The sequence below is a fragment of the Pelecanus crispus genome, chromosome 3 (assembly GCF_030463565.1).
Source record: "Pelecanus crispus isolate bPelCri1 chromosome 3, bPelCri1.pri, whole genome shotgun sequence".
Classification (NCBI taxonomy): Eukaryota; Metazoa; Chordata; class Aves; order Pelecaniformes; family Pelecanidae; genus Pelecanus; species Pelecanus crispus.
Genome location: NC_134645.1, coordinates 109,591,259 through 109,735,437, shown reverse-complemented (window position 1 = coordinate 109,735,437; position 144,179 = coordinate 109,591,259). Strand labels below are relative to the sequence as shown.

The following is a 144,179-nucleotide window of genomic DNA, read 5'->3' as shown; positions in this document are numbered from 1 at the left end:
GCAGAAAAGCCACTCATCAGCACTGCTGACATAAGCCTTTACTTCTCAGGTCACATCCCAACGCAGCTTAATGGGTCAAGGCAAGCCTCTTCTTTTGAATTAGCTGATGAGTGCTGTAGCTGGACATACTGATCCCAAACATTCCCAGCAGCAACGCCGCCCGTTGCAGCAGTGTGTCTGATGAGTTGATAACGATTTTTCCTGCAGCTTGAGTCTATGGGAGAAACAGGGCAAGTTACACGCTGATTCAGCTGAGTGCAACACAAAAGCGGGTCTTTGGAACCTACAAAGCACTTTTTTTTCTCCATGTCATTTAATATAGTATGACTCTGCTTTCTGCTGAACAGTATTCGGCAGAAACGATTGCAGATTTTGGAAGGCCCCCCTTTTTATCACTTTGTAAAAGAAAAGACACGATACGATTTTTCTTTCACTTGTAACTCATTGATTTCAGTGACTTTAATGGGGTTCCCTCTGGTTGCTTGGCTGAGGGGAAGAGCTGAATCAAGCGTGGAGGCTTAGGCATAAAGCAGAAGGGACTTTCTTGTTCTGTGAACTACAAAGATCTCTTCCTTCCCACAGATGAGCTACTAACACAGTGAAGCTCCCTTGAATGTTAGTTATTAATTCAGGAAAGCGAGTCTAGAAGGGATCAGTAACATCTTTTATTAGCTCCACAGGTAGGAATAGACCAAGCAGACAAGTTTTAACACAGTCTCTTTGTCAAGTCCAACAAAGAAGTGGGAAATGCCAATCAAAGTAAAGACAAAAAAAAATATATTTACTGATTATCTGAATAACAATCAGAAAAAAAAATTAAGTTACTGTTGCTTGCCTAGTACGTATGATACACTGACCAAGAAGCAGAAACACAGTTGCATGGACTCCCTAGAGAGCAAAGCACAAATTCCTATGCATATTGACGCCGTGAGTTAAAACATATCACGCGTCCTTCTAGTTGCAGCATCTCTTATACAAAATGATGACTACGCCTCAAATAATGTTTTTTTTTTAATTGGAAAAAGCCAGATGGAAAGCATGGCACCACTGACAGGAGTGAGAGATTCCAAGGAGCCTGATTCTCACTTCCAGATTCTAGTTTTTAAATGTAAGCTTAAATAATCAGAACTGAGTGCTCTGACCTTGATAAATGTGGCTGACAGTGTGGCTACTTCAGCAGCAGAACAAATAGAGACAAAAGAAATTCCAGATAAAATTATTATGTAAGGTGATATCAAAAGATATGCAGGGAGGCGTGAAAGAAATTCACTGCTAGGACTGAAACGCAGTATCCTTAGCTCAGCCTCTCAACTACTCAACTATCACCTCTCAGCTACTACAGCCTATATGATTTTGGATTCGGATCACATTGCTAAGAGCTGTGAGATTTTCCAACAAAAGGACATATACTCTGTAAATATCAAAATATGGAGTACAATAAGGATGACGCTCTAGTTTAGTATATATATTTTTGGGCTGTTTTATTCTCAACTATTTAGCTGACTTAAAATATTTTCTATGCAAGCTTTTATTTTTTTTCTTCATATAATGATTGATACTCTGGTCCCCCACTGTTCCAGATGGAACAGTGGCATCCAGATACTGATGATACAGATACAGATGGCATCCAGATACTGATGGAGTTTTCTTTATCATAACCATAGAAGCCGGTTGAAGTGTTTCACTGACAGCTCATTTGAGTTGCTTTGGAACACAGCATCCTTCTTTCCATTAACGTTTTCCTACTGCCCCAAACACACAGCCATTGCAAGAGAAAATGACGGAGAAGTAGTTTCTGTTTAAGCACTACAGAAACATAAACTCCTTCCAAGTATTCTGCATTCAGTATTCCAGCATGATACCAATTATCAGGAATTATCATAATTCATTTACTTTTCAGCAGAGGCTTAATTAAGACTTCTTTGAGTTGTTATGCAAGTTAACCCACCAGAAGCCAGTGTTCCCTTGGGTTGGTCATGCAATAATTTGAAATAAAATCAGTGTGAGCAAGAGAAATACTGGTATTTCAAAGATCTAATTAAAAGCAGAAAAAAGGGAAAGATTTTTCATACCTGCAACAACCTTATATACCCAGGTGTCATTCTCCGGAGAGGAATAACCATGATTTCTGAGTCTTCATAGAATTTCAGCCCCTACAATTTTAGAACACAAAACATTACTAAATCCCAGGGATTTTTTACGAGTTGACCCCCTAATGAAACAGAAGATTTATTCTAATATGGCTTGCTACAATGCCAAAAGCACTCCAAGAAGCATGGTATGCAAACATTTTTTTCCTCACCTGATGCTCTTTTCCCTCGAGCCCTTTACATGCTTAAGGTCCTAGGGGTATATAAAGCCCAGCTCAGTTGCATAACCTGTCACATGGGATCTGTCTGCACCGCTTAGACTTTGGCAGAGCCGTAACTGTCCCGCCTGGGGCCAGGTATGTCTTGCAATATTGGAAAACTCTCTGGGAATGCCTGAAGCTCATTAAGGGAGCAACGCGAGACCTGACCTCCTTAAGAACAAAAGGGCCTAAGCCTGCTTTATAGATAGCACTGGACATAAAAAAAGGAGGTCATTATACCATTTTCTATCGTAGAGTGACAATGCAAATAGGATTGGATGGCTTTTATGTAACTTAGAGCATGTACTTATACCCATAGGATGACCTGACTGGGTAGGAAGCTTAATGCAGCCATGACCCGAGTTGAAAGGATGTGCTAATATAATAGGGTTATTTGGAGGCACACTTAAAAAGAAATTCTTTCTTTTCTGATAGTGTTCTCTTCTACTCAGCATTATGCATGTTCTTGCCCCTTTTTCTACTGCTAAAGCTTTACCACTAAAAAAGTACTTAATCTAATACTTATTATTACAATTATTACTATTTTCTGTTAACAGTGATTTCTTTTCACTGTAGCAAGCTTGGATTCAGTTCCAATCCTGGGGTCATACAGTTCACAATGTGAGAAATGGTGGTAAAATCTAATCTACAAAATGAATTTCTCTTTCTTTTAGGAGTGTCCATGGATAGACTGTGCTGAGAAAGCTCCTTTTTCCCATTATCAATACATGCAACCTTGAATAAGGATAGCAAGGCAGAATTTGGCTGCAGTTGCAGTCATACTTCTGAACATGCAGGGTAGAAATCTTCAGGTGGTGTAAGTCAGTACAGCACCAGTGTGCACAGTGAGCCCACATCAGTTTTCATCACAAGTGCTCCATAGAATAGCGCTGATTTACACCCCTTTAGTCTCTGCTATGGCAGCCTAAAGCTCTCTGAGAAATATTTCTGCCGTAAAAGAGCAGAAACATGAAATGTTTCTACTTGGAGAAATACTCTACATTAGGTATTCCACAACGATACCACTTATCAAGAACTCTCATAACTCATTTACTATTCAGCAGATGCTTAATTAATGTTATATAAAGGAATGATGCTGTTTTCCTCTGAGGCTCTTCGTATGTAGCATGCAGCGGGCAGATCTCATTTTCCTCTCACCGCACCACGTTTATACCACGTGAGCCCCATCAGCACCAGTGGAGCTTTGTTTCATTCACAACAAAGGTAACTCGAGTTAGCTAGTCCTGTAGCGTCAATCTAAATACTAAAAGCAAGAGACTGTGAACCTGTCAATCTGTTGTTGTTTTGGTTTAAATATGCAACTTGCACAATGACCCCACGCTAAACCTTAAGCGCTGTGTACCTTAGCTATAGGAAATATTGTATTAACAGGAAACAATCAACATAAAATTGGGAGCTGACTGAAGTTAATGGAAAGCGTATCAGTAAACACAAGTCACCGTACCTGCCCAAATGCATTTGGGATGAAAATCTGTACTATAAAAAGGCAAAGGCTTTTTTCTCATTCTTGTTTCTCACCATATGCCCAATGCTGACTTTCCTGCACAAACAGGAGAGCTCCTGGGCTTGCTGCCCAGAGCAGGAGAAGGCTAATGCTGCAGAGTCTGTGTTCTTCTGGAAATACACAGAACACTGAGTTTTTCCTTCAAGTTCCAGCCTTGCTGCATTCAAAGAAAAACCTACTTACTGCAGTATCAGAGTTTCAGGAGCTGCAAAAAAATGCATTACTAACAATTTCTGTCATTTTGTTCAGAGAATGGCAGTGAGATTCCTGTAGCACGGTATTCAGAAAGGGAGAGCTTTCCAACCAAGTTTCTTTGTGCAGAAAATAAAAGGGAAGGAAAAGAGTATGCCTTGAATGCCACAGCTGTCTTTAAAAATGATTTCTTGGCCATGCTCAACACAGCTGAATTGTAGAACATTTTCTGTAATTGCAGGTGTTACCAAAACCTGTATTACTTTCCCAAGGACTCTGAAAGAATAACCCTCCCAGGCTGTTTCAGGAGAACTTTGAACAAACAAGGGGCTGCCTCCGTTCCTTTTGAAGTTCAAGCCTCTGAGAATTGAGTCCCGACTGCCACAACACAGAGATGAACGTGCCCCTCCTGGGCAGGGGACCGGCTAACGGAGCAGGAAAAGCAGAAGCAGCAAAGGGCTCTCTTGGCAAATACACAGGGATCCCAGACTACTCGCCTCATTCATCTGCTGACGCCTTCACTGCTTGATGGAGACACTGCTTTCTAATAGGCGTCAAGCAGATAAGAATGCAAATGATATGCTGACATCCTCCCCATCCCAAAATTAAAGCCGAGGGATACATTGAACCCAGCTGTCAACATTCACCACCTTGTGCTCTATTTCCATTAAGAGGAGAAATTAATAATGAAATTAGATGTTTCTTCGCTGTTATCCTGTGCCTTTGGGACCAGCAAGGGCTGTTTCCCCAAATGCAGCAAGAATCAACCAACAGGAACATCTTCTTTTCACAGCATTAGAAGACCCTTCTTGACTGGCACTCCCCAGAGAGCAATTTGTGCTGCCTGTGCTGCCCGCAAGTGCATCCCTGCCTCTCCAGAGCACGGTGCAGGGACACTCATGTTAGCATTGTCCACCACAGCTCGGTGGCAAGCAGCAGGGCAAGCATGGCAGCATGGGGCTCAGGTCCCTGCTCTTTCAGTAGGTTTGGTGGCCCACATCAAGCTGATACAGTTGACCACTCCAATATAGATGCCTCAAATATTTAGACAGAAACTACACTGTAATCATAGATTCATAGAATCATTTAGGTTGGAAATGACCTTTAAGATCATCAAGTCCAACTCTTAATGTAGCACTGCCAAGTCCATCCCTAAACCATGTCCCTAAGCACCACATCTACACATCTTATAAATGCTTCCAGGGATGGTGACTCCACCACCTCTCTGGGCAGTCTGTTCTGATGCTTGACCATTCTTTCAGTAGAGAAATTTTTCATAATATCCAATCTAAACCTCCCCTGGCGCAGCTTCAGCCCATTTCCTCTCGTCCTATCGCTAACTACTTGGGAGAAGAGACCAGCACCCACCTCACTACAACCTCCTTTCAGGCAGTTGTAGAGAGCCATAAGGTCTCCCCTCAGCCTCCTCTTCTCCAGGCTAAACAATCCCAGTTCCCTCAGCCGCTCCTCATAAGGCCTGCGCTCCAGACCCTTCACCAGCCTTGTTGCCCTTCTCTGGACACGCTCCAGCACCTCAATGTCTTTCTTGTATTGAGGGGCCCAAAACTGGACACAGTATTCCAGGTGCGGCCTCACCAGCGCCGAGTACAGGGGGACAATCACCTCCCTGCTCCTGCTGGCCACACTATTACTGATACAAGCCAGGATGCTGTTGGCCTTCTTGGCCACCTGGGCACACTGCTGGCTCATGTTCGGCCGGCTGTCAACCAGCACCCCCAGGTCTTTTTCAGCCAGGCAGCTTTCCAGCCACTCTTCCCCAAGCCTGTAGCGTTGCATGGGGTTGTTGTGCCCGAAGTGCAGGACTCGGCACTTGGCCTTGTTGGACCTCATACAGTTGGCCTCAGCCCATCGATCCAGCCTGTCCAGATCCTTCAGCTTTAGCATCAGAAATGACTCTTCAGAAAAGGGACCCACGCTGCTCTCTTCTGCCAGTCAGTTCTTGCCATTGCAGACCCTTGCAGCTGCCAGAACAGTGATGGTCTGTGGCACTTGAGACACTCTGGATGCTAGCTGGCCATGACTCTCACTCATACGGCAGTCCATTGCATACATTTAGGCATCCTATTTTCCCTCTGCTTTCTTATTTCTCAAACAACCCTATTTCTAAAAATTTTTGTAGCCATCCTGAAGCAGAGGGAGGGAGGAGTGAGGTGAGCTGGTAGGGTGTATAAGTTAAACCACGGGCAATAGCACGTGGGGAGAGCAGTTTCTCTTACACCTGCATGGAAGCCCAGACTAGGGAGCTTCAGCCAACACGTGGCTGTTACGCAAGGGATGTGTGTCCAGACAGGTTCACACGCACAAGGATCTGTCAGCGGGGTCTGCAGCTGATGGCATGCATGGGGTGTAACAGGGAGAGTTGCTTTTGGTGAAAAATGGACACCAAAGAGGAAGGGGGAGCAGAGGAGAGGGAGGGGAGAGAGAAAAATAGGAAAGGGGAAAAGGGAAAACTCCTCAGTGGCCAGTGGGAAAAGAAGTGACGTGGGTCCCCAGGTGAGCAGCCTCCCCAAGGCTCCCCTCCAGTGCAGCACAGTCACCCCAGAAAGTGCCTTGCAGAAAGCACACAAGACTCATTGGGACCTGCTCCAACTGCCGTCGGTGGTTCCTGCTCGCGATGCGGTTATCGCTGACTGGTGCGTGCTGGCCGGGGCTGGTGTGTGCTGACTGACTGCTACACTCCGTGCATGTGAGACCATGAGGGGACATGAGACCAAGGAGGGGAAAATCCTGCCCCATGGGCAGCTGGGGTGACGGGCCCCCTGCACTGCCAGGGGAAGGCAAGCTGCACGCTGCAGACAGGAGGCTCTCGACAGCACGAAGACTAAGGCAACGTGGTGGCAAGTGTGCATGCTTACGGGCATCAGTCACTTGTGGCCCGCTATATGCTCACATGGTTGGAGCTGATGTCTCCCAGCAGCTGTTGCTTCTACCTGATGGATAAAGACTGCAGGTAGAATGCTGCAGGGCATTGCCTATGTGCGGTCACATTTCTGAACAATAAAGTGGTTTAAAGCAAGACTCTCCGCTGGCTTTGAGGGTCATTAAGCTTGATTTACTCTAGGCCTTCCATACTGATACAGGGGCAGCATTTTAAAACAGGATTTCCTGTAAAGCATGCAAAATTTTCATTCTATACCTGGACAACAATAGCAAAATGTATTATTTTGAACTCATAATTTTAAAAAGAATTCAGATATTTAACTAAGAAGTACTTTCCAAAATTCATCATTAACAAGGCCAGGGTGGAGGAATATGGGCAGGATTCTGAACCTACCCATGGCTTCCACTGTGGCTCTCTGTGCGGGATAGGAGTAAACACAAAGTGCTGTCACTGTAGGCAAAATGAAGAAAACAAACCACATAAAGAAAACAAACCAGCAAATCTTCCTCTACACACAACCATATGACTAATCCTGGGCTTTTTCACTTCAGCAGTTATTAGATCTGAGAGTATGTCCTCACAAATCATCCTCTGCATTACTTAAAAATTAAAGCTAATCTAAAAGGAATTTTGCCTACACCAATGGTAACTAAAACACCAGCTCTGTAGGGGTAACAGGATTGGGCACTGTCAGCTCCTAGAAGAAAGAGATGGTCCTGCCCCAAAGAGCCTACAGTCCGTGGGGAGGCAGATGGATGCCAACAGATGGAGGAGCACAGGGAAACGAGAAAATATCGCTTGGCATGCGAGGCAATGTTCTCAGCTCACCACAGTCAGATTGTTTCCAAATTTTTGTAGGCGTTGCAGCAAAGCACAGTGTTAAGGAGGGATGTGAAGGTGGTTAATGAATTTTAAGATGATAAGGCAAGCAAGGAACAGGAACAATGTTAGTCATATTGTTGCATTACACAGTAATATCTTTGCAGAGCACAAAATTAGGGAGATGTATTGGAATACATTGATGACAGAAGTAGGAAATACTGTCAATAAAAGAAGACTGGAATACTGTGTAGATGAGCTGAGACACAGACAGTTGCAAATAGTTCAGTCTTCAAAGTCATCTAAGGTTATGGATAGAGAGCAGCAAGAGATTGTGTTGCTGAGGCTTATGGAGTTACCACTGAAGTAGCTTAAACTACTCATTTATTTCCCACTGAGAATTGACTCGTTCACTTCCCACAGCTCCACTGCCAGGTGGTTACTCCTGTATTTGCAGCCTGCCTACCCATAGTGCTTTGATGCCATTGAGGGGCAAAATAATAACGGACAAAAATTTAACAGCAAAAGACTTAATAGCAGAAAATCAAGTTAATGTCTGCTACAGAGAAAGGAGAACTTCTGCCATGGAAGAAAATTTCATGTTCGAAATTGCTGCAGTTTGTATCTGTTAGAAACTACAGGGGAAAAAATAATCCTGCAGTGCTTTTTTGGAGTCTTCCCAAAGCAAAGGCAGGTAAGCGCTACTGTCACTGGCAGCAGCAGCACAGGCGTAGCGCAAAGGCACGAGCACAGCTCATCTGGAACCCACTTCTGGTCAAGCAGGGCTGGATCCCTCTCTCCTAACTCCAGACACGGCTAGCACAGATGCCTGCCTTGGAACTAGTTGCTCTAAACTCTCATTGTAATGTACTTGTTTCAGATGTTTATGTTAAGATCAGGGAAAGAAATGGTGCTTGATAGTACAGTGAGTTAATACAGCTAGCACAGACACAGACATCAATAGTGTAAATACAGCCAGTCACGTGAACTGCACCCCACTGATTAGAGCAGGAGAATTCAAAGTGAAGCTGGTATGAAGAACGGCTACTAAGATGACCAAAGCAAATGAAAAGTATGTATGACAAGAAGCAGCTATAAAAAAAAATGTTTAACCTCACAAAAGGAGGATCGTTAAACCCTTCCTCTCCTCTTAGATACTGATGAGCAGTGGTGATGTCCTTGAACACTGATTTTTGCCTCATTCCCCAACTACTGGATGTGGTCAATAGCCTAGCTCCATCTCCCCTCCCCCAGGGGAGGTCTTCATAGAGGGAAAGTAACACCAGTAAAATTGAGTGGCCCACTACACATGGAAAAGCCAACACATGAGAAGGACTGCATATAAGGCTCTGCATAAACAGGTACTCTCTGACCTGATGTGCAAGTAGAGCATCTTTGGGAGGACCATCTCCAGTGTCCCAGTAGACAGTCATTGTCCTACAGAACGTTGCAAGTCCTGGCTGCTACTGATCCATGAGTGATCAGCTGGGTGAATAAACTCACTGTCAGTTTTTCTGTAGCTAAGGTGTGTACAGATGTGTTTATTAATTTTACAACTGAAAACTAAAAAGACCCCACCAAAGTGAAAAAAGAAAAACCAACCCCAAACCAAGAATATAAACAATAGGCATTAATACAGATACTTGGGCTCAGGTCTTAAGACCTTAATGGAAGCTAGCACCTTTCAAAAAGGTGCTGCTACACTCACACCAACCACTGACAACTCCGATGTTTGGGTCCACCTTAATGATTTGTACAACTTTGCAGAATCTGTAGGTTGGACTGCAACAGAAAACTGGTCTAGCAGATATGGGCAGGGAGAAGCTTGTCCGCCTCTGCCGTGCAAGTGACGTTGCATCACAAGCACTTCCCTGCTGTGTCTTTTGTTAATACCCACTCCTGGGATGTGGGTTGTTTAAAATGCATAGCAGAACAATGGCTGCCTTTTCTGAGAAGCAGCTTTATGCCTTGCTACTTCTGAGGGAGTTTCAGAAATCAACCAGCACAACACAGCACCAGAGAAGCTGCAACGCTATGGGCCATCCTCGTTGGCCTGAGAATTACCTGGGTGCACACTGGTGGAAAGTTTTATCTATAGCCATTGTTCTGGGAAGGGTCACATCTGGCAGGCAAGGGACAGACTTCCAGTAGAGGTCCAGAATCCCAGTTAACCCTGGAAACAACTGGTAACAGAGCGCCCTTTTTCTCACAAGTGTAATGCACTGTCTTGCAAGGATCCCAGTATTCAGAGCATGTACCAACCACTTCAGCAAGGCAGTGCACTGGAAGGACACGCAACGCAATCCCGACAGTTTGTGGAGAAGGATCACTTAACATAATGTCATTTTTCAGCTACCAAGGCACTGCCGATCTGACTAGGGAAGCCTATGGCACACCTATGGATATATCTGGATACATAAGACTCGCAAGACACATCATTACTCAAGAGCACATCCACTCCTACAGTTGTGTGTGCCAATTAGCTGCTATTAATCCAAGACAGTATATTATTTGTTGCTCTAAAGGAGTGACACACAATGGCTGCTATTTTGCTAAGAAACGAGGCATTAGGCTCTTTTCTGTGAACAGCCTGCAATTTCCCTTCCATTTGAAGAGATGGAGCAAAGAGGGGTGTCTTGGTTTTGGCTGGGAGAGAGTTAATTTTCTTCCTAGTAGCTGGTATAGCACCATGGTTTGGATTTAGTATGAGAATAATGTCAATAACACACTGACGTTTTAGTTGTTGCTAAGTAATGCTTACACTAGTCAAGGACTTTTCAGCTTCCCATGCTCTGCCAGGTGCACAAGAAGCTGGGAGAGGGCACAGCCAGGACAGCTGACCCAAACTGCCCAAAGGGCTATTCCATACCATATGACGTCATGCTCAGTATATAAACTGGGGGGAGTTGGCTGGGGGGCAGCGATCGCTGCTCAGGGACTGGCTGGGCATTGGTCAGCAGGTGGTGAGCAATTGCATTGTGCATCACTTGTATTGTATATTCTATCATTATCATTACTGTTTTTTCTTCCTCTGCTGTCCTATTAAACTGCCTTTATTTCAACCCGTGGGTTTTACTTTTTTTTTCTGATTCTCTTCCCCATCCCTCTGGGTGCAGGGAGGGTGAGCGAGCGGCTGTGTGGTGCTTAGTTGCCGACAGGGGTTAAACCATGACAAGGGGTAAGTTTGTTAAGGAGCAAGGCATGTCCTCTCACTCTGCTCTCCTCCCCAAAGTCCACTAAAATGCGTATCTACATCAAGACACCCACCAGATATTGGCTCCTGTGCCAGGCTGAACATGTGTTCCTGGCCAGCCAGTCCTCAGTGGGTGTTTTTCACTGTGAGAGTGGATATGAGAAATTATATTACAATCTGTGATGAGAACTCTTCCAGTCGTGTCCTTTGGTGCTTCTGTGCCTGACGAGACAAAAAGCTGGACTGTCAGACTCCATGTCCTCATGGGCATCCCTCACTCCATCTGCAGCGGGTTCCAGATCATGAGAGGCTCCATTGCAGCATCCTAGGTATCTTCTGCAGCATGATACGCAGCGTATTGCTATACTGACCTGCGTAGGGTTGTAACCTGCCCAATGCACGTACACACACAGCCCAGAGCCTTTTGAGTTTGAACCACTTGTAAAAAGCTGGGCAGCTCATTCCCAGCAGTTCTGTATTGCTGCTGGGAAATCTTCTCATCACTAAAACTGTGCACGTGAGCAGGTGTATATGCAACGAGCTATTGAGCAGGGTTCTTTCTCCTCCTCTACGTCCCACATTGCAGCCCTGTTACACACATGCCAAATCTTCACCGTCAATCACACAAATGAGAGAGCTTAAGAAGCAGCCTTCTGACATGTAATTGCAGAAGTGCAGGTAGTTGGGTATGGCAGCTGAGGACAGAAGGCCACGAGATCTCCTGCAATGCCTGCGAATGACTGGGAGGCTTGCAAAGACCTGCCATATTTTACGTATGAGAAAGACACTAACATACAGTATCCTGTGCTCTTCTGCAGCTGGGGACATTTTTAATTTGTTTGAGACCACAGCCACAACGGGAAAAAAATAGCTGTAGTAGGGATGTCTAGGGTACTGGGACTCTGGAATAGAAAACGATTCATTCTGAGAAGATAATATAGGTACATTCAAAGCATGACCACAATTCTAATTCTAAAGCACTGATTTACAACAGAAGTACACAACTTCAGTCAATCATTTCACTGACACCTCTCTGTTCTTTTCAAACAAAATTTTCAGATAGTCAAAATGTGTGGGTTACTATATTCCATATGGCTTTATAAACTGTGAGTCATGAATCCTAAAAAGACAGTTTGTGGGTTTTTTTTCCCTTTTTTAAAACCCAGACTTTAAGGTCTATACTTCAAAGCACCTGATCCACCTTCTAAACCTGTAGAATCTTCTTTTTGGAAGGGCTTCAACTTGTTCTACATGCAATCACAGTTAAAATGAATCTGGAGCTATTATCAAAATGTAGAATTTTATTGACATTTACCATTTTTGCATAAGCAAACATATCTGAACATTAAGATGCTCTGAAGTCTTTCTTCGTGGTCTGCTAGGAAAGTTACTTGTATTTAGCGGTAATGGATATCTAGATCTGTAACATCCAAAAATGGTTTCTAATTTAGAAACTGTAAATGCTTTGATCCATCCTTGCAGATACAAAGGCCTGAATACATATTGCTGTACGCTGTGTGTTTCCAGTGCAACAGGCTAATGAATTAGTCCACCCAAAACATAAAAGGTCTGTAAATTCTCTTGTAAGACTTTAAACTGCAGTATAAAAAGGTATAAATTACTGGAGCCTTCCAAGTATGATAGCAAGTGCTTCAAAGCTTTAAACTAAATTACATAGCTTTAGTGGGAACCTTGCTAGTTGAATTTCTGCTCTTGCACACTTTCCCTTGTTTTGTTTCCTTGTAATTGCCTTCACATTGCCAATTACATATGTTTCCCATCCCTTACTAACCATAGTCCTCTTTTAATATTCTAATCCCTTAAAGAGACATCTATTATTTCTGGCATGGCATTGTGCCAGCACATTTGTGGCTATTTAACACGATTGGTAATCTATCTTTAGGTCTAATCCTGCATAAAGGTACTTGCCTTATGTTGTGAACTCTCTAGCTGAACACTGGAAGATTCTCTCATCAGCTTAAGAAGAGGGCAAAACAATCTATGCAGGAAACAAAGCATGAAAAATGCATTAATCAAAAGAGTAGTGTTTCCATAATGTTTATTTTTTCATTAGGTAGTCTTTATTCTGATTAAGTGTTGTGGCTGTCTGTGAGGCCAAGCAGAAACGATTGAAACAGAATTCAAATTACCTGGGAGTGGAAAACAAAACAAGAGGGGAACAGTAGTGAACATTTGCACTTAAGCACGATGCACTGGACTTAGCAGGGAGTTCTCTCTTCAGAGATTGTATTTCCCATGGCACAACCCTAATGGCTCACCAGGACCAGATGGTATTCACCCAAGGGCTCTAAACCAACTGATGGATGAAATAACACAACTGCGAGCCGTGGTGTGCAACCTCTCACTGGGAATTGTGTCAGTGTCAGGGGACGGGAAGGTGGTGAAATGGCTCATTTTTACAAAGGATTCCAGGGGTGATCTGAGGAAATACAGACCAGCGATCCTGATGTCCTCGTTCAGGAAATCAGTAGGAACCATTGCAAGGAACAGAATGAGCAGACACATGACAAAATATATTGGGAAGCACTCCATTAAGCTTCTGTAAAGGGAAGACATACTTCACAAGCCTATTGGCATTTTTTTTGAGGAATCGACAAATAAGCAGACAAGGTGTACTAAAGTGCATTTTTAAAATTCATTGGGGAAAAAAAGCTCTTAAAAAGGAAGTCTCATGGGCTAAGAAGATCCTCATTTGAATGAATAAACCATTAAAATATGCAAAAGAAAAAGCAGGAATGCAGAGTTTTCCCACTGAAAGGAAATCACCAATGTAATCCTATGGGACTTTGTGCCAGGATCTGTGCTGCTCAGCAAAGTCCTAAATGACCTGGAAAAGGTGATGAATAATGGGGGAACAGTGACTGCTGATTCCACTACAGTTATCACAGGGACTAAAATTGAATGCTGACTGTGCAGAGCTGCAGAAGAGCACTACGATCATGAACAACTTGTGATAAAATGGCAGATGAAATTCTGTGTAGGGTATTGCAAAGTGGTGCACATAATTACTTAAACTGGTAAGGACCGTTCAGGAATGAAATAACAGTTCTATGAAGATGTCTGCTCAGTACCCAGTAAGGGGTCAAAAAAGCAACCGAATTATTTGGAAAGGACTAGAGAACAAATCAAAGCACACTTCAAAAAATGCATGGTGAACCTGCATTTTTAGTAACATGGGCAGTTTTGGCCCTCCCATCTCTGAAAGGATGAAGCAGACTCAGAAAAGATACAGGAAAGGGCAAAAAGTGTATGAAGAAAAATAGGAAAAGTTTCTTTATGCAGAATGAGCAAACGGGGCTCTTCAAGTTGGATGTGTCCTTTTACTCTTCTTCCCTGCTTCCTTACCTCTTCTACTGTGTTCTTACCATCACCTCCATAGTCTTCCCAGGCCTGCAGACAAATGGAGGGTTTGAAATACAAGCTGTTGGGATTTTCTTTCCTCACTCAGAGGGAGGGCTTCCTCTGATCTTCCCATACTCTTTCTCCAAGGCAGGAAATGCATAAGGATTCACTGCCCCCCTGCCCCAATATAAAAAGGAAAAATACCCCTCCTTTGAGTTTTTTACCTCCTTCTTGCATCATAGCCTTGTCAACAAGATTTTTACTGATTATCAGACATTGACTTCTTCAGTTTGGAGGCAGAGAGACTGCTTTCAGTGCATGGCCTCTCTGTGAATTAGGAACTGCTGTGACAGACTGTCCCACCTTGAAGTTGCTTTCAGAACTGATTGTAAACTCCTCCCATTTCACAGCTTATAGAAATCTCAGCCAACTGCTTTTCCCTGATGGTGAGGTGGTACTACTAGTTAAGCATGGTTCAGTCTTACCTCTCACTTACGGGAAGTTTGTGTCAACTTTATTTGGAAACTGGTGCACAGGTACTACAATAGTCAGTGGGTGCAAATGCCCTGCTTTTGCTGCTTCATCTTAAAATTTAGCTCTGACCAGCTTCTGACTGATGGAAAACTCATTCCAACTTGAGAGACATATTCACGGCTTCCCACTCCTTTGAGCCAAAGACAGATACTCAGTTACTGAGAAACACCCTGCTTCAATCCTTGGCTCATACCACTTCAAAGACTGGTGCACGGTTCAGTTCAGGAGGAACAGGACTGATGGGCTGCGGGCTGGAAGCTGCCCTTTGTATAGGCTCTACAAAGACCTTCCATGAGGTGCATATCAATTCATTCCTATGAACTTCTACACAAAAGCCTTTGCCTGCCAGAGACAATTCAGTTTTCACACTGGTCTATAGGAAGTGTCCAATTATCCAGATTATGCAGAATCCTCCTTTGCTTGGTTCCCTACAGTCTGAAGCACTCATCTACTTTAGCTTAGTGTCACGTATTTTTGTGAGCATTACAAACACTGTGGAAGGCTGAGTGTAGTGTTGTGGAAAAAAGATTGCCAGTCACTATAAAAATGCAAAGCACAACCAAGGGAGGGTGCTTTAATTTCAGACAGACAGCTGTAAAATTGCTTAGCAAAGATAGTTGGAAATTTGTTTGTATTTCTTCCCAGTTGCAATGCAGAGGTGAATGGCTGTGTACTGATAAAGCCATCTGTCTTGTGGGTGCCTGGAGAAAGCCTCTGCACCAAAGCAATATTGCCAATTTTACAGTTAATATCCTGGCGCACAATACTCTTGAGCTGAGAGCTGGACTGCAGTCATTTCCGTTGCCTTAGGGCATACCACAGAACAGCATGCTCAGTCGTAATGACTCTTGCTCACAAGCACAGGCTGCCAGTCTGGGAAAGGGGATGAATATCCGTGCAGGCCATAATGGCAATGTGAGCACACCATTCCGTGCACTGAGATAATAGTCAGGGCCATGGACTCAGATTTGAACCCAGAGAAGAGAAGGAACAGCAACTGTGGGTAGAACACTTTTATTGGGCAGGTTTTTCAGATGATGTATCCTGGATATTCACAAAGAACAACCACCACAATTTGGGTGGGGCTCAGGAAAAAAAAAAGGTGGTGAAGACTGGCCTAGTTTGGATTTCTAACAGATAGTTTTATGGTTTTTGTAGTATTATAGGGTTCTTTTCAGACTTCTTTGGTTGGCTTCAAACAAAATACCATGCAAGAGGCTGCTGTACAAAGCATCTATGATTTCTAGATACCAGTAACTCCTACAATTTGGATCAGCCTTGGACAACTGGAGCTGCTGCATCAACGTTGATAGAGAGGATCCTTAGTTATTATTCAAAAGGCTAATTATCCTCTTAGAGATACTTGCTCAGTGCCATCTCATCTTTGTGACTTTTACCTTCCAAGTTTCCAACCACACTCATTTGAAAGTGGAAGTCTCAGGTTATCCATGAGAATGTTGTTGAGCACAGAGCAGAGCGAGTCTGCGAATCACCATCACAACCTACAAGGGAAAAGCTACACTCATGTAGCCCCATCTCTCCTTCCCTCCTGTTCACATCACCTCAGTAAGTCACTGTTGCCAGTTGCTTCCCAGGATCTGCCCATGTTCAGATTCTCATCCTATGTACCTGCAAGGTAGTCTGAGACTGCTTTTCGCTCTGTGAAACGGGGCAAGGCCTTGCAAATTGTGGAGAAAGTGGATGGGCATGGGACTTCTAGAAACACAACAGTCAGCTAAGTCTTTGTGTCTCAGGTACTCTGATAGGGACACCTGAAATGTTTTTGGCTTGATATTCAACTTTGATGTTTTTTGCTTATGCATAAGGGAATCAGACTGAAAGAAAGGATGCTGCCAGGGAATTTTGACCGAAACGCTGCTTTTTTCCCTAAGGCTTCCAGTGTAGGGGAGAGTTAAGGAACCTTCTGGAATCCTGCAAGGCATACTCTGTGTTAGCACAGAGCCAGAACCTGGGAGTTGGAGGCTCTATGCTGTTTATATGTGAGGGGCTTATACAGCCACAGGTCAGATTCTGGCTAGGGCAATTAGACTTTCCTCAAATAAAGCAGCAGAACTGCATTCGCCAGCTTTATTCACATTGAGAAAACATATCAATGTATCGCTCTGAATCTCTCTTCTCTTTGTCTCTTTTTCTTCTGCAATTTCCGGTACACTTCAGTTTTATCCTCTGCCTTTGAACTGTGGGCTCCTGCAGCTGGTGCAGGAGTGGTACTTCCAGTTGCAAGTTGTTTTAAAATCCTTTTTCTTTCATGTTTAGCTCCTGTACTAACTGGCCCTACTGTCACTTTGCTGGTTACTGCACTGCTACGCTGTTATTACTCCTTTGTTTTTCCATTGTGTAGCTTTGGGGCCAGCCTGTGACACAGCCTTGACTAAAGGGAACCATGAGAGTCATGAAACGCTGCAATGAAGTGGAAATCCCACTGGCAATTCTGTCTCATACAAGGATCCTCCTGAGAATCTGCTTCTGCTTCTCTCTGGACTTTGACAGCTCTGGGCAGAGAGTAACTAAGACTTCTCTCTGCCATTTCTAGCTCCAACAGAAAATGTTAACACTGCCTGCATTTTGATTCATGATACCAACTGCAACTTGGCACTCCATGAGCTGCAGAAGTTGGGAGACTAAGCTGAAGTTCGATTAATCTCTCTGATGAATCCTTATACTGGTCTCCAACCAGATAGTTAGTGCTGATACTGACAGTTAACACGACTGTGCTGTAGCCTGGAAATCTGCTCAGAGAACTGCTTCTGTAAAAAATTGAAAATTTGCATATCCCACTATAAAACTGTGAGTGCAACTTCCTAAGCAAACTTCTAAGTCTCAAACCTGGTTTCTTCATCAACAGTTAATGAACTCATTGCAAGGATCTTTCTTCAATTACCAGCTGGAAGAAATGCAACACAACAGATAATGCACAAACTAGACACCTTCATAACTAAAGTTATGGATCACATCTTTCAGGAAAAGAAAGATATATGAATTTTCCTTTGATGTTTAAAAATAAGGAATCTTCCATAATAATCATTCTTAGCTAATGCAAACCATTCCCCACAGAGCAACAAATTGAAAACAAGACAAATATGAGAGGCTATTTACTTTGAATACTTCTCATTTATTCTGTTTCCCCTTAAACACACTCTAAAACACAATTCTGTAGTTTTTTCTACAGTGTCTTTAGTTTGGACTCTTATCCTTACCTAAAAAAAAATTAAAGCTTATTCTTGTAGAAAACTGAAGCAAAACTTGTTGACAGCAGCAGACAACCATTACACCTTGTGCTATTTAGACTCCTGTGAAGTTACCTAGCGCCGCATGACTTTCTGATCAAAACAAAAAAAGCATACAAGACAATAAAATACACGTTAAATACATTAGGAATCTGCTAGATGATATCAGTTTTCTGTTTTCAAAAAGAAGATATAAATAGGAAATCGTGGCTGAATAATGTTACTTCTCTTTGGATCCCATAAAGATTAGTACTAGTACTCAACACTGTTCAGCGTTTTTATTAATGATCTGTAAATGAACATAGAATCATTGTTGGTAAAATTGGCAGATGACACCGAGATTAGCAGATAGTCGATACTAATGAAAGCAGTACAGGCACACAAAACAATCCATCATTTACTAATCTAGACATAGCCAAAGAAAATCAACGTTAACATGGCCAAACAGAAAGTCAGACATTTAAGAACAAGAAGTATGGAACCAAGGACTAAATCCTGGAAAGCAATAAATTTCAAGAGTACTTGTCTACTGTGACAAATAATTCAACATGGACTCCCTATACAATCCTATGGCAAAAAGTGGACCCACAAACAATGGAGCAGTGAGTACAAAAATTGGCACTGCTAAGATTTTAAATGAAGTTCTATGTGCAGTTCCAGCACACTTGTTCTCTAAATGGCAGGAAAAAAATGGAAAAAATGTACAAGAGAGCCACAAAAAACAATTTGAAGGCTATAGAAAATGCCTTAAATAAGTAATTTAAAGAGATAACGTTTAGGGTAGCAAAAAGGAGGTTGCATTGTAGCTTGATTACAGTGTTCAAAAACTTTCACAGACAGAAAATAGTGGCTAGTGAGGGGCTACTTAATCTAGTGAAGAAAAGCATACCAAGAACTAATGGCTGAAAGTTAAATCTAGACAAATTCAAAGTTAAAATAAAGCACATCTTTCTAACCGTGAGAGTAATTGAGTACTGGAATAAATGGCTGGAGAAGGGGCTAAGTCTTGGTTTCTTGATGTCTTTAAATCAAGCTTGCCTGTCTCTGCAGAAGACTTGCTTTAGCAAAAACCACAAATTGTGCTTTTGTCAGACTCAAGTTACTGGTCTTCACTCTGAAGTAAAAGGAAAATATATGACTAGGGATCTAGATGGGGTCAGAGAAAATAATCTCATATCCTTTTTAGTCTTACCTTCCATGAATCTATCAATTTACTGAGTAAGAAAAAACACAGAGAAAAAACTTTGAGTGACTTTTGCCATCTGGATAACAATGTGATCTGTAGCAGACTGTAAATCATCCAGTAATAAATATATGTCAGAAACTATCAAGATGAATATATTCTTGCAACGCCTTCTAATTTAGAAATTTAGAGTTATTTAATATTTTACACATTAATTTTATACTGGGTAATTGAATTAATGTGAAAGGGTTAAGCAGACAGGCTAATGAAACACTGTGCCACGTACTTAGCTTAATGTGGTTGGAAAAATCAATGCACTTTGGTCTGTCAGTTAGCAATCACAGATTTAATTGAATAACATGTCAAGTATTTTAAACTGTTTACCAATGTAAATAGAATCCAGCATTATAGTAATGGTAATAAGCTAAGATGCTTTCCCTGAATTCCAATCAGATTTGAACATGACCTTCATTTTAAGCTCCAACATGCCAGACAGAGATCAAACAGCTATCATTATGTCTACAGACTTCAGCAATTACTCCTGTGATTCTGAAAAAAATATACTCACTATTGATCCACTCTCTAGAACACAGGTAATAGGTAATCTGTTTGATATCCCTAGCAATAGCTACTCCTTCTCTGTGCATTTATATTCACTTCCATTTTATTATTGGAATAAACCACACAGCAATCTCTTACCGAGCCCATCTGAGAAGTGGTGGAGGCCACTTTGTGCATGATTGCATGAAGGGAATGAAGAAGAGCAGAAGAAGCACCTCTTCAGCTTGTATTGGGTGAGTTCCAAGCACAGCTGTACAACAGCTCCTTACTCTTCTCCTTCGCCCTTTTACCACTCCCAGGCAATGGCTTCCCAACAGAAGATACGAAAGCAGCAAGGAGTGGGGGGTGACAGCCCTGTCCAAGTTGAAGGAGCTTGCCACTGCCAGAGCAGCACCAGGAGCAGGTGATGTTTTAGTCATGCAACATGTACATTCCTGTCCCTTTCTCAGATGCAGTAAATGAATTTTTTTGGACAAGATCCAGATGCCTGCAATGCAGATGTTTCCATCTGACCTACCTGTTTACGCTCCTGTAACAGTCAACGTAAAGACATAAGTTCTCCTATTTGTACCACTGTTCTTATCCTAACATAGATGTCTAGAAGCAAACAGGTATATTGGGCTGTACAAGTATCTATTTCATCCCAGTGATTATAAAGTTCTTAGGACAGGCAGCTCAGATGGAAACATCTACAATGTACCTCCAATTCTCCTTAGCAAGCTGCAGATGAACACTGCCTCCAAAGTATCTACTAGGGACAACCAGGTCCCTGTTGTACTAGACTGATCATGTGTGCAACGTAAAATTATTATGCCATTTTTAACTACCAGCAGCCTTGCTTACATATTCTAGCATATTCTTGATTTTAAATGTCACATTCCCCTAGCACATTGGCACCTCAGATGTAATAGAAATTCACTGTTCTGGGTGCTGTGCAGCAGGCCAAACCCTGCATCAAATTGCTACTAGTTTAAGAAAGGAGAAAACAGATGAGAAAATAGGCAGATTGATGTGGGAGTACACAGATACAGTAAAGCAACATTAGTCAGCACAGCAGGCAGCTGTCTTATCACACTACTGACCTAGCTGCTGCCAAGCTTTTGGGTAGCATCATGGCAAAGGACAGTTTTAAAGAAGGAAAGGAAGATGACAGAAAGACTGCTCTGTAGAGACCTGCAGAAGACATTGTGGGAAAAAGCACAAATGTGTTAATCTGACAATGTAGCAAATGGGTGATGGAAGCTCGTACCAGAGGCTGAGAGGATGGAGGAATCATCTGTGCACTGACTAAGGGACTGAGAAGACTAGCAAAGATCTTGAAAGTGAAGAAAAGCAGCCTCTAGTTGATGCAACCTTTAGTAGCCTACAGTTGATGCAAAAGAAAATAAGGCATTGAACCCCAGATTCATTCCTTCTCTATTTTTGTGTAGTCCTCTTCAATCTTAGATAACACTTTTTTTTTTTTTTGCATTATGTATCCTAAAACAGGATGTAGCATTGCAGTAATAATGTAGAAGAGAACTACAGCTTGCTTATGCATTTTACAAATGTATACAGTTCATTAAAATGACTACAGACTATTAATTCTACAAAGTTAAGCACTAAACTTGGATAATGTCCTTATTAAAGCTATGTATTTGACCTTGAGTGACTGTGGTGCATATACACTGTTTTAAAATAATCAAATACTACATATTTTTTTCCTAGATCTTTAGATGTAGGAAACATACAGCATTTGTAACTTCCTGCTTTTTCTTTATACTCAGGCAGTGCTCTTCCCCCATGGCTTAGTTCAGCATATATCTAGCAGTTTAAAAATACATTTTTTTCATTTAAGAAACACATATATTAAAAATTGTGAAATACTTAGACATTATAATTATCCCATTCAACAAAAAAATTACTTAGATGCAATGCAGAGGATAAAGTAGTTAACAGTGAAGCTAAATTAGCTGCATAAACATATGCAGTGCAGCCCTCCTTAGGTGCAATCTAGGGCTGAAGCAATTAATCACAAAATCTACATAGCTATAACCTGAGGTTGGCCTAAATATTAAATACAATGCATTTTTCTACTCTTACAGTTTGCTTTTTTTTTTCACTACTGCTCTTTGTTATGATACTTAATGTGTAGCATACTGTACAAGCAAAACACACATCACTTTCCACTCTACTTCTGTAGACTGGTTTTATTATATACCAGATATTAATGGGTAAACTACGTTTTCTGTGGTCAAAGACAGCTTAAAAATTTTCTGCCTTCGTGCTGCCACTCACTACTTTTTTCCTTCCTTGTCTTTATTTTTAAGTCTTTTTTTTCCCAGATGTCATTTCAGAGATTCAGCCTACTGAGTAGTACCCTCCTGCACTGGTGCAGGGGAGAAAAGCCAGCTGTCATAGAAAACACATTAAAGAATTTATAACTCTACATGATTGTAAAGTACTATATAACACATTGCACCACTTATGAAGCAGTAAAAATCTGTAACATTAGAGAATGATTCCCACATCACATATCCACGAAAGAGAAGAATTAAGGTCTTGCACGCAATTTTGAGAATAAAACATGTACCTTTATAGAGAGATAATGGCCTTGAACTCATACCATTGCATACAAGCATAGTGACTAGCTATTTACTACTACAGATGCCCAAAACTACTTCAGCCTCTGTGGTCTTCCTTGTACACAGAGCCGAGGGAAGGGACCACCACCTACCCAGGGCCCAATTTTTCTCCCACTGTGCTGCTGTTCCTTCCTTACTGCGTGTCCTGGTTTTGGCTGGGATAGAGTTAGTTTTCTTCCTAGTAGCAGGTATAGTGCTGTGCTTTGGATTTAGGATGAGAACAATGCTGATAACACACTGATGTTTTAGTTGTTGCTAAGCAGTGTTCACACTAGGTCAAGGACTTTTCAGCTTCCCATGCTCTGCCAGGTGCACAAGAAACTGGGAGGTGGCACAGCCAGGACAGCTGACCCAAACTGACCAAAGGGCTATTCCATACCATATGACGTCATGCTCAGTATAGAAACTGGGGGGGGTTTGGCCAGGGGCAGCAATCGCTGCTCAGGGACTGGCTGGGCATTGGTCAGCAGGTGGTGAGCAATTGCATTGTGCATCACTTGCTTTGTATATTATTATTATTATATTGTTATTATTATCATTACTATTTTACTTTATTTCAATTATTAAACTGTTCTTATCTCAACCCAGGAGTGTTTCTCACTCTTACTCCTCCGATTCTCTCCCCCATTCCACCGGGGCAGGGGGAGTGAGTGAGCGGCTGCGTGGTGCTTAGTTGCTGGCTGGGGCTAAACCACAACACTGTGTAATTATGCAAACTAGAAAATTAACTCTTGAAGCCACATGCAGGCTACTTTCTAGTTGATCCCTGAATTCTTCTTACTGTTGGGAGTCCATGTAGGTTTTAAAAAAAATTTTAAAGTTCTATTTTCCCAGAAATTTGAGATATGCTGATAATAGTGTGCGTACAGTTCAGTCTGAAGTTCTCTGATGCAAAGTCCACTAAAAAAAACTCTTCCATGCCTCAGAAATTCCGCAATACTGCATATTCATTAGACTGAATGGTGCAGAAGAAGCAAAAATTCAAGGCCACCTCCTTTGCCATTTATGACTTTAGCATGAAAATCCAAAGCGATCAATGTTTCATTGCTATAATGAAGGAGCCACGTATAGTGAGATGTAAACCACACTGTGTTCACTGATGGGTATTAATTTAAATTTTTCAGTTTTCATATCCCAGCTGTGTTGGTTACACCGCTGCTCAAATAAACCATAAAAAGCGTAGGGAGATTCAGCACCATTTCTTTTAGAGAAGAAGCACAGAAAGTGACCAGGTATTAAAATTCTGATGTGCAAAACCTTTCTGACTGCAGATAGGATGTTAAATATGGAACCAAACAATCCTTCTCCCCTGCCATTTTTAGAACATTGCCTAATTGATACTATTATAGTATGAGTAATGTCCATTTCTTTTGCTTTTAAACTCAATCCTTCTTCTGTGTTCTTTCGTGTGTTGCTCTGAAAGTGTCCTTACACATGTTGCAGTTCAGCACACCGTTGTTTGGCACATTTGTTTCAGAAAGAAATACACGCTTACGTGATTGCATTTATCTACAGTGACAATCTACAATTTATCTGCTTGAATTTCATCCAATTTTCTAAACTCTCCAACATCTCAGATTTTACTTTATCCTCTACTCTCTATAATCCCTGTTAGTGTAATAGTGGCAGGTTTGATAAGTGTTAAGATTCAGCTCCTATCGCAGGTCATTTACAAAGACATCAGATATCACTGACTCTAACTAGCTACATTCTGAAACTGTTCGCAGGCTTGCTTTGTTAGAACCAGATTACTTCTGCACAGAATATAAGGCTCTTACAATGGTTAAAGTGAAAGGAAAAAGAAAGGCTGAAAGAAATCTTTTCACCATTATTACCCGATTCAAGCAAAGTACATTTTTGACCTGAGAAATTTTACTCGCATTCTGGGATTAGACTACTGATAGTACAAAATATTTCTGTTTGGCAAAGATACCCAAATCTGCTCCTCTGTACGCAGCTATTTAAAATTCAGCATAATTTTAAAAATCACTTTAATATTATGACAAGTGGCCAAGCACTGAAACAGAAATAATAAAGAAGAGAAATTAAAGCAATAAACAAAGCTGTGAGACCAGTGCGTGAGTGCTTGTGAGATGAGTGTGTGAACGTGTGGTAGCGTGGGTCAGGCTGGACTAGCTGGTGAGCAGGAGACCCACAGAGCAGGTAAGAGGGCCCAGGATTCAGGCAGGGATATGAGAGAGGCTGGGGGCCTGTGCTGGTATTCGAGGGATCTGGGAATGGGGATATGCTTGTGAATCTAGGAAGTGAAGGGATGTGTGTTTTCACTCGTGAATTTCAATTTCAATCAGTCAGAGAAGATGACTGTACTTGTGTTTTATGCGAGTCCCGGCAGGGTTACTCACGGGTGTTGTTAAAGGCAGTGCCCTGTCTGTGGCAGCCTGTGTAGTCAGCCATGCAAGTGTTGTGTGTGTCTGTCTGTCTGTCTGTGTCTGTCCATCTGTCCCTCAGATACCTGCTAAGCCTCGCTACCGGCTGAGCCTGGGAACATGAAAGCTGCAGTTGCCTCCATCGGCATGGGACAGAGAGACATCCAGGTCTCCAGGTGCACCAGCCTGGGATCCAGAGGACGAGGAGGAGGAACCCCCAGGTCCTGGGGTCCCTGCAAGGCAGTAGCCTTATAACATCCCTCAGCACAGTCACTCATGTATCAGGAAATGCAGGCACTACAGTTGTTTGTACGGTCCTAATTTAACCTGGTTTGTACTTGTGTTTCAAAATACTGTCCTTAATGGCATGATCTCGTTTATTTTTTCTTATTCTGTGTACAGGACAGATGATGCCTACCTAATGAGTTGCTGCATATCCTTTTTGTGTGGTTCCTAGGCCTCATTTACTGCACGATATTCAAACCTTAATCTCAGGATGAAGTGATTAATTTCCTGTGGGGTCTGCCAATAGAGTATCTAGGTGCTTCACATTCAAGTGATATTTTCTTCATTCTCCAGATGTGGGACTGCGACACACAGCATCTCAGTGAGAAGTCACAGCTACAGTTCAGTGCCTACGTGTTAGCAAATCAGGAGCTTTAAAACAGGGAACATGCTATTAGTTTCCCCTCTGCAAAGTCTGGTTTAAATATATTTCCTAGGAGATACAGACCTAACTCAAGTTCTCCAGAGCTGCACACAGCTGCCTTAACCATAAGACCATTTTCCCTGCACCTGCAATCCTTTGGCATGATACGGAACCCCTTTTAACTTCTTCAATTAACAAGAAAGAGATGTGATTGTATTTTTATTACACATTTTTGAGCATCACTAAAAACAATGCCTTGCAATAGGATGTATCAGGCAATATAATAAAAAAAAAAAAGCAAAAAACCCATGCAATGTTGACATAGGCTCATCAGTAATGTATCTCCAGGCACATGTTGGAGGAGATAAATATGTTGCCCCTATCCTACTGATGAGGAAGCTAAGATATGAGAAATGGTTTGCTCTGTATCACCTATCAGGTGAATGACTCAGCTGACAAAAGAGCCTCTCACTTATGAAGCATTTTTTTCTTCAGGATTCCAAAACTTTTTACAACCATAGATATTATTTACTGTATCATCTACACATGGATAAATTCAGTTGCAGAAAGACTACACAGTAATCAGTGAGAGAGCCCAGTGCCATAATTCTGCAGTCAGTGAAGCCCATTGGATTGTAACAGGCTGGGCTGTGGAATAGTTCTGAAAATGCCATTCAAGTTTCTGCATAACTTCAAACAGTTCCTACATGACCCACATGTAGAAATTTATCTATTTCCACAGTTTAGCAGTTTATTCAGTAAAAATACATTCCTCAGATGTATTGTTGCTTAGATTTAAATATAAAAATATATTTCTGTTTTTCAGGTAAACAGATATATCAGATAAATAAGAAAAGTCAAGAAATAAAGCTTCCAGAAAGGAACAATCAATTTAAAACAACAACAAAAAAATACTATACTTCTTAAACAAAATACTTGATACAGACTTTATCATTCCAGGTAAGTCCCTTATCCTAAAGTGAAAGGCACATACTAATCCAGCTGAAAGACTCAGGCCACACAGCATATTCTTGACCACCCAAACACAAAAATCACATGTAGTTATACCGTTTATTGTCTTCTAGAGTTTGTAACACAGAAAAATAATTCATTTACCTGAAGGTGTAGAATGTGTATTGACACTGCTCTTCCTGAACAATTGCTACTTGGTTAAGAGTTTGTAATTAAATTTTAACCCTGCGCATATGGACACAGGCAAGGCTTTATTTCCTGTTCTTCACAGGAAGGATATCTGTAATCCAGTAGTGAAACAGAGACGTGACTATCTTGGTATGATCTGAAACAAAGAAAACACATTCCTCCTGAAATAACTCTATGACATTTCTGAACATTAAAAAAAACTTGTGTGAACATCTGTTTCCATTCAATATTAGCATTTCAGTAAAACCAATGCAGATATTGGAGCTCGAAGACTACTACATAATAATTTCTAGAGAAACAGGTGCATTTTCTTTCAGGAGGTCATTTATTTGTATGAGAAACAATTTTGGTTCTATGTTTTGGAATATCCTATTTGTTACGACTCAGTAATTCAGAAAAAAAGATCGAAAGGACATGATCATATGGGTAAGGCTCAGAGTGCAATCTTCTCCATTTCTTTCTGTCTGGAGAGCAGTTTCATACATTATTCTTTAACTTACAGTAGCACCTACAAGCCCCAGTTGAGAATGAGTCGTAAAGACAGCTGCACTAAAGCCTCAAAACACCATGGCTTCTGTCTTAATTCAGAGATTATCTATGTGACTTTATTTATCTTAACGACAGGACTTTCTACAGTACTTATCAAATAATATCACGTTTAAGATGATTCTATAATATTATGCTAATATAGCTTTCACATTTCATTTCCTTTTCTTTGACCATTCATTCATTCAAAAAAAAAAGGTTAAATTTAATCATTTTAGGGCCTCTGTGTATCCAGCCTGTGCATTGCTGGCACACAGTAACTGTATGACTTCTGGTCTGCAAAATGTACCTCCCCACCCCCCCCAGCAATGGAGACATATATAAAGAACAACTCTCCAAAAAAAGGCAGTTAAAAGAAGCTTCTAGCTCTTCTGTGAGTGATAATTTCCTAGGCAACAAGGGAAGAGGATATTTGAGACCTGCTACTAACCAACAAAGGGAAAATGTTAATAGATACTGGAATGAAGTTGGAGTAGAAGCTGAATGAGTTCATAAATTAGGAGATAATGACTTTTTTTTTTTAATTAGGTGATCACCTATGCTTTAATAATTGATGTGAAATGAGAATTAAGTAGCCCTCATTTCAAAAGCTACAGTTTCCAACCAGCAAATGAAGCATTACTTCCAGTCGCAGCTCTTCTTTGCCCATGGCACTGTGCAGGATCATGAAGGTATCTGGCTTCCTTTTGCAAATGGCCACTGACTTTCTGACAGAGATCAGCCAAGCCCCATCATGACAAATGCGTGTCTATTTGACTTCTAAACATTCTCTTCCCTGCATTTCTAGAAGACTTTAGGTAGAGGTAAGTACTTTTTGTTAAAGACTACCAAAGAAATGGAAATAGTAATAGGAGATGTTGTTCTTTTCATGGAATCATAGAATTGTTTAGGTTGGAAAAGACCTTTAAGATCATCCAGTCCAAACATTAACCTAACATTACCAAGTCCACCACTAAACCGATTAAGGGTAGAGTAGCAATCCCATGCCTCCTGGCTTGGTGGCTGGATCATTTATAATGAAAGTAAAAACTAGGAATCATTAAGATTGGAAAGTACCTCTAAGATCATCATTCCAATCATCAACCCAAACCCCCCATGCCCAGTAAACCATGTCCCAGAGTGCCACATCTACCCGTTTTTTTAACTCTTCCAGGGATGGTGACTCCACCACCTCTCTGGGCAGCCTCTTCCAATGCTTGACCACCCTTTCTGTGAAGAAATTTTTCCTAATATCCAATCTAAACCTCCCCTGGCGCAGCTTCAGCCCATTTCCTCTCGTCCTATCACTAACTACATGGGAGAAGATACCAACACCCACCTCACTACTACCTCCTTTCAGGTAGTTGTAGAGAGCCAGAAGGTCTCCCCTCAGCCTCCTCTTCTCCAGGCTAAACAATCCCAGTTCCCTCAGCCGCTCCTCATAAGGCCTGTGCTCCAGACCCTTCACCAGCCTTGTTGCCCTTCTCTGGACATGCTCCAGCACCTCCATGTCTTTCTTGTATTGAGGGGCCCAAAACTGGACACACTATTCCAGGTGCGGCCTCACCAGTGCCGAGTACAGGGGGACAATCACTTCCCTGCTCCTGCTGGCCACGCTATTCCTGATACAAGCCAGGATGCTGTTGGCCTTCTTGGCCACTTGAGCACACTGCTGGCTCAAGTACAGTCTGAGAACAATGACACTTTAAATAGCCATGTTCAAGTAAAAACTCTTGACCAACCTCAACTTCATATAATTGCTGAAGTACAAGGTCAAAGGTAACTTGATGGAGTAACTTGAAGCACAAAGTACAAGGTAAGTTGATGGAGAATGATGACTAGACAGAACAATGAATATCTCTTAACCATAGAGATTTTCTTGTTCAAGTATGTTTTCTCATTTAAATGAAGGGTTAAAGATAATAACTTAATGTTGATAATTTTTCTGTTTCAATCTCCTTAGCAATTTCCTCTTCCTGCAAAATTTTTCAGACCCTATGACCAACCTTGTTAGACCTTTCTTTGATATGACTGCAAATATTGGCATCTAAGAGCTTAAGATAAAACAGAAACTTTTTTCTTCACTGTTTCTTTTTTCTTTTGGTTGAACCATGATTCCCAATCTGAATAACATGCTGATAGGTGTGAAGGATATACCAAAACATGGTCTTGAAACAGTGTTTTTCAATTTGTGGTCTGCAGTCCTCGGGCAGTCCAGAGCTTTACTCTAAAGGGTCTGTAAAAAGTTACTAAGAAAAGCAAATTTATCATCAGTAGGCAAAAACTTGCCAAGTGGGACTTGGTAGCCCCAGTGGAAAATGAGATTAAACCATAGCATATATATGAGGAAATAGAAGATATATAATGGTATGTTTACTTTGTAAAGTTTCCTAACGGTGAACATGCACTTATATGAAAAAGATGGATCACTTCTCATTTATTCCTTCCTTGAATTAAAGAAAAAACTGAACAAAACATAGCACCCATTATTATTCCTTTGATGTTGGCATCTTAAGTAGAATCATAACGACAGGGAAAAGGGTTAACATTGCTTCTTGAGCTAAAAATAGGTTTATTTTGTAAAAATAATACACCTTGCCAAAATTAAGAATTGTTTTCTTTTCATCATGTTAATAAGGAATGACCTTTTCTTCTGGTACATCATGCCCTCATAAAAATAAACAAAACAGAAAAAAGGCAAGATAATCAGACAATCTGGTAAAAAAAATTGAGATTACTATGATGTACTGTACATTTTTATCTTCATAAACAGCCCTAACCTGTATTTCTATAGGAAGAACTTTAATTTGCTGAGACAACAAGTTTTTGTAATAACTCTTAACTTTCATCACCTGTTCATTGGGAACGAAATCTAAAATTTAACAAAACTGGGCAAGATGACCTATTTTTGAGCCAAAGGTAGGAAAAAAGTATAATTAAAAAACCTAATTCAAGGTAAAATTTCAGAGCACTATATCCTCATTCACTGAAATTCCTGAATTACAAATAGAATGTATTGTTAAACTCTGCTGAGGCAAATTAATATCTAGCAGGTGTTTAATTATCCTTTAATAATTTATAACAATGTATTTTCCTCCTTCTTATGTTGTTGTACCTCATGAATATCAAATCAACTACTACGGTTACACCACTGTGAACTTGGAATGAGATTAGAATTGCATCCGGAGTGACAACTGTTGCTAGGAAAAAAAAAAAATCAACTGGAAGAGTAAATAATTTCAGGCTGCATCAGCAGAAACATAAATGAATTTTAAAAATCACTCAGAAAATTGTTTTCTTCTTTTTCAAGTGACAAATACACACATAAGGAAATTAGCATAGCTGCATGGACTTGTTTCTAATTTGCTTCTGTTTTCTCTTCTCTCTTCAGTTTGACATTTCTGCTATATAAAAGTAAACAGAGCAGCTTGCCTCAAGACTGCAAAACCAAACACAATTAGTACCGTATTGAGTAGATTTTGGATAAGGCATGTAAGGAATATCCTGAAAGTGGTCAGTTCAACAGTTCCATTTTGATTTAATCAACAGAAGCTGAATTAGGTCATTTAATAAAGGGCCAATACCATTACCACTATTGCTGCAGAGTCCTACTTAGTTTGCAAATATGTATTGCATCTAATGAGACTACCTGATTATAATTAAGATCATAGAATCTAGGCTTGAAATTAATTATTGAATGCACAGAAAGATTTTGTTCCATGTATGTGTGGATAGTTCAGATCTATCAGAACCTTAAATGCTGACATACTCTACATGTCCACTTTAAAGAATACCTATGTAAGAGTGTCCTTTTCAAAATGTATCAGCTATGAACTCTACAGCCAGGAGTTCTCTCTTTTCTGTGTTTTTACAATGCACAGCAGACAGTAGGCTCCAGTCTTGACTAGGATCTTTAGCCACTATCATGCTCTAAATTATTTAATGATGTTACAAGCAGTAGTCTCTTCTTTGAATGTTATTGCTAAGCCTCTCATGGCCATGATCTTATTTACTCTGTTACCACTGTACTGCCAGCTCAGTCGTTACTCTTCAAAAGACTCAGAGCACTACCTAAAATGGCTGAGATTCTCTCATGCCGCAGCAAGTGCTCTCTGATTAAACTCTTTGTGAGGCAAGAAAATTCAGCACATCTTGTAGATTTGGCTGATGCTACAAACAAATGTACTAATGACAAGTAACAATGACTATTTAAATGAAGACTACTTGGAAAAAATATAGCTTCTACGGACTACATGCTGATCCCACATTCACTTGAGGAACTATTAACTATGTCCGAGAAGAATTTCTACTAAAATTATAGGGGTTGTAATAGAGAACAAAAGGACCATGAATGAAATCAGACTTGTGCCTCAGGGATAAAAAGATTCAGTAACAGAGTAATTTTTCTTTTTATGAATGACTTTATAATATCATTTATTTTGAAGAGTGACTTTACATTTTTACATAATCAACAGTTATTTTTTAGAAACTTAAACCAGACATTTATATTTAAACAAAACCAAAGTAAATCAAACTTTGGCATGCAAAATCTACGTGTTAAAGAAGCCACATAGGTGACCAAGACCAAATGAAATAATGGGCTTTAGTGATTCTCATGCATGTAAAATTAATCCTTAACGGGATGAGTGAAATCTCCAAGATAAACAAGTTAATTTAAAAAGTCTACAAAGAGGATGTATTAAAAATATGCTTTAAACATGATTAAATCTTAAATCAGTTAAGATTTAAAAAATACTGTTTTCAGAACCTGCATCATCTTGTACTCTATAGTTGCTCCAAAGTATGAAAAGGTTCTGTATTGATCGTAACCAAACAAAAACCAGGGAAAATCACTGTATTTTTGGTGGGAATTATGCTTTCAAATCTTGTATAAGCATATCTTTACCACTATATAATTATTTTCAGCTTCCTAATAAAAATACCTGTGACAAATCTGAATTTTAATCCACACAAAAAAAGAACATCAGTGAATGAACATGAGTGAATGGTGCCTACCAGGAGGCATCATGGATTGTTCTTGGAAATGGTTCAAAGCATCTTTCAATCTCTCAATATCCTGTAGCAATACAAGGGATTTCAGCTGATGCAGAAGAGTCACATCTGAGGAAGAGATGGTGCGAGATTCAAGATATTGTAAAAGCTCTTGGGCAGTTGCTGAATTTACAGCAGAATCTGTGCCTTCTGATTTATCTGGAAAAACAATTGGAAAACCACATTAAAAATACTCAGTGAGCACAGAGAATTTTCCTAATTATACTTTATTTTCAAAGACAGCATCTTCTTTTTTAGTACAACTTACAACCAAATGGTACTAAAGAGCAGCTTGCTCCTCCCATTTTTTGTTAAATTTTAAAACAATGGTAAGAGAGAAAAGTAGCAAATTCAAAAAGTAAAAAGGACAATAGGATTCATAGTGACAGCAATGCAAGAGGAATCTAAATTTTCAAGATTAGCATAGGAAGAAGGTGTGATGAAGAAACTGTACTTTGGCCAAAACACTGTAGTTTTGCTTCCTACACACTATTTATTATTAAAATGCACACACATGTGGAGACAGGGAACAACTCTGTGGAACTACCGCAAAGCAATTCTGGAGGCATCCAATTATCTTGTTATCGTACTTTTACATTTTTATTTAAAAAGCACATATTACAGCATGGAAGACAGCAGAGAAGGACATACACTGTTTCTACAGTACTAAAGCATAAATTCATTCTTCCATTCCACTAACAATGTATAGTCTGTCCCTTCAACCAGACTCCCTTTAATTGTTCTGTTATTACCAGCAGGCCAACTGAGAAGAACAGATTTTTCCTGATTCAGCTTTCTGACCTAAGTACAAGAAGTATAATCCAATGTGACCAGTTGAAAATTCTGCTAAAAGCAATGGCTTCCAATTTCATCTAAAAAATGGGGAGTGTTAAAGTCACTGAACTATAAAAGGCAAACAGCATAATGTCAGATCTATATATAAACTGAGATTTGCCTAACAAGAAAGTTAGTCACACTCTGATTTATGGATGTGACATCTTATCTGCAGATGAACTTTCTTTTACCTGAGAATTTCTCTCTGTGGATTCCAAGGTCCTCACTAGCTCAACGCTCCGATCTGCAGGTTTGAGAGCAGGGCCAGTCAGTCTGTCAACTGCTGCTAAAACCTGAACTTGACTTCCAGGAAAGCTGGAAGCACACCACTTTTTCTTAAAATTCAGCATTTCACACAGCTGTGGATAATTGACCAGGTTTCTGTTCTGGGTCATGTACTAACAGCAGAACTGTTAACATTGAGTTTACAATCTTACTGGAGTTACACTACAGAAGTACACGTAGTTTAGCTTACTTATCCATACACTGAAGTAGTAAAATTCTTATTTTTGGTGATGGAAATCTATTAGCCAGAAAGTAGGATGGATTTTGAATACTAGGGTTAGTATGAAGACCTGACACTGCAGAAATCTTTTAAAAATAAGCAAAGAAAATTCTATGTATAAATCTTGAGAAAAAAAGTAACATGAAATCCCTGATGTCTTCTTAACAGGGTTTTTAAAGTAATTCAGTAGCCAAAGATTAATTTTATGGGACTAGAAGCTGACAGCTCTGACTTAAGATGGACTCATACAGGTAGTTAAACTGTTTAATATACTTAATTCAGCTCCACAGTCAAGGCCATGCTCTTTGAAAAAATTTTCGCTGCTTCTTTCCAGTTTTACAAGACAGTTATCATATTAAAGCTATGCTCTGAGCTGAGCAACTGAAGAACACACCAGCTTGCCCTTAAGAAAACATATTTAATTCTAAATGATATCAATATAATCTGGTGTATGTACGCATAATTACTACACTCACCATTAAAACTTCATTATGTCTGAAAGGCATTTATGACATAAGCACCATACAAACAGCTGTTCAGGAAAGCAAGGAAGAAACATACAGTAGGAGTTTCTCTGACTTTAGGGGCCAGATGAACACTCAATAGGCCATTAGGGATAACATCCATGCAATCCTTTTTAAAGTGCTATGGAATGTGCATTGAGCATCAGTTCACATTCATCTTGTTCACAAGCGCTTTATACCAATACACTTTCCCAATGCTAACAGTATCTTCCCCTTTCCTCTTGGATACTGTCTGTCTAGATTTCCTTATATACTACAAATAAATCTTCTCCTAGGAAGGAGAACTTTCTGAAAAATAGGTTTGTTCAGAGATAGTAAGCATGAAAGTAGTTCAGGATAGCAATTATTGCCCTCATTTGAAGCCCTTTGAAAGCAAGTAATCCTTCTGGACATTTGCTTGCCTAAGAAAGAAGAATTTGGTCCTTTTTAACCACTATGTTTACCCCAAGTGCACTGGAATGTTTTAAAAAAGAGCAAGAAATATCATGCATATTTTCAAAGACAGAGAAACAAAGAGATTAGGACTGCTGTTTTTTACATTGATGTGGATTCTTACATATTCACGTACACACCAGAAAATGGGACAAATACTAAGTACTCACATGTCTTACTGAGTTCAAAAGAGAATAGATTTGGCCCATTCTACAGCAATAAGAAGTGCACATCTATTTTCCCCTACGTGCTAATACTCATGAAAAGAAAGGAGAAAGAGTGGTACATACTGTCAGCAAAATAAATTTGTTGTGTTGCCTGCAGGAAGTCCAGAATGCTATCTGCCTTTTCATCTATGTCTTTTAAGCCTGCTGCTTCTTCTCTGTTGTTTTTGTCAGGCTGATATGTAAAATCCACACCGGTAGTTTTTGTTACCAAGCCAGCTGCTCTCATTTTTTCTTTCTGTCGCTTCTTTTTCATTTTCCTCTTTTTGTTTTTGCTTATTTTGGGACTGTCTATCTGCTGCAGCTGTAAATTATCTTGAACAAGAGTCTCTTGCATTCCAGATTCTGTTTGTTCTCCATGTAAATTATTAGAGTTTTGCAAACTGTTCTTTTGTTTCTTCCTTCGAATGCGCTTTCTCTTGGTTTGTCCTTGATATTCCTCCTCTGCAGATTCAAAAGAGACATTATAGTTGCAAATAAGAAGATCTGTAATAAGCATTTTGGAACTGCATACAATGAAATATTACTCCCTTCAAATTCTGGGATGTTTGAGTGGCTCTAACCTTACTTTTATGCTTAGAATGCCTTTCAGTACTGCAATGTCAAAGCCAACTTTTCTGAATGCACTGAGTAAGAAGACAAGTTCTTTTCCCTTCTGCTTTCAATAAAGACTGCACTCTCCTTCATGCTACATACTTTACATCACATTTACTTTCTTAAGGCAGACGATATGGTTCTATACAGAGAGTGAAGTCAAAAGAATCGCCAGGGCAAAAAACAGTATGGATAGGCTGGGGGACATGGGATGAGAGAGCTCCCCCAAGAGCCCCACACCACCAGTTGGTAGATTTGACCAAGAATGCCAGAAGAATGCATGCAATTCACAATAAAAGACAATAGTGCTTATATCAATGATATCCCTCCACGATAGTGCTGTGCCTTAAAACCACCAGGCATCTGTTTCTGATTCTTCTACTTTCTCCTCCTTAAACATCCTCCTCCTTTGGGATATCTTACTGCTAGCTCAGCTCCGGACATCAACTTTATACGGAAAGCATGCAAGGCATCAGTGACCTTGGCAAGTAATCTCTGATCTCTTTAACAGCCTGTCTTGGTTCTGTCGTTCCCTTGCTACACTATAATTTCCTTACTAGCTGATTCTTCAAAAGGCTCAAATGTCAAGGGAAAGATGTCCCTCTTGCTCTCCAAGACAGCTTTCGTGCTTCTTTACTCACATCTTATCCCTGTACACAAAGCTGGAGTTCTAAAGACATCTCTGACCCTGAACTGACTGCCTCTCCCACACGCTCACTCCTGAGTGTAAGCCCTCCTTGGCACTAGCAAGGGAAGACTGCCAGAATCCATCTTCCCTTTGAGAGCTCTGCTGCTGAAGTCCATATTCATGCCTATGATGAGTCCTGTCTAATTAACTGAAATTCCCTCTTTCATGATCTAACAAAATCCTCACGTTTAAACATCATGGAGCACAGAACGCCAGTGTTCTTCTAATGTCTTGCTCTAGAAAGTTAAGCCATTTATCCTTCCCTCAACCTCTACCTGCATGTTTCTAAATTTGTCACAGTGCACTGAGCCCAGTACTCTTATTTATCTGGTTTTACGCCATTCCCTTATTTACCTGGTTTTACACCATTCCCTTAGGGTCAAAGAATCTTTGCTTGGCTAACGCCGGTGTAATGCAAGAGAGACACCTGAAGCCCAACGCTTGTTTCCAAATGATCTGCATGGTCTCCTGAACTGCCTCTGACATTCTCAGCTTGTTTGGCTTTCTCATCACTCCTCCCCCTACCAGTCTTTCCCTCTATCTTCTCCATGGTTGGAGGCCCTCTCTTTCATTTCTGTTTCTTTTTCTGTCTTGAACTCTGTCAGCTCTGAGCCACTTTCTCTCTTTAAATATCACTACAAGACTTTTAGTTCTTTAGCTGACAGATGACTCACTGCAAAGCAATTTCCCATACTTTCTATGAAGAAGGCTGCATAAAAATAAATTTGCTGTATTGTAATTGAACACCACAGCATGTTAAAGACACACCAAACGTCACCTCGTACCCACAGTGTGGAATGTTTCGCACGCATGGTATTTGAGCTAAATATCTTTATACATGACTTGGACATATGGGATGTGGGAAAAATAACGTCTGTGTCATCCTGTAGGAATAAAATATCAGAAGGCAGATATGAATGGTGAAAGATGCTATAAACAAAACATCAATGTTTCATCTTAAGATCTAATTTGGATTTTCACGGGAGTATTTGTGTTACAGTAGGTGAATTTCACTGTAAACATAGATACATTGTTCCATAAAATTTCTCAACCCTCTGTTAACATGAACCACACTGTTTGCTAATAACGCTACTCTAATCTGTGCTCTCAGCAAAGTGGCCCAACATGCTCTTTAAGCATCCCAGAATCACTAAATCTCAGCAAAACTACAGCACGTTGTGCAGCCAAGGACCCTTAACTAGTTTGAAGCCACTTGAAAAAAACAGTGCAGAAGGCAGAACATGGCTTAAGAAAATGGATGTTTTGAGTCAAATCCAAAAGTTTGCTTATTCTTGGTAGCTCAGGACAGCAGAAGGTCTGAAGAGACCAGGGTCAAAAGGCAGAATGAATGTAGTCTTCCGATGTATACGTTATTAAGATAAATACCCGACTGAAAGGAAATCAGAACTGTGCTGAGTTTCCTCCAACACAGAAAATAAATCAAACACAAGACTTTACCTAGTTCTCTTGAGGAGTTAAACTGGCAGTCCTCTAGCAGTTTTTGTCACTCATTGCCCCATATTTTAATATCTCTTTCGTATCTGCTGCTCCATGTGTGGGAGCTCCTAGTGATTCAACATCAGGAACAGATGAAATTAGATGTTGACAAATACAAACCAATGCACACAAAAGGGATTAATTTGAACAGCTCACTGCTAGGGTTAGAGTGAACTGTTATCAGCTCAGGAAAAACAAAACAAAAGCCAGACCTGTGCATCAATATGGAAAGCTCAATGAAAACATTTGCTCAGTGGGTATCAGCAATCAAAACAGCAAATACCTTGTTTGCATACATAAGAAAGAGGATGGAAAATAACAGGAAAAATATTCCAAACCTCTTATACAAATCTGTTGCAGTCTTCAAGCTTGTAATGCTATGTTTCTTAGCATAATCCCAGCACAGTAAGACTTTGGCAGACAAGAGAACTCTCACAGAAGTTACCAGAGAAAGAAACTCCAAAAAAGATTTGTATGATTTGACTTGAAAGAAAGAGTAATAAAATGTTTCTGCCTCCTCATGCAAGAACAAGGTGATACCTAATTAATCTGAGCAGTTTCACAAACCAATAGAAGAAAGTAAATACTTGTTTTACAAGCGGTATAGTTAGCTTATTGAATTCACATGTGTGTGGTATGCACAGGAGCCAAGAGCTTAATGGGATTCAAGAATTGGTTGTTTATATAGCCAGCAAGGCTACCTGATTATAACAGCTATGCTAAAACATAAATAAGAGTTGTACAAGAAATATAAACCATAATGTTTAGGTCACAGCCCACACAATGATCTTAACAAATGAAATGTTCCGTGGGATTCACCTCCCACAACTTTAGCTGCCTGAAAAGAAAATGCTTAGTGCATACTTAGACTTACACTCCCTCTGATAAACCAAGAGACACTAGCATCTTCAGAAAGCAATCTACCTCACCCTAAACCAGCGGGGATGGAAATGCACCCTAAAGATCTTAATCTCTCTCTCCCCCTCCCCTTAACTACAAAGGAAATGTAGACAATGAATTTGGACCAGATGCTTGCAACAACTGAGAATTAGTCTCTTTTACAAAAGTGAAAAGTATGGAGGAAGGTGCTTCTTAACATGAGTCTGCTCACCAGACTGCTTTTTTTCTAATCAACAAAATCTAGTTTTATGAAAAAACTCCCGAACTTTTGACTGATTCTCTACATTTCAAACCAGTAGGGAGGCCTGATAAAATATCATCAGATATCAATTTGGTTGCAATAACTTTTCCCACTGACTGATGAGGTTTGTTATGTTAAAGCAGCATAATTATAACAAATGAAGGGAATATATACTACACAAGCAATCTTAGTAAGGTGTTGAATACATACTTAAGCAACGTCGATAGGAATATCAGCTTTTGGACCGCACTAACTATAGCCACAACTGCAGCTACAGCTTGTCCTAATTCCACAAGATGATGATTCTCCTTCTGTTCCATAACGGCCCGCCACCCCTCTGCCTCCTCAGACCCATCTCTGCTCCACAAGTGGCCGAACTTATCCCATAATCCAATTATCCAGAAGCAAGTGTCTTTAACCTGTTCAGTCCAGACTTGGTGCCCTCTCAGACTGTGCAAAGCGGCTTCCAGCCAGAATGCCCACATACATTTTCCAGCCACGGTCATAATTTCATAAGCATTTCTTTCAGCCTTAACAAGAACACACTCCTTAGGAACTGTTCAGAGTTAAAAATAACTGTTTTCTTTGTTTTGTTGGGGGTTTTTTTTGTTTGTTTTTTTTTTTTTTTCCTGGATTATTTTTAGTCTAGATTACTTTCCTGATGCCATTTACCATGCAGCTGAACAGTCACACTAGCCTGACTGACAGAATGATATGGAAGTGGGAATGAGTAGCCTGAAAAGGAAAGTCAGCACCAAAAGTCACCTTCTAACAGCCTATCTCGTCTGGTCTGAAACACTAAAAAGTTTTCTCCATGCAAACTCCATGTCTCCTTAACAGAACAGACACAGAAATATGTCAAAAAAGAGACTTAAAATGAAATAAAGGACTCAGTTTATAGCTACTACTTATTAAATTTTGATAATGGAAAGTCAGCACATCCAGTTTATATCTTCAAGGAAAAAAAGAAAATAATAAAAATAATGATTTACATCAAGACTCTGAATAAGCTGACTTTTATTTATTAACTTCTGTTATATCAGCAAGTTATTTTGTATTCATCATCAGGGCAGCTAGAGACATAAAGAGATTAAATACAAAGTTTAACATAGGCTAACAGCAATATCTGACTGTTCCTCCCATCCAGACTAACCATCAGCATGAAGACATTGCTGGCAACTCTGCAATTGAAAAGGTGAGCTTCCTCAAGTTTATCTGTGTTATTTCAGTTCCTTCAGACAATGGCAGATGGAAACATTCAGGGAAAGCATCACATAAGACAACGAAAAATGGAAGGCTATGTACGTAGGTGTCTGCAAGTCTAAGGTATACAAAGTTCCACAGCATGCCAAATGGAAGTCCGTCTTTGAGTATCTGAGAATAAGCTGATGATACTAGTGATTTTTAAAAATTAGGTCCCTAAATATTATTAGAACAAACCTTTAGAACAGCGCATTAAAAAAAAAACCCCAGAGATAAAGCAAACTGAGGGGCAGATAGACTAAGAAAATCCCCTGAGCTTTAGAAATCTCTAAAACGTGCTCATCATGACTCAAGTATCGCAGCTGGCTCTCCTGCTCAAGGACCAAGTCCACAGTAGGCTTTCTGGATGTTGTTCATGGTAATTTTGTTCTTTTGCTCAGATGAAACAGGACATGTGCCTCTCCTGATTTTCCATTCAGTTTAAACTCTCTTCTTCTCCCTGATATACTGGATGGATTTTCCATGGTGTACCAAGCAGTCAATGCAGAGGAATTCAATTCTGGTTTAGGATCTTGCAAGGGAAAAAAATAATGTTATTTTTAATGCCAGTTAAGATAGCAGCAGCTACAATTTGGCCAAGAGTGAAAAGCTGCAGCTAACGAGTGCAATAAAATGTAGTTCATTAGAATAAAGGCAATACTGAAAAGATTTCAGGAGCACAAGACAACATTAATATTTTTACACTCTTTTTTTGGAACTTGTTTCAAATCATCATCTGAAATCAGAAAAGAAAAACACTTCAAAGGTTTTAGTAATGTACAACACTTTTGATGTTGGAGAAAATTGCAAAAGACTGGAAGCTGTTTAGGGTAGGGACCATCTTTTGTTTGTTCATTCATACTATGTTTGTATGCCCACAAATGAAGAATTCATATAAAACTGGCAAATGTTGCATATACACTGCCTATCACAACAGAGTACTACCTCTTGGATTTAAAGCAAATCCAATTAACAGTAATGACAATAATAAGTAAAGGCAGATATCATGGTCTGCAAGAGTCTTCAATGCTAAATGTTTATCTGACTGTATATACAGGTGAATTTCTCTTACTCATAAGCTATAGCAAACTCCTGTCATAAGAGGAACCATATTTGGCCACAAGAAACATCTACCTAGTACTATAACCTGTACAAAACAGTAGCCATACACCGCATTTAAGATAGGGTGAATTTTGGATTTATACAGTGGTATAATGACGTTCCTTCTTTTGTACTTTTTATGCTAATAATTGCCATCATTTTATTTGCTTTTTGACTGCTGCTGAGTGCTGAAATGTTGTTTTCACAGTTATTTATCATACTGTAAAAATCTTACTCCTGCTTGGTAACAACCAGCTCTGAGCCCACCATTTTGCAGGTGAATTTTGACTGATTATTTTTTCTTAAATGACAACTATCTAAAATGTCTTTCACCTGCCATTTTTGACAAATCACTCAATCTGAGATTACGTTCCACCCAGCTCTTGCCTTTAGTGTCAATATCTGCATAGCCATCAGGAAACCTTCTGACTTCACTGTTTGCTCTTTTTACTTGACCATCTATTGAACACGAGCCTCCAGTTGTGACCTCCCTGCTTTGAGAACTGCTGCATTCTCTTCATCGACTTCCCTATTCTGGGACCTCCCCTTTCATGCTATGTCTATGTGCCCCTTTGGTGAGGGGCTTTATCAAAAACTTTGTGGAAATTCAAGGAAACCACATCAGCTGTAGCACCCTTACGCACATATTTCCTGGCTCTTCAAAGAATTCCAAGTTACATGTAGATATCCTCTTTGCAAAGCTCATATTGACCTTTCCCATGTAGATCACAGGTTTTGAGGCATCCACAAATGTTATTTTGCATTATAACTTGTGCTGAACTGCCTAAGGCAAACACCAGGATTACAGGCTTGCAGTTCTCTGGATGATTTAAGAACTGTTTTAAAAAACTGTCATCACACTATCCAGCCTCAAAGTCTCTGATAACAAGGCAATTTGAAAAGCAAGTGATTATGCGGCACTGTCAGTAATGTAGATAATTTTTTTCCTTGAATTCTTTCAGAGATTTTAGGTGAACAAGATCTGGTACTGGTGATTTTATCATTTATTTTGTTGCATGACCATTAAATCACTTCAATTTCACATATCCTTTGAGAAAGCCCAAGAAGGAGTGTTCCAGCATCGGATTCTCCATAGTTTTTTCCACAAATAACATCAATGCAAGGAATTTATTTAACTTCTCTGAAATAGGCCTCTCAAGTATTCCTTCTACACCATGACCACTGGCTCAAAAGACTGGCAGGTGCATTGGTCCTGATGTGTCAGAAGTAAGACTATTACCAGTTCTAATTCTTTGTACTATTTGCTCAAATATTCCTTAGCCTGTCTTACCATATTTTTACATTTAAGTCTGTTTAAAACATCATTTGGGTGTGAATGCAGCTTTTTAAAGGACACCTACTTCTTTCTAACAACTTCCTTTACTCTGTGTCTTGCTCTGCCATCTTCCCTTCGCTTTTTCCCAAGCCTTTCATGACAGGTGGTGGGTGCTAGCCTTGAACATCACATACAGTGTCCTTAAGTAGCTTCCACACCACCTGGTACAACTTCCTTCTCTTAGCTGACCTTTTTTACGTTTTTAGTAAGTATTTTTATTTTTGTGTAGTGTCTCTTCTTGAAGTGGATCACAACTGTTGTGGATTTTTTTTTGTGTGTGTGTTTTTTGTTGTTGTTGTTTCAGTAGGATGTTGAACCTAACGGTTGGTGTTGCAATGTGCCCCTTGCGAACCAAACTCTACCCAGGACAAAGCCAAGAGTCACACTTCCTCTCACAGCCCCACCAACCAATGGCTTGGTTACTGACTGTGTCTAAAACCCAAGACTTTCCACAACATCCTGATGCGACAGTCACGTCATCTGAACAGGGAGAAACTGAAGATCCCACTCCTACTCTCTGCTGCTTCTGTGATCTTTCAGCATACAGCTGTGAGTATTCATGATCCCAGCTGGATGCATGATGAAACAGACTCTACGCTTGCTTTGCTCTTTGATATGTACACTCAGTCCACACACACACACTGATCTAAGGCATCCAGGAGATACCTGAAACTATTCCAATGAATAAATTAATTTTGACAATAATGTTTTGGGCGTCCTGTCACTTTATGCAAAGCTATGCTTGATGAAGCCCCCAAGTTTTCTTACATAACTTTTCTGATACAAATTCTGTACCATGCAGTGAATTAATTTTTAATGAAAGTAAATATTTTGACCTTTTATTGATCTTCCTCACTATTATTTTTGAAATTTCAAGCTCACTATTCTTCATTCATTTTGTCTTTTTTGGGGTGATGTGCAAAAAATCTGAGTCAGTCACCACTGTATAGAGGCATCACGCAATACTTCCTAAATGGGCTCAGTGGTGCTTCGCAAAACCAGTGAGGATTATTATGTTGACTCAGTGAAGAAAATAAAATAAAATCATGGAGCTGAGCATATTCACAGACATGAAAGAAAAACAGAGAGTCAATGACAATCAGTAACCCTTTTGAAGGCTACTAAATCAGAAATGCTCAAGGACCTAAAGCTGCCTATGAAGTTTCTATAGTTCAGCAGCCGCAAAGACTAATTGTTACTAAATACAGAAATCATCTTAGTCTTTGGCTAATAAGATTACGTCTTTGTATTTGAACAGAAAGCATCACCATGAATTGGAGGGAGAGATTTAACATTTATATTAAAAAAATAGAAACATTTTAAACATTTCATTTCACATTTACACTTAAAAATTTGTTCTTTCTTTTAACTTTGCGGGACACAAATACACATTCAGAGTTTTCTTTAAAGTCTTCCCCCCCATCCCCCCCGCTGTTTTTCAGCCAATGCTTAAAGAATCCCAAGCTCTCCCTTTGCTCAGGATAACAACAGAAATGGTAAGAAAAGCTCCAATCTTAAAATCCTGTTCAGCATTTAAAGTGTTCTTTCCAAATATACCAGCTAAAACAGTGTAAAGTGTAAGAAGTTATTTAGACTACAGGACCACAGACTATTAAATGATAAGCAACCTAATGGAGAACTGATATCTAGTTTTCCCCTATGACAAAACAGTATCAAAGAGCAGATCTAAACTAAAAGTACAATCTTTTGTACAAAAGAGCTATCTAAAAGTACACAGACACTGACATAGCAAAATGAAGATACTCAGCACCAAAAACCAGCCCAAATTTATCAATTTCATTTATCAAATATTTAAATATGATACCTCAATTCAATTTTTGCAATATTTCACAGCATTTCTTAATTTTTTACACAGCATCCAAGAACCAATCACATTTAACCCCACATATGAAAGAGCTGCCACACTACCATTTATTACATAGTTCTTTCAGTGAATCCTATTTCAAAACAGTTTGGAAAAGGAAAGTCTGAAAGAATGCAAACCTTCCAAGTGTCTTATTTTAAACTGTTTCCTTTTCCCATTTATATTTGGAGCTTACCTCTGATTTGAATTAGATTTAATTACATAGCTTCTAAGCAGCTTTGTAAAAACAGGGATGTTTTAGGGTCTGGGTTCAGCTTATTTTTATTAATCACATTCTAAATTAATTACTTTTTAAAGAATGGTTGAAAACATTAATGTAAGTCATTTCTTAATGACCAAGTGCTCTATGTTAAGCTAGTCAGACGTCACACATATAAATACGCAGAGAGATATGCTGTAAAGATGAGGAACACCATAGGGTAGATCCTGAACAGTTGTGCAAGCTGGTAATCTGCCAATTTGTAATAGATGGGAATCTGGGGCCACAGTCTTCCCAGTGATGTAGTTTTGTTCTTGACTGCATGCTGTGCTGCAATGGGGCTCTGCCCTGGCCAGAGCTGTGAGGTCAGACTGCTCAAACCTTTTTCCCCCCCCACCGTGAACAGTCAAAAATGGCTTTTAAATAGGAAAGCTAGGGTATATTAGAACAGGTGATTTTCTTTGGGAGAAAACTCGAAATGAGAAAAATCAAAACAAAACAATACATAACTATCTCCACCTTGCCTATTGCATGCTGGTAAATCAATCTTCTTTGCTTAGGCTTGCTCTCAGTCAAGCACATCAGTGACTTCCAGAGTTCCAGAAAAGTCTGCACAGTCCCCTTTGGGTCTCTAGGGGAAGTCCCTCTGAAGCCTGGGTTCCCACTGTTCTCAGCAGACATCTGGTCTCTGCTATACATAGGACTTATTCCTTGGCCACCGTCATTCCTCTGCAACCTCTTTGTCCTTTACATTCTAGAAAGTTATTCTCTCAGCAAATGTCTCCTCATCTCCCAAGGGCTCCACCCTGGTTTCTCTACTGGGCAGCTACAGTTTTTCAAAGAATGAAACATGTTATATGACATAAACATGATTATTCATAATAAATTGGAGAAAAAACCCCAACTGATACCATCTGCTACACAAATAAATGTTTGGGCAGTGACCGAAATAGTTTTGTCACATGTTCTCAACAAGAGATCATGTACTATGCTTACCCTATTTTCCTAGGGATTGATCCCACTGTACATCATCTGCTTTATACTGTTAGATCACCTAGTTCTAGGCACAGCAAAATGTTACTGGGATAACATGGATCACTTGGTTATTATTTCCAGGACTTCTTGTGCTGCTTCCCAAAAGCAAAGCACTTAAAATGGCAATGCAAGCACAATGTCTTGTCTGTTCAGCTTAGCAAAGCGTCAAGTTCTTTTTCGTTCCCATTTAATTTGTTGAAAAATAGGAGTTGCTCTGCATCTCACTGAAGCATAGCATCTTTGCTTGAAAATAAGAGAGACTTTCTTACTGTTCTTCAGTTATATTACATGATCTGTGAAATAACCCTGCTATAATAAAGGGAAATGTGTTCATCTGTCTACAGTTGACATTGTATTTCATACAAATTTTAATATCTGTCATGTGCTTGCAGAACACAGGTTTTTTCCATCACACACTGCACCCCCAATCCAGATTAGTGGTGATGCTATTGCTTTTTTCTTTACTTGGTGCACTGCCTGACACCTCTACAAACTGAAAGTTTAATTTTTCTTTTCCACTTCATAGAACTTTAGATATCAATAGCTATAAGTCACAGACTACACAGAATATGCTAGGAATATGCATAATTTTTCTTTCCCTTCTTTGATCGATCTGTACATGTACTTAGTTGTTCATTACTAACTGAATCTCTCACATGCTTTCATAAACTGGCTGATGTATACTACTATTAATCCCATTGAGAGGAAGGTAAATTCCCCCTCTGGCATAAAATGCCATTGCTTCAGGGAAGGAATAAAAGTGTTCTCCCAAAGAGATCTTACACTGGCACAAGCATCTAACTTTAACCTATATGCTGACTTTTAGGCAGGATGTTATCTCTAAATGAAATACCCAGCAGCAGGTAAGAAATCTGTGAGAGGAGAGAAGGAATAAATCCAGGTCTAGTAAGTCCTTCTCTAGGGCTTAATGATATTTCCTTTGTACATCTTCCACAATCTAGACAACAGATTTGGGCAAAGAAATTGTGACACAAGTCATTTGGTAGCTCTGACATAAGAGGCTATTGTACTACTGTGTCACTAAATATAGTTTGGGGACAGACTATGATTTGTTGTAAGCAACTTAAGCTGTACTGGATACTGTCATTACACATGCCATTGACTAAGCAGTTAGTTTTGAAGACTTCTTGGACTTCATGAGGACAAAGCTTCAAAGAAAAACACCTTTCCTCTGCCTTAATTTTAAACTGACCACTTCCAATCTGAAAAAAGGAAACAGATATGTAACTGAATGATGGTTTAACCCCAATGGAGCTGGACAGCACAGTGTATTTCACCTTTCCTTCAAACCTTTCAGACTTTGCTTTGCTCTTCCTGACCTTTTAGTAGTAACTAACAACACATACCACAAAAGCTTACATGATTGGGACGAGGGAAAAAAAAAAAAAAAGAAAAAAGAAAAAAAGAGCAGAACTGTTCTGGTCATCTTCGTATCCTCCTGCCATCACAGTTCTGAGGGTGCCTTCTCAGCTAGTCATTAAAAGTTCCTTTTGTTATGCTGCTAGTATTTATGCAATGCCTCTAACATTGCTGCAGTCCATCACTAAAATCTACTTGATAAATTTTTGCTGAGGAGATGCAATTACATTATCAGACTATAGATCAGAAACTTAAACTTTAACAAGTGCACACAAACAAAAACCCCCTCAGAACTCCCCCTTCTATCCTCCTAGGTGGAACCAGACTAGAAGTAATTCAACATGGGGTGCAAAATTGTTGCTTCCCTTTATGTTTGCAATCTGATGTTATTGTTTCCAGTTTAGAGTGAAAAACACACTGCCTCCTGTTTCTGGATTTGAAGTATCTCCACATCATTCCAATAGCAAGATACTCAGAACCAGGGGATGTGGGGATATAGGAGATGAAAATTGCTTTCTTGGAAAGCAAGGTTTTATTTTTTTGTATAAAGACTCCTGGATGGCTGTTTACTTTATGAAAACGTGCTTTTAAAAAAAGCAAACCAAAACAAAAAAAACCCCAAAGCCAATGTACTATGTTTTATACAGGTCCTAAAGACACATTGTTTTATGCACAGCTCAGCTCTGTTTTGATTCTTCCCAAAGGACAACTAAAAGAGATGCAGAATGAACCATGAGGAAGAGGGTAATTTCCTTATACACTGATGAACAGCAAAAGAGAAATCAGGACAGAAACTCAACAAAATTAACTTATTTAAACAAAAAATAAAGTCCAAGAAATCTGTAGTAAGGTTACAAGCTACCTGCACATCTCATTAGCAAAACCAAGTTTCTTAAAGTTTCACTGGAATGCTGAGTTTGACACCACAAGCGATGGTTGCTAGCTCCCCCTCCCGCCTCCTTCATAAAAGCTATCTTTAGTCAAGCTAAGGACAAGAGGCCACACAGTACAGGTTTCTGCCTTCTCAAAGAATTGGCAGTTTGATTTTGGGAGTCAGTTCCTGTGTTCACAGGACTTTTTTCATTCTGGAATACTAAAGAGTTCAAAAAAAATCTTACAGCAAGTGACATGACCAACAAACTGCAGCAATGGCTTTAGGTTCTCTGGAAATAAGGGCTGGAGCGCTGACCTCCGTGAAAGCAGGACTGGGAACGGCAGCCATCTGGATGGAGACAGCAGGTGCCTGGCTCTCTGGTGTTGGCTACTTCTCTGGCTGAACAGCATCAAGGGAGACTGCAGCCTGAACTTTACTGCTCACTCATCCTCTGAAGGACAGACACGCTAACCAGGACTTCACACAATATTCGCTTTACCTTATACTGTAGCAGGTAGAGAGAACTTCCACTGTACTAACAAGTACGTTGACACAAACAGCTAGCAGAAGTTCACCAGAAAATAGACTGCAAACAGCTCAATTCAGGGCTTTCCATTTACTTGGCCTTTAAAATAAGCTTTTCACTGCAAGCAAGTTTAAGCGCATGGAATTACTGCCATTAAAAGAGAAGGTATAAAAAAGGGAAGTATAAAAAGCTTGTAAATACATTTGAACTAACGGACATATAATAGACAATGAAAGTTTATACAGCTTGTAATATAACTGCTAGAGGCATTTCACTTTAATACACATATTTAGCCAAGAATGTATTTAATAAAACAAAAATGCCAGAGTTAGAGTGAAAAGGAAAAGCACTGTAGATGATCACTACAGAACACATTCAAGTAATTTAACCATTGCATTTTTACTTAGTTTTCTGCATATGTGCAAAAGTTACTACACCATCTATAAAGCTTTTGCTGAAGTTCTCATGCATATATGTTGTTTTGCACTAAACAAAGTGTGATGTTTATTTTCAAATGCAAACATTTCTATTAGTGGATCCTGTATACCATTACAATTTCTAAATATATGCCGAAGAAAATACTGTAACAGAAGTTTTTCTTGGGAAAGGTGTATTTCTGAGATGACTTAAACACACACCTAAATTCCATGCAATCACTAAAATATCTTACAATCAGCTTGAAGTTAGAAACACAGATACATACATGTGTATAGCACATATGAAGTAAGGAAACACTGCATATTGTATTTGATAATCTTTCATTCTTCCTTGATATATTCTTCTTCCCTTTCAGAGGTAAAAAAAAACCAACCTCCATCCAAAGCTATGTAATACTTAGCATTAAACAATCTACCCCTTGATAGTATATTCAAGATTATGGTACCAAAGTTCAGCTGAGCAGCATTTCAGAACTGAGTACGAGTACTTACTTCTCCAGGCACCTATATGCCTTAAAAACAATCATAGGCAAAGGTAATTAAAAAAAGTGCACAAAAACCAACAGGGGCATTAGAAAACGTGTGTGTGTAAGCCCAAAATAAACACAAAGAACCCAAGAAACAGTGAGTTAGTAATGGAGGTAAATGTAAGATTTCCATTGGCAAGTGCTACAAAGGAGATACCAAGAAAATCTGGCATTTTTTGCAGGAGGAGAAAAGCTGGCAAAAAAGGACAAGATTAAACCTGGATCCTGAGATGAAAGTGGAAGAGCTGTATCGCTGTTTTATTACTTCAAGTCTTCCTGTTTATTCTAAGGCTATGTATTTCCATTTCTTAAGGAGCTGTAACAAGCACAAATTAACATTTCTCTCCTCTACAGTGTCCACCTATATACCAAATAAAGAAGTACTGGACAAAGAATCAATCAATTCTTTTCTCTGGCAGAAGAACAGGAAGGATGGACACTATGTTCTTTTCAGTAAAAACGCTACAGTTCAGCTAAGGTGTTTAACTGAGAGCTACGATAATATTCACTCCCCTTTCTGTGGTCACATAAAGAGACAGGCTCCTCCAAATGGTAAGTCTGATGCTAGCTAGACTTTATTATCATTACTTGTTATAATATCACTAGATGCCTCATTCTTCTAATTATATGAGCAGTTCAGTAGAGTGTTCTTATATGCTTCAGTGAAGAGGTGGAATAAAATCAGGTCCTTGCACAAATCTGTTCTACTGCAGCAGTTCAGGGTATGAAGTGCTATAGACCTCCAGGCCAGCCCTGAAGCCTGCAGCAGTTGCTGCCTCTCTGTGCTGACCTATCAACACGGTGTCAATTTCAACCACATTGCTATATGCATATTTTTGCTCATGTCTTTATATATTTGGGCTTCTACAGCAGAACCTTTATTATTTTACATAGCTTGTGATATGAAAAGTGCATTGATCTGAGCACTCAGTAAAGTCAAGTCCTCTGGTGAATGACTCTTAATAAAGGTACATACTTAATTCAGCTATCCTGTCTTTAAACCCAGCACCATTGTTTATTAAAACAGCACCCACAGATGTTTGAGCTTACTGTGTCAGCATCAGTATAGACGCTGGACAGAGATATAAAGACGCAAGGAAGTAGCTAAGATTGAAAACAGACAAATAACAGACTTAGAAGTTAATGGAAAACTAACCTAGATTTGTTTTGTCAGGTATAAAAGAACTAAGGCTTTTTAGTATATTGAATGAAGGCTGGAAAAGAATAGGTGCTATACTTGAGCACCAAGAACTACTTGAGACGTTCTCACTTCTTCCTCTAGAATGGTAGCTGAGTAACTACAGATACAGAATCATCAAATGCTTTGGGTTGGGAGGGACCTTTAGAGCTCATCTAGCCCAACCCCCCTGCAGTGAGCAGGGACAGCTTCAACTAGATCAGGTTGCTCAGAGCCCCGTCCAACTTGACCTTGAATGTTTCCAAGGATGGGGCATCTACCACCTCTCTGGGCAACCTGTGCCAGTGCTTCACCACCCTTGCTGTAAAAAATTTCTTCCTTGTATCCAGTCTAAATGTACCCTCTTTTAGTTTAAAACCACTACCCCTTGTCCTATCACTACAGGCCCTGCTAAAAAGTTTGTCCCCATCTTTCTTATAAGCCCCCTTTAAGTACTGAAAGGCCACCATAAGGTCTCCCTGGAGCCTTCTCTTCTCCAGGCTGGAGAACCCCAACTCTCTCAGCCTGTCCTTGTAGGAGAGGTGTTCCAGCCCTCTGATCATTTTTAATACAATTTGTATATTTAATGATAGTAACTTTTCATAAAGTTTCACAGCAAATCATTCTTCTATCAACTAAAACAGCTGCATGCCTTTGTCATTTTTGGAAATCATATTTCATTTTATAATCAGGATAACAAAGCATTCTATAAAAAAAAAAACATATAATAAAGAGTATTGGCTTCTAACTCCTCATCTTTAGAGAGACAATGACAAAAAAAAAAATTAGATAGAACTATTTATTTGTCCAGACTGAGAAAAAGATGTTTCCATTTGTAAATACTCAAGAAATACCAATATACTAATGGACTTGAGTACATACTAAAAATGTAAACAGAATGGCATGGTCTGTGAACACACTGCAAGCCTAAGCCATACAGATGAGAAAGTACCCAAGTTGGATTTAAGACAGAAGCATGAGAGGAATTAAGCTCATCATGCATTAAGGATGCATCTTTTATATTAAATGTTTGTTAGGTTCTCTTTAAGGTGTCGCAACCATTACAGTTCCATTATACATAATATTTTTGCATCTAGTTAGTCTATTATTCAAGCTACCAAAAGAAAGTTTTTATCTGATATTGTATCTGGCACAGTGACAGTGCAATTTCTATTCGCCAGTGAAAAGCAAAGCAACAAAATAAATTTATTTTTGTTTGCACATCCTAGTTGTGCAAAGATGCTGATATCCCATTCAGTGTTACACTCACACCTTGGTCCTGGTAGTGGTGGGATTTTTGGAACATCACCCACTGAGGCTAATGTACTAAACAAATATGAATTGGCAGAATCTGTTTCTAGCAGTCAGGAGTTTAGGTCACATAGGATTTTTCATCTTATTCTACATACCTTAGTTGGACTTATCAGTGAATTAGGCTTATATTGCATTCTCTCAATGTGCCTAACATTTATGAATTCAGCCTTTTAATAATCCACTGCAAAAAAGCAACTTAAGAAACCTTTCATTCATGCTTATGAAATTAGATTGGTGAAAAATGGGTATCATCAGCCTAACAAAGTAAAAGTAGTTCTGTAAAACTGGTTCTGAGTTCTCTCCTACTCCCTCAGCAGCAAGTTGCAGAGAGAGAGATTGTAGGGTAAAATATATGGAAGTCCTTGACAAATATCATCAACCCACCCAGAAATAAATAGCTCTGAGACAGTAAGGCAACTCAATTCTTATGGAAAAGTACAGAAGCAGGTAGAACAGGTATGAATTCACAGAAAAATTCCTGTCACTACACCAGCTAGGCAAAGACTGGAGGCTCAAGACTATTGTTTAAAATATCTGCATCAAGAAAAGGAGGAAAGCATCAGATGTTGGCAGTGGCCCACAAGGTCCGTGAAGGTCATGTTCCCCACTACAACCATACAGAGCTAGGTGCTCAGCTACTGTAAACTAGCAGGTTCATTCACATCAGTACAGCTGTGCTGGTTATACCAGCTGACAGTCTGAGAACACTCAGATGTCATGCAGAGGAGTTTGTGAGGTGGAGCATCATCAGCTGGGTACAAATCATCTAGTACTGTGAACCAGAGATGCAGCTGTTGAAGTGATTTGCTCTTTATTGGGAGAGACTGCATATTTGCCCTAATGCCTACTCGTGCAGTTGCATACTGCCAAAGCAGCTGGGAAATCAAACTAATGGCACATAGACGCAGCAAAGGAATACACAACTTTGGTAGCAGTATGAAAAACTGCAGTAGCTTTGGTCAGCCAGAACATGCTGTTCAACGCAACTGGGGATCCTTGGAACACACTTCGATTGCTTGTAGTGCATTTTGGCTAGATTACAGCAATAAATTTGAGTGCACTGGTATTGCTGTCTTTTGCTACATCAACATAACTTCCATTTTTTTCAGCCCCCCACAGATTTCTGAGAAGAGAGAGGGTGAGTGAAGCTGATGCGTGGCATGTGCAATGCAAATCCTGTAAAACTGAGCAATCATGATTCTACAGTGAAGTAAGGGACTTCCTTTCTCTCCATCAGTCTATACTACACAGAAGGCTCTGACAGAGTTCAAATTACTAACAGGGCATACTCCAATTGCAAACCAATTTCCACTTGTGGGGATAAAATGGAAGGAAGGTAGCATAAAACTAGCAAACAAAATTATTTAAGAAAAGTATTGGGAAAGGGAGATGGACGGAGGACAATTTTCAAAGCTTCCTTGGCACAGGTTAGAGCTGTACAGAGGGTTGTTCAGTACTTTAAAAGACTGCTACCTGTAAATTTTGCAGAGAGCAGTAACCAAAGACAAAGGATATGAGGATCAAGAAATTTCTCAAGTGGAGACTGAATGGAGACAGTCTACTGGAAGCTGTATCAATGTGTGGCTGTAAGCCTACACACTGACATAAATTAAAACAGCTGCTATAACAGAATAACAATAAAATGAAATAATTTTCTGACTCCCAACATGAGACAGCAGCATTTTCTGTATGTTATACAAATCAATTACATAAAACTCTTTAAGAAAGAAAAGACATGGTTACTACCACTTACACATTCTTTTTCCTGCTGTCTTCATTCTCCTTGTCCGCTTGGCCATACTGATTGTAAGCCCCTTCATGTTAGAAATGAGCTTTCTACACTGTTTTTACAGTATCCAGAGTTTTTAAACAGCAGGATAATATATAACAATAGAAATCCTGCATTCAAACAGCTTTCCTCTTCCCCTGCTCCCTATTTTTTTTTGAATGTGAGAAGGGAAAATACTGCATTGAAACAAGTGTCATTAGAAAGAGCCCTAACAGCAAGAGGATGAGCCAGGGTGACATTCTCATGCTTAGTATTCACAAGTGTGCTGTCTCTCGGTGGATATTTGGGTCTTGGCATGTAGGACAACAACATGTTGCTTTGGTTCAATACTAACAGATTCATAGGCAATAGCAGAGCAGTGGAGGTTATAATTTTACATACAAGCAACTATACAACCGGTTGCCAAAATTAAAATATCATTTATATTAACAGTGATCAGAAACCTCTCAAAGATCTACAAAACAATTGAATCTCCTGCTTTTACAGGTGATGAACTGAGGTACAGAATGATGAAGCACTTGAGCAGCCAGAGACCAAGCTGTAAGTTTACCAACATGCCTTTCCACTTAATCCAGCACCCTTTACGCTCCTGCTCCATGACAATTTTAAATACAAAAGCTTAGGTCTTGATTATGTTTTTGTTATGAAATAAGGAGGTGAAAGTAGTCAAGCAGTGTCAGATTTCCAAAGTATTGGGTGTCTGCTCCATTGAGGCAGTAACTATAACAGCACTGTTTTTTTGCAGGGATCTAAGCTGGCTGTTGGTGCTGTTCTCTATTTCTTTTCCTTTCCAATCAGTTCCTTACTGTCACTATGACGACGGGAAGCCTGCAACACAGCTGCAAGAAGGGAGAAAGGGGGAGCATGCTCCAGCTGAGAGGGGAAAAGTGACTCAGCAGGTGGGGGGCAAGAATAGGAAAATTATATGGGAAGCTAAAGGGATGCAGTCAGGAAAGTGAAAATAGAAGGCCACAGTACCTCTTCATTCTGAGGCTCATCTATTAGAGGAGGGGATGCTCAACCAAAATATTTGCCATCACTGTAATTTAAAATAAAACAAAAAGCAAGGAAAAAAAAAGCCACAGAGATAAACGCCCTAATTCCCTCTCCTCCTGCTTCACATATTGCCACCTGACTAGCAGAACCTACTTTAATCAAATTACTTTCAGACATATAAACAAGGGGAGATTCAGTTTGAGACACTGAATGTATCATGGAGGAATAAGAAGCAAAGAAAAGATGAAGGACAAGAACCACCACAGCAAGGGAAGGTAAAAGCCACAGTAAATATGTCTCGTTAAAAATGCACTTGTTGAGTTCTTACTCTGCTTAAGCACATATTTGCCCTCTGGGTTCCAACAGAACTTTCTCTTTACTTTGTTAAATGTAAAGGCATAAACCAAGATTAGGGGGTATGTTGTTTTCTGCACTACAGAAACACATCGGAATGAGACCTCATTTCAAAGATATGGTTTTGTTATTCAAGTATTCAAGGCTTTCTCAAAAGCATGCAGAAAGTTAACTAATACTTATAGCATTTATAAGTGTACTTATTTACAGTTATAGAAATACAAATCAAAGATCTTTAATAAACCATTAACATGCAGCCATGGCTAAAGTAAAGCATTACCAATCTATCATCACATTACCATAAACTTTATTTTTTCCTTAATACATTTTCAGCACTTACAGTCTTTCCTAACACCACACACAAATTTGGACTAAAAATCTGGGGCAGAATTCTTTCCTATTCCACTTCCAAAGACATTTTGCAGAGTTTTGTTTGTTTGTTTGTTTTTAAACAGGGTGTCTACCAATGTCTTAAAGTTAGAAACTATCACATGAGAACTACTGAAGACTTCAGTGACATTAAACAACTCCTAATCTGTACCATGATGCATCAGTTCTGTAATATTCCCATATGCTTGTGGATATATTGACATTTAGAAGATGTAAATAGTTACAGACAGTGGTAGTTAGAAATGACTGGTTTCTACATTGTATATAAACCTAAACTAGTGATTCATACTTACAGTTTAAACTGACAGCCCAATCCTGTGTTTAGAAACCCTCAGTGGGCAGCAGTGAATTTCTTGGTGAATTTCACACGCACCTTCAGGAGGTTCAGACTTGTTTGTTGTGAAATCAAGAGAGGTGATTACTCGATTCTAGCTGGCTGCTTGACAGATCACTGAAATTGCTTATAATACTGCTACAGGATACTGGTGGTCTGGAGACATTTTCTATAAGTGACTGCCCAAGCTACAACTACCTCAAATGTTTATAATCTGTACCACATGAAGGACACTAAAGAAAGATTTCCAAAAAGAAGTGATCACACTAGTCAGCTAGCTTTTGCAGCATGGTACACCAGCAAGCATCTCCTTTTAAGCACACATTTAATTCCCTGGAAGTCAGTATGATAAAAGTTAAACACATGACTAGAATTCTGGAAGACTCTTAAATCAGGTGTCACTTTAAGAAGGAAACCTTCTCCTGTTCAGATAGAACAGAATTTAAAAATTTTCCAAAGCAGTATTAAATTAGAGAAGTTGATTTAGGTCTTTCTTAACCTTGCAGTTTCATTCCAGTGATGTAAGTCAACTGATAACATTGTCAGTGTAAATATGAGCACTACTGGATCTAGATTTTTTTTTTTAAATTAAGCCTGAGATAACAAATGATTAAATACTTTATCTGAACTCTGAAAATAAAAATGTTTATTTAATCTTATTCAATTTCAGAAAGAAACCTGTGGTGATTTTATCTATTAGGAGTATCATTGCATCTATCAACAAATACAAGGTCTGCAGAAAGGATATTCAAGGAGAAAACATTTGAAGTACAGAATTCTTCAGCTATAGCTGCCCAACATCTCTACTTGTTTGTGGCATCTTCTGCTGTAACTGATTCCAAAACGTCAAGTACACTTAAGCTGAAGATGAAACTGGCTGTAGAGGAGAAAGTTGCTTAACCTCACAGACATCTCCCCTTCCAAGTTATTGATTAATCTATAAACACCAGCCACATTATGGAAAAGCTTATATTAACAGCCTTAACAAGGTGTCATTGTTGCTACAGCTTGCTTTCTGTGGATGACATACACATGAAAATGCCTGAAGCTGTTGGGAGCTCAGGAAAAAAATCTGCTGTTCACAAACTGGAAGTCATACATTAATTTCTGCAAGGACAGAGCTAAATTACAGAACTCTATGACCTATAATTTTATCATGCACAAAAATATTGTTTTAATAAGAAACAGTGACATCCAAACTGGCAGAGAATTAAAACCAGAACATCCAAAATTAACTAGGAGGGATTCATTAATAGAAATTAAAAAAGACTTAAGCTGACCATTAGAAGTACAAAAGAGCCAGAACCACCACATAATCACTGCTTCTTCCTTGCTGAATTATTGAAACCCACTTTTTAAAAGCAATAACTCTTTTACAAATAAGTTTTCAACCTACGAGTCCATACTATCCTTTCTAGAAAAGGAAAAACCCATGTTAAGTCTGAGGAAAGGAGGAGAGAGAAACAAACCTTACAGCAATAGTTTTAGAAGTAGCCGAATGCAGGACAGGAAATCTCTCTGGGTTTTTTTTCAGCAAGTTGTAAAAAGATCTAGACACCTGCATACCAATCATACTCACTTATTAATGGATTCATTTGAAATATGATTTGCTGCATCTGTGTTGCAAAACACTGACTATAATACTAAGTTAAGAGCTGTACTTTAGCATCTCATTATTTGGAGATGAATACTTCTCATCTTTCATTATTCGTGCATCCTTAATGAAGTCCTAAATTAGATTTTTTTTTTTTAATCTGTAAGCATCCTTTAATAGGTTTGTTGTTCCAATACCTTTTTTAATAGAATAAAACTGGATGGAAGGAATTTTATAGCTTTTTGTTTGCAAATGCAGACTCCTCACCCCCAAATTGCCACAGTTCCCTCAATTTGTCTTGTTAAAAGCTTTAAATATTTAGAACGCAAGAAATTGCCACAAGACTCAGGACAGTCAATCTAGGAGCAGCTGACAGAACGTACTACAAGACAACCTGATTCACAGGGCTGTTTTTTTTTTTTTTTTTAATAGCTCTTTCACTCAGATACTGGATTCAGAAAAGCAATTATACATGTGCTCTATTAATACATAGGGAAACTAAAAATACTTACAGCTTTGGATACACTTTTCATGCAACACATGCAGCCTATGAACTCATAGCACTGAGTTTTTGAGATATGGTTTGAGGCGACTTAAAAACACAACCGCCAATTTAAAAAAGCCCAGTTGTGCAGCAACTGGCAGGAAGCTTGCTGCTACTTGGCCTTCTTATCAGTGATTTACATTAAAGTTACTGTTGACATTAAAAAAAAAAAGCAATCAGAACAGAGAAGTTATACATAAGCACGACTTGGTAACCTAGTTCTAAAGAGAAAAAAAAAAAAAAAAAACTACACCACCAAAAAAACCCCAACCAAAAAAAACCCCAAACAAACCCCATCAAACCAAATGAACAGCACCACCAAAAAAATCCCACCCCCAAAACCAACCAATACCAAGCAAACAAAAAACCCAGACCCTAACACACACAAATGTTAAACATAGTCAAATGCAGTTGTTTATCATAAAACATTTTCCAAGAGACTAACTTTTGGCAATGGCCAAGGTATCAATGTATCAAATAACAGTAGTTATTGGTGCAATGCTGTGGCAAAAAAAGGTTGATGCAATTTTTTGACATACAAAAAACCCACTCCAAACTAGAGGAGTGGGTAGAAATACAAGACTATTTTACTTCCACACATAGCCGTGTTGAAACCACAAATACTACGTGCAGTACTGGAGTTTATATTCTTAAAAGGTTGCTGTGAAAAGGGAGATATGTACGACAGCTACAAAAGTGACTTGAGGACTGAAGTAAATACCTTAGAGCAATACACAAGTGAATCTGTTTATCTAATCAAAGATGATTGATGGTGACTTCATTACTGTGCTTTGTGGAAGGAAATACTGCTTAACAAAGGCTCTTACTCAACTGTAGGAGGGCAGAAAGAAACAATTTTCAAATTGTCTTTTTTTTTTTAAATAAATAGAGTGAGGCCAATTAACTATTAGAACAAATTAACAGAAAGTAGTGGAGCCTCTGTGACATCTTTGAAATGTGCTTTTTTTTTTTCAAACACAAACTGCTGACCTCAATATGGGGTAAGACCTCTCTAACAGGTACAGAAGATTAAATTACACAGTCTAATGATCCCTCTGGTTAGAAGGCTACAAAAAGATTCATAATGCTCGAGTTTCACAACTGGTGCTACCTACCAGTGAATAAGGTTTGCTGCTGGCCTCAGCTGCTTGAAACATATTGTTCCCTTGGTGTGCTGAGTGTATCAGTTCTGTAATGTATCACATTCCCAACCACCTGCCAAGAACGTAAGTAGTCAACACTTGATTCATACCAGCATCTCCTTAACAACAAACACAGGCTTAAGCATTATTAAGTCTTCCTAAAATGGCTGCCCTAAACCTTAAATGAATCAACACACTACAGACAGATAAAAGACTACCTGATTATGCCTTTACCAAATTTATCTTTTTCCGATCACTAAGTCCAAACATTTTTGCCAGCAGAACCAAACTCAAGAAATGCAGTAGTTTTTAGGAGGTCTGCTAAGGACCCCTCCCCAATATCACTATATTTCACTGACATAGCTAATAATTTCCTGGGATGCATCTCATTTGAATAACTTGATTTACTTGTATGTAAATTCCCTCAGCTTGAACCTCTTGCTGCAGCAGTAGCCATTCTTCTCAGTATTGCCCTTTCTGACAGAAACAAATAAAAACAGCAGAAGTCTAAAGGCCAGCTACATTAACAACTAACTTGTATACATCTATCATGTACAATTGCACTGCCTCAGGCCAACAAGCAAATTTAACTCGTTGAGGAAGTGTCCCACAGATGTACCACCTTCCACATTATTTCAGACTTACCAGCTGCCAAAAGGTAGAAAAAAATGCATTGCTTGCTTCTATTTGCCTAAACTGACTTCTCAGTGTGGGAATGGAGAATCCAGACTGGACTCTTCCTCCTAGCAAAAACTGTCTCGTAACATACCCATTAGGAGGTAGGATAAAGCACAGTTAGGTCTTGTTCCCTTCGTCTATATAAAGGGTTTCATCAAAACTGGGTAGGTTATCATCAAGATAGTAACAACAGGTTTTATCAGATGAATACTGCACTGCAGTTCAAAAATACGAAGGAAAAATGAGCGAGACTTGACAAGAACAAAAAGAATGGGTTATGAAATAAAAAAACCCAAATCCTTAAGAACACTTTTCTTTGAATTCTCTTTCTCTTCTTCCAGGTGGCCTTAACTACTGCATATTCCTGAACTACATGCACAGCCTTTTTATTTTCCACAGTCTCTGGGTCAGGAATGCTCTACCTTAAGTCTAAGAAACACCAAATACAACTTTGGGACTCTACGTAAAAGTATGGATTTAATATTAAAGGGCTTTGGAGAGAAATTATAATCCACCACACTGTTTTGTGCACAAATAAAATAATTTAATATGTTACATTCTATTATCATAGCTTAAATTACAGTAACCAAGAAGAAACATTGCTGGAGAAATAAAATCAGTTTATCTTTTAGAAGGAATAAGGTTGCGTTTTTAGCATTCGTATTTTAATGCAAGACACAGTATTTCCTATTATTTCACCTGTCTGAAAATAAGAAGCAAGAACTCCACAATTTAAGTTCATCTCATGGAACTAAAACCCCAAACAAATAAAAACTAAGCTACCACTTCCTATTAAGTTATGGAACACATAATTAAAGTTTCCTGGATTCTCCTTTCATAAAGGACACCTTTTTAAACATGATGGTGTATCTCTCAAGTGACAACTACTGAAGAAATATTTATCATTAAATAGATAATGAAAATAAATTAGTTTTGATCTCTGATTTAAGAGCTTTAAGCTATGAGGATATTGAGTTTATGACCAGAATTTGACGGATGATAACTTATCTGTAGCTTGAACATTACACATTTTTAATGCCCTTGTCAAAAGTATGAAGTCTATTGCTAAAAGAAAGTTAGCAATGCATTAATATGTACCAAAGTCAACATGAAAATAATTTGAAAACCAATGTAAATTCTCTGCAATATTTCCTCCCTTGACTGTCTAATTCCTGTTACTCAGTTCAGTCAACAGAAGGCTGACATGATCACACCATCATAGTGACTCAATTCCTCCAGAACAGTCAAGGGAGTTTTTAAAAATTAGACACCTAAGTCCAATTTATTATTTTAAGAATGTTGGATAATTTTTTCATTATTTTCCTGAAACACAAGGCAGTCTTGGATTTTCTTCTCATTGTTACAGGTTGATCAATCACCTGCTTACATGAAGAAAACAAACTTGAAAGAGCAGCTTTATTTCCCACACCTCTGGGAAACGCAGAACAGAATTACATGTGGAAGCCAAGATGCTTCACAAAATTTTAAATCCCAATACCATTAGTCATCTATGCATGCATCACAAGGTGACTGCATAATGTTACGTGCATAACTGGTCACAATTTATTTGACACAGAGGAAAAAGTATTTGAAAGGTTATTTGAAGTGCTAAAAACAACATGCAGCAATAGATGAAGAAAGACATACTGAAATATTCACACAGACCTGCATTGCTTCCCATATCCCCTCCCTCCCCCCTGCCCACCGTTGTTCAGAAACTAGTCTGGACAAGATTCATTTCATTCTGACAGAATCAACCATAATGTAACTACTAGTTTAAAAAATAATAATAATGGACAAACCCAAACATTTTAGAGCTGACAAGAAATTATTTTAGTTTATAGTTGTAAGTAACTTCAACTTTTAAATAACTTCTCAAAAACAGCTGATATCTAAATTCGTATTCTAGTGACTGAATATTTCATTCTTCCACAGATGAATTTAATGCAATGAAATATCAGCCATGGCATATATATTCCTCTTGATAATCTTGTTATATTAATTCAGATAGACATGGATTTGGTTTTCTTAATTTACTGAAAAGGCACAGTTATATATCAGTGTGATTTGCTAAGTTACAACTGAAAAATTTTAATCCCAAAATACAGTCAGATGATTTTCACGAGACAGGTTTGATAACCAACGAAATTGTCTGAGTCAGGTTTCTATTTGTTTGCATTTCCACAGAATTTATTCCCCTTACTTCTAGGTCCAAAGGCTAGAAAAGGCTAAAATGGCAGCCTTTTGTTACCCAGCATATTTACAACATGCTCCATTTTTTTGGAAGCACAGCAGAACATAGCCTGTTGCCCTTCAAAATATATTATATAGATAGTATTAGGAGTAAAACAATGCAACCACTAGATCTGCATTCTGCCTTACGGAGCTGGTTCTCTGGGATTACCTGAGGCACTTCTAAACAAAACAGATTTATTTTATACATATAGAATGTTCATACATACAGACATGCATGCTCACTCTTTTTCTCTTCAGTATCAAAGGCTCTCATTGGCGCTTTCCTTTATCCTTTCAAAAAGATCTAAATAAGGGATATACAGTCAAATCTAGGTGAGCAAACTAAGTAATCCATGGTGTGATTGTCTAAACTGTTTCTTTTGTATTTCATGAGCACTGCCTGAAATAACAGCCTTCGTCCCGCAACAGATTTTATATATGTGCTTAAATTAAATACTACAGAAGACATACACATGAGTAAAGTTAACCATGTCCCTCAGCCATGCAGGATTAGCACAGATCTCTAATTCTGCAATCCATATTTAGACAGAACAAATAATAAGGGCCTTAAACTGAAGCAAGAAAGGTCTAGCATTAAAGTGTAGTGCAACACTAGAGCAAATGGAAAAGGGCATGTAAGAAAAATCTCCCTATGGGGAGGTTTTTAAGAACAAATCAGGCAAATACCTGGCAAGAATGACATTTATAGTCAAATCTACCTTGCAAAGAGAATATAGATTAAAAACCTCCAAAGATCACTTCAAACTTAATTTTTCTTGATTCCGTGGTAAACTGTAAAGTCAAGTAACAAACCAATCCAAAAATAAGTCTCCCAAAACTCCAGATGCATTTGTTAATTGTTAAAAAAAGTGGCTGAAGTCCAAAACCTACTCATCCTGAACACTGAGATTGGGATCAGCTAAAAGACATCACCATCCAAACAGTCAATACTGTCACTAAGCAACACCGGAACACTACTTATTGCTATCATGGTTGAGGTGTGTTTGTTTTGAAATACTAGAGGAAAAGATTAAATCTAAAAAATGAGCAAGTAAGGACACTGTTCAATAATCTATGCATTGTAAAACCAGACAAATATTTATATGACCCTAAAAAGGGACAATATAATGCAATCCTAAATTCTATTCTACTTTACTGCTATGCAATATATCAACATCTAACACACACCACATACTGATTTTAAACAGAAGCTGAGTAAATTTGCCACAAAAGTTCTGGGCCGATACCTTAATAAGGATATATCTCAGTTGCAGTAGTGTTCAGAGGCCTGCATTCTAACATTTTATTTAGAAGTCACTTAAGTCCCTACATAAAAGTGAATGTTATAAGTCTATTTACCTACAAAGTATTATGAGAGTTCACTTAGTCTTATTAGCAAAATACAGAAGAACGGGAGCGTCCTTCTAATATCTGAAAGGAGATCACACCAAAGAATAAACAGAGATTATATGGCATGGACGGAGAGAAAGGGTACTTCAATATCAAAATAAGCACCTTGAATCTGACATGCTGGGAAACAGAAACCAAATGAACTGTCCAAAGAGAACAGTGTAACTAAACAAATTTAAGAACAGTCTAGAAACAGACTCCGGATTCCGAACATGAATCCTATCTAACAAACAGAAAAGCACAACCTGGAAGCTGTGCATTAGAATACCTTCCTATCCATAATCCCAACAGTATCAAGATCTACTGTTACATTACTCTGATAAAGTTACTTCTTCCCCAATCCAAAAAATGTCTTTAAACCATTTCACAGCAAGAAAGAACATTCTTGATGTGCCACCAGTCCTGCTGTGCTTTGCTTCAGTCTCTTCGGCTACTTTGATAGTTCTACTTGTATTCTGATTCTGAATGGAGATCAGAATAGAGTGCAGACCCAATTTCCAAGCCGAAAATTCACCCCTGTGGGTACTGTTTTCAAAGGCAAGAAGCATTTGCCTTTCTGTATCTGCAGGTCATATCTTAGGTTTTCCTTACATTTAGGCAGTCTCCAGGCCAAAATAGATATAGTAGTTTAATAAACACTGCTTATCAAATGTTTTACTTCAGCAGGCTCACCTGGATATTTTCTTTGCTGTAGACTGCCCCTAGCAGCAAGTGACAGTGATACACAATTTTGGACAAACATCCATACATCAACATCAACAGGAACACAGCAATTAAAAAAACCTAAATGAGTTTGTCTTATCTAAGCTTAGGATTTCTTTCTAAGACAGAAAGAATCAATTTAATTCTGGCAACACCATTCAGAAAACCACATTTTTAACTGAGGTCAACTTAGAGCCCACTTCTTTACAGATCCTGTGTTGCTTCTCTTGTACCCTTTGACAACACTAAATATTGGTTCTGAATTTACCTGGGTCACAGTTTCTCATTAGAAAGTGTCTCAGCACTAAAGGATTGGTATCTCCCCCCAACAACTCCGATCAGGTGAATGTCTGTTCTAACTGGGAAGGGTAAATTTGAAAGGTCATTAAATCTTTGCTGAATTCCTCAGAACATCAGGAGTAAGACTTATTAAAAACAGATTTATCTAACATTTATTCTTAATAATAATATGACTGTAAGCAGGCATAATATGAATATACATGTGGGACTTGAGCCAGGGGGGAGCTGAAGACTTTATCTGCAGTTACACTTTATGTAACTTCAGTAATATCAGTGGAACTGTATGGCTGTAACCAAATGTTGAATCTGGTCTTCAGACTCTAGCAACGGAAATGAACCCATAGGGATGTACATCCTCATTTTGCTTATGTTGCAAAACAGTGACACCCACTGGCAGCATCTGTTTAAATAATTGTTGCAATTTGGATCTACTCGATAAGATTTGCTAAGAAGCTTCTCTTGAGAAAAATTCATCAAAGCAACAACCATAGAGACTTACCTGTTGAGTCAGCACTACTGTCTGAGTTTTCAGAAACTGAAATACTAACAGCATCTGGAGTAACTGCAACGTAACCCTCCGGAGGAAGATTCACTGTGTACACTCTCCTTGGAGACAGAACTGTATTGTCACTACCTACAAAACAGAAAAAACAAAGTGTCTGGCTATTGATCTTATTATGGATTTTCTCAAACGTTTCCCAGCTACAGCAATGACAATAAGTGGTCTTGAAAATCCTTGTAAAGGAAAAGGAAGTGAGAGAAAGTCAGGTGTAGAACACTGAAATTATCCTATGACCAAGAAAATTGCACTGAATTCCATAGCAGCTACAAATAAACAAACACTCCACAGCTTAGTTGCTTCCACCAGAAACACTTTTTTTTCCCCCTTGCATCAGACAACTCTTCTGCCCTACCTTCAGAAGACGCTTCCTCTTACAGTGATTTTTAAGAGACACTCTATGCATTTTTCCTCATTCAGCATGAGCAGACACTATTTCTTTAAGAACTGTTTCATAAAAGATCAATGGATGGAGAGATACAAGCTGATTACAAAGTAAGAGAAGCAATGGAAAAAGAATCACAGAACTGTGGTTTGTCCATTTGCAGACCTTTTAGACATAGCCTACGCTGTTCTGAAGGGTGCAAAGATAACGGAAGTTTGAAAGCCACACTTGACTAAGTCTCAGCAGTGCCTGCCCAAGAGGACTCATCTCCTCATCCTTTCTCTGCTTCTTTCTCGGGGGGGAGAGAGTGCCAAGGGCCAGCTTTGCAACTATTTCATTGTACAAGAGACTATTTGTGATGATGGCAATAGACTGTTTTTGTAGGATTTCTCTCCCCTTTAAAAGGTATTTAAAAATACATGCAAGAGTAGCAGCATAAACTTTTCATTTCTTCACCAGACAAGAACTCTGTAGGAATGACAGAGACGCATCTCTGTTCCAGTTACATGAAACCAGTCCAAATAGCAGACTGTATTTTTTTGCTCAGTAGTGACAACAGTAGAGATCAACCACAGGGAGACAAAAGCTGGAGAGGTGGGCCTCTGTGAACCTCATGAGGTTCAACAAGGCCAAGTGCAAGGTCCTGCACCTGGGATGGGGCAACCCCCGATATCAATACAAGCTGGGGGATGAAGGGATTGAGAGCAGCCCTGTGGAGAAGGACTTGGGGGTACTGGTGGATGAAAAGCTGGACATGAGCCGGCAATGTGCACTTGCAACCCAGAAGGTCAACCAAATCCTGGGCTGCATCAAAAGAAGCATGGCCAGCAGGTCGAGGGAGGTGATTCTGCCCCTCTACTCTGCTCTGGTGAGACCTCACCTGGAGTACTGTGTCCAGCTCTGGGGCCCTCAGCATAAGAAGGACATGGACCTGTTGGAGCAGGTCCAGAAGAGGGCCACAAAAATGATCCAAGGGCTGGAGCACCTCTCCTATGAGGCTAGGCTGAGAGAGTTGGGGTTGTTCAGCCTGGAGAAGAGAAGGCTGCAGGGAGACCTTATTGCAGCCTTTCAGTACTTAAAGGGGGCCTACAGGAAGGATGGGGAGAATCTTTTTAGCAAGGCCTGTTGTGACAGAACAAGGAATAACAGATTTAAACTAAAGAAGAATAGATTTAGACTAGACATTAGAAAGAAATTTTTTACAATGAGGGTGGTCAAGCACCGGAACAGGTTTCCCAGAGAGGTGGTAGAGGCCCCATCCCTGGCAACATTCAAGGTCAGGTTGGCTGGGGCTCTGAGCAACCTGATCTGGTTAAAGCTGTCCCTGCTCACTGCAGGGGTTTGGGCTAGATGGCCTCTAAAGGTCCCTTCCAACCCAAAGCATTCTGATTGCATGAAAAGCCTTTCCATAAGGCCAGGATGCTCAGGGTGTCTCCAGATGCTGCAACATAATTTTAGATGGTTCAGCGTGTTCTTTTTGCACTCAGCCAGCTCCATAAGCCAGCACAGACACAGCACTAGCCTTCCCTTCTTGGGGGCAATTTATCCCTTTAAAACATACAGACGGAAGTGTTAAAATAATAGATATTAAAAACATCTTTGACAGGTGGACACAATTAACCTCCTTACACCACAAATTTGCTAGAAGATCCCAGATCATCCAAGTCTATTACCAAGCTGCAGCTATGCTTGGACTAACACCTAAACATTTAAAATGCAGCTGTGTCTGATGGAAATAATTCTTGTTAGGGATCTATGTTTCTAATATGTAATTTAACTATACACACTGTATGCAAATATGTAATTTAACTACACACTGACATTTCTCAGGTCTTCAAAGAGTTCAGCATGACTGATATCTTAGACATCTCTGATAAAGTACATTTCAGAACATTCAAGGCACTTTTCAAAAGCTACATCACCCTTGTTTTCATCAGGACATAGTAATTTTGTTTTGAGAATGCATTAGGAAGTTATTGGGTTTTTATTGAAAAAGCCAGAAAATTTCAGACTGGTATTGATGATGCTTACTTTAAAGAGTAATAAAGGAAAAGAAATAAATAATACAAGATGATGAAGAGCAATTATGTGATTTGGAAAAAGATCCACTAGAAGTTAATTTGGAATAATTCTTCAACAGATCCTTTCTACTAAGACAATGCCAAATCACTGAACTGGCAGTACTTGCATTGCTTTCCCCGCCCCCCCCCCCCCCCCAGGTTGATTAATGATGAAGCACTAATTGGTGATAGTTTTAAATGTATAAATGTTTCTTGAGTTACTACTCCATTCTGAACAATTTCCAGTTTCCCCTTTTTTCCCCTTTATATTTAGATTTTGTAGAACAAAGATGACCATGAAAACATTAAACTCAATTTCCAGCAGTCCTGACTAACTCAAACCCTTTAATCATAAAAGGAATAGATACATTGGGATATTAACTTCCCAGTACAAAAGAGTTGCACATGACAGAATTTGGGGGACTATCTGTAACACCTATCTTACAAAGAACAGTAACAACTTCTACTATGTAAATGAGTGATGATTCAAGCCATTTTTTTTTAAGTCAACCTGTTTAAATGGGAGTCCCCCAAATTACTTATTTATTCACCCCATATGCATCTTCAAGTAGTTTACAAACCATAAATCAAGCATTAGTCATTGCTAACCCTGTGCAAGTATGTCAAACTGAACTGTTAACATATCATTAAAAAAAAAGTATACATACAACTGTATAACTTCAGTGTATCAACAAATCTCCCAGTCTCAAGCCATTAAGTCTGGATTTTTCCAGCCTGGGGCCATACTCTCCTTGAGCTAAGAGGAGATGGGTTGGTTATAAAATTGTAACCATTGCTGCAAAGCAAATGGCTAAGCTTACAAAAGTGTGACATAAAAAGGGTTTTTTGACTAACAAAAGAAATCAGATACTGGAGATATTAAAGAACGCTCTTCTTTCTCTTAGTTAAAAGTTATGAATCCCATTTCTGAAATTCTGTTTTATGGAAAAAAAAATAAAAGGCATCTAAAGGACGTTTACAAAACCAAAAAAAGAACAAGCATTACTCTTAAAGGCAAACCAAGAATACGGAATAAATATTTTGAATCGAGTTGTCTCCTAGTCATGTTGTTCTCCACAACATTCCCCACACGAAGAGCTCCTTTGCATGTAAATCAACCCTGTGCACAGAGTAGGGAAGTGCATCTAAACTACGCCGTTACCAAGGTTACATCTGCAAGTATGTCAGTAGCTTGGCTAGCTATGTTCTCTCTTGCTATCCTACTACAAACAAGCATCAGGCCTTTTAAGAAGGAGCTGATGGTGAAGCTGCCATCTCGCCTTAGCCATGTAAAATTGCCAACCGCCTAGTCTGTCATCATCTCAGGTAGACACAGTATATTTTGTTTTAAGACTATTTTTCAGTATCCTTAAACTCTCCCCTACCCGCAGCTCAGAATGGTGGTACATAACACTAGCATGGATTCCAGTTGCCTGAACACAAAGCATCCTTGAGCACACCTTGAATACAGACATGGCCAGAACACATGTTCATATAATCTTGGTCCTTTGCTTGCTGGTAAGAGTGATTAAACCCTGGGCAGAGACCAAATAATTTCTAGTTTCTGTGGTGGGCTGGCCCTGGCTAGCAGCCAAACTGCCCCCCCATATGCTCGTTCTCTCCCCCCTGAGCAGGACGATGGTGGGGTGGGGAAAAAATGGGAAGAACAGGGATTCATGGGTCAGAGACAGGGAGATCACTTTCCAACTACTGCTGTGGGCAAAACGGACTCAGCTTGGGAAAATTAACTTATTTACTGCCAATTACTTGAAATATTTGTTTACTGACTCAGGTATTGGGAAACAGAAGCAAAATAGAAAGAAGCAAACATTAAAATACTAGGGGGAAAAAAAAAAACCTTTCCTCCCCTGGCTCATATTCACTCCAAACTTCTCCCCGCTAACTATGGCTGCAGGTTACACCAGTCCCTTCAGCGAGGCAGCGAGCAGTGGTGGGTGTTTACAGTCAGCATGCAATGGTTTCTCTCTGCTGCTCCTTCCTTCTCACTCTCCCCCTACGCCAGTGAGGTTCTCCGTGGGCTGCAATCCTTCAGGAACATTTGCTCCACCACAGAGCACCTCCTCCTCCCCTGACCCTGGTGTTCCCACTGTTGTCGCTCCTTTTAGTTCCCTCCTCTCCCGGCAGTGTTCTCTCCTTTCCTAAATACTCTTTCCCTGAGGCGCCACCGCGGTGGCTGCGGGCTCAGCCGTGCCCTGCGCTGGGTCGGTTGGAGCCGGCTGGAGCCGGCTGGAACCGGCTGTGTCCGGCACGGGGCAGCCCCGGCCTCCCCTCACAGCGGCCGCCCCACAGCCCCTCACTAACAAAACCGGGGCACCTGCAGCCCGTAGAGTTTCACAACCTTACGCAGAAATTTTGCCTTTCCCAATTTTGCTGTGCTCCCGTAGGGCAGGACTCGGAGCAAATAGAGGACCCAAGTCCAGAGGTCAGCTAGAACATCTTGCAGCCTCCTCCAAAAAAACGTCAAGTTAGCCCAATCTGACCAAGACCGTGATCTTTTCCACAAAATTATCCCTTGGAAACACCCAGCTATCACTTCTCCAAATGGAAGAAAAAGTTCATCCCCCAAAAGAGGTCTTTACAGAAAAGCACAGGAAGAGAGGGACTGATGCTGGATCAAATCCAAGCTCTGATTAGTTCAGTGTCATACCTTCTACAAAGGTCATTATTCTTAGTAAGCACTTACTGCGTGGTGTTACAATAGATACGACCTGGACAAAAATAAGGCTTGAAGAAGGTCTGTTACCTCCTTTTAAAAGTTTGTAGTAAAATACATTTTTACTTATTACGTAAGCTAGAATATGACCATGTTCTAGCTACTCCTCATTTTTTATTTCAAAGTGAGATTGAGACTACAACCTGAACGTTATGACAATCCCCAATGCACATATACAATTCTTTACACAATATAGATCCCTATCACTTTTCCCTTCATTGACTAGCAAGACAAGCATCTTTTAAGACTGTGCACATGCAAATCCTAAGCAAGAGAGTTTTGTCTCACCCAAAAAACCTTCATAAACTGAAGTGGAGCAAAACTTGTATCAGTGACTAACTATAGAACATACACACTTTGAGGGTCCTCCTGAACTGTGGTACTGAAAAATAGGTACTTCTCCAGTTGATCAATGTTAAGACATCAAACTGTCCTTCCTCAGCATTTATAAACAACATTATAAAACAAATCTGGCAATCCTAAATACCCCCCCGTCCCCTAACATAGACACATGTTTGTTCAGATGATACCCAAGCTCCTGAACATCAAGCTATAGTCTGTAACGGTAAGGTATGTATGTGAGAGTAACTTCTGGGACATGAGGTGTTATATTGTGTACAGTATCCTCTGCTCACAGGTTGACTTTCACAGGATTGTTTTCCAGTCTCAAGTCAACACATACGCTAGAGTGCTTTCCACAAAAGCAGAATCTTTTAGCTCAAGTAGTCTTCTGTGCAATCGGGAAGTACAAACCTTTTCCTTGGAGTGCTGCATAATTCCTGCTGCTTGACCTCAGTCTTCAGCAGGATTCTCTCCCTCAATACTAGATAAATCACACTGGATAGAGAGAAAAAAATGATTATGATACTAAGCAACCTAGCAAAGAACAGACAGTCACTTACTGCTGGTCATTTGTTTTACTCAAATGATAACCATCACACAATAATGGAAATGTTGCACTACTTTGCTGGGTGACTGGAGTAGTTGATGAATTATTTCTGTACAAATTCACTGCTGCAGGTAGGATATATCTGTCCCATTTTCACAGTACAATGCCATTGTAAAATAGCATGTTTTCACTGCATTCCCAGATTTTTTTTTTTTTTTTTTGTAGAAGCCTAGCTATATTACAGAAGACTGCTCCCAGTTCTTAGGGTGTATACCATTCGTGTCTAGTAGCACACTGTCACTCAAATCAGTTCATTCCAACCTCCCTCCTGACACTTCACATCACCAGGAAGTGCTTCACTTCATTAAGAAGAGAAAGTCTACATTACAGACATTGCTCCTTCTTCTCAAAGAATGGAACTGACCATAAAGTAAACAAAGTCAGTAGTTATGGGAGTCTTCCCTAAGCATTCCTTTTTATGACTTGGTGACTCAATACACTTGCTTAGATAAATAAAACTAGGTTCAAGATTTATTTTTGAATGAAAATGCCTTTTTCTACCCATAGCCCATGGCTCCTTGGCCTGTAATGAGTTGTGCCAGTTATCACACTGATGGTAAGCCAACAAGTGCACAAGTAGTTTCTCTTTCATCCCACCTTTTCCACACGTGAGGAAATAAGACTAGTGTATGACAACCTCTGCCTCATCCTCATGACCACCAGGCTTCTTAGGAGCTCAGATGAGTACCAGGTTTCACTAGGCAGATCCCTAGGGAGCTAACGCTTGCCTAAGGCTTAGCACAGATAAAGGGTCTGAAACCAGCTCTGACAGCAGCTTCCCTCCGGGCTCTCTCCCCTGTGGAGAGCATGCAAACTGAAGAGAATGGAAAAGGGAGAGGGTAGCTGATGGCCAGACTTAGTTTGTCCTTTCCAATGTACTAAGATAATAACTGGATTTTCAGTGAAGCCAGATTCAGTGGTACCCATGAGTTTGGTGGGATTGATTCCCAACCCTTTTCAGCTAAGTACATTGTAGTATTTTCTGAAAGAAGGTTATATATATATATATATATTTGACAAGCTATATTTCAGCCTTCCTGTTCAAGCATAAGTATGATTAGAAGGGAGGGAGAATGGAAAGAGGAATAGTGACAGCATCCAAATGAATGATGATCCATGCACTCATCTTGTATTAAGTATCTCAAACACTTCTGCAAATATTACCAACTTAGTTACCTTTTGTTAGGCCCTCTGCATGCTGGAAAAGCCATCTACTTTGGATTTTATTTGTTCTCTTTTTAAATTGTTTTGTGTTTTAAATTAACTTTCAGTTTTACTCAAATCTACTGTACTAAGGTTCAAACACCTGTTACAGGTTATCTTAACATTTCCTTATTCACATTCATCATCCAGCTGAGAAACATGTAACTATAGTGCTGTCATCCAGCAGTGCCGAGATCTTCAACTCCTAAAACTGCTGTTAGGGTTTATTCGCAATAAAGGGCAATCAAAGCCCCCTTCTTGAGGGCTTTAGAATAGGATGGGGCTTTTTTGTGGCAATTATTTGCCCAGAATTATTTCTCAAAGCTGTCTCATTATCTACTCTGCAGGCTTAGTGTAGTCTTTCCAATACAATAGCATTTTGCCACACTGTCTTATGATTTCTCTCATTATAAGGGCTAGCAGTTTATTTCCACAAACACATTTGCACTTACACTTTTTATGGCTATGTATTTATTTCCATCTAGATTATAGCTTCTTCAGTATAAAATTAACATTCATTTCCACTGAATACTATGCCTTATCATATTCTCATTTGTATTAACAGCAGGAATCCAATTTCTTTCTTAAGAGCTGAAACAAGTGTAAGATGACCTAAAAAACAAAGTTTTTTTTTTTCCTATTTTAACTATGCCATAGGTCATTATATATCTATATAAAGGAAAACAAAACAAAACCCCCAGGCACTGTTTTCTCTTGCTTTTCATTCCTTACAAGCTTTCTTTTGTGGCTAGTAAAAGTGACATCACCATCTAAGTTTGGTTTAAAACACGTTTTTAAACCATTCTGTTTTCTGTTAGTATTTCCAGTAGAATAAATGCAAAAGTTATCTACAAAAGTGGCATAGTCAAACTCGGAATTTACAGACCTTGTTACATCAGTAAAGCTTTGAGGGAAGAGAGGAGGTTTGATGCTCAGAGGACTAGAGCATTAAAAGAAGAAAAACAGCTTGAGAAAATCCTCAGAAGTACTTCCTCATTATTGTCTTTTCCTTCAGCTTGATGGAAACCAAAAACTTCAGAAGGAAATTGAGGTCAATAAAGATATACCCATTTTACAAGGCCCAAAGTTGGGATGGGAAATTAATAAAAAACAAGGAACAAGAAAGCTCAAATTTATTTCCCTCATCACCTCCCACACATAGGTTTTTTTTTTTTTTTTTTAGACACCTAGAAAGGCTGCGTTATAGCGCATTTTACTGGAGACAGGACTTACCATTCTAACTCAGCCTGAGTTCCATTACATTAGAAGTGGCAGACATTCTTTGTCAAACAGAAAAAACACATTAAAAAAGTAGAAATCCTTCTTCCTCTTGTTCTCACTCATTGTCTGAGGAGGAATTTTTACCTATGAACAATTAAAACATCTACATTCCCCTATTACTATGTATTAAATATTTATTATTATCAGTTATTTATTTAACTTAAAAGCTTCAGTGTCTCCTGTGTCCTGGTATATGATGATTATAGGCAGTATTTTATTTAGATGTCTAAGAATTCTAGCTGTATAAACAGGAGAATAAAGTTATCTTAAAAATCTTAAGTTAGTACTCAGCTCAATTATTTCTCCTAGTGCTGCAGATCTTATTTGTTCAACACACTTTTCAAAAGCCAAATACATCCCTGTCAATCAACATTTTTTTTTTTTAAATAAATGCAACAACACTAAATCTAAAAGGCCAAGTCTAAGTTGCAATTAGTTAATTACCATCACTGATTAAGTGATTATGTCATTACTGGGACTTACCTGAAACTAGACCAGGAAATAAACAGATATGCTCATCAGAATAAAAGTAAACAAATTTTAAGTTCTAAACTTTTTTCCCCCAACACACACATTTTTATTCCATAATTGGAATTCATCAGCAGGAATCCATTCCTCTTTGTGTATAAATAATGCAAACTACAGAAGCACAAAATATTATGGAAAATCATTTGCCCTGAACTTAGTTCAGTACCAAGTTCACATTATAAGTATTTCCTCTTTTCAAATAATGGTTAAAGGGTACAGTTGAAATGAAATTTGGTTCTGAATAACTGTGATTTTGACAATGGCATCTTAAAGCAATAAACTCCCCAGTGCAAACAGGGCCAGGGGAGGCATCTCACACAACCTGTTTTGTAATCAATACATTAAAAAGGATTTCAAACAAGGAGACAAGGTGGACAGTGAGAACACTAACACGCACAATTACTATGCTAGATTCACCTTAGGACTGTATCAGCCCTTCTCTAGCTGAAACAAGTCCATTTTATGAAGTTCTTACACAAGCCATTTTTCTGTTTCCTTTCACAAGATAATTAGTTTTCCTACAGCTGGGTTTAGAACTTGTTTACACTTACAGCTAAAGCTGGCATTTTCTGCTCCAATTAGGCAACCGCTATATACTATTAGATGAGCTACTTGTTAAATTGCTTTCAGCTGTCACAGAGGCCAGCAGATTTCTCTATGACAGCTAAGCTGTTTGAAATTAAAAAATGTAGAAGAGAAGAGAAGAATGAGTTAATGTATATACAGAAAAGCATTGGAAAAGGAAGGAATCTGCCAACCAGCAAGGGACAGGGGGGGAAGCATGGATGGGGGAAACTGGAGACCAAACTATAAGGCTGTTTCTGTCACAACAGAAGTTAGATATTATACATGCAGCCCACTCAGTCTGAACAGAGACAGGTTTTTTTTGTTTGTTTGTGTTTTGTTTTTTTGTTGGGTTTTCTTTTCTCTCTCCTCCCCCAAACCCCAGATCTCTGCATTCCCCCCAGGCATATAGCTACCAGCTTGGGCACCATTTCTACCGTAGCCACCAGCGGTTGGTGTCTGCAGTCAAATACTCTCGCTCACTTCTGGATATATCTGCCCCATTTTCACAGTACAATGCCACTGTAATATAGCATGTAATGAGAGAATTTTTAAACCCTTGAGAGAAGAACATAAGAGTGTGAGACAACACTTTGTTGTATAATAATTATAATCTCTGTTGCTCTTTAGCTTATTCATAATAGACAGCTTTTCAGTGCAATTAACTAAAACGAAGCTGAACTGTTTAACAAGTCTCTAAAGCTGTTTACTGCACTGGGTACTGCTAGGGTTTAATTTCTTAAGTATATACACTTCATCAATTTGATCAACTAAAAGCCAGGGCTGTCCATGCATATTTTTTAGAGAAGTTTTGTCTTCTAGGCACTTCTGTCACAAACTTATGTTTTCTATAATAGAACGGCTGCAGGAAGACAGGATTAGGGTGAGTAAGGACACAGTCCAGGTGTCCCAGTGATGATTTCTTAAATGCAGCATACTGACAGCATTAATAACTTAAATGGAAAAAGTAAGAAGGAGGACACACACACACACACAAAATTACACAGCTGTACTAAATTTTGCCAGGAATTCCTTATAAAGGATAACAATGCTGGGATATTTCACAGTTGATAGACATTCATGTTCAATGAACATAGAGTAAATTGCATTTTCTCCATTTATATAGCATCATATGGATTCCCATTTTTTAAAAAACCCTAAAACTTAGGAGTAATAATAGCTTAGTATTTTTCTTCATTACCTCTTAAATGAATGAAGGAGACAAAAAAGATCAAACAGGTTATCTCCATAAGATCTGAGACTCTGTCTAGGCTCTCTGCATTTCAATTTCCTCTTTCAGAATTAGGGAAAATACAAAACCCAAAAGTAGAACAGCATGCTTTATACAGAAAAATTGAATACTATACATTTAATTTGTATAAAATTATCCTTCTTCAACAACTCTTAAATTTTAATTTTTGTAAGGAAGATGCTAAACAGCAAATCCCAAGTCCTTTAAAAAGTGGTGATAATTCTGACCCAGAAAAAGGCCTGAGACTAAGGAGGCCATTAAAAAAGCCAGTTCTACAACTAGCAAGTCTCTAGTCAGAAGCATGCACGTCTACTTTGAATACATACTCTAAAGGTATTAAAAATAATTAGTGAGGTTTTAAAGTATCAACAAAAGTACAGAAATAACAACTGCAGAGCTCAAGAGAAACATTCTCCATGAAATCAGTGCTTGTTGCAAGTAGATCCTCCTCTAACAAGGGTCAGAAACAAACAAAATCAATCCTCAGAACAAAATCTGGTCAAAGTAGTCAAAGGTCATATCCAAGTAATTCATACTTAGAAACATCTTCTCAGTCTTTGCCAGACTTACTTTTTTTTTTTGCAGTACAAGTTTTTAAGTGTTTATAATACTGCACTTGGAAGAATAGTCGCAAGCTTAGTGAAACAAAGAAATTGGGTCCTCTTATTTGTAGGAGCCTTCAGTTTTCTATTTGCTCTCTTTAATACTTTGCCTGCTAAGGCAGCTCAGGTTTATTACATGTATGTGTAACTTTTAAATGGTTTAAGGTAATAAAGCTGGTTATCTAGACCCTTTTTAATTTTATGTTGAAGCAAGAAAAAACTCTTTTCTTACATCTTCTGAAATTAAGAACTATAGCTCTTGCAATGGAAGAATCAGGTTCCTCAAAGGGAGAAGTGTTTAGCAAGTCTTATCTAATTGTCCTGGGGAGGGGGGAACCCCTATTTTGGTTACATTCATTTTCCCCACTAAGTATTTTGGTAGAATAGGGGAAAAAAATCTGGTTTAGGACAACTAGAATCCAAAGGGAAACTACATCTTAGTATGTCCTTGAACAGAAATTTTGGCCACAGGCAGGTGGTTGGGTTTGTTGGTTTTTTTAAAGTCACTTAAAAAAAAAAAAAAAAAAAATCCTCTTTTTGAGAGATAATACATAAGCAACTATCCTCCTCCTTTGGGGTTCAGAAGCATGGCACCTCCACATGTTTTCTTCATCCCTAACAGAACTACTGCCTTCCTAAAGAAAATGCAAATATTATTCAGGAGATCACTCTGTAGTCACAAAGGACAGCATCCCTCAAAATTTTCCTTCAATCTCCAGTTATTCTGGGTCTTATTGTAAGCTTTAGTACCAGAACTATGTGGGGAGCTTTATGGGACAACACTTTCTGATACTAAATTATTAATCTTCCAAAATTAAATGAGAACCAGTTGTTAACATGGGTCCTGATCTTCTATATACTTAAGCATCTCAACTTCAACTTGATCTCAGAAGAGGCATATAAATGCAAGTATTTTCAGGATATAAAAGTATGATCTTTAAATTTTATGGGCATAAGTCCCTATTATGTTTCAAGATGCAGACATTTAAGGCAATGCTGCAAACTGTATTCCAATAAGTTTAAGAATCTAGGGAGGGGTTAGTTTGTGCATATCAGTAATGGTATTGTCACAATTTGAAAATAACTGTTAAAGGTGAGTAGAACATTGTGATGAGTTTTATAGTAAAAGCTGTTATTTAATGCTAGAAAATACGTAGACTTTAAGTCAGCTTCTTTTAAAATAAATCCTCAATTTCTTATTGACACTAAATTAAATTTTTCAGTAGATTTTGTAGGACTAATAATCACTTTCAAACTAGGAAGGAGTTCATATCTACACAAAAAAAAATAATCCCTCTCATTTTCCATTGTCCATCTTAGACTACTGCTACTTAAATGATCAGCTGTTTCGTAGTTATGCCCCATAACCATCGGTCTACAAGACAGAAGTTACTTAAAATAGTATATGATCCAAACCCCTCTGCCCCCCCCGCAAAATGCCTTTATGTTTTCCCTTTTCCAAGGCCATGCAGTTTATAGCTCCAAATCTTACAGCCTATCACTAAACATGTACTTTCAGTGTCCAATGCCATAAAATCACAACATGGAAATGACTATTCATGCAAGAGCTCCTTAAATTTAAATGAGATCATAACCAGAGAAGAATGGTTAAGTTATCTGTTGGTTTCACAGATAGGTAACTGATTACTCTTCTTCTTCTGAGTTTATCACTGCAACAGCCTTCAAGGCTTTTTTTTTTTTTTAAAAAAAAAATTTACACATTTTTAGCACATCAATCAAGGCAGAACCCTTTTTGTACTACCATAGCATTTGCTTGCCTCCAACAGAAAACAATCTCAGTTAGTTTGCTGTTAATTTCAAGAACAGCCTTGTTGCTTTGCTGTGAAAATCCTAAATACGGAACTGTTCTTTTTGCTGCATGTTCCCTTTCCCATGAGCTATATTTTACCTGTATTAGGATTCTGGATGAAAAGTTTTTGTTTCATTAACTTGAAGAACATATTAGGAACCAGGTATAAATGATCAGAGCAGTTACACATCACAAGGTCAACTAAATTCTCCCCCTCACCTCCCACTTCAGTGGGAGTTTTGGCAGGCCCTACTTTATGAGGAATGGTATAGATTCACTACAAATTAAGGTGGTTTTAGCTTAAGAAATTACTCCATAGTCATGCTTATTTAGCACTTCATCACAGGCCAATAAACAGCCTGTTACCTATTTCAAAAGGACAATTAGTTCCCAATGCTATCAAATATCATTTTATAGAAAAATCTTAATGCTTTATCAGCCTTTTGAAAATGTGCCTCTCATTACTCACTACACAAAGGAAGTGCTAGAAGTACTGATCTGAAAAAGAAAATGGGTATCAAACAAATGGAACTACAAGTTGAGATTTCCAGGCAATCTTCTGTCACAGTAATGCAATACAGTACAACTGCCACACAATCCTTTAAAAGCAAATTCTTCCACAGACATATGTAAGAAAGCCCTGTAGCCAACCTTGTTACAGATTGGGTGGGGGGCTTTTTTTGTTTTTTAATTAAAAAACAAAACCCCCCAGTAACACAGATTTCTAGAGTAATGTGTGTTGGAAAGGGCTTTTGGAGGTCACTAGCCCAAACCACATTAAAATTTGACCCAATTAGATCAAGTTTTCTACTACACTGTTCAGTTTTCAGCTCCTCCAAGGATGGAGCTACCCACACTTTCTCTGGGCAGTCCATTCCCAATGTTTGATCATCCCCAAGATGGAATTCGCTCCCCTATCTAGTTAAAATTACTCTTGCCACAACTTGTTTGTTGCCCCTTCACCTGTTGCTGAGCACCTCCAAGAATTGCATGGTTCAGTCTTCTCTATAGTCCTCCTTCCCATTTGGTAGTTGAAGTAATGGGATTGCCTCTTGACCTTCTTTTCTTATGACTCAACAAACTCAATTCTCTCAGTCTCTCCTCATACATAACATCACCTGGCTCTCTGGCCATTATGGTGCCCTCCATTGGACTCACTCTACTTTGTCACTACCTTCCTTTTACTAAAGAGCCCAGTGGTCACAGTACTTCCAGTATGGACTCACAAATGCTGCTCCAGCGTGGTCTCACAAAAGGAACGATGGCTTCCTTCAAACTGCTGGCTACATTGCTAGTACAGCACAGTATGTCATCAGCTGCCTTTGTGGCAAGGATGCAATGCTGACTCATGTTCAACTGGGCATCCACCAGAACCCCTAGGGTCCTTTTCTGTGGAGCTGCCTCCAGCCATGTTACCCCAGCCTGTATTGTTGGCTATTCCATGTCAGACACAGGACTCTGCACTCCAGTATTAATCCCCATGGTACACCACTGGCACATGGCCATCTATCACACTTTTTACTGCTGATAATCATCCTTTGACCCTGGCAGTCTATCTGACCATTCATTTACCCAGTTGATATCTCACCTTCTTGGCTATAAGAATACTACTGGAGACTATGTTGAAGGCCCTGCTAAAAACGTTAAAGAACATGCACTGTGCCCTCCCAATCTACAAGCCAGTCATGTCATTACAGAAGGCAACTGGGTTGCACAACCTGCCTTTGGTAAATCAAGACTTACTGTTCCCAATTCCCTTTTTTGCCCTTCACATGCTTGGAAAGAGCTTCCAGAAGGATTTACTCTGCAACATGCTCACAGTTTTCCAGGCCCTCCTTTTTGCCCTTCTTGAAAATGGGTATGACGTTTGCCTTTTCCAGTCACTGAGGAACCTCCCAATTGTGATGACTGCTCAAAGAGGATAGAAGCCAGCCTCACAATGAGGTCAGCCAGCATCCCTGGATGCACACCATCTTGTCCCACTGACATGCAATTGCACAACTGGCTTAACTACTCCCCGGCTATCATCTACTGTGGGTAATGCTTCACTCCCCATAGACTTTATCATTAGGCTCAGAGGCCTGGGAGGCCTGAGGACAAATCTTACCAGTAGAAACAGGCAAAAAAGGCACTAAGTACCTCAGCCTTTTCCTTGTCTTCTATCGCTAGTCCCTTGCCCATTGAGCAGTGGGCCCACATTTTCTTTAGCTTCTAGTTGTTGCCCCCATCCTTGTTTCTTCCCACATCCCTCATGAGTTTCAACTCCAGCTGAGCTTTGGCCATCCTAACTCCATCCCAGCATGCTCAGGCAACACCTCTATAGTGCTCTTGGGTAGCTAATACCTGCTTTCACCTCCTCTGTATTTCCTTTCTGTGTCATAAGGGCCCAGAGCTCCCTCTTAGGAGCTTAGCTGCTTGCACTTACAGGCAGCTCTCTGATATCACACAGCTGTTGATCCAGATTCTTGTGAAGAAAGAGCTGCTTATAAAAGACCTGCAAGAAGCCACCTCAGCAGGGGTACCCCTCACATCACTCAGGAGCTGCTTTTAAGCTGAAGCTTTTAAGCAGCTCCCAGCCTGAGCTAGGCTACAACCATACCTGTCCCTGGGCACATACCCCAGCTGATGCACACCCTGACTCATAGACTTTACGTACTGGCTTGGCATTTGACATCAGACCTGCCTTGTCACTATTGACTTGCCTGGTGTTACCAGGCTGTTGGCTGAACCCGGTTACTGTTACCAGACATGCTCTGCTCTCCTTTTTCAGGTACTGTGGGACTGCTTCCACAGTGATGACAGCTCCTGTGCCTGCCTTGTCCCAGCTAGCCTTCCCTCACCTTCCCCTTGTTGCTCCCTGACACACCTGAGCTCAGTCAGGCATCCTGCCACACTTGCTTAGTTTTCTGCATGTCAAAATGAGCTATTCTTGTGCTTTGAGAAGGATATTCTTAAAGATCAACCAGCTCTCCAGAGCTCCTTTGCAATTCAGACCAGTCTTCCATTCAATCCTACCAAGCAGATCCCTGACGACAACAAACATCTGTTCTTCTGTAGTACAGGGTTCTAATCCTACTACTCATTTTGCTCACTTCTTTCAAGACTTTAGTCTCCTGCCCCGGACTACATCCACAATCAGTTCTTCCTTGTTTGTGACTAACAGGTCTAGCTGAGCACCTCCCCTAGAGAAAGCTTTTTGTACTCTTGGGAAACATGCCTTTTTATTTCAAGTCAGTTTAACAACCTCTTTCAGTTATGGCAAAGTTTGGTTTTAGATGAGCTACAACACAAAGCAATTCACACTTCTATGCTTATGCACAGAGCCTTTCACCCACAAGTAATACCATAGCTACCTCATTTTGCAACTCCATCTTTTCACATAGCATCCACATTCTACAACCCATTTGAAAAAGGTCTTTTAAATTACCTGTCAAAATATTCACATGCCACTTTCATTGCATAAACACACACAAAATAATGCTCTTTAGCAGGGTACTAACATAGTGCCTGAATTAATATTTGCCTTCTGTTGCGTTTATGTTCCCCAAGAGGCTTTTGTTGCAACATGAGGGCAGGAGGAAGTGCTGGATCATGTATTCCCACCAATCTTTGGGTGCATCTCTAATAGCTGAGCCGAGTGGTACCAGTGTAAGCTGTTTTCTCACTGTTCAACAGACATTACACCAAAGACAGTTACAGCTTACACTGAAGTTTCATATTAGCTACTGTTAAACACTGTGTTCACGCATATACACAAAGACTATTTCTTGGCTTTCACAGGACTTATGCACTAACCTCAAGTGTTCTAGGTATTAAATACCACTAGCGCTTGTATTCAAATTTGTCTGTTGGTATCGACAAATGAAAAAAGTAATTACTATACTGTTCTCAAGTAAAGTAACTATATTTAAAAGCATATTAACAGAAGAAGGACTATGCAGTCTCACCTTGAAATGATCCGCAGGGTGTATCTGTTGATGTGCTAGCATCTGCTGATGAAGTCTGAACATTATCCAAATTCTTTTCTTTGGATTTTGAGCCCAGATTTCCAAGAACCACCTCCTCTTCTCCACTTGAAGTATGCGCAAGAGAAGACGACGAAGTTTCAGCATAGAGTCGTTTCAGTACTTTCCCTATGAACACTGTGGGGTAAGAAAACTTTTTTAAACTGAAAGCAATGCAGTGTTTTAAAGGTATTTTAAGACTTAAAAACCCAACAACTAATTGATACAAGATAGTTTCCCTCACAGTCCATGCAAGTCTGTCTTCAGTAGTCCCTATCTCTCACAGATAAAGCTGAAAATAATATATTGAAGTCCTAAACTTGAGTCAGAAAAGCAGCTTTAAAACCCCAGCACTCAGTAGCAAGGTTACACTTAAGGTCTTCTATTTGACTACATTTTGGCAATAGATTAATACAGTACTTTACAGACCAAGCACACTTTTTTTTTTTTAAATTCCTTTTAAAACAAGTATCTTCCTACACAAGTGTTATAAGGCTGTTCAAAATGTAGGTCTCTTCCGGCACAGAGGTATTGCAATTGAATCACTCATTAAAATCAGTAAGCTACAACTATTTAATTACATAGGAAAACTAGAAGTAGACAGCAGCAGAAACACATGGTAACCCAACTAGTTCTACAGAATTAGCGGTATTCTTATACGCCTCTTCCTCTTATGGGCCCCCTTTCTGACGACACTGGCAATCTGCTACTAGTTACTCAAACGCAAGCATCATTTGATGCATTTGAAAAGAAATATATGCAAATAATCTCCTCATTAACAAAACTATCATCTTTATATGGATGCATGCATATTTCAATCACTTGACATTACATATTTTATAAAAATATAAAGTAATACTTGGAACTTTTTTATCTATTGCCAAACAACATCCCCAGTTTCATGAATTCTACACAGTCAAGCAGGTATTGCGGAATGGGGGAGGAAGGAAACGAGAGATTTGCAGAAAAAAAATATTGGTATCCAAACTCTAATTTTAAATTTAATATACAGTGTATGGACACTATACAAGCAACCTGGTGCAGATTCCTAACAAAATATTTCTGCCAAGAGAAAAGGACTTACGTTGTTATAAGAAGAATGGCTCTTACCACAGCTTAGCACTAGAACATACTATCATCACAGAACTCTCTTCAATAAATTACTTTCCTTCACAACTGAAAAAAAAATCACCTTCATTGAGCTGGGAAATCCTCAAACCGCCAGTCCTTGATAGACAAACTTTATCTCCATATGTATCTTGGTGATATGCCTCATTTGTCATGTAAATTACTAACTGTGGGGCAGAATGTCTTGTTAGACTTTTTTGAGCTCTTACTAGTTTATACATGATCACTTACTCTTTGCTTGTACCTAATCTCTTGAATCATTGGTGACCTTATGAAAGGCCTATGACAAGATGTAAGCCTGAGGAGGTACTTGTGCAGAAAGCTTTGCTTATGAAGCCCAAATTTTAGGTTTTTTGTGCTTATCCATCAATCAGTGACATGAAATGACCTGTGACAAGCTACCAGGGATGTCCCAATCAAGTAGGCACAATCCATTTTGCAAGTTATGGGTTAAAGACTACCATTCCCAGAAAAACAGACATCAACAAGTGACCGTATTTTCTTTTCGTAAGATTCCCTTGCCAGGATATTCTACAGCTAGAAAGACAAAATCCACAATTACTCTCCTCAGAGGACAACTAGAGAAAGTAGACACAAATAAGCAGTGTAATAAGACAAAGTTAGCTGCCCTTTGCAGATCTCTGACTCTAAAGCAAGTTAGCCAAGAGGTTTATCCTGGATCCTTTCCCTGAGTATTGCTACTAACACTGCAGCATTTTAATGAACTCCAGTAGAGCCGCTACTAAATGTCATGGTTTAACCCCGGTAGGCAGCTAAGCCTCACACAGAAAGATGGGGGAGAGAATCGGAAGGGTAAAAGTGAGAAAACTCATGGGTTGAGATAAAGACAGTTTAATAGGTAGAGCAAAAGCTGCGCACATAAGCAAAGCAAAATAAGGAATTCATTCACTACTTCCCATCGGCAGGCAGGTGTTCAGCCATCTCCAGGAAAGCAGGGCTCCATCATGTGCGACAGTAATTTGGGAAGACAAACGCCATCACTACAAACATGCCCCCTTCCTCCTCCTTCCCCCAGCTTTATATGCTGAGTATGACATCATATGGTATGGGATATCCCTTTGGTCAGTTGGGGTCAGCTGCCCCTGCTGTGTCCCGTCCCAACTTCTTGTGCACCCCCAGCCTACTCACTGGTGTGGTGGTGTGAGAAGCAGAAAAGGCCTTGACTCTGTGTAAGCACTGCTCAGCAGCAACTAAAATATCCCTGTATTATCAACACTGTTTTCACCATAAATCCAAAAAATCATAGCACCACAGGAGCTGTCATGAAGAAAATTAACTCTATCCCAGCCAAAACCAGTACACAAAACTAACATTCAAGCACTTGTATTGAGGAAGCTATTCTTCCAAAGCAAATGATTATTGGGACACTGATGAATCTATATATGGAAATACTTTTTCTCCAAATCTGCTGAGGAGAGCTGACCTCCTCATAGCTACAGTGGATTTTATGCTCCCCATCTTGGAGTCCAATTTCTCTAGTTATCTGTTCAGTTACCCCCACAAAAAAAGTGACCTCACTTCCTTCCTCTTTAAAAATATAGGGACTATACTCATATGCACATTAGCATTGCTTCAGAAAGAAATATGAGACCAGTTTTGATACATTCATTCTTTCTCATTCACATGGAGCTCTCCCCATCTCCAATACTTATGCTTGAGAATGCCAGCTGAAACAATGACTGCCTTGGGAGGGTGCAAATACTGAAGAAAGTATTCTTTCACAAAAATCTCTCTTGCTTAGAAAGAGGTATCTAGATCAGTAGCAGCAGTAGATTTACTTCAGCAAAGATGTGGTATAGCTGCCAACACCAAAGCAACATCCAATCTTACCAGCTGGAGTTTTCAGCAGACACAAGAAGAAGCAGCTGGGTGCAGGGTGGGGAGTTCTTTATTGCCTGCAAAGCTTTCACACCTGTGTCAAGTGCATCTCAGCACTGCAGAGTCATCTCTTAGGAAGACTAGTAATTCCCAATAACCACAACAGAATGGAAATGAGCAGTGGTGACACCTAGGCACGACTAGGTCTCTGTTTGGAACCTGATGTATTTCAAGCCTTCTGAAGACAGCAGGAAGTAACGTATCCCGGCAGTACACCCTCCTTGGGAGAATGAAGAAGGTGGTATCACTAGAGAGCAGCTGAAAAAACTGACTGATTTAGCCTGAACTATTTGGAATCCCAAGTATATTCTAGCCAGAAAAAAAAAAGTTGCCTGTGGCCCAAAACTTTTTGAATCAGTTTGTCCTGCTTATCAATGAACCAGGAAATTAGGCTCTGAGGAATATCTATCTTGTGATACTCAGCAGCTTTAGGTGCTCCAAAGAAGCACTCTGCTTTGCAGTTAAGAGTCTCAAAGCTGAGCTACCAAAACATTTTTCAGATGACAGAGAATGCTCTTTTCTCGGGGTTTTATTGCTGCAATTACTTAAAAAAAAGGATATGCTGTGATATCCATGAGCATTGGTTTAACCACAGGAGGCTGGTCTTGCCTGATGCTACAGAACAGCTTTTCTCGCCTATTCAAAACTCTCCTTAACCTGGTATCTTTGGCATTATGCAGCACCAGAGACCAGTCCATCCGGTAAGAACTGCTTAAACCCTTAAAAATAACTGCCTCTTAACAGGACATTAGCAATAAAGAAAATGCAAGGAAAAATATCTACTACCAGACATATCTAACCTATCAGAGTTCCAAAATGGAGTAAGATTTGCTCTCACCATACCCATAGCATCACCAAGTACATATGGTTACTTATTGCTGTCGCTTTCCAGTCAACATAACAGATGGAGGATCTGTACAGATTCATGTGGTTTTTCAATAGCCAAATCCAGGAACACTTTTCCACTTTTTGTATCAGACTGAGATCTCTAAACAAGCATATACAATTTTGAGATGTGTTTTTAAGAAGACCTCAAGAAAAGACAAGGGAGATCACAGAAAGATGAGGGATCACTATTTGGAGTAAGAACCAAAGAAAATTGCCACATTTACATACAGCGTTAATGCACAAGGTACAAATGAGTGAATTTAATATATTCTACTGGGTATGTTTTTGAGGACATTCTTGAAAATTGTATTCACATATTATACAACCTGATGTTCCAGTCTGGAAGAGAAAGAACAGTTTGAGGGGAATTATCTCTGGAACTGAGCCTGTAATCGAACAGGAAAGAAATGTGAACAGCAATAAGAAGCCAATTACAAGGAAAAAAAGGGAAGCCTTGTTGCACAGACTACTGCAAATATCTCTCTCCTTTTAGAGCAAAGCAGTCTCCAGAACTAACAGATGAGAAACTGGAAGTGAGAGAGGAAAGCAGATAAGCAAAGAGGTTTAGGGGCCAGGAATGGCAGTGATGTAGATGCAGCTGAAAGCAACACAGAATGTTTGTTAGCATTAGTTCTGCATTGCTAACTGTCCTTACTTCCCTACAAAGTCTGGGACAGTAAATAGCAATCCAAGAATTTTTATAAGGCATAGACCAGGCAAGAATTAACAAAAGGAAGATTTCAGTTCACTCAATCCAGAGTGTCTTTAAAAACGACAGTAGCTTATCATGGCTCTATTTCTCTGAGGTATAATTGATAGCTCATTACTCCCAACCTTCTGATGACTAAAGAAGTTTTCTCAGTTCTACAGGGAATGTATTCTGCAATGTGAAGAAAAATTTCCCTATAGCTATACATTACTGAATGAAGACATGGCTCTGAACACCTGGTCACACAGTGACAACTGGAGGAAGCTTTAAGCCTCTAGGTTAGATGAGCATGGCCCAGGGACCACCATATTTTGGAGTTCTGTGTTATCATAGCAGACTTAGTTGTCATTTTAGTTTAAGATTTTTCCATCACTGATGTCTCCAGAGTCCAAACAGAAGCACAAACAGAACTGTGAAGAAGTGCTTGCCACATTTTGTGTGCTCTTTCACCTCCAGGAATCTGACAGGACTTTAATACTACAATGGATAGACTCCTTATACTGTGAGATGTATAGTGTTGAAAACAAGACGCTGAAGGTGAGTGAAGGTGAGAGAAGCATTAGACTTTTTATAATCATCCACTAAAGATTACTTTGTGTTCTGAATCTACCTGGATTTGCCAGACATCAGACTGTGTGTGCGCACACATGTGGTGTGGGCAAGAGCTGTGCACACCCCACCAGTTTGGTGGAATAGATTGAACACAATTCAAGATTATACAAAGGAAACTTCACAGTGTTAGAGCTAGGCATATGGCCAAATGGAGGTACTGCACAGTAATAGTATTAACAGAAATACCTGGCCCAAATCCTACAGGTCTAAAGAGAGTCTTCGCTCCTTTGCTGTAGGGCAAGACCAGGCTACACTGACACTGCCTCTGTTAACAAAGACTAAAGAGGGGAATGAAACCTCACAGACTTTTTTTCCCCCGGGGGCAGGGTGGGGCTCCACACTTACAGGGACAAGCAAACATTCCTAAAGGGAGATTACTAAACTGGAGGTGACTACAGGTGAAAACATGTGTGTTTAATCAACCATGAGAGGCTGAGCCACTACTGTGATGGAGGTCACGTACAATGACAATGTGATCCAAGACCCTATTGGGCCAAGTATTTTTTCATCTGAGACAGGAAAATGAACTACATTGATATATGAATCTAGACAGATCTCACCAAAAGCCTTGTACAGCCTTAAGTCTGCTGTGTACAAACCATCTGAACTCAAACCGAAGCAGACACAGAGAAGAGTTTTTACAATAACCAGCAAGACATAGAAGAACAAGGAGAGCTTGGGCTGTTTAGCATAAGCAAACAAATGCCAAAAGAATTTTAAGCAAGTAGCGAGAAGTGTTACGTAGCTGAAGGATAAGATTGCACTAGATCACACCACAAAATTATTAGAGACTAATGATGAATGAGAATTGCCAATCTCAATGCACTGATGAGCATCTAGAAGTACTGCAACGTTCTAGTAAACCAACAAGAGAAAATAAAACAATGTAGAGAAGTCTCTTACACTGAGCTCTAACCCCTATAAAAACTACAGGGCTGACTGCAAACAAAGGACTAGAACCAACTGCACTGAAGACTGCTTTTAATACTATATTCTTCACAGATCACTCCAGGGTTCCCTACATTTGGTTACTGACATGCACACAAACTAAGCCAGAGATCAGATGTATGTGATCACACTGGATCCTTTTCTTTGTTAAAAGAAAGTAGGCAAAATTTATCTTATTACAAAGGTCACCAGGGAAACAAAAGTTTTCCTAGCAGAATGGTGGATCTATTATACAAAACAGATTCTGGGTTCATTATATGTATAATAGATTTAGACCAACAAGACATCTAAAACAGGTCTCTGAAGTTAAAGCTAGCAAAAAGGAGTCATCATATGTCAAACAATACCAGATAAGTTGCCTTTCATTAGGTACACTAGTTGTGTAAGAGACAGACATTCATAAAGAAAGAAAAAGTTACTAGTTATACCCACTGCATGGCTATTGTTTTTTTAAAGGAGTAAAACCACAGAACATCTTAGTGCAGTAACTAAGATCCTGAACTTTGCTTACTACTTCAGCAGTACCTAAGGCACAGTCACATTTAGTGGCAGTACATAAAAATGCATATACACAACTCATTTAGAGCATTAGGATGAGATTTTGCTCAGCTTCCTCACAGAAATCCTACTGACATCAAGTTTTCCACTTAAGGAATAGGAAGTGTAACTTGGCTTACAGTAGTGGCATATAATGCAATTTAAAAAGCCAACAGTGGAAGATTTTAATCTGTAGAGCCACTGTACTTTCATTCAAAATATGATTACACTTAAAGACATGAACTTTCCTCACAGTATTATTAAGATCCTATGCCATTTTACAGTGAAGTACGTGGCTTCTGTGTACTACTATAGCTTCAAAAAAACACTGTGGTCTTGTGTCCGAGATGTAGACAGCTGTAAACACAAGATGAAGAGAGCAGCTGGTGTATTTCTGCAGTTAGAGTATTCCAGTTGGAAGGGACCTACGACGATCATCTAGTCCAACTGCCTGGAAGTTTTCAGTAGAAAACTTCAATTCTCATAGACCTACAAATGTGAAAAGCTTACATACTCTAGTCTTGTCTTCTGAGTAAGTTTCCTATTTAGATTTCAAAAGTGAAACAAATTCACTTTCCAGCTGAAAACATGCAACACTATCAAAATACCCAGCCTGTAATTGAAAGCACTGAACGTTCCTACTGTGCAATGAGCTGAAGCAACACCAGAAGACGTATCTTTCCAGGAATTCCTCAGTAACAAAAAGGAGCCAGTATTTTCAGAAATAAGAACAAGTCACCATGGGTAACAAACTAGTTCCATGGCTAATACTTGACAACTCATGTGTGGAAATAGTGAAGCACAAATACATCAGAAAACTGAAAAAGCACCAGGCCTCTACAGTTTGACTTAACATAAACAAAGCAAAGTACAACTCCAAGAAATAGAGTGCAGAACACATGCTCACTAGTGATACAAATTGTGAACATCCAGGATCTTTCCACCACAATTTTGCGAGAAGAGTAAAAACCTACTTCAAATAAATGCATTGTTTGGCATCTATGTATTAAATTGACACCACTTGAAGTTTCTTATATACATAAGCAGACTACCCACAAACACACATGCCAACACTGGAACAGCACTGCAGATTTATAAAGGTTCTCCAGGGCCTGACAGCATGACTTAAAACTCAGTTAAGACTACAGACTGTAACAAAAGCATGCTGAGTAACTAAACAAAGTTTTGAACAACATCAGAAGTGTTCCTGACCAGCTGAGTATAGGAGGCAACAGTTTCCACAAAATCATTTCAGTGGAGAATGCTTGCCAGGTACTTTCGGCTGCTTGCCATACATACTGTAAGCACCTCCACCACATTTCTCAATTGGCTGCCTTCTGCCTACTCAAACACAACTTGGGCAGCAAGAATAAAATAAGTGGTGTCAAGATCACTGAACACATTAGAACTCCATGAAGCTTGCGAGTTGCCCTACTTGGTCTCTCATTGCTACAAACAGAAAAGCTTCTGAAAAAGGAAAGAGTCAGGAATTTCTTCTGAAACCACCCCATGTGTAAGATGTGTTAACATGCTATTTCTGCTAAAGCAGAAGAAAAGATAGTACAGCAGAACAGAAGAGGATGGAAAGAGCAGGCAGAAGGATAATCCACATGCAGAACATATGGACAAGGCTTCATTAAAATCTTCAGTTCATCTCTGTTAGTGCAGAATTACTCTGTGACATTCAAAGTGATTTAAATCATTGAAGTCTCTTATTATGCAAGTATCACATCTCCTACGAAGGCCACGACAGGACAGTTACTTTACAGAATGGTCATAAAAATCACAGACCCATTAAGGTTGGAAGGGACCTCTGGACATCATCCAGTCCAATCCTAATGCTCAGAGTAGGATCAGCTAGAGCAGATTGCTTAGGGCCTTGCCTAGTTGGGTGTAACTACCCCACTTCCTGGATAATCTCCTCTTCTCTAATCATGGCTGGACAGTCCACTTTTGACTGGAGATGCTCAAGGGAACCACTTGAAAAAGAGTGGCTCTTGGAAGAGAGATACTTGGATTTCATTAGGACCCAAAGCAACAGGGTGTAAGAGCATTTTAATTTTAAGAGACCGCTACATACAAAAAGTATTAGCCAGACTGCCATTCTTACCAGCTAGCAGGTGGAAGACTGATGGTAACTTCTGGCTAGGAGCTACTATCCATTCCCCTAAACCATTCCCCACAGTGCTTACTTGCCCTTTAACCATACAGGATGAAGTTTCATGTTTCAGAAAGAATCCAGAAGACCTAAAAGAGTTACTCAGCTGGCTGAACTGATGAACAAAGGTCTTCGTTCTGTATTTTTTTGGCCTAACACACAGTGATTCTTGGGTCATGGCACCAAAGTCTCAAAAAGACAAAGGCAAAAGACAAATTTGTATTTCAGACACTAGGGGCAAAATTCAGTTTGCAGTTACGATGCCTAATGGTAGACGCATGCAAGGCATCATACTCCATTTACACGTCAGACACCCCTCCAGAGACCTAGTGTATACAAGACACCAATTCTGCTGACCAGCCACTGGGTCTCCAAGATGTACTCAGTACAGATGATACTGCCCTGAGTACAAGCCCCTGTTATAATAAATGGAGATCAATACACAGGACCTCTGAGGATAATTAAATTTATTAATCTTGACCTGAATTTCACAATACAAGACAAGCCACACACTCATTGCTCCCAGACAAAAAACAAAACCTCCAATCATTAACCCCCACAGCCAAAACCCCAGAAGCAAAGCACAAAGGACACAGCTGAAAGCTCAAAGACCCTAGAACCATTGCTAGAAATGGCAGAGACCAGGGGCTTGGATTAAGTCAAGACAGACACACACATGTTCTAGCCCTAAGGGCAATGACTAGCTATTTAAACATTAACTTAAAAAAAAAAAATAAAAATCTTTGAGTAGAGATCACTTAGTTGCAGAGAAGATTCCTAGACTTGGGATACCAGTTGAGCAACTACCAACAAATTAAAATCAAACAAAAAGGAAAGGGAGGAATTAACTAGAACAAAACATTCTCCATGGCAGCTTAACAGGGTATTGTTTTCTCAATCCCCTCTTTTTTTATGACTTTTCCATTTCCAAAATGTTTAAGCTGCACAGAGATATGAGGAAAAGAAGAATGCAGTGACATGCAATTGTATCCCATATAGCCTGACGGTTCAGATCATCATAAGGGTGTACGTTATATTTAAGAAGATATGCTCTTGTTCAAGTCAGGAGGAGGAAAAGGAAAAATATAATTTTCCTGCTACCAGCAAGGTCAGCTTTGTCAAGAGTGACATACTTCCATTCCTCCATAGAGTGTGTGCAAAGCAAAGCACTGTCATAGGAATAACAAAATTGATCTTTCCCAAGGGGAGGAAAAAAAAGTGTGAAATATGCAGAATTCTAGCTGTGGTTAAGTACAGTTTTATGTACATAGGAATAAGAAGCCTCCAATTTTTTACAGTATTTTGCTTTGTGTTCACAGTCTGCAAGCAGTCCTCATCCTGCAGGTGAAGCTATGGTAACAGGCTCTTACGAGAATAACTAAAGGACAAACCAGGATAAAATTATGGACTGAGTGATCTGCTGCAGAAAATTCAGGCTGAAGCTGATTCTCTCTTGAAAGAGGCACTTATAGACAAACACAGAAGCTAAAATCTTAGCAGATCTTGCGTTTGGTCAAAGAGGATGCCATTCTGCAGATCATCTATGACATCTTCAGTTTTCATACTTCAGATTAACTGCATCTATCTATAAATTTATAGTCCTTGTTTCCAAACAGCGCTGTTATTCTCTGAAATTCTTTCTTGAGGAAGACACCAAGTACTTTTTCAGCTTCAAATTTCAGGGTGGAATTCACCTGCACCTTAAGGCCAGAAAAAACACTAGGCTATCTTGTCTGAATGACTGGAAGAAGTAATTTTACACACCTACCCACACCAAGACCAACAACTTGTGTCTGAATACTTTTAATATATTTCAAAAGACTCTGGAGGTCCTTCAAGAACTGGAGGAACTAAATAGTTCACATTATTTTTTTTTTTCCAGTAATCACCTTTGGCATAACACACACACCACGTTTGTTACATTTGAAAAGTTTGAGGTTTTTTTGGCCTTGGTCCTTTTTCTGCCTCTCCTTACTGTATTAAGGAATCCTATATTACACAGTAATTTGTTTTCTGTGAAGATCTCCCTACAGGTTAGAAACCTTGATTCTGAAGAAGAGTCTTCTGGTCTGGAAGGCACAGTCTCTCAGCCTCATATACCTTACTTTTAACTATCTGCCTTTGCAAAGAAAGCACTTTCTTGAACAACGGCTGTTCACCCCATTTACCCGCTGAGATACTATCATGTGGGTAAGCAGTTGTCAAGGACAGTGGGTTGCTTGGGTTTGGGGTTTTTTTGGAACTACAAAACTCTGGAATTAAGACTGAGTAGGAACACCATGGTGAAATGCTGATATCACAAACTGATTCTTTTTTACTTGACTAGCTCCTTACACAATCTTTTAGTTCTACTAGACTCATAAAACTTGAATAACATCTAAAAGGGAAAAATTTGTAGTTTTTGGCAGAGCATCTACATGTAAGGCGGGAATGGTCCTCTTTCCAGTTTTACAATTGATCTCATTGACATTCCGTAAAACATAGATTGTTTTACTCTTAACTGCTGAAGCTATTACTACATATTTAGTGGGAAAAAGGAGAACCTACATGAACTGTTTGGGAATCAAATAACAGAAAGATTTACTTGTATTCAATGTCACATAGATTCTATGCTTGAACTACTAGGTATCAGCTGTCTGCATCTCAGTATGGTTGTTAACCAAAATGTCATGGGGAGCTGCACAAGAAGCTCAGATGCTGCCGTTTTAAGTCTAGTGTGTAATACTAACTTCACGATATCAAGGTTCATCTCAAGACCTCTGACATTGCTTTCACTGAAACAGCATCTATTAGTGTTCTACATCCCATTAGACATTAAAATCAGATGCTAATTGCCTAGATTTTACTCCTGTCTTATTCTTTAACACAGTTCAAGAACCCTGTATTATAAAAAACCTCCAGTTTTGTGCTCTAATATAGTACTCCATAAAATGTGGCTCCACCTATCTTTTCACCTAGAACTAATTTTTATAATATATGGAAAACCACTTTTTATCTGTAACTCAGTAATATACCATTCTCCTATCTTTGAGGCAGCTTTTGAACAAGAGCAAGTTATTTAAGATATAGCACCTCTCAGTAGGGTAGAAAGGAAGGAAAGGAAAAGAATATAGTGATTACATACCACACATTTATATATTCATCTAAATTAAGCAGTGAGTCACAATGGGAGAGTGATTTACCACTCAAAGATTGACCTGTGTGCATCCAGGCCAACACTGTTCATAGCAATTGCAGATACAAACTGGTAAGTTATTCACTACAAAAAGCAAACATTTGTTCTCTCTTAGCTTAGACAAAACTGATTCAGCTTCACCAAGCACGATCTCTGTGTCACACTGCAGTTTCAAATCAGTAAGACTGGTGTTACATCTGTCAGCAAATTCTGCATGACTGTCTAGTTCAGTAAGAATCTGACTAATAGATCATGCCATCCTGTCTCAACAAAGGCTTTACAGATCCCGCAGTAGGCCCCCTTAATTGCAACTGCAAGCTCCTAGACATCTAATAAACTTGATTTGACATGACACAGATGACAAGGAGCTACATAACCACCACAATGAGAACATCAGGATTTTGTTCCAGCTGTTCATAAGAACCCTGTCTGCCTCATAGTGAAACCTTGTAAGATGTGTACTCCCTACTACAGTCCTGGGAAAACAGAACATCTTCACCATTATTTCGATTTGTGCATGCTATCCATTTTTCTAAGCATCTTTCACAACAGTTCACAAAACGTTTCTCATACTGCACCATTATCTTGATCTTACCTGGCACAATCAAACATACTTCCCTCAAAACATCTAAAGATATCTCACCCACCCTTATTAAAGAAGCTCAACTTTGCTTAATATTATTATTAATAATAATAATGATTCCAGCTGCTCAAAGTTGGGCCAACTGTAAACCATAGCCATAAGAAACTTTTTTTTTTTTTTGCGCCTCTCTCTTCTGAGACAGATTTTGAAGGGAAGGAAAAGAAAGCAGCTGTGCACTTAAAACATCACTGGTCACCAAGACCAGTCCCCTGCCAGCACAGGTGTAAAGTCTCTAAATTTCAATCAGTTTAAACCTTACTTCAACCTAAAGAACCCTTATTCAGATGCAAACAGCACATGGCTTGAAGTGAACATCAAACTACCACACATGTGAGCTAGAAGTTAAATGTTATGGTAGATGCTGGGACTAACATGGAAAACAGACAAATAGTACTACAATGGCCTAAAGCACTACCATAAGAATAGCTGAAAAGAGTAAAAAAAAGTCATTCAGAGTTCAGATTACTGAAGAGGAAAAGATCTGGAAATTTTGAAGAGACAGCTTGCTCCCTCTGCTCATATGAAACTAAAATGCAGCTCAGCATACTAGTATTTACAAAACAAACCATGAAACTGGCAGGGGTAATATCACTGAGCACAGGCAAAAGTTCAACAAGACTGTGCATCATTTAAGTTTTATTTAAAATGAATCTTCATAAGTTCATGTCATATAAAATATAAATACAATTGAACATCTACATAGTCTTCTTCAGGGAGTAAATATATCACACTTTGCTGTGACTTCAATATTTGATTGTAACATAATATCCAACAATTTCATAGAATCATCAAATGCTTTGGGTCAGAAGGGACCTTTAGAGGTCATCTAGCCCAACCCCCCTGCAGTGAGCAGGGACAGCTTTAACCAGATCAGGTTGCTCAGAGCCCCAGCCAACCTGACCTTGAATGTTGCCAGGGATGGGGCCTCTACCACCTCTCTGGGCAACCTCTTCCAGTGCTTGACCACCCTCATTGTAAAAAATTTCTTTCTTATGTCTAGTCTAAATCTATTCTTCTTTAGTTTAAAAACATTATTCCTTGTTCTGTCACAACAGGCCTTGCTAAAAAGATTCTCCCCATCCTTCCTGTAGGCCCCCTTTAAGTACTGAAAGGCCGCAATGAGGTCTCCCCGCAGCCTTCTCTTCTCCAGGCTGAACAACCCCAACTCTCTCAGCCTGTCCTTGCAGGAGAGGTGCTCCAGCCCTTGGATCATTTTGGTGGCCCTCTTCTGGACCCGCTCCAACAGGTCCATGTCCTTCTTGTGCTGAGGGCCCTAGAGCTGGATGCAGTACTCCAGGTGAGGTCTCAAAATCACCTCCGTCGACCTGCTGGCCATGCTTCTTTTGATGCAGCCCAAAAAGCCAACCGAATCCTTCTCCTTCTCCTACCCCCAAGTCCTTCTCCGCAGGGCTGCTCTCAATCCCTTCATTCCCCACCCTGTATTGATACTGGGGGTTGCCCTGTCCCAGGTGCAGGACCTTGCACTCGGCCTTGTTGAACCTCATGAGGTTCACACAGGCCCGCCTCTCTAGCTTGTCCAGGTCCCTTTGGATCACATCTCGTCCTCCTGGCGTGTCAGCTGCACCACTCAGCTTGGTGTCATCTGCAAACTTGCTGAGGGTGCACTCAATCTCACTGTCTTTGTCATTGATGAAGATGCTAACAGCACCGGTCCCAGTACAGACCCCTGAGGGACCCCACTTGTCACTGGTCTCCATGTGGACATTGAGCCATTGACCACGACCTTCTGGATGCGACCATCCAGCCAATTCCTTATCCCCTGAACAGTCCACCCATCAAACCCATATCTCCCCAATTTAGGGAAAAGGATGTTGTGGGGGACCATGTCACAGGCTTTACAGAAGTCCAAGTAGATGACATCCATTACTTTACCCTTGTCCACTGATGCAGTCACTCCTTCACAGAAAGCCACTAGGTTGGTCAGGCAGGACTTGCCCTTGGTGAAGCCGTGCTGGCTCTCAAATCACCTCTCTGTCTTCCATGTGCTTCAGCACAGCTTCTAGGAGGATCTGTTCCATGATCTTCCCGGGCACAGAGATGAGGCTGATAGGTTGGTAGTTCCCAGGGTCCTCCTTTCTTCCCTTTTTAAAAATGGGCACAACATTCCCCTTCTTCCAGTCAGCAGGGACTTCACCTGGCTGCCATGACTTTTCAAATATCATGGAGAGTGGCTTGGCAACTACATCAGCCAATTCCCTCAGGACTCTGGGGTGATTTCTGCAAGCGTCCCCACATACACATGTAACAGAAATCAATATTATACCAAATACCCCATCATTACAAAGTACCAGAAGTTTCAATGAAAGAGAATTTTTCTTTTCTTTTAGTCATAAAGGGAGTTTTAATTTAAGCCATTAGGCAACTCTTAATAGAAACGCAAACTTCTAGAGAACAGTTTTCAAGCTTTTGAATTAAAGACAACTGAAAACATAAGAAACCACATATTGCCTACTGGAAATAACAATTTTTGCTGGTTTAGGCTGGGATAGAGTTAACTTTCTTCACAGTAGCTAGTATGGGGCTATGTTTTGGATTTCTGCTGAAAACAGTGTTGACAACACAGGCATGTTTTAGTTACTGCTGAGCAGTGCTTACACAGAGTCAAGGCCTTTTGTGCTTCTCACACCACCACACCAGCGAGTAGTCTGGGGGTGCACAAGGAGTTGGGAGGGGACACAGCCAGGACAGCTGACCCCAACTGACCAAAGGGATATTCCATACCATATGATGTCATGCTCAGCATAAAGCTGGGGGAAGGAGGAGGAAGGGGGCATGTTTGTAGTGATGGCGTTTGTCTTCCCAAATTACCGTCACACATGATGGAGCCCTGCTTTCCTAGAGATGGCTGAATACCTGCCTGCTGATGGGAAGTAGTGAATGAATTCCTTATTTTGCTTTGTTTGTGTGTATGGCTTTTGCTCTACCTATTAAACTGTCTTTATCTCAACCCACGAGTTTTCTCACTTTTACCCTTCTGATTCTCACCCCCATGCTGCTGTGGGGGGAAGTGAGTAAGCAGCTGCGTGGTGCGTAGTTGCCAGCTGGGGTTCAACCATGACACAATCTTAATTTTTTATGGCTTGCTCTGAGATAGCCCATAGATTCCAGAAACGTACCGATAACAAGCTCAAAACCAGCATTGAGTGAAGGATATCATACACCAATTGTTTAAAAAGGTAAAATAACATCAAACCAGTGCACCAAAATTGCACATATCACCTCCTCCCTACTTACCACTTTTACTAAATAACACAAGTACATACACCTGTTCCTAAGAATACCCTATTAAGTTTAAACAGAGTCCTATCTATCTCTTATGGACCATCCTATCTCTCTGCGAAGTAGATAACTGCTTCAAAGCATAATTTCTAAAGAGAATCCCCACCCCCCCAAAACACCTACACAAAACACAGAACCCCAAAGACCACATTATGTGAGGCTCTACATATTCAGCTATCTGTGAGCATTAGTTACCCTCACAGAGTTTCTAAAGACAAAGCCATTGGATCTATCATTTCTGCCTCTTCTTTCATTACCATGCTGGCCTTTCTCCTTGGCTAGATTTTTCATCCAGGCACAAGGCTGAAGTCAGCAACACAAAAAGGCCTAATATTTCCCCCCCACCTCCCATAAAAGGTTTTAATGGCAGAGTCAATTATAGTTGCTCTAGTGCAACTTCTACATTTAATCACAAAACCCAGCTATTTGTCATTTACTCAACTAGAATGCAAATACAATTTAGATCTTGGTAAGCTGTAATAAATCTTTGGTCACTGAAAGCAACATGCACTGTTAATTGCTTGGGGGATGGGGGGAGCAAGATACCTTACCCAGAGCAAAAGAAAATAGCATCAGGCATTAAACTCCATTTCTAATTAATATTTCCCTTACTGATAAGCATATATTGATGAAAGAAAAGACATCCATACTAAAAGAAATGGGTTTTATCCTTTTTTTTTCAGAAAAAGCTTCAAAGTGTTTTCCAAAAATTATGTCAAGTTTAAAAAACAAAAATAAAATTAAGGAAAAAAAAAAAATCAAGATCTGTCAGAAGCAAGGTTGTTCTTAAAAAAATTAGAAAAAGGAAAAAGACTGGTGGTTTTTTCTGCAAGAATTAAGCTGTTTGACATCCAATATGGCCATTTAAAAAAACTCCAACAAACCAACAAAACCCTAAAACTAAGGAAATGCAATCTCCTTTCAAACCCTATTAAAAGTATGAGCTTCCTGCCCCAAGCCCAAGTCATCCGATTCATCACAAAGAGATGAAAATAGCACTCCTTGATGCAATACTCTCATTGTTTAAAACCTTTTATTACTGTTGTCACTGATGACTATCAATTGGCCACATTTGATTTTCAGTTTAATCTCCCAAATACAAAGTCTCCTGTAGTACCACTAGGTCACCCTTTGTACAGCATACTAACTTTTGTATCACTTATTAGCAGTTAAGGTCGGTAACGTACACTACACCTAGACCAATATCTTAACTCTACTCTTTAGCAGCTAGAACACCACTCTATAACCCTTTACAGCAGTGTTACCTTGGGGCTGCACAAACTTTCAAGAATGATGACTACAGCTTTAAAGATGCAATTGATGATGTTTAGCAGCTATTAATTATGAATCCATCTGTCCCAGAGAGGATAATCATCCTGTCACTAATACATATAATGACAACTGCTAGTACCTGTGGTCCTGTTTGTTATGAGTCACTGGTACATGAGCAACTGAAAAACAAAAAGACCCACAAAACTGAAAAAGCTTTGCACTTTCTCAGTTACACCTGCCCAAGCCTTTCCTGGCAGAGTGAAGTGCTTTCACTTCCCTGCATTGCTGGCTTACTGTCTTTCAGCTATATAGATTCTTTCCATTGACAATTAGACCCATGACCTACAAGGCTTTGACCATCCCATTTATTTTGTATTATGGCCCAGTTCAATACAAAATAAAAAGCTTCAGTGTTCACTTGTAATGCAAACAGAAGTCCACCTTCAGCTTCTTCAACCTACTCCTATACACAGCAGCAAAAACAACCTTAAAAAGAAGCATCTAAACCTTCTTTTTCACCTCTTTTCTGAGACACCTGTCTTTTAAAAAAAAAGTATATAGTTTTACACAATAGAAAGTCAACAGTTTCCATATATGCTATCAGCTGCAGAGGCTGATCAGATGAGGTTGTAAACTCTTCCAATTTTGTTATTTCATCCTGGGGGACCACATGGCATCCCATCATCCTTTTATTCCTCGCTGTATTTTTTTCCCAATCTTCAGTCATCACTCCTTAGAGTGGCTGAAGAAAGCTTAAGTGATTTCTAACTTTACACAGTAAAGACAGTCACTCGGCACGATCATTTTAGCCATCTCTTCCGCCCTACAGAAACAAATGGTTCTTTATTTGACCTTTGGTTTTAAACAATTTGAGTGCTTTGCAATTCTTTTCCCCCACTCTCGGCTCTAGAGTCACACGTTTATTTACAAGTGAATGTACTCACTCTTCCCAACTCTCTAACTTTCTCCCAGAAGACATCAATTTGTAATTCTCTGCCTTTCCTCAAAGGAAGTCACACTAGAAGCAAAACAGTTACTCCATCAGCCTTCTCCATTTCTCACAATGAAGCTGCATCTAAACCACAGAGAATACTACTCTGTTTTTATTCTTCCTTGAAAAACTATCACTAGTTGCAGTCAACCAGCAAATAGCTTAAACACTAATCCTTGGTGTTCAGTCTCACTCTCACGTTGTTATCCTCGCAGGAAGGAGTCGAGTGTCAGGATGCTGGAACTGTCTGAAAACTCAAGAGCCAGCCACCAAGTTGCTACAGTAGGCAAGCATTCAGCTCTCACAGCTCAGCCCTACTCAACCCCCCCTTAAGAACAAGATACCACTTAAAAAACACCTGTGTTTTTACTATCGCATTCTTCCCGCACAATGCCATGTCTTATAAAACATAAAGGCAAACGAAATAGACTGAAGCAATGCTTGGATACGGGAAGGCTTTTTTTTTTTTTTTTCTTTGCAAGCACAGTACCACGGTTATTTCAGAACTGTGCTAACTCGCTTTACACAAGCCGAGCTGTGTGGTCACTAACAAGTACGCATGTACATGCACACTGAGAAAAAAGGTGTTCATCTTACAATACTTGGTGATTAAAGAAGTTATTTTATTTACGCCCCCCTCCCAACCCCCAGGCAGGAACACACAGCAGGAACTCCGAGCCCGAGGGGTGCAGGACGGGAGCTCCGGGGAGGGCTCAGGGCAGGAGGCCGGGCCGCTGCCGCCCGGACTGCCGGGCCTCCGCTCCCCCCGCACGCCCACCACCCCCGCCCTTCCCCGCCTCACCTGCGGGTCCCTCCCGCGGGGAGCCATCCCCCCAGGCGGCCCCAAACCCCCGCCCGCCCCGCTGCCCACCGCCCTCAGCCGGGGGAAGGGCGCCCGGAGAGGGACACCCCAGTCCCGCGGCGCGGCCCGCGGCAGCACGGTGCGCCCGGGCGGAAACGCGCCTCAGCTGAGGCGCCTCAGCCCCGCGCCTGGGCCGTTAACGGCCGCCCCCCCGGCTCCCTCTGTCCCCAGCCCCGAGGAGCGGGCACGGCAGCAGCGACGCCCCCGCTCGATGACCCCGGCCCGGCCCCACGTTACCTTCCCTCCTGCTCAGGGCCATGGCCCCGGCGGCCCCTCCGAGGGGCCCGGCCCGCCCCGCGCAGCCGGCAGCCCCGCACTCGCCCGCCTTCCTGCTCGCCGCCGCGCCTGTCCGTCACGGGACCGGAGGCGCGCCATTGGTGGAGGCGGGGACGGGGGCGTGCCCGCGCCGCCGGCTGGGGTCCCCTCGGGCCCCGCCCACCGCGGCCGGCGCGGTGCCCGCGGGCTCCGGCAGGGGGAGCGCGGCTGCGCAGAGCCGGCGGGTGCCGCCGCCGCCGCCGCGCGCGCGGGAGCGAGGGCGGGGGTGCGCGCGGGGCGGGAGGGGGGGTGGGGGGGGCGGCGCGCGGGGAGCGGGCGGCGGCGGCGCCCCGGCGGGGTGAGTCGCGGCGGGGTGATGCTGGGCGCGCGGCGCCGCTCGCGCTGCCGCTGCCGGCCGGGCCTCTCCTTCAGCTGACCGGCGGCCCCGCGCGCAGCCCGCACCCGCCGCCTTAATAATGCACTAGAATGTCAGCGCTGAAAAAGGTAGGCAGGGCGGCGGGGATGGGGCCGCCGTCGGGGCGGCGGGACGCCCCCCGCCCCGGCAGCGGAGGGAAAGGCGGGCGCCGGTGCCGCGGGTCCGGCCGCTGCCTGCGGGGACCGCCGCCGTCGGGGACGGCCGCCCGGGCAGCGGGGCGAGGGCGCGACAGCCGCGCCGTCGGTGCTGGTGTCCTCCCCCTCACCCGGGCGCCCCGGCGCCGCGCCGGCCGCGGCGGGGGTCTCGTCGTGGCGGGGGTCTCGTCGTGGCGGGGGGGGGTGCCGGGCGGGGGTCTCGTCGCGGCTGGGGCCTCGCCGTGGCGAGGGGGTTGCCGGGCGTGTGTCTCGCCGTGGCGGGGGTCTCGCCGTGGCGGGGGGGTTGCCGGGCGGGGGTCTCGCCGTGGCGGGGTTCCGCCGTGGCGGGGGGGTTGCCGGGCGGGGGTCTCGCCGTGGCGGGGGTCTCGCCGTGGCGGGGGTCTCGCCGTGGCGGGGGGGTTGCCGGGCGGGGGTCTCGCCGTGGCGGGGGGGTTGCCGGGCGGGGGTCTCGCCGTGGCGGGGCGGCTGCAGGCTGGCACCGGCCGCGGAGCGCGGGGAGAGGCGGCGGCGGGGGGGGGGGGGGGACGGACGGACGGACGGACGGCCCCTCGGTGCGGCCGTTTTGGCCGGAGGGAGCGGCGGGGCGGGGGCAGCTGCGCGCGGAGCCGCAGTACCGGCGGCGATTTAAATTTTGGTTCTCGGGGGCTGCCCCGCGAGGAGGGGCCGGGGGACCCCGGGTGCAGCCGCGCCGCGTCCCCGCTTCCCCTCCCCGGCCGCCGCGGAGGGCGCGGGTACGTCGGAGGGGCCGCGCCGCTCCCCCCGGCCTCTCCCCCCGCCCCGGAGGGGCTGCCCGGCCCCGGGGGGCGGCGGGGCGGCCGAGGAGGGGCGGGCGGGCGGGGCGTCCCCGCTCCGCGCACCTGCCCGGCGGCCGGGGCGGAGGCGGCTGGCTCTCCCCGCGGGGAGGGTGGCCTTGGCCGCCGGCTCGGCCGAGCGGCTCCGCCGTCCTTCGGAACAGCGGCTGCGGGGAGCGATCGCCCGGCGCGCGGTGGCCAGGCCGCAGCGCGCTCCGGGCCCGTCGCGCCTCCCCGCAGCTCGCCGCCCGCAGCGGAGCCGGCCCGGGGGCCCGGCGGCCGCCACCTCGGGGCCGGTGCCGTGCGGCGCGGCCGGTGCGGGTCGGTCCGTGGGGAGCGGAGCCCTCCCGCCGGCGGAACGGGCCGGAGGGGCTTTGTCCCGCGGCCCCGCTGCCGGTCGCCTGCGTACCCCGCTTCTGGCACCGCTGGTGCCCCCGTTCTGTCAGCGGTGCCGGCGCCGCGCGGCTCGGCGCTCAGCGGTGCCTGCGGGTAGAAGTGCTTCGGCCCCAACTTCCCTGAAACTTCCAAGGGTTTCTGCTCCGCACCGAGGAACCTTTCGCCGGTTTTCGATCGTGCTTCGTTACGGCACGGGCTCGCACCGGCTTCGTGTCTCTTGGGAGCGGGTGGTACTTGAATCTCTTCCAAATTAAAGCGCTTGAAAGGAGATCAAGTGCTCCAGTCAGGCTAGGTGGTGTGAGCCCCAGACCAAGGCTGTGCAACTCGAGTGCCCTTCTCGGCGCTGGAGCGTTTCGTGCGTGTTTCTGTGTGCTTCGGGGCGGCATCACGAGCGGAGCACTTAGCAAAATTTGAAATACCGAGTACCTCGAGTCATTTAGGTAGTGGATGGCTGCAAGGGGGCATCCTGCTAGGAGCAAGGGTCACCTGAACGTGCCTGAGTGCAAATCTGAGTGAAGATTGACTGAGAAATCTCCTGTGGGGTCTTAGGAGCGGAATGCTTTGTACTGCAGCTCGGGATATGTCGGGGAAGCCTGTTAGTTGTAGCGGACTTGTTTTAAAAAGGAACTCTGGTCTAGAGCAGGGGATGATAACTATTTTATAGTGCAAATGTATTTGAGGTATCAGCCTTTCACATCTGTGATTAGTTTCATTTCCGTCTTTGTGTTTTATCTGGAAAGCAGGTAAAATGTGAAGAGTAGAAGATTTATATTTCTGTGCTTTCAGCAATATAGCAATTATACTTTCAAGTCATTTCCAGATGGTTTGCACAAAGCACTTTCTTTCAGAATTGCAAGTTTTAATTTAACTGCGTGTAGCATAGCTATTTTTACAATCCTAACCAGATTTTATCCTTTATATTTGAAAGTTGTTGTTCCCCCCCCCCCCCCCCCCCCCCCCATATTGCATGCTTTTCGGGACCTCTGGTATGTGGTTAAAATGGACTCAGATGATGTTTAATAGTTTTAAGAATTACAATGTTATGCATTGGAGATTTAATTCTGAGTGCCGTAGTCAGACCCTGTGTGATCTGACATAATATTCGTAAGTTAAAGAATGCATTTTTATTATGCCATTGTTCAGTTACACATGAAGTAAAACTAGGAATGTCAAACAAATTCATTGATTCTATTTTAGATTATTTCTAGTTTTTCATTTTAGTATTATAAAGTGCTATTTCCATTTAGTTACACATATATCCAGTTTGCACTAGAACAGTATAGGGGCATATCTCTTTCTTAACTTTTTAGCGTTTCTAGTCCCTCTGAAATGAGTTTAAATTTGTGGTACAAGCTGACGTTATACTTGGAGTGAAGTCAGAAGTGCTTTAAGCAAGTGTTCAACAACCAGCAAACACAGACTGCTTTTGACAGAGGTGTTGAGGAGAGTGTGTTTTGTCTACATAACACGTAAAACCGCAGAGCTGAATCCAAGATCCGCCGCATCAGTGTTAGTATTGCTAATGACTTAATGAGATCAGAACTTCACACTTGTGTAGAGCAAAGTCCCACCAGTATCAATGGTGATATTGTTGGCTATGCCAAGCTGTTAAAAGAAGAATTTACCAAATCAGGACAAAAACGTCAAGGTCCATTGTGGCTAACTAAAAATTATCTTCGAATAAATTCCAATATATGAAGCAATTATTTTCATATTAGTTGGTAGATGTGATAGGAGAAATGTATGCCTGAATAAGACATTTATCCCTGATCCCGAGGAAAGCTTGGATTCAGTTTCCGCTGTGTCTGGACATCGGGTGGCATCCTGCCCAGAGGGTACCCTCTGCAGGCTCTCCTGAACATTGCTCCTCCTGGTCAAGTTACCACTTCCCAGTTGTGACAGTTTTTTCTGACAGCGGGTGTTCTAATAGGAAATATTCATAGGCGCAGTCTGGATGACTAAATTTCAGCTTGACTGAGAGCTTTGTCTGGCTAAATTACGGACATTGGAGTAATTATTGGGATAGTTTTTGTGTACCTTAACAAAGGTGGGAAAAGGTTATTTTACACCTGCCTTTGGCAGGAACTTTTTTTGCTGCTTGCAATTACACATAGTCAAAGCAATTTCCTTGTATAGCTGTGATAATCCTATGAGTAGTTTTGGTAATAAAAAGAACATTGACATAAACCCTTGTTTTTTCTAAGGTATACCATCAGGGGGCCCTTTCAAACTGCTTCAGTCAAACAAAAACAGCTGCTTCAGTTCTACCCCATGAACAAGACAAGTCTTACTTGCTGCTTCAGTTCATCACTACACTGAATTTGTTTATCTAACCATGCATGGTGAACAAGGGGACCGCTAATGCAGAAAGTTAGTTTTAGCTCATCAGTTATGATTGTATTTAAGAGAGACTTTTAGTTCTTAGAAACGTAGTATATGGGCCAAAAGATCCCACCTGAATCTAAAATATTGTTTGCTAAATGGGTAGTTTTGTTTTAATAACTACAGAAAAAAAATTATATGTAGTTCAGTTTGCCTTGTGAAAATTCATAGTCATCCACGAACCATATGGCTTTCTTACCTCTAGTAGAGAAATATCTCTCTGCATGGCAGATACAGTATGTCAACAGCTGTGATCAAATATAAGTAGAAGTGGGCATGGATGAATCAGAATCTGTTTTAAAGTAGACCTGTTGGAGACCAAATCTTCTCATATTTCAGTCCATATATATCTCCATTATAGAATTATATTTCCCGAAACAGATGATAGTTCATCACACAGCTACTTTCTCTTGTAGGGGCCAAAATGATTCATTAAAGTAAAAGAAGTACTCTTCCCATGATATTTATTTAGGAAATGTCAAGTAGCAGTTTATTCATTTAGTACACGCTCAGTTGTGATGAGAGGATGGAAATCACTGCAGTTAGATTTCTCAATCAGCGTTTCTACGCATGCATATATATTTGGTCTCACTTTGCTTTTATCTGGTTTCTCACTGTACTTTCTTAAATACTTGTTTTGTGCATAAAATTTACTGATCTTCTGTGCATTTTCATTCCACGTTTGTCACGTTTCTTTGTCCTTGCCAGTTTTGAAAATGAACAACAAATAGCTTCCAGTATGGCATTGGCCTTTAGTCCTCTGAATGTTTTTGTACTTTTTATAGCCATATATTCTTACAATCTAAAAAGAATTTCTTTCCAATTTTGGTAGTAAATGTAGTATACACCTGCAGTTAGCAGAGATGCATGAGGTATACCGTAGATGATGGCTTTTATCTCACGAGGGGAATCAGTGTCTGTTATCTTCAGTAGATGCTGCTACCGCTGTGTGTAGATGAAGTAGATAAATTGACAGTAATGAAACATGTAAAAAAATATGGTCAAATACATACCTAAATACAACAAGGCAAAAATCAGTAATTTAGAGATTCAGGTTGTACATACACACGAATAATAGAAAGAGAAGTATATACCAGAGCTTTCTATCTATCTGTAGCTCCCCATCTTGGGTCCTTCATAGTTGTTCCTTCTCCACCCAAAATCCTTCCACCACTGTCAATTTTGTATCTTCCATCTTAAATACTCTCTTTAAAAAGTAAATTTGTTATGTCAAAGGAAAGAAGAGCATCTGGGGATTGTCAGATTGACCTGAGCTCAGTTTGAACACAAAAAGTTGTTGCAATCCAAAGTTTATGCTAGCAAATGTAAAGGTTAAGTCTTGATAATGAAGTTGAAAACAGTTAGGAAAGCATAAAACTAAGAAACACAAATGTAGGGAGGAATTGGACACCAGTCCCTTGAGTAGTGGTCATTTAAGGTGTCTCTGATACCTATTTCATCTCGGAAGCTGAGAGGCTGCTCAGGCGGTGTTCAGCCTCTGGAGTGCTGCCTTTCAGAGGGTACCACTCTCCTGCGTTGCCCTGGAGAGGTAGCAGGTCAGTACTGAGAATAACTTTTTTTTGTACCATGTCCTTATTATCTTTCTTCTTTAATTTAGGTGATGCTGTATTTTCAATAATCCCTAAGGTGTGGGGGAGAATGCAGATTAATTGTTTAAGCTTGTCTGGAATGTAATTGCCCTTAGCATGCCTGGGGTTTTTAATATGTTGATTTCCTACATGAGATTTATTTTTGTGCATTGGAGGTCAACTGAATTAGTTTCCTGTGATTCTTTACTTCTTGATAGTATGACTTGCACTGTAAAACTTTTTAATGCCTTATTAAAATTACATATCATAAAATACCAGCAAAGTCTCCAGCAATTCTAGTTTTGCAACTGGATAGGCTGGTGACTTTTCATGGAAATGATATACAATATTATTAATGATGCAGATAATCAACTTAGCCTTTAAGGAAACGTTGTCCAAACCATTTCACTCTTGCATGGTCATTTTTAGAGCTCATGCAGCCGCAGGGGTACAGAAGTATGTTATTGTATTATTGTGTGTTTTACTGGCAGCGAGGAGTAGAAAGAACTTCCCAGCTTTCACACCTGCCTTCTAGTTTCATAAGTAGCCCATAAAAATAACACAGAACAAATAGCTTCAGTCACCAGAAGTGGGAGGTTATTTTTGACCCTCTTTTCCCCTGAATGGCAGACAGTAGAGAGAGAATCTCAAGTAGTTACTACTCCTTTTATTTCTTATAGAATAATCTAAAAATAGGAGGGGAAGGAAAAAAACCCAGAGGATCTTCCACTTTCACATTCTTATTGATTTATGACTTAATAAGTCATTGGGATATAAAGCTACAGAGCATAAACACTCTTGCTCTATCGAATTTGTTTAAACAGAGTCCAAGTAAGATAAAAGACAACACTTTTGCTTCATTCATGAAGAGTGAAATTCTTTCCAGAAAGAATCAGTATAAGGCCACCTTTATCCTCTGCGCAACAGCAGATTTCACTTAAATGAACAAATGTATTCTTTAGTTTCAGAGATTGATAGCAATTACCTTCCCTGATGAGCAGAAAGGAGGACAAAGCTTGCTTTCGCTCCTTTCATTTACTTCCCTGGACCTTGCAGCCTTTCAAATCCTGTGTAGTTGAATCCACGGGAAGAATCTGGGCCTTTTGTATGCTAGAAAAGGAAATGAAAAAGCACAATCAAGTTTCTTGAGAAGACTATGTATTTGAATTCTTTATTATACCCTTAACCAGGCTTCCTCATGATAACACGATGTAGAGGAAATAATACGTAAACTTAATAATGCTTATTTGGTTTTTTTTAAATTGGGGCATGAAGACATCACATAGCAAGAAGACATGTATGAGTAAGAAGTATTAATATCCTCCAGCTGGGAAGGCTTTGGGCTCCCATTGGTAAGAGTGACACAAGGTTCACCTTCTGTCTGAAGGAGAATTGAAGCCCCTCTGATGTTTCCAGCCCTTTCTGGCTGCAGGACATGAAACTGATCTTTTCTTTGATGGTGACTTGTGGCTTTGTTACTCAGCCTCTGGCCTGGTTTTTGGCTATTTTGGGGTTATCTTTGCCATAATGTTTTACTTAAAGGTGAGTATATACATTGTATACACTGCAATTTGATTTTTTTTTTCTGTCTGAGATTTTGATCTCACTCATTTGAGGGTCTGTTTACAAATGGTGTTGTTTAGGAATAGCTACTATAGTTTGTATTCATACCACAAATGTCCAAAATCAGTTTTCAGAGCTAGATAAATTGTTGGATTTATGAGAATAACTCTGATACTTAAGAAAGTAATTGTAAAATAACTAATGTACGTGATGTTTTCTTAGTACCTTAACAGAAATTGAAATTTACTCTTTTACTTTCTGGAATTCAAATGGATAAACAGGACTGCTGTGTTTTTCCCATAAGTTTTAGTAGTCTGAGAAATCAAAATGTTACACATAGACCAGGCATGGCTCCTTCACAGCACACAGTTCATTTAAACTGCAGTATACTATGATTTGTAGATCGGAGTGATTTTGTCACAAGTATCTGCAGTTCATAGCATTATATGCAGAAAAGGCAGCAGTACATCTGACAATGCAGCATTAGTTCTGCTGCCAGTCCTGAAATGCATTGGATTCTACAGTGTTTCCCGTCTCCATGCATGACAACTTTTACTCGTTGTGCAAGAGGTGAGTATAAGTGAGGTGTTTCAAAATAAATTATTTTGATGGAGTTGAAGAGGGTTGCAATTAGTTGTGATATCCTGTACTTTTATCATAATATGAATGGTAAGTAATTTGATAACAGTTTTCTTAAATGATAATTTAGAATTTACTACTCCAAAATCTTAATGTATTTGACACTTCTAAAAGAGAAAGCTTGTCTCTACATTATTTTTCAGCCTCATTCCTCCTTTTGTAAGTGATGCATTCTTATATTGCACTGACCTTTCTTAGGAAAACTTGAACTTTCTACACTTCAAGATTTCAGCTGCAACGAGATTTAGAAAGTTATATATTACTTTATGAATTCAAAGGCATACATACTGACCTTTGAAAATAATGAAGCAGATGACCAAAGCATTATAATAGATCTAAATAGTTAAATTCAATACTTTGAAGATCTGATATATTTCTTTTCAAATTAAGAAGTGATATATTAATTTTGGGTGCTTCCCAACGTTTTTCTCTTTTTCTTCCCTAAAAATGTTTCTTCACAGCTAAAATAAATTGTTAAAGGTTACTTAAATCAGTGGAAATATTCTTACGTCCACCAATAAAAGATCTCCTATAGCAATGTCTGTTCATTCTTGAGGTCGTTTATAGTGCAGTTAATGTTCTTTTACATTGTTTGGCTTTGAGTTTTCTTTTTGACATACATTTCATTCTTCTTTTTCTTAATTACTGTATTTCAAAATAGCATTTTCATTTTATGGTGCTGTTGGAGATTGTACATTCCTTAGTAAATGTCTCATCTGCTACATTAATATTTTTAGCATGTACTATGCTTATGATTTAGAGCAGGGTGAAAGTCATTCAAATACTCCTTGTTGTGGGTAAATTATAAAACACGCTTCCTTTGCTAACCAGTGTCAGGTCTCTGATCAGTTCTCTGTGATTTTCTATTTCTTTTTACTTTCCAAAATTGTCATGAATTGCTGTCCTAAAAATGATGCAGAAAGAGCAAAATACAAAGCTGAGAAGGGTAGTGTACGGCAGGCTGTAGAATGCTGCTTTGATCAATAAAATAGAAAAGTTTCTCCTATATACCTGTATCACATTCAGACTGCAATCTCTTTCAGGAGCTTTCCTGGCATCTGCTTGTAGGTAACCTTCTATTTAGTTGCATACCCAAGTAATGTAATAAATTTCATTTTTATTTTCATTTTTTTAAGAAAGATGACAAGTGCCTTTTCCAAACTTCCTTTAACAGAATATTTTCTATGTGTTTATTAATTTCTTTAAGTTAGACTCCATTATTTGAAATACTTTGTGGTATGCTTCCTAATTTGATGACATTTCATTTGAAATGTTCTGACAAATGTCCATCTGTTGCTCCACAGCATGTACATGGACACTGAAACGTAGCAAAGTAGTGTGATGCCCAAGAATCAAGAGAATGCGTGAGGCTTTACATTCTGGTTACAGTGTTGAAATGAAAGATAACATTTTGCTTCACCGCTTGAACGATCAGTGCTCCAAGTACAGCTTGTCATGTTAACACTTGTGTTTTCCTGCACTTCTTAACGTTGCAGCGTATCAGCTGAAGGGTGAGCAGACGCAAGAGCAAGCCCAGGTTAACGTTGGAAAAAGAGGAGAGTATCTTGGAGGGGTTTAGGGAAGCATCATGATACTGCTTGGCACCAGAAGAAAAGGAGACAAATGATCAAGGATATAGATGAAACTGTCTGAATATAACAGTGAAGAGATCCTGATAGGATACAGTACAGGGGATGACTATTTCGGTTGCCTTGTTCTGGTTACATGTAAGGGGCAGGAACAAGCTGCATAACATCTCTTTCCTGAGGTATCGTACATGTTTCACAAACTGCATCATGAAAGATTGACAGACTTAAAATAGTTTCATGTGTACAGGATAAAACTGCACAGACTATAGTATAATGCATCTTGATAGTAAAAATCTATAGAAGGGGCTCAGCTGATGTGAGGTAGCTGCCAGGCTGAGTTTGTAGTGTTCTTTACTCGGAAAAGAGATTACCCATAAAATAGGGTAACTTGTCAAAACCCCCCTCAGGAAGTCATTTACTGCAAGAAAGCATTATACTGCTCTTAATTTCAGTTGCATAATTCCACATAATGATGAATAAAATTTGCCTGTCTCTTTCAACATCTTTCATGGGGCTGGTCCAAGTTACCCTGAAGAAATATCTTACTCGTTATTATCACAACTTGCCACATAAGCTGTGTTCCTCTTGACCAATGGAACAAATTTTTTCTGTGTTTCTGATTTTGGAGCACAAGGAACAAAGTATTCTTGGCAGCCAGGCTGTTCCTGTGTGAATTCTCTTCTGAAAGACATCAGTGTGATCATTAGTCTTCATTTTTTTCAGAGCAAAACATAAAAATGTCTTCTCCAGCCTTGTCCTCTCCGTAAATATGTCCAGCTCTTGTAATCACTACCACTGGTGAAATCCCATCCGAAAGATTTGCAAGAACTACCAAAATAAACAGCAATGTATGTGCATGCAAGATGTCCCGGTTATGAAAGAATGATGGATACGCTGAAATATTACTCAGTAAAAACTTCTTGATACATTCCCTTTAAAACTGTATCTATGAAAATTTACTTTACCATCCAGTACTACTATTTTTTGGCTATAGCTGCTAATACTGTGTGGTTTGATCTAGAAGATTTTGTGGTATTCTTCTTGATTGATTGATTTTTCAGGTATTGTTTTAACACAAATCTGTCCCAACCTATATACCATAAACCTATTAGAAAAATTGACTGTATACATAAGCAACAAATTGTGATTCTACCCAAGCATTTATATGCTTTCCACAAAGGAGAGTGTGGAAAGAGTTAAGATTGCAGACCTAACAGTAACTTTTCAATATCTTTAGTATCCTTAGATTTCACAGAAGTTTTAAGAGTAATTTCAATATTCCCACAGAGGGGGAAAAAAAAAGATAAAAGAAGTGACTGAAGTATAATAAAATAAAACAAAACAAAGTGGAAAGTCAGAAGATAATATAGTATTAACAATACTGAGCAATAGCAAATTAGTATTCATATAGTCATTATGAAAATGAAACTACTAATACTTTCACTTTTTTCCATATGGAGGCAGTTAATTGTTCCTAAGTATATGGAAAAACTCATGAACTGAAAGACTAAAACAGAATAGAACTGATTCCTGTAAAAATTGAAATATGATATAATATAATTTAGTGGTTATGTACATAATTTTTTCTCTTCCTTATCTGTGACTTAGAAATTTTATTCAGAAATCAACAAAAATAATTTCCTGGAATATTGTCTGTTGTCACCAGGAAAGAACGACATCTTTCTGAATTTTCTTGATAATAACATTTTCATTGGTTTTTTTTCCACAGCGGACTACTTGGAAATTTCAGCTGGTGCTGAAGTGTTATATTTGTCACTTAAAAATACCCTCTATGTGTGTTTGTGCCTGAACCTGGCCCTTCAGTTAGCTTCTTGATGCAGTAAAAAGGGCTGACGGAAATCTCTGTTTCGGTTTGGCCCCTATGAAAATTGCAGGCTTTCGTTTTCACACTGGCTGTTTTTCGCTTTACCTGCGCTTGATTCTGTATCGTCTGGGTGAGTCAGGGGGTGAAGGAGGAAGTAGCATCCTCCTTTTTGACAGGAGGAAATGTTTTGATAGCACTGGCTTGCACTAGCAACTAGATGCAGTTGGGCTCCTATTAGGGCCCAGCATCACTTGATGTGCCTTTGCCTCTCCAAGAGACCCATACAGACCTGTCCAGTACAAAGAAGAGTGGCTGGAGCCTGGGCTGGGGGCACCCAGAGCCTCTTGGGGAGCAGCAGCTGCCCAGGATGGGCTTCCCCTGCCATCGCTGAGGAGCTCAGGGCCACGTTAGGGACTCTAGGTAGTCACCCTTCTGCCCTTCAGCCGTTGCTCCAGAAGGGTCCCACGTAACCCATGTGCCATATCTACCAACTTGATACATATCTGCCGACCTCAGGTGCCTGGAGGTTTCCCAAATAACACCAGGTACCAATTTGCAAGCAACCAAATCCTGCCCTAGGCGTGCGTTTCCATCACACCAAGGGGAGCTGCTTAAGAGACTGTACCTAGCTGTAAGCATTGACTTTGATGGAAACAACTTCACAGGGAAAGCAAATTTAAAATGAACAGATCCTAGAGATTTAAATGCATTTGTGTTTGTTATTTGATATAATAAATGGGCACACATAAAGTGCTCTCCAGGCATACTTGGAGAACATTGTGGTGCCTGTGTGCAAATTTGAGCTGTCAGTTGCTCAGACTTTAGCTTATTTGTATTTAGTTTTCACAAATTAGTCTAGTTCCCAGTGAAATCCAGCCTTCTCAAATATTTAAAATGCTTGCATTCAGTTGTTTGAGTTACGGGTGAACAAGGAAGGTTTTGCCACTGAATTCAGACCTGGTTTTTAGGCACTGGCTGGCAAAGGCATCCCTGAGCATGCATCTCGCTGCCAGCAGGGCTTTTGGTTTCAGCATCGTATTTGGGTTGTGTCATACTTCAGTTCTTTTCATTGTAGCCCTACCCAGGAGTGACTTGAATAAATTAACTCTTTGAGCAAAACGTGCTTTAAAAAAAAAAATTACCTAAATTGGACAGCAAGTATGGGCATTTTCAAGTCATAAAGAGCTCAGACTGCCTACAAAAGAAGCTGTATTTTTGGCTCTACTACATCATATTAGGATGAGAGGAAATGAGCTTAAGCTGCGCCAGGGGAGGTTTAGGTTGGAAATTAGGAAAAATTTCTTTACGGAAAGGGTGGTCAAGCATTGGAACAGGCTGCCCAGAGAGGTGGTGGAGTCACCATCCCTGGAAGTGTTCAAAAAATGGGTAGATGTGGCACTTGGGGACATGGTTTAGTCTAGTCTACCCTTGATTGGCTTAGAGTAGACTTGGTAGTGTAGGTGAATGGTTGGACTGGATGATCTTAAAGGTCTTTTCCAACCTAAACGATTCTATGATTCTATTCTATGATTCTATATATGAGCAAATAATCTATGTTCCTATTTTTCTCGTAATGGAAAACTGGGCAACAGCATTTTCTTTTTGTTCTTGCTCTTGTCAGAAAAGTAGCCAAATACCCCAAAACACTGGGCTGGGGTATCGGTTTACTGGTGCCTGAAGAGAGAGCATCACCAAGTTGTTGTCCCCAGACTTTGCAGTCCCCTTTGTTTGATAGCCTCCCCTTCCATCAGTGACCACTGAAGGCGTGCCAGGTGCCTGAGACCAAGACTTCGCTGCACAGGGTGCCACAGCAGCACTTGCCCTGCCTCTGCACCACTGATGAACGTACCACCTTTGGGGCTCATGGCCGTCTGTAAACTGGCTGCAAGTGGGCAAGTCCATTTTTCTGTGGTGTCAGTGGGTTGCCCATCTCTCTGAACTTGCTGCGAGCTGCCCCAGTCACCGGCACGATGGGAATTACTGGAGTATTTTGGGCCATTCCTTTGCTGGCATCAGAGAAACCTGAAGGAGGTGCCTGGGGTGAGGGGGCACCTGAAGATCGCTGCCTTCTCCCTCCAAGATGACATCTTCAGGCCATACCAACGCTGAGCAGCATGTCGCATTTCCAAGGCACAACTGCAAGCTCTAAAGCTCACCCTGCCGCGTGGACGCTGACCTCCCTTCAGGTAGTTGTGTTCGGGAAGGACGCAGTCAGCACTCTTCTATGCTGATCTCCAGTAAGGCCTGAGAAGGGGGACAGATTTAGTGTTTATCCTGAACAGGGCTTCATGTGCTTTTCCATCATTTTTAGAAATTTCCTTTGAAAGAGCTGACAATGCGTGATCTATTTTAAATACTGCTTCAGAAGATGAAATTATTTTTGGTCTAAATGAAATCAATAAGCAGTATTAAATATAAGATAAGGTTTAAGTGAGCAAAAAAAAAATCCAGTGACCCTCAGTATTTATCGTTTATGTCAGGGCTGGTATGACAACCTTTATTACCTAATTAATAGCCCCTTTCTGTAAAGCAGCCAGCTTACTAAAACCGACAAATCATTCTCACTCTGAATTCCTTCAAAGGCAAGAGTAGTAACAGGTGCACGTGTGGTGTCTCCTTCTTTATCTCAGGCTTCACTTTCCCCTCTGGTGTCCCTATTCCTCAGAGTCCTGGACCTTGTTCTCCCTGGCTTCCTCGTGTGTGTCAGGAAATCTTCTGAAGCCTGGACTGTGTAGCCCACCACGAAGTCAGGGGCTGGTAAAATCCTGATTTGCACCTCCCTCACCTGTGCTGTTACGAACTCCTCCGTACTGGTACTGCACGATTGAGCTCTGCGGGTGCTGGGATGTCTGAAGCAATGCTCCTGCCTTGCCTTATGAAGGTCACCTTTCCTCTGCCCCTGCTCCTGCTCTCACAGTCAAAGATCTTGGAGTGGATTGAATTTTCCCTTCAGAGAAGCATTTTTAAATTCTTTATAAAAATTAAAGCAGCTCTCCTTTGCTAGCTTTTCCCCGCTAATGCCTGCTCTTTGCTGTCGCCTTGCTTCACCATTATAATTCTGATGTTGTTGGTTCTTTCATTTGCTGTATTGACTATTTCCTGAAATAAACAAGAACATGGCTTACATCTGTGGATAATGCTGGTCCCATATGTATGGTACTGGGAAGTGTTGCCTAGCAAATTCTGTGAATCTTGATGAAATATGTTAGTTCCTTTTCATAACTTACATCTGTTATTTCTCACAGTATTTAATATATTTTACATGCTTTTGTGATCCTGATTTTAAAGGAAAGAGAAATTGTTGTCAAGTGGACTCATGGGCTCAGTTCTTTCTTTGAGACTTTGGTTGCTGGACATGAGATTCATCTGATTAAATGTGTATGTTGTAGCTGCCTCCATGTGAGCAGTAACGAGCTGTTACTGGTACTTCTTGGCTCCCTGTGTGGTGAGTGGAGTGAGATGGGCAGCCCTAAGGGGTGATGCAACCTCTCCCTAAAGCAGGTTAGCTGCATCGCACCTGAGAAGTGCCAGCTATCTCAGCACCGGCGCTTGCGATGACTGGCTCAGAGGCAGATTTCTATCATAAAAGACATATATTGGTACGGTGAATTCCATCGGGGAGATCTACAAGTAGTCTTTTTTCTAGTACATTCCAGTAGAATTTTGGCCATACAGTTAAACAGGTCTTGAAGGAATGAATCTTTTAGCTGTAGTTTCTCACTGGTGCTCAAGATACTTTTAAAATCAGCATCGATGCATAAATGCATCAGAAATAACTGATTTTTCATTAGTGTAAGGCTGCAACTGAGCCCACTGTTCTCATGCATTGAATTCTACAGGAAGTTGAAAATTGTGTCATAACATTCCATTAACTTTGAGTTGTATGTCCTGCATGCACACCCTTTTTTTTTCAGCAGAAAAAGTCTGATTTAGAGTAATCCCACACAAGAGCAGGGTTGGGGTTCATGCTTTTTTTCTTTTTTTTTTTTTTTAAATCAGTAAATACATTTTTGCCTGATCTCCTGAGATGATTAGTGATTCTATTCCTTACTGAGCAACAGGAGAGTAAGACATAGAAAAAGGCTGGTTTGGAGCTTATTTGGAACATGCCAATAATAGCAGTTGTTGGTAATGATTCTATTCCTTATGAGTACATGACATGATCCTTCTCTCTTGTGATAGAAGCTTTAAATGTTAGTAGCCAGGAAGTGCCAGCATTCTAATTGCTGCCTGTAGTTAAGTACATAAAAATATCAGAGGCATAAAATATTTTGGCATTAAAAAAAGTAGATGGGTAAAGAAATAGTGTGCGGTTAAGAATTCAGGAATATAAAGCAGAGGCAAAGTTGTCTGGTTGGAATACCTGGTATTGCCTTTGCTTCAAATATTGGTGAGGGAAGTTTAGCAATCATGTAAGAAACATGTTTGTGTTCCCTCACCAGCTACATTTGAACTGGAGAGCTTTGATCTCTAAGTTGGTCCTTTTAACATGAAGATTTTTCATTTCTAGATAGTTGTGGTGCTGGTTTCAAAATGCTAAAAAGTGGAAAGCCCTACAGTGACCTGGAAATGCCAGCTCCATTCATAGTGTTCTTGGAACATATGCATCCTGCGTTTACTTGGCTGATCTGCTGTTGGTTTCAGAAGAGGCAACATGGTACTCTGCTGCCTTTAACTTATCCCGGAGTTAAAATAACAAAACAAATAAAAAGTAGGAAAAGAATCTCATTCTTCTAGAATAAGAACAGTTCTTGCACGTTTTAATTCCAGCTGAACTTATTTTGGCATTTTTGTGAATTAAATCTGCTGCTGACCATTAGAATGTTAAAGAGAAAATTGCCATTGAAACTGCATGTTTAGTCAAAAGTGGTACTTCCATAATCCTGCTAACATGAAAGGGATAAATTGTCGGTATACCTTTTGCACATCATTATACACATACCCATTATTGTTGTCAGTAGCAGATATTTCTGACAATTTTCATGGTTTTTTTTAAATTATTTTAATTAAATTAAGCCCTTATTGTTGGGATTTAAAAGCATGCAAAACATTCTATATTCAGTTACCTGTAATAGCTAAAAAAGCCCTAATGGATATCAGCATTACTCCATATGAAACTTCTGTAAGTCATCCTAGTCCTACCGAGTTCAGCATCCTCAACAGAATCCTACACATTCATGTGTAAATATAGAGCCTTCTCTGTTGTCCTGTAAGCATGAAATCAAATCAATGTTTGTGGTTCTTTATTCCAAAGGCTTTACAATAGGTCCCTAAATATTTTTATTACAGAAATTCAGCATTTTTTGTTCCTCCAGAGAGCCTGGATGCTTTGTGTTTAAGCTGCATGGGCAGGTTACATTTTTTGTGTCCAACTGACTTCTGAACTGTCTTCTATTGCTTTTGATTATTGAATATTTAGTTTAGCCTAGTTCTGCAGGGCAATGAGGAAAAAGAAGATAACTCTGTAATACAGATGTGACTATTCTCCCTCCAGTCCTTATCAACACTGTCATTATCAGTTATATACTAATATTTTAGAGATGTGCAAAACATTTACATTCTTTATTCATAAAAGAAGAGAAATAAGTAGTTTATAGATTAACTATACATACATGTAGTACATATCTATAAATTAGATTTAAGCATAGATTAATAATACTTTGTAGGGAAGATGACTGTAAACTTTTTTCTTCTGCACAACCGTAGCCTGTATGCATTGTCACTATTCAGGCACTAAATTTTTCAGTTAAAAATGTTTCACTTTTGTATAAAGTTCGTGTGCAAAGCATGTTGATGTTTTCTACTAAGCTATTAAATGTCACTGTTGTGTGCGCCACTGTCTTTGCTTCCATCAGACTCCTTTTCACTTCTCTGTGAGCATTTTTGAAAATTACATTCTTTATGACCTACTGCTCTGACCAGCTCTACAATCTAGCTACAAATTCTTGGGGTACCATTTAGGTAAGAATCTAAAGATTATATTCAGCTCAGGATTAAGAAACCTGAATGTAGCTGTCTGCCTATATATGCGGGGATTCAGCGATTCAGCTGCATCAACTCAGACATCTCACGCCTTTTCAGAAGCCTTAAGTTATTCCATGTGGCGCTCAGCTGCTATGCTAAAGGACTCCAGTCCTTCTTAGGTCCTGTGTAATGTCTCCCAGCCTCAGCAGAGCTCTTCAGTAAATAGGCAGCCCCAGAAGTCATTAGACACCTGTATTTATGCACTGACTCAATCCCTGCATGCCTAAGATCCCACTGTAGTGCATGGAGATCTGGTTGGTACAGCAAAGGCAACTGAAAAATTCAGCTGATCAGCCACTATGTGTGCAACAAACTTAAGCATCCTGTGGTATTTCAGATGCTTTCTGTTATCCCAGACATCTGCATGTGCTAGAACATAGGTTGTAGGACCTACAGAGGGTGTAATGTTCTTTAGAAATGGCAGTTGGAGGTTAGGCATGATACCTGAGAACACCTGCAGTGACACTAGGCACTGGTATGTATGTGAGCAACTGAATTGAGCCCTCAATGTACAATCATGGGCATCGTTGACTGTGTTAGAGGCGTAGGCACTTTGGTAGCTGTAGACATCTGAATTTGAGCATTGTAGATCTGTGTCGTGGTTTAGCCCCAGCCAGCAACTCAGCACCACGCAGCCGCTCGCTCACTCCCCCTACCCCGATGGGATGGGGGAGAGAATTGGAGGAGTAGGAGTGAGAAACACTCCTGGGTTGAGATAAGAACAGTTTAATAATTGAAATAAAATAAAGTAAAATAATAATAATAACAATATAATAATAATAGTAATAATAATATGCAAAGCAAGTGATGGACAATGCAATTGCTCACCACCCGCCCACCGATACCCAGACAGTTCCTGAGCAGCAATTGCTGCTCCCTGGCCAACCCCTCCAGTTTCTATACTGAGCATGATGCCATATGGAATGGAATAGCCCTTTGGTCAGTTTGGATCAACTATTCTGGCTGTGCCCCCTCCCAGTTTCTTGTGCACCTGGCAGAGCATGGGAAACTGAAAAGTCCTTGACTAGCATAAGCAGTACTCAGCAACAACTAAAAACATCAGCGTGTTACCAACATTTTTCTCCTACTAAATCCAAACCACAGCACTGTGCCTGCTGCTAGGAAGAAAATTAACTCTATCCCAGCCAAAACCAGGACAATCTGTGAGCTGAATTCCACCTCGCTGAGGACCTGCATATTAATTTAACATAATTTTCTTGTTTGGCTATTTGTCTGTGATAACTCAAGACTTCCTTGTCACGTATATCTAAGAAACTGCTAGTCCATCGACCAAAGAGTCCCATTCCCATAAACTAACCTTCTCTGCTGTTTGGCCTATAAATCTTACTCAAAATTTTCACTTGAGATCCAAACAATACCCTGTTTTGTACATCTTCTGTGCCTAATTAAATCTTTGTGCAACCATCACTAATTTTAATGAACTAACATCCAAGTACCTAGGAACATGATTGGCAAGTCACATCTACAAGCTCTTTATTGAGACCTTTATTGACCTTCTACTACTGAAACGTCACTTCAGTTTTATGAAGTTCAAATCCTTGAAGTGTGGGAATCTGAGGTTTATGGCAACCTTCCCATCAGAGTGCAGCTAGGCAGCATGAACAGAAGTCAGGGCCAAAGTCAAACTAAGCAATAACCACAATAGCAATACCTCACAATTCTGGATCATCGAAGGATTTAAATGTGTTTTACAAATATTAATTAATGTTACAACAGAGTGTACTGCATATTGTTAGCTTATACCCGTGTCTGTGAGAATGAGTACTGAATAAAAAAGAAGCTATAAACTCTTCGTGAGACCTTGGGAAAATCATTCATACTGTTAACTTCTACTTTAGCTGGATGGTAGTACTTCTGTATTCAGTGGGGAGCTAGGAGGCTATGCTAGCTGGGAGAGTATTGCTGTCTAAAATGGCAAGTGCAGGGGTGTTTTTGCAGCCAAAAATAATGCAGATAGGGACTCAGTGCACACTTCTTTTTTGCATTTATCACAATGTGTGGAATTCATACAGTGCAGATGTCTTCATCTGAGCTTGTTGCCCTTGCATTTCTTTACAGTCAATGGAGGTCTAGTCAGTGTAAAGTGCAATTAATCTCGTTCTAAAGTAGGTGTCTGAATAGATCAGACTGACTGCAAAGGACGCATGGGGGTGACTAGTTCAGATGTAGGAGAACTGAATCTCCTCCTACCTGTTCCGTGGGCAAAACTGCTATGATTTTGTCTTTAAAAATATACATTTAACTTCACTGAGCACACCAGATGTAGAAGTGTCTCAGAATAAGTCTGTTCTAGGCATTTACCACAGATTGTCATATCAGAATTTTCATTTAATTAAAAATACCAAACAATTGTTTCATCATTTTACACAAACACAACGTGAATACCCATTGTGTCTGCATGGGTCATCTGGAGCAGCAAGCAAGGTGATGAACAAGGTTTTGCAGTGGAGGACTGAGGAAAATTTCTAGGACTTCTTAATTTCTGGGACTTCTACATTCTTCCTTAATATGATCTCTTGGAACTTTGTTCAGGTTCCCCACACATCTAATGCAATAGTAGATGCCCTCGTGTAACCATGCTTATCTCCAACTGGCACTTAAGGAAGGTGTGGTCTTCTATAGGTTCTGTATCTTACCTGCCACTGTGTGGAAGACTCGGGTACTGGTACCCGTGTGTCTTGAAATGGCACTGGACGTCATATATGGACAGTTGATAAGATTTGTGTCAAGACTAAGGTCTTGACAAATTTACTTGTCTACATGTAAGAGGGTGCCAGTATGCTAAGTGTTTATGTTTTCATGGTCAACTGATCAATTCAGCTCATTATTTCATGTAGTAAAGCATGCATACACAGGAGATGGAGGAGAGCGTCGTCCGCCTTGCACCTTCCTTACTGCTAAGGCATCTAAACTTGGCATCCACAGAGCAAAAAGTTAGATTTGTCTCCGAAAGTATCTCAAATAGCACTGGACAGCTGCGTTTAAGCAACTGTATTGATTCCTAGATCTCATCTGAATAGAGGAAGGGCTTTATACCTAGCATATCTGTAGGCATATATGTATAAAAAACTATGTCTGGACCTCTTAAACTCAAAGTTGTCCTGATCTAGAAGAAAATCATGTTCTAGACAGTAGTTTGCTGCACTGAGAATTTCAGAGCAAGCACAGATCATCCACACTGGAACTGCACGCATTTCCTGACCTGAGCTCTCATTCTCATCCTAATTATTTGTAGTTTCCTTCTTCCCTGTTTCTTTCACAGTCATGCCTGATTTTCCTACTGGAAAAAACTCGTTAGTCTTTTAAAGTGAGTGAGTAGGATATATGGTATATTTTTGTTATTCTCTATAGTCAAATGCTGCTTCTACAGCAATAGCTGGATATTGACATTGTACCTCACAAATTAATCCAAGAATTATTTTAGCGGATTTTGACAACTTTCAAAAGACTTCGAGATTGCTTCATGTTGGAAGAAAGCAGATCTCTATGGGATCCTATGAGTGATGGTAGTTTTCTGCCAGCTTTTACTGGTAGGGGATGTTTCAGTAATCAGCAATACAGCAAAAATCCCCCACTTCCAAACAAACAAACAAATAAACAAAAATACCCCCCCCCCCCCAAAAAAAAAAAATTGTGAAGCAACTTAAAGCACTAAGAAAATCTCTATGTAAGATTTTAGTATATTTGTATGTATGGGACCTATATCACTGTTACTGAAAACAATAGATAGTTTGATACTGAATTTCTGACAGTTTTTTTTTTTTAAATAATGTTATTCACATGCTGATCACACAATTTACTAGGAAATTCTTTGAAATACCATTCTGTATTCAAACGCTAAATGATTTAAATATGAAGAAGAAACAGCATGTTGCTAATTCACATTAAAGTGGATGAATACTTAAGCTCTACATTTGCTGTGAAACCACAAGTGGTGCATTGTGGAATATCTGTAGTAGTTGTAAAAGAGTATTAAGTGATTCACGTGGTGTTTTTCCTAAGGAATAAATATTCTATGTCAGAACTCAGGTATCCCGAAACCTGCTACAGTGCTGTAGCCACAAGGCGTGTATTTAATATATTTTAAAATCAATCACAAATTTTTAGTATTTAAACTCGGGAAAGTTCAAATGTAAGCTATGATAATTGGGAAGGGCAAGTCCATTAGTACCAATCTGGATTTAGTACCAACACCAGAGCCCTTACTCTTGCTAGTGAAAATGCCAGGCAAGAAAAAAGGCCAGGAGTGTTAGCAGTCTGCCAGTCTGGGACTTCACAGGAAAGGCAAATTATAAATGGTGGGGGTTACAGAAAGAATATTGTGAGTCATGCTAAGAAGCTGTGTGTATCTAAGCGGAGCGGTGGACAAGTGTGTGTTTGCTTTATCTGTACCTACTGCACAGCAGCCTTGCATTCACCATCTCCTCCAGGAGCAGTGTAAATGGCATCACTAAATGGAGGGGTGGGAAAGCAAACTGTAAAGGAGTATCTCCTCTCGTCCAAAAGCTGTGAAGCTGCGTGAGGGCGAGGCTCTGCACAGTCTATACAGCCCTGCTGTGTCTGTGAACAAATGTGTTAAATTGCAGTTTTTAATGATTTGACACTTTTGCTGATGAGCATAAGGGCTTGGCCATGGTGTATCTTGGGAAAATGACAACTCATCGTGCGTATTCAGAAATGACATGACAGGCATTTAAGAGATAACTATAAGAAATTAAATAATATTTCAAATTGAGTATGTAGAAAGGCAGCTTTCTGTTACATTGAGCACCACTCCGAAATTTATTCTAAAACTTTAGTGTCTGTAAACTCATCAAGGCTTATAATAGCTTCATATACAAATATTTTTTTGGATTAACCTGTCTTCTCACTTCAGGCACTTCGATTTTCGTAAGGGAGGATCACTTTTTTGTCTTGTATTTGTGAAGAAATTTTTGCTTAGTGCAAGGGTAAACAGATTGGGATGATGGTTTATTATAGTCACCTTGCCCTCGCTTACAAAAGATGTTAGTAAATAACTAAACAGAGGATAAACTGAGTTGTCTGTTGTGTGCAATCTGTAGCAGTTCAGTAGTTTCTTGTGCTATTAGTGTGATAACAAAATGCTGTGATGGTATTACTCATAAGTACAAAGGAGAGTTGTGTTCGAAGCCACAGTCTTGATATTAACTTCAGTGGGAGTCTTATTAGTCCATATATGAATGTGGTTTGTTATTTCAGCTCTTAAAATTTGTCAAGCACTGTTGTCTCTCTTCAATAAACATTTTTAGATCGGTCCTTGTCGTGGTTTAGCCCCAGCCAGCAACTAAGCATCACTCAGCCGCTCGCTCACTCCCCCTACCCCGATGGGATGGGGGAGAGAATCGGAGGAGTAAGAGTGAGAAACACTCCTGGGTTGAGATAAGAACAGTTTAATAGTTGAAATAAAGTAAAATAGTAATGATAATGATAACAGTATAATAACGATAATAACAATAATAATATACAAAGCAAGTGATGGACAATGCAATTGCTCACCACCCGCCGACCGATACCCAGACAGTTCCCGAGCAGCGATCGCTGCTCCCCAGCCAACCCCCCCAGTTTCTATACTGAGCATGACATCATATGGTATGGAATAGCCCTTTGGTCAGTTTGGATCAACTATTCTGGCTGTGCCCCCTCCCAGTTTCTTGTGCACCTGGCAGAGCATGGGAAGCTGAAAAGTCCTTGACTTGCATAAGCAGTACTCAGCAACAACTAAAAACATCAGTGTGTTATCAGCATTCTTCTCCTACTAAATCCAAACCACAGCACTGTGCCTGCTACTAGGAAGAAAATTAACTCTATCCCAGCTGAAACCAGGACAGTCCTATTAAATGTTTCAGCGTGCCTTTATGTCATTGCTTTTGAATCAAGGTGTTCCTGTCCTAAATGGAGACTGAAAAGCAGCCTAGCAGTACAACCTCTTCACTTGCTATTCAGATTTTCTCTCTAAATTTACATCAGTGTAATAGGAATATAAAATGCAGATTTTGAAATCCAGAATGGATATGACTATGGTAAAAAAAAAATTACACTAGAAGCATGAATAGCTATTGTAAAAATCAAGAGTTGACAAACCTATGTTATATGAAAGATAGAGAAGCAGTTCAAAATACGGTCAGGTTATTAAAAGAGCTTAAGGCAATACTAAGCTTCATCAAATGAGAGCTTATATTGTCTACAAAACCTTTCATTATATGGCTTGTGGCTCTGTTCCTCTTTCTGCTGTTTTCCATTTTTACTTGTTTTACGTTATCATACTCCAGTCACACCCTTAATCATCCATTTGTATTCCCCTGTTCTTATCTCCCTGCCCTTGCTTCTCAGTCCTCAGGGCTGAGCCATACCTCCGCTTCTGGGAACTTCTCTGTGAGCAATGCTTTTCAAAGAGCCTGTGTATCCTCCCACAGTCCCTGCTACTGGAAACACAGCTCTCCCAACCGTTAGGGACTTGCATTTCAGTTGTTTATGACCAGCTGTCGTCAGCTCAAACTCAAAAGATGGCATGTGAGAAGTTGACTTCAGAGGGGAGTGAGGAGCTAGAAGAGTGGTGGACAAGGCTACATTCAGAAAGGCTCACTGTTCTGGCCTAGACTTTTAAACATGCGAGTCATTTCATTCGTATAATTGTTCTATTGATTTCTATGTGTTTGCTGATCAAAAAAGAATTACTTTCCTGAACATAAGATAGAAAAATGAGTTCTTAGCAGCTATTTCACAGAGTGATCAGATGCAACTTCTAGTCAGGAGGATCTCAAACCATTGACTGTTGAAAGCCATGAGTATGTATCCAGAGAATGGTCATTCTGTTTCTTCACTTCTCTGCAGTGTCTCCTACTAACCATGGGTGGAAACAGGTCCCTTAGTGTTCCATAGGCTGCTGGTCTGAGCTGGTGTAGCCATTCTTGGGTTAATCTCTTAAGGATGTGGACGTTTGGCCAAATCCTGAGTTAGTAAAATTCTTTGTATTTTCATTAAAGAAATTAAAGCACTTTACATAAATTGAGTTTCTGTCTTAGTGTCTCATATTTCTTTGAAAGTATCAACCATGTATAGGGACTTAGAGAATTTAATTCTAGTCTTTAGGAATGACTTACATAAAAGAGTATCAGCTTCCCAGTCAATAGCTTTGAAAACTGCTCATCAGCAAGGAGAGTAAATTACCAAAACTACTTTAATTAATGTATCCCATGTAAGCCTTTGGCTATCAGACTTTGGCTGTATAAATCTGTAATTACATATTGTTATCCCTTTACAGATTAAAAGGTTATGCCTGCTTTGAGCTTTTCAGGTTGTTTTATTGGAGCATAGATTTGATTTCCCTGTTAAATTTTAGAGACTGAAGTAATGTCTTCTTTTTTCCCCCTGAGAAACATAGAAATATTTCTTTGCTTGCAGTTTCAACCCCCTCTTGCACTTTGCACTAAGGACTTGGTGAATCTCTTCTGAACCATTCTGTATGTGGTCTAGATGTTGGATGTGCTCCTGTTGTTTCATTTATCTTGTTCTCTGAAGTAATTTAATGTCCTTTTGCGTGTGTACTTACTGAAGTATGGCTGCCATTACCCTTAGCAACACCGGAGTTTTCTTAATCGTTAACATGACTTTATGTACAAGGGGAAAATTATTTTTTGCAGTGAATGGATGAAATGGGAGTCCTTCTGGTCATCAGTCAGTCACTGTGTAATTTAAGTTTGTATTCTAATGCATATTCAGAAGTACCCAAATAAAGGCATTTCATGTTCCCTGACTTTCAAGTGCGTAACCTCATCACCTAAATATTTTATTTTCATTTACTTTTCTAGATCTTTTTGGATTAAAAAAAAAGAGGTTTTATTTTTAATAAACTTTGCATCAGTAGCACACTTATTAGCTACCACACACCTCTGTCACCCATGCTTAAGAAAGACATTTATCCAACAGGAGGAGAAGGCATTTATTCTAGTTAGACCAGCCATGAGGAGAAGACAGGTAATAATTGGGAATGATGGGAAATGCCTTCAGCAATAGCCGCACACAGATGCCTGGGTGACTTGAGAGACAGTGTACCTACCTAGCATAGTTTTGCTGTATTTCTCTTATTTATTGTATTGCGGTAATACATGTCTAAAGGTCCTGACTGCATTTGTTCCTTGCAATCTGCGTGCCTAACACTGTCTAAAAGAAAAGCACTCACACAGGAATGTAGTGTTTTGTCTGAGGTTACAAAACAAGTGTCTTCTCCACAAGACAACCCCACGCCAGCCAAGGTTGTGCAGCTCTGCTCCGTCGTACAGCCCGGGAAGCACGCAGGATTCAGAGCACCCACAGAAGTGAAGCTGGAAGGGATGTGCTCTGCTTCCCAGAGCCACGCAGCTTCCTCATGGCCAGAGAAGCAGCAAATCAACAAATAAATAGGTAAACAGATAAAGAAATAGAAGATGCAGCAGAAACATTTGATGATAGATAATTATTTTCTTCCTTTCCCCCCCATCCCTGCTCCGATGTGGCTGTTTGACTGCTATAGTGAGATGCTGGAATAGGCCTGCCCAATAAACAACAATTTCATTAAAAATGACTCTGTTAGGAATACAGCATTTAGGACTGAAAAGAATCACTTGGATCAGTGAGATAACATCATCATATATCTCAGTAAGACTGATTTAAGTCCCATTTTTATTTGTTGTTGGTTATTTTTATTTTTGTCCTTATTTCATATTTTGGAAGGCTGTTCTAGATTCTTGCAACTCCCAAGTGTTTGAAGCAAACTAAGTTTATTTTTGGCTGTATCAGACAGCACTCCCCTTCCCTTCCTCTCTCACCATAATACTGTCAGGATGCTTAAGGTGTTTGTCTAGGAACTGGAAGACCACTGTTCAGTTCTCATTGTGCATAGAATTAAGGGCTTAACTTAATTTGTCTTTTCCACATCACTGGTCAGTGCTCAAGATAAAAGACTATTAGCTGTTTTCCCCACTCACTAAAATATCACTTTTAACTTGAGAAGTGTTTTCAGGAACAGAGTGTTGTTCTAAGTGAAATATCTATGTTATCAAATTGTTCCTAACCAATATTAATTCTAAAGCAACGTATGCAGAGTAGAAATAAAATATTGAAGAGTGTTACCAAGCTGACAACAGTGCCCAGTACTGTCTGACACATGGACAAGAAATGCCAGCGTTCAGCGATCTTCTCCAAATAACAACGGATTTTTTCCAGGGCAAGGCAAAAAGCACCTCCATGATTTATGTGCCTGCTAAAGTTTGAAGTCAGCAGAAAATTGTGAAGAGAACATTTCAAAGGAAATGGCAAACATTTTATAGAGGAAATTAATACATAATAGAATTATAAGGGTTACTGTTTCTTCCCTGTTCAGTGTATCTCAGAGTCTACAGAAAGATAGCACCCAATATAGCCAATACTTCTATTTGTGGAATGATCCACTTAAATGAATTCAGTTAACTCTCATGGTTTAAGTTAGCTGCATGTTTGCAGGTTTGGGACCACACACTCTAAATGCTGCTTCAGCTTCCTCAACTTCACAGTGCAAGTTTTTTCTTAGCTCCCTCCAGGCCTTCCTCGCATCAGAATTCCTCTCCTGGACATCGTGACTGATACCTGAGAGTCCTCTGTGCCTTTTTATCTTTTGAAGCAGTTTTGCTGGTAATTTGACAGGTCTAGTTCACACTCTTACTTCTCTTGGGCAGGATGAGCCCTATCAAGAAATCCCTGTTCCTCACATATTCAGTGTAGTTTCATGGGAACTTAGGATGTTTCCGTCATCATTTGGCTTTCCCTCCCTTCTTTTTTGTGGAAATATCCTTTCCTATCTATAAATGCTCTGTATCGGATGGTGTTTCTGCTGCATATCACATTCCATCCACCACCTGTAAAAGTGTGGGGATGGCCTGGACACCTGCTTGAGGCACTGCAGTGGGGCAGGTATAGTGACCTCTTATGCTTATGTTATAGGACGTGGTCTAGAAAGAAGATGGCACTGTGGGGTAGTGAGTAGAGCTTTACTGAGTCACAGCATTTAAGGCTAAAAGTGCTACTGTCAATATCTGAACTTGCATCCTGAATGTTGCTGGTGAGGGACAAATGATCCTCAACCCATGTTCCTCTCAAGACTGCCTGTTGTTGCTCATGGAAACTTGAAATTAAAAAAGTCTAAAACTGAGGCCAACACAGCAAAATACAGCATTTTCCAGAACTGGTTACCAGTGATTGCTGCCCGTCAGTCAGCAAAGAGCGGGAGCTGCGTGCCCTAAAATTTCATCCAAGAATTCCTGCTTCAAGTCATCAACTTCTTGAAAGAAAATGGAAGTTATTGTTCTACAGAGAGAAAAAGAAGTAGATGAAATAAGGGAAAACAGAGAAGAGAAATAATGTAGATGATTTGTTTTTTCAAACAAAAGAAGTTAAACAAGACAATAGCAATGAAGCAGTAAGAGAGAGAAAACAATACTGTTATGAGCAGAACAGTGGGATAATTTCTGGTTCTAAGCTTACCATGTGGCTGGTGCTGATTAGGCAGGTTTAATAACTCAGCAAGCAGCACTTTTTCTTCACCTGTTCTACATGCCCCTCTTCTTTCCGTACGTAAGCTATCATTACAGGCAGTGCAACAAGTACAGCTATGTTCTGCTTATGTTGTCTGTACATTAACACACATTAAATAGTGCTAGAGGACAGCTCATGAATATAACATTTTCCGCGGCTTTTAGCTTGTCCTTGTATTGCAGCCTAAGAAAAGAGAGAAGAGAGGAGTTTAACAGCACACTTTGAAGGTTAACAAACCTGAGCTTTCAGAAACCCTGGGGGTAAGTGAATCCCAAACTGAGCCCCCATCACAAAAAAAGCCTTCTCATTTATACCATAAAACCACAATTGAGCATCCCTGCGGATCTTGGCTGCAGTAAGATTTCACAGGGACAGAAGCAATTTCTCAGGTAATATGGTCCCAAATCACACAAGGCATTGTAGGTCGCAGCCAGCATTTGGCTCCCACCTAGAAACCTATTGTATTTTCATTATGGTATAGAAGAGATTCAGGTGCTTCCTTTCTTTTTATTAGAAGTTTTGAATTTAGGGCACAGGACTTTTGCTATAAACTCCAAACTGTGCCTATTTGCTTGTGACAGGAGGTGCTTGTATTAAGAGTTTCTTCTGCTGGGGAAGCAGTAAAGCAGGGTATTGGGGTGGCTTAAAACATTGCCAGGTATTCATCTGCCTTTTCATTCTGGGCTGCCATTTCAAGTGATGATTTATAGTCCCACTTATACTTCCCCTTCTCTGCCTTTCTTATTTTAGCCTGCTGCTTTGGCTGTGGATCTCGGAGAGGGACAGATGTTGAGCCTCTCCTGCTATAGGGCTGTTTGGTGAGGCAAAAGAGGTCCCAGTTTAAGGCGATACCCTCAGCTCAGCGACCAAGATACTGAATAATGCATTTTCTGCTGAATTTGAAATCTCAAGTGTAGCGTATTTTGGACCCAGCCTAAGGCTCTCTGAGGTCAGTGGACAATCTTCCACTGGTTAGGATGGCCTTTGGATGTGGCCCAGACCCGTCAGCTAGAATGGATGTAGCTGTGTGTTAATAAGCAGATAATTGCAGGTTAAGTATTCACAATTAAATGAAAACTAAATAGGCTAAATTATTCTCTGGGGTCACTCTGTTGTTTTCAATGGAGTTATACCAATAACTGATTTGACCCAATATTTAGTTTATAGGAGGGCTTATGAAATGCTAATTATATTGGTCAAATTGAAAATCAAACAGAATTCAGCTTTGTTTGTATGGTTAAGCAATGTAATTATGAATGCTGGAACTGACAGCTAGGCTTAATGTGGAATACCGAGCTCTAACTAAAAATGTATAAGTGAAACACTTTGTTGGGAGTACATACTGTACGGAAACTGGAACATATTTTTGGACAGCATCCCTGGCTTTGCGAATCAGATGCTAAGATTCAGCAAAGATGAATCTTGAAGGTAAGGAACAGTTTAGCAGAAGAAAATTGTAATATGGGTGTTAGTCATGGATTACGTTGCCCTGTGAAAGAAGGTTCAGCTGAAATAATTCAAAATTAGCAAAGATATTTAAACCATCTCTAATTCCATATATTAAAACAATCTTCTGGTTGCTTAATTTGCTATATGAATGGCACTAATCTGAATAAAATTGCCCATGTTAAATGTGGAGTTGCAACTGTGATTGATTTTCTTTGTATTGCCCAGTTTGGCCAAAGCCAAATCCTGACACAGTGTCCTAATATGAACATATAGAAGAGGAGATCCCCCACAGAAACAGAATTTAACAACATCTTACATAACCAAACTGCATTATCTAAATTCCTATCTCTTTTAAAGCTGTTTTGTCAAGACTTAGTGGAGAGCATGGTATGATGAATTGTGTGACTGCTCGTCTGGCTGATGTCCATTAGACGGGGCAACCACACATTTCTCTTTATAGATTCTAATACACCCCACACAGGTAAGCAGCGATTATATTCACCCACTGAGCCTCCTACTCTCTCATAATACACCTTTAGCTCACTGTCAAAAAATATCTCTGGAGTTCAAGTGGTTTATTTTTGCTCAGAAGGTATTCAGAAACAATTGGGAATCCTTTGTTTTTATTACACAATTTTTCTTAGTAACTAGTGGGGGTGAAGACTAAAATATTAAGCCTTTGACTCTTGTGTGAATGATGTATAGTTTTAGAGCATCTTTTTCTATAGAGGACTCTTGGTGGTATTATTATTATTATTATTATTATTATTATTATTATTATTATTATTATTATTATTATATATTATTACAATTTCAAGGACTGTATTAGCAGACCAGAAAAGGGTTGGCCATCTTTTTAAAGATACAGGCAATCATAAACATATATTATACAGACAGAAGAGTAGCAATAAGAGACAGGTTTGTGTAGTTCTATCAAGTTTCTGGCCATGAGTCCTTGCTTAAGATTGGTGACACAGTTATGGAATTAATAGTATCTCTGTCCCATTTCTGGTCCCCCTGGAATGAGTCCTCCAGGTGTCAGGTCTGATGCCTGATCCTGTGTCTGGATGTAAGCTCAGCCTTTAACCTACATTGCGACTGGAATCTAGGTGCTGTTCCAGCTCTTATTTGAGTTAATCAGCTTTTATTCAAGTTGTCTGTTTGAAGGCTCCTGCTTCTGCATTTTGCTGTTCTCAAGCTACCTTGTAGGCAGTATTTAGCCAGCGAGACAAAACATTAGAGGAAAGTACTTTAAAGCCACAATTTACGTGTTTATCTGGTTGTACGCTATCTTATGCTGCACCATGCAGACAAGTCAGTGACTTCTTTTTTCAAGGGATAAAGCCAATTCATTTTAAGAAAGTTAAATATTTTTAGTGTAGCAGTTCCAAACATTTTTAAGCATTTCTCAGTGATTTTGCTTTCTCCTCTCTCCTCACTACACCGTCCCTCTGGCCACGGGTCCCTTTGGAGCTTGCCCAGGAGCTGGCATTTGGGTTAGCCCCGCTCAGCCCCGCTCCTTCACCAGCACCTCCCCTCCCCAGACCTCCACCACTGCCTCCCCACTGCCTGTTCCTCTGGGGGCCCAGCCTGGGAAACTCCGTGTCCCACTTTTATTCCTGGCACAGCTGGGCCTGAACTCAGTTCAGACAACAGGTTTTCAGGCAAGAGCCCTTATTTTGTACGAAACATCTCTGTTCCTTAGCTGACCAGTTAGCCCAAGAGTGCACTGCTAAGGTGGTGGCCCAACAGTTTACTTATTACACCGATTTAACACGAAAGGCTTTCAGTTGCTACTTGGTATCTGTAGGACAATTAATTGGAAGTGTTTATTACTCTTCAATGGTCCAACTCATCAACTTAAAGCTGTGGTTTGGGCAGGGATCAACATCCACCTTGGACTGTGCCTGCACTTACCACCAATGAGTCCGCTATCACAGCACAGACTCGGACTATTTGGTTGGGAAGTTTTTTGAATGTTATTTTATTATTGAAACTGTCTGATCCAAAGAAAAGTGATAACTAGTTGTTGCACTTCTGAAAGAGTCCATTTCCAATTGTTTTGACTCGTAAATGGATTGATTTTAAAATTTCGCTATGGACTGCAGTTTCTTTCCTCCAGCCCAGGAAGGGTTGCTGCAGTTTTGGTTTGGGGTTTTTTTGTTTGTTTTCTAGTTTGTATAATTTTATTAGGCTGTTTCTTAAAGTCAACAAGAAACCAGTGCAAGTGGCAGCTTTCAGTTGTCACTTAAGTCACAGGCTAAGGTACAGGAGGACAAGCTTCAACTGGCCTGGCAAATAGAGGTTATAATGTGATTTCCAAGCAAACTGACACTGCAGTGCAGTGCTTAAAATCCCTTTCAGCAATGATATTAAAGTCTCAGGGGTGCCATCGCATTGCAAAAATGCTGGTAAAAGGATAAAGTTACGCAGTGCTTTGTTCTCTCTTCTTTGTTCCTTGCGGCTCCTGGTAGCTTGTGGAAATTAATAGGCTGCAATTGAGAGTATTGCTCTTTATTCTCTTGGTTCAGAGAGATTCATGTCCTTTCTTTCCCAAACCTCTTTGAAGAAAGAGGAAAGGCAGAAAAAACCCACACTTTAGTGGGGTGGCTAGATTCAAATACAAGCCACTGTTGGCCTTTCATTGGTGTTCAGCTGTCTTTGCGAGATTGTTTTGGGAGCCCCTCCAACACATGAATTTGCAATCTGCTGATACATATGCCACGGAGTTGAAAGTGTTTTCATTTATGAGGAACCTCTCAGAGCATGGTTAGGTTTCCTGCAGTGATTCAGGCCTCTGCCAGTGTTACCCCTTACATTTCATCAGTCCTCAATAGCGGAGATGAGGCATCGCTACTGCTAGATACCAAACTCATTCTACAGATGAACTTGCTGTATGTATATGTGAAATATTTTACTACTTTCATAATTACAATGTCAAAAAGTTACTGTATAAAAGCTTGCCCTTGTATCCAGAACAGATTCAAATGTAAATACAAGGTTATGCTGCTACTTGTATACTCACACTTCGGTGTTACTAAAACGTTGTCATAAATGAAGCATTTCCAAACCATACCCAGGGCATGGTCTCCTTAGGGTCCAGAAGATAAAGACTCTAAAGCGCTTATTAAAAATCCAGTTGCTTTAAGAGTTCTAAAACTCTTAAAAGTTGGTCTAATTTTTTTCTCTGAAGAGAAAAATAAGATGGTGTAAGGAAGTTTATATTTCAAAACCATCTTCCTCAGCTTCACTTCTCTTTCATTGCAAATAGGGAGCATCATTGTATTCTTTTGCAGATTTTGTTAAAATTGTGGGGTTTGGGGTGGAGACCATACCCATTGCAGCCTGAAATCTACACAAGAAAATGTCTCTCTTTTTCCCTTTCTCTATTTTTTTAGAAGATTGTTACATTCATTTGCTTTCCTGAATAACTGGTCCTAGATATGTCTTAGCAATTGTACTGTATCAGTAATATGTAATTAAAGATTTCCATAAAATGTTCTACATATGCCTAAACCAGCGCTAACTAATCCTTACAAACTACTGTCAGATAAGTTAATACTGCAACCTAAACAAAACAGGACTTTTAAAGTTTTGTTCCAGACCTGGGACACCTGTGCTGAGACAATAGATACAGATTATAGCTACAAGGATAAGCATCTTCACTGATGCATAGGGATCTTCCACAATGAAGAAAAATAGTTGCCCTAATTATCTTGAACATTTAGGCAATTCAAATAAGCAAGGAAAGCCTAAGCTTGTAATTTCTTATATTCTTCAAGCATCTCATCTATAGAAATAATTGTGTATGAAAAGACTAGTTCTATCAACAGAAAGGCAAGATTGCAATGACCTGACATTGTAGAAATACATCTTACTTATTATTATTCATTTTTACATTGTTATGGAAATCTGTTCTACAGTAAATAAGTTTCTTGTAGAGAAACATTTTCAGACAAAAATTGGTGGCCATCCAGCTTGCTCACCTGCAGCAGTGTTGCAAGCTCAAGGGGATCTCAATTGTGAGCAATAAAAATGTGCCTTAAAGTTTCCAGGATGCTTACTGGCTTTTTTCTAAGTTCTTCATCAATAAGTCAATTGAAGTGTAAGGTGGTTACTTGAGCAAATGCGAGAGGATAATGACTCAGTTTCACTGTATTCCTAAGAAAAAGATTATTTTTTCAACAATTAGCAGTTTATAGCCAATTCATTTCTCACTCCAGCATGCTCCTCTCGAGTTTGGATAACCTTTGCTACCCGATACTTCTTTAGCCTTTGGTAGATACACATGGATAAACAGACAAACTGCTCTGTAAAAATAACTGAAAAATATCTTCTGCCTTCCCTATTAGCAGTGAGGGCATGCATTTCCAGCCCCTATGTTACCAGAAGTTATCAAATGGAAGGAGAAAACTTTAATTCACAAAGGTAAACCTTGCTCTTGCCTATTTATACTTGTCCTTTCTGACACATATTACCAAAACCATCCAGAAATAACCCTTGATTTGTAGTTACACTTCTGCTTGGGATAAAGTCTGAAATAATGCCCAAATGCACTACCTAGTTTGCAAACAGGGCCCCAGTCTGCCATGTAAAAAATGAGCTTATAAATGTCAGTAATCTTTACATTAAATCTGATAGTTGTAAAACCCCATCTGAGGATGAGGTGCTTTGCTTTCCTTTTTATCTCCTGTATTTCCTGCTTCAAAATTTCTTAAGTGTAGTGTTAGTTCAAAGAATAATGAGCAACGAAGTAATGTATTAGCTTAAAGTAACATGTAAACATCAAGTTGATGCATGTTTTAGTGTTCAGTTCTTAGATGCATTGGTTGTGTTTGTCTGAGTTACTACATATCCTTTGTCTTCAAAGGAAACTTTAACCAAATGACCCTCTAAAATTACATCTATATTTTCCTGAATCAGCAGGGGGTCTAGCATCAAGCAAAGAATATACACAGGGCTTAATGCGTTCTTTTATTCATAGGTTCATGCAAAACCTTTGCTATAACAACTGTTTGGAGGAATTCAGCTGGTCTTGGCCGTTTGGAGGAATAAGAAAGTTCAGGATTAAGAACTGGCCATGCATATGCTTATGAGAAATCATTCTTTATAATCCTGTTTAATTTTCCTAATTTCTGACCCAAATGTTAGTAAGTTAATAGTCGAGGTAAAATTGGCAAGATTCTTTGTTGCACAAAGGAACTGTGTGCTATTCAGATGACTTAAATTAGCACGCTCACTTTAAGGCACATTTACCAATGAAGTACTTCGAGAGATCTCAGGGAAGCATCTGTGAAAGGCATGTGCACTCCCATTCCCAGCACTGCAGTGCCTGTTTTTTGGTCCTGTCTCCCAAAAGCAGAGTCCTCAGTGCTGAGATGAAGCCCATAGAAACTTCATACAGCACCTGGGGTGAGAGAAGAGCGTTTCAGAATTGGATATTAAGTGGCTAGCATGTTGAACCAGACAGCTCTTCAAGTAGCTCCATGTGAAGCCATGTAGAACTAGCCAAAAGGGATTCTCAGTGTCCTAAATAGATGTGACCTACATTTTAGACCTTTGCAAGATTTAGATACATATGGCAGGGACCTCCCTCTGCTCCGGATTTGAAAATATTAACTTCTCATAAACACGTATGATTACACCCTTTCTGTCTTTTTTTTTTTTTCCTGAGTTTTTATTTTGAAGCAAAACTGACATCCTGCTGTGCTTTTTGTCCTGTTCTGAGTCCTGGAGCATTCACAGAAGGCATCATCTTGGCTTAATTTTCCCTCCCACCTGAAATAGGTGATCAGTCTCAATTACTTTCTGTCCTGAGGGTCAGGTGAGGAGTTGGGGAGCGCTACTAAGTAAATCCAATTTAAATAAACTAACCCAGTAAATGCAATCCTATCCAAATAAATCCGATTTATTATTTTAAACAATAAGCAATAACATAAAATGATAAATGTAAATAATAACATTTAAAAATATGAATGAGGAATTAGTAGTTTTGCTAGCATTGCTCCTCGTGCTGTCTCCAAGCATGTCTCCAAGAGATGGGTGGGACAGAGGTGAAAGAAAAGACTTTCACAGGGTGGGAGACCTTCCGGTGGGGACATGGGGAGCAGGAAAGGCTGTTCTTGTCCTGCACCCCCCTTTCTGTAGGATGCTGCACAGGGAATTGGCATGGTGGCTGCGGTTTGGAATTGCAGCAGCCTGGGGCTGGGTTTCCTCACTCCTTTGCATAGAAGCAGCCTGGAGAGAGCTTGAAATGCTGGCTCTGAGGCTGGAGGAGGAATGAGATGCTGCAGCCCTGGGGCAGCCGGGTGCTAAATGGGCTGTCGTGCCTCTGACCTCCTCTCTGCCACCCTTTCTGCCTGTCAGTCCCTCTTCCTCTGCACTTAGGCACATTTCCTGTGGTGATTTGACCTAAACCCCAGCATTTCAGCCAAGAAGAGTGGTTGTGCATGGCCTGGAGGGGGAAGTCAGGTAAGGGGCTGGTGGCTGCCACCCTGCCAGAGGGGTTGAGCCCACACTGTCCTCAAGTCCGTGGGTCACTCCACTCAGAGTGTGGTGACAGGCTGCCTTCACCCCACTCCTGGCTTGTCCTCCAATTTCAAGGCTCTTGTTTCTGAGTTTGCCTGGTGGGCTTCCTCCCCCACTGCTAGGAGACGTAGGTCTGGGCAGCACAGTCGGTTAATGCTGATTTCATTATTATCTACTATTCGGGTGGATGCACTCTGCTGTGAGGCATCAGCTCCTATGGTATGTGCTAGCATGCTTCATCACTTCGTCTGAGTTTGAGCTAAGATTCTGAGAAAGCCAAATTGTCGCTTTATCCTGCAATGCTGAACCCTGTTTCCCATGTAAGAGCATCTTGGTAGCTCAGGTGAACTGGTGCCTTTTCCCTGTGAACCAAAATAGAGCAAAGCGGTGGGGAAATAAACGTCAAGCAAGAATGGAGACCATGCTGGATGGACTAAAGCTGGTGGGAAGCAGGGATGAATTCTGCAACATCATACAAACTGACTTAGTGTCTACAAACAGTGTTTATTAGGCTGAGAGAAGATGATCTGTAATTCAGTGCTCAGTGCTGGCAGGCAAGTCAAACTAACATTTCATTTCTAAAGGCTACGGAAAAAATATTTTACTCATTTCTGAATAGGAATTAACTTGTTTTGATTTGATTTGATTTTGCTAAAGTAAAAATGCCCTATTTCTACTGTAAATCAAACCAAAGAGCCTAGCTCAGATTTAAATGCCAATATATCTAACACAAGTGTTTTCGGCTGTGTCTATACTGCTGTGTGCAGCTCTCAGGAGTAGATTGAGGCTATCGCTGCTGCCCATCCACGGTGCTTGGCTGTAGCAGCACCCCCTGAAACCTGCTCTGATGCAGCCCTGTATTTTTTTGAAGGGAGAGAACTTAGGTGCCCCTTTTATTAAGAGGTGACCCTGTACCTCAGGGTGCCCTTACCTCAAGAGTGAACGGCTCCAGGTCTTCAGCTGTTGTATTTGCCTTTGGGGTGGTGTGGCTGAGAAGATGACTTGGTTTACTTTCTTGCAGGGGTTTCTGAGCTTTTCTGTACTTTCTCGCGGGGGTTTCAGGTGATATCTGTGCATCATCCAGGCCTCATGGTACCTATCTTCACACCAGCACAGTGAGCTGGGGGAATGCTATGACAGGGAAATTGAGGCACAGAAGATTGAGAAGGGTTTTAGGCTTGCTAAGCTGCTGATAGCAATTAAATACCCGTGCATGCTGAGTTTAGCACTGCAGTATGTTTGGAGTGTTTTGAGGTGCTCCTGATAGATGGAATTACAGATTTATAAGGCAGTGCTTCCCTTAGTGTAGCCCTGTTTACAAAGGATGTATGTAAAGAGCTAAATCTTAAAAGAATTGTAGGCAGGAGATAGGCATACAATCCAAAAAAGTCCTAAAAGATAAAGAGTTTCTGTTGGTAAGGCTCCACCTGCTCCTAAGTGGTGAAGTGCATATATTTATAGGGAGAATTCATGGGAGTATTTTCTGGAACCCACATCTTGCCACTACCAAGCGGGATTTCTCTGGGCATTTTCTGAAAGAAAAGACATACTTCTGCAGTTTTTGAAAGAAAGAAAGTATTTCCTAATGCAACTCGAGGGCTCACAGCTTAGTGCTTCAGTCCCCAAAGAGGAAGAAGTTCCTTCCCACTGTTTGCTGGAAAGCTTCTGAATTCCAGAGAAAAATAAGTAGTAAAATTCAGCCATCTCCATAATCTCCAGTAGGTTGTTTTAATGTGCTCGCTTATATGGGACCTATCCTTAAGTACCTCAGATTTCTTTGGAAATGGCGTAGGAAGGCTAAATGCTGAATCTTGGATGTTGTTGATTTGAGGTATATGGACAGTCACTTGGAGTAGAGGTACTGCATTGCTTAGCATTGTGGAATAAAGCCAAAACCTGAATTCCTTGAACGCTGTACAAATAATGGCAGCGTGTTCCCCAGCTAGCTTTCTGTGCTATGTAAGTCCTTGTCTGTGTCCTTTCAGGTTCAGGGTATTAGCTTTTTCTTCCTGTCTCCTTATTTTTCAGTTCCTTTCACAGACACTTGGACAAATAACTGCAAATACGTCAATGTCCTATTCCTTGTGTCTGCCTAGGGAACCCCTCAGGGCCACCTCAGTGAAGCTCCTGCTGGGGATAATCAAATTTTCCCATAAAATTCAGCTCTTGTTGTTCATCAATTAGTAAACCAAGGACAGGGTATGAGTACATAATGCAATGAGCCTGAATTATGGCAGATTAACAAGTTCCTGCTTGTCAGCTGAGTTGCCATGTTGTTCAAAGTGTCCCTTGGATACCCCTAGAGCTTTGACATGCATTAATTTAACAACAGCACTCTCCTCCAGACATGATCCCCGCTCATGCACAGGTCAGCTCTGTAGGACACGCACATACGGGGTCATCTCTATGGGTCTGATGTGTCTCAGATATCTCAGATTCACTGTGAATGTACGATATAGTTTCATCATGCATGTTTCCATCTGCAAATTTCCAAACAGAAGGTATACAACCTTCCCAAAAGATGCACCTTTATGCTTTATTTATTTATTTTTATGCAATACAAAACTTGTCTGGCTGCATTGCTGATTTTATTGATTTGACTCAGGAGGCACAGGGTATTAGTTAGGATCATTATTTTAACTCATCTTTCTTAGTTATGTGACATTTCTTTTTTTCCATTGTGGTATCACATTTCTTGGGTTGTGTATAGGAGGGTTCAGTAAAGTAATATGTTGCATTTTCCACTCAGCGGACTTCTGATTATCTATATTGCTATGCTGATTATCCTAAACAAGCTCAGTTCTTTCTTTAATCTAGTTGCTTATATGTGTTTCCAACAGATAAAGTCCATCCTACTTGGTGAATGAATGACTAGGTGATTCAATTACAGGTTGCCTCTCTTTTCTTGTATCTTGCATGTAAGGAGCAAAAGGATTGTTACAAATGTTTGCAGTATATGGTGGCAAAGTTGAAAACAACAAAAAGGTTTTCCATAGTATGGTTGTTAACATGCAGCATGTGTCCCTGTGCTTGCTTGTTTCACGCAACAGTGCTATGCTTAATTAAATTAAAACCTTTTTGGGACCGTGGTTTTATTTTTGCTTTATGTGCACACCACAAGAACTTAAAACCCATTCCCTTTTTTTCTCTCTTTCTTTTGGGGTGGAGTCTTCTGCATTTTTATCATATTTCCCTCATTGCTATTCCTTCCTCACCTTAGGGTTTCTCATCCTCTGCAGCATGAGGATGAGAACCCCAAGTTCACCCACTGTGGCTCCGTGTGGGTCCCTGCAGCATTGCACAAGGCTCAGGCGTTACGGGGACGGCTCAGGGACTGCTCTCAGCTCCTAAGACAACAGCCTGTACTTCTGGAGGAGGCAGTGGGCTGACGGTGCGGTATGGCATCCAGGCCTCACCGCCACGGTGTGGTCCACATGTGATACCACCTCTGGGGTGGGGAGATCAAGACTAGGTTACTGCTCCTGGGCCATGCTTGTTGCTCCACTTGCAGCGGCACTCTGGAATCCTCTCCAAACCCTCCTTCTTCGCCCATCCGCCATGCAGTGACAGCCAGAACGGCCCCCGCGGCCATCGCCACCGTGGCTCGCTGAGGCGGGGAGACCCGTGCCGGCTGGGCAGAAGCTGCAGGTCGTGGCCCAAAGGGGAATTATTTGTGCCTGACCGTGCGCCCGGACGGCTGGCAGGAAACCCTGCGCTTCAACGTGTTTTCCAGCAGGCGCTTCGGCTGCTTGAATGCAATGAATTTTTTATGGCTGACACTTCGCTATTGCAACAAGCTAACAAGCAGAGCAGTGCTGTTAAAACTGGAGGCAATTAAGGCTGGTGGGAAGACCGGCGCTGAAGCTGGCAGGCTTCGTGCTGAGGATGCTGCAGCGATGCCCTCTAGTGCCGGCTGCGCGGAGCCTGAGCCACAGAGCAGGGCCTGGCTCCTGGACCTTCCCCTAGCAGGAAATTGCTTGCCTAAAAAGAAAGGAGGAGTCTCTGCGTGTATGTTTACTTACCTATATTTATTTATTTTTTTTTCTGTCCTGGTTTCGGCTGGGATAGAGTTAATTTTCTTCCTAGTAGCAGGCACAGTGCTGTGGTTTGGATTTAGTAGGAGAAGAATGTTGATAACACGCTGATGGTTTAGTTGTTGCTGAGTACTGCTCATGCTAGTCAAGGACTTTTCAGCTTCCCATGCTCTGCCAGGTGCACAAGAAACTGGGAGGGGGCACAGCCAGAAGAGTTGATCCAAACTGACCAAAGGGCTATTCCATACCATATGATGTCATGCTCAGTATATAAACTGGGGGGGGTGGCCAGGGGGCAGCGATCGCTGCTCGGGAACTGTCTGGGTATCGGTCGGCGGGTGGTGAGCAATTGCATTGTGCATCACTTGCTTCGTGTATCATTATTATTATTATCATTATTATACTGTTACTATTAGCATTACTATTTTACTTTATTTCAATTATTAAGCTGTTCTTATCTCAACCCAGGAGTGTTTCTCACTCTTCCTCCTCCAATTCTCTCCCCCATCCCATCGGGGTAGGGGGAGTGAGCGAGCGGCTGCGTGGTGCTTAGTTGCTGGCTGGGGCTAAACCACGACATTTTCTTAAATGGACTGAATAATTTTACAAAACGACCATAATTTTCTACTGCAATATTTTTTTTCCCCCATGAACTTACAACTCAGGAAATAAAGAAAAACTCCTAAGTCCTTTTTAGGTGCTCGTGTGCTGTTGGGATTTGATTTAGTTTCATTACATTGAACAAATCAGTATGTTACTGCAATTGGGAAAATGCTTGAACTGAACTAAGTGTAGGGTTTTTTTTATTTGTTAATAATTAAGTCTCAGTGCTGTAAGTAGGAGAGCAGGACCTGAAGTACAACTTTGGGTTATGGCATCTGATGATAGAGTGGATTATAAACTACATTAGCTGTAAATAAAGTTAAATATTATACAATATACATACAGTAGTTCTTGTGCAGCTGTATAGGTTCCATTTTTTTGTGTGGTCGTTCTTTGTTGTTTAATATTTCTATAGTCTTTGATTATTATTAAAGATATATCTAAAAATGTGGATGAAAAGTTCATCCCCAAACTCTCATCATAGCATCATTTACAAATCCTGTTCAAGCTGCCCGCTTCCTAGATATTCACTTTGGTTTCTAATTACACACAGTAATCATACGACGGGGAAAAATGAACAGTGAAAGTGAAGAGGTGATGGATGCAGTACAAAATGCAATTTAAGTTATTTAACTCATATACTTTAAGGATATATTTCGACATCAGAAGTGTTTCTGGAGGAATTAAGGCCACAACACAGGAATTCCGTAGAGTATACAAGCTTGAATATACCAAAGGAAATTAATCCAAGCCCATCTTTTCCAGATACGTGCTTCAGACGGGGTGAAGCTTATTGTTTTCTTTATATGATAGATTCACTAACTTTGAAATACTGAGGGGTATTAGTTTGAATGGCTCTGAGTTCCTTATCTGCTTTGCAAGTAAACTATTGGCCATTAGTATGAGCGGGCTACTTCCCTTTGCAGTGATACATGCAATTACATTACCAGATAGCCTTCCGTTCACAGGCTGTACCTGAGATCTAACTAGCTGCCCTTATAAGGAGGAAGATACATATCGCCATATGTAAAGTAACCCCGTAAGAAATGCATTATGAATGATTCATAAAGACCATGACCTTTTCGAAGCCTAGCAATTTAAATGTATTTGGTTGAACATAAGGTAGCTATAAGCTTGGAAGCTATCGTCTTTATTCCATTGTTTTCTAATATTTCTTTTGTAGCCACTCTTGCTGTCCTAGATGAAAATCTTAATATTTTCAATGTTCTGTTCTTAGGTGCTTACCTACATAACTACCAGATGCTATGGTTTCTCTGGAGTAGACCAACTGCAAGCATATAATGACCTCTAAAATCATGCTTTCAATTCACTGTCTGTGTATATGTGGCACCAGTGCACAGCAGCCTTTGAACTGCATTTTGTTCTGTTTTACCTTTCAGCTTATTACTGTTTTCAGCATCAGATACTTTATAACCACATCTCTAGCAACTTATTTGACAAAGTACCTAGCATCTGCTATACCTGCATGCAGTTATCCTGATGGACCCAATATGCTCAGAACCCATTGCTAACCAAGCAAAGTAAGAAGCCTGTGTCTTTGTAAAGGCTCGGTGTCCAGTCTGTTCTTTCTGAGGGCTTAAGCAGAGCTTTGTCCCCTTGCCCCAAAACTATTTTGCACCCAAGCCAGCGCATTCTGGATCTTCTCTGTGTGTGACTGCATGTAACGGCAGAGCACGTTTTAGGGAATCTCCCCATAAATGTTATCACCTTTGGTAGGCTACTGCTAAGGGCAAGGAAGGGCAACTGGTGTGGGGGAAGGGAGGTATACATTGCTGTAGAAATAATTCCAGCCTCAGAAATTAAAAAAAAAAGAAAAAAAAGTGATGAAAACCAGGAAAATATTGTAACATTGTGCTTCTTTAAAAAGAAAGGCACTGACTAAAACTGGGGACAGGGAAAGTGTATTGTATTTGCTTTTGGCATGTGTGGTACTGATCCATATTGCGATCAAATGAATTTACTTTGTAAGAGTAACTTTTTGTTGCAGGGGAAAGGTACGCACATAACAGCTTTAGTGGAATCTGTGATCTCTATTTAAATATATAAATTAAA

The 144,179-nt window shown here is 40.3% G+C and overlaps 1 protein-coding gene across 1 annotated transcript; it reads right to left on the bottom strand.

Moving 5' to 3' along the window:
* Positions 1 to 26,667: 26,667 nt before the first annotated feature.
* ERICH1 (glutamate rich 1) lies at positions 26,668 to 141,061 on the bottom strand. Its single transcript, XM_075707737.1, has 7 exons — positions 140,947 to 141,061; positions 139,860 to 139,949; positions 82,083 to 82,277; positions 64,708 to 64,842; positions 34,854 to 35,231; positions 32,233 to 32,427; positions 26,668 to 26,827 (listed from the first exon to the last, which is right to left on the bottom strand). Exons 1-7 carry the CDS (start codon positions 141,059 to 141,061, stop codon positions 26,754 to 26,756), a joined length of 1,182 nt encoding a protein of 393 aa, XP_075563852.1. The 3' UTR covers positions 26,668 to 26,753.
* Between the last annotated feature and the right edge of the window lie 3,118 nt (positions 141,062 to 144,179).

What these genes read in the sequence shown, in the direction of transcription:
- ERICH1 (XM_075707737.1), bottom strand. Translation starts at nt 141,061, where the DNA reads ATGGCCGCGGGGGCCGTTCTGGCTGTCACTGCATGGCGGATGGGCGAA. An exon ending in ACCCTGCGGATCATTTCAAG is followed by an intron (nt 64,843 to 82,082) that starts GTGAGACTGCAT and finishes TCTGTTTTGTAG; the next exon opens with GTAGTGACAATACAGTTCTG. An exon ending in CAGTAGTGCTGACTCAACAG is followed by an intron (nt 35,232 to 64,707) that starts GTAAGTCTCTAT and finishes TTGAATCTGCAG; the next exon opens with AGGAGGAATATCAAGGACAA.